This window comes from Neoarius graeffei, chromosome 28, assembly GCF_027579695.1.
Source record: "Neoarius graeffei isolate fNeoGra1 chromosome 28, fNeoGra1.pri, whole genome shotgun sequence".
NCBI classification, from domain to species: domain Eukaryota; kingdom Metazoa; phylum Chordata; class Actinopteri; order Siluriformes; family Ariidae; genus Neoarius; species Neoarius graeffei.
Window position 1 is genome coordinate 2,693,253 of NC_083596.1, and position 144,179 is coordinate 2,837,431.

The 144,179-nt window shown below is 41.4% G+C and overlaps 6 protein-coding genes, 1 long non-coding RNA gene and 2 other non-coding genes across 12 annotated transcripts; 3 read left to right on the top strand and 6 right to left on the bottom strand.

Annotated features, from left to right (window-relative positions):
- The first annotated feature begins 15,524 nt into the window (after positions 1 to 15,524).
- On the top strand, positions 15,525 to 33,767 carry si:dkey-251i10.3 (uncharacterized protein LOC553498 homolog). The gene is made up of 13 exons (XM_060912966.1): positions 15,525 to 15,776; positions 16,236 to 16,329; positions 21,122 to 21,192; positions 21,288 to 21,501; positions 21,838 to 21,993; positions 22,252 to 22,371; positions 25,484 to 25,578; positions 25,755 to 25,956; positions 26,787 to 27,165; positions 28,340 to 28,773; positions 32,228 to 32,412; positions 32,851 to 32,950; positions 33,172 to 33,767. The coding sequence occupies exons 1-13, from the start codon at positions 15,760 to 15,762 to the stop codon at positions 33,466 to 33,468; spliced, it is 2,364 nt and encodes a 787-aa protein (XP_060768949.1). The 5' UTR covers positions 15,525 to 15,759; the 3' UTR covers positions 33,469 to 33,767.
- Positions 33,768 to 36,472: 2,705 nt separating this feature from the next.
- Positions 36,473 to 43,008, top strand: si:dkey-251i10.2 (uncharacterized protein LOC562682 homolog). The gene is made up of 5 exons (XM_060912974.1): positions 36,473 to 36,735; positions 40,058 to 40,170; positions 41,212 to 41,321; positions 41,708 to 41,772; positions 42,771 to 43,008. The coding sequence occupies exons 1-5, from the start codon at positions 36,546 to 36,548 to the stop codon at positions 42,848 to 42,850; spliced, it is 558 nt and encodes a 185-aa protein (XP_060768957.1). The 5' UTR covers positions 36,473 to 36,545; the 3' UTR covers positions 42,851 to 43,008.
- Positions 41,662 to 48,712, bottom strand: LOC132875858 (uncharacterized). Its single transcript, XR_009651889.1, has 2 exons — positions 47,933 to 48,712; positions 41,662 to 43,589 (listed from the first exon to the last, which is right to left on the bottom strand). It is a non-coding gene; the product is annotated as an uncharacterized LOC132875858 (long non-coding RNA).
- A 1,922-nt stretch (positions 48,713 to 50,634) lies between these two features.
- Positions 50,635 to 56,294, bottom strand: si:dkey-251i10.1 (uncharacterized protein LOC100038774 homolog). Its single transcript, XM_060913204.1, has 4 exons — positions 56,075 to 56,294; positions 53,660 to 54,146; positions 53,370 to 53,510; positions 50,635 to 51,210 (listed from the first exon to the last, which is right to left on the bottom strand). The coding sequence occupies exons 1-4, from the start codon at positions 56,183 to 56,185 to the stop codon at positions 51,053 to 51,055; spliced, it is 897 nt and encodes a 298-aa protein (XP_060769187.1). The 5' UTR covers positions 56,186 to 56,294; the 3' UTR covers positions 50,635 to 51,052.
- Positions 56,295 to 63,524: 7,230 nt separating this feature from the next.
- Positions 63,525 to 90,311, bottom strand: prrc2b (proline-rich coiled-coil 2B). Of its 4 annotated transcripts, none has more exons than XM_060912849.1 (31): positions 90,123 to 90,311; positions 83,331 to 83,509; positions 82,150 to 82,327; positions 79,581 to 79,683; positions 78,978 to 79,041; positions 78,167 to 78,310; positions 77,498 to 77,817; positions 76,439 to 76,575; positions 76,051 to 76,214; positions 75,626 to 75,713; positions 75,409 to 75,541; positions 74,989 to 75,328; positions 74,533 to 74,678; positions 74,061 to 74,244; positions 73,767 to 73,980; positions 71,722 to 73,668; positions 71,445 to 71,632; positions 71,202 to 71,317; positions 70,914 to 71,055; positions 70,731 to 70,807; positions 70,352 to 70,633; positions 68,889 to 68,990; positions 68,410 to 68,596; positions 68,201 to 68,298; positions 67,992 to 68,119; positions 67,331 to 67,571; positions 66,935 to 67,102; positions 66,776 to 66,855; positions 66,589 to 66,676; positions 66,364 to 66,456; positions 63,525 to 65,681 (listed from the first exon to the last, which is right to left on the bottom strand). In XM_060912849.1, exons 2-31 carry the CDS (start codon positions 83,443 to 83,445, stop codon positions 65,511 to 65,513), a joined length of 6,438 nt encoding a protein of 2,145 aa, XP_060768832.1. In that variant the 5' UTR covers positions 83,446 to 83,509; positions 90,123 to 90,311; the 3' UTR covers positions 63,525 to 65,510. The 4 variants fall into 4 exon arrangements, with proteins under 4 accessions (XP_060768832.1, XP_060768831.1, XP_060768834.1 ...); XM_060912848.1 differs by having other exon boundaries at positions 66,244 to 66,456; XM_060912851.1 differs by having other exon boundaries at positions 65,582 to 65,681; positions 66,757 to 66,855.
- On the bottom strand, positions 77,987 to 78,118 carry LOC132876192 (small nucleolar RNA SNORA68). Its single transcript, XR_009651928.1, has one exon. It is a non-coding gene; the product is annotated as a small nucleolar RNA SNORA68 (small nucleolar RNA).
- Positions 78,784 to 78,917, bottom strand: LOC132876193 (small nucleolar RNA SNORA68). The gene has a single exon (XR_009651929.1). It is a non-coding gene; the product is annotated as a small nucleolar RNA SNORA68 (small nucleolar RNA).
- Positions 90,312 to 110,872: 20,561 nt separating the features above from the next.
- On the bottom strand, positions 110,873 to 112,893 carry LOC132876175 (inactive phospholipid phosphatase 7). The gene is made up of 2 exons (XM_060913486.1): positions 112,333 to 112,893; positions 110,873 to 111,757 (listed from the first exon to the last, which is right to left on the bottom strand). Exons 1-2 carry the CDS (start codon positions 112,766 to 112,768, stop codon positions 111,369 to 111,371), a joined length of 825 nt encoding a protein of 274 aa, XP_060769469.1. The 5' UTR covers positions 112,769 to 112,893; the 3' UTR covers positions 110,873 to 111,368.
- Positions 112,894 to 126,434: 13,541 nt separating this feature from the next.
- On the top strand, positions 126,435 to 138,678 carry fam78ab (family with sequence similarity 78 member Ab). Its single transcript, XM_060912347.1, has 2 exons — positions 126,435 to 128,046; positions 136,901 to 138,678. The coding sequence occupies exons 1-2, from the start codon at positions 127,658 to 127,660 to the stop codon at positions 137,424 to 137,426; spliced, it is 915 nt and encodes a 304-aa protein (XP_060768330.1). The 5' UTR covers positions 126,435 to 127,657; the 3' UTR covers positions 137,427 to 138,678.
- Positions 138,679 to 144,179: the final 5,501 nt, after the last annotated feature.

Consider the following 144,179-nt stretch of genomic DNA (forward strand, 5'->3'; position numbering starts at 1 on the left):
TGGCAACACTGCTGGAGATAGAGATGATGAGGCTGCACCACTATCAGCACAGCATTGTGGGTAATGAAGGAAACCCGTTAAGCCAGGTGATGAAATTCTAAAGATGATCACGTGTCTGTGTTCAGGGCGGAGTTTAACTTTAAAAAAGACAGAACTTCACGGCGTCCCGTCTGTCTGATAAAGCGATGATGAAAAGCGCAAGAGATCGTTCTGATGCGTGAGAGCTGAGTATCGATTGGCACACGCCCGGCTTTTACTGTAGCAGATTTTTCTGATCGTTTGTGAAACACACATTGATCCGTGATGATCGATCACCTTCAGACGCTCTGACTCTCACTCGTGTGAGTGCACTGTGTGACTTTTATTACGTCCCTTTACAGTTTTTTTTAACGTGCGCTGTATTTACACTGCCTAAAGCTTCCGAGCTGATCGAGCTTCGTGTTTATTCTTCGTTTATTTTATTCAGTTTTAATTTCAGTAACCAGAACACGCAAACAGTGTAAGAGGCGTAATTATTATTATTATTATTATAATTATTATTATTGTTGTTGTTCCTGTAAACACCAAAGAGCATCAGCGTGTCCACACAGACGTCTTCACGTGATTTGTCGTGAAATTTTTCTTTTTGGCCGAACTTTAAACACAAAACGTGTGTCAAAACTTTGCATATTTACTGAGACCAAAAATACAACCTGATTATTTATTAATTTTGTAAAAAATGTAAAAATAAAAATCAGATGACAAGAAAAAATCCGACTCGACTGTGCAGCCAATCTGTGCAGTGATTTAGGGGGAAAAAATGTCCGAACTCATTAGTCGACATTCATTCGTTTATCAGCCAACTGTGTTTTCTCCAAAAAAAAATTTTAATAAAACGATAAAATAAAATGCACTGGATTAGAGAAATTAATTAGTCGTGCTCTTATTTTTTCTGAATATTTTTGTAAAAGCTGTTTTTTTGATAAATTAAAAAGGACCAAGCTGTTATTTGTTTGTTTGTTTGCACATTATTATTATTATTATTATTATTATTTTCTCACAAATGCGCTTGCACGAATCTTCCCACCGGTTACGTAATTTACACTCGAGTGCCTGTTCGATGCATGTTTTCGTGTTTTCCAGCACCTGCGTGAGTTCACTCAGTCTTACACACACACACACACACACACACACACACACACACGGCGACACGGACACAAAAACAATGTAAAAAAAACAACAGCGGTATCCGTGCATGTCGTCACGGCAACCTAAAGGACCAAACGTTCCCTGATTCTGTTTTTCTTTCTGTTTGGGATTTTTTTTCTTTCTTGTGACGTAAAATCATGAATATTATTCAGTCGTGTAAATACGTGGGTGGAAAAACATCGATATCAGAGTAGAATGTAAAGCCCGTGGTCATTAGATAAAGGCAATATTATGGTGAAGCATGAGCTCATTTAGAGTTAATTTAGCGTACATGGGTTAGCTATTTGTCCGCATATATTTATATACATATATATAAACATACATATATATATATATATTATATATATATATTTATTTATATCCATTTTACCGTGTTAGCATCATCGCTTCCCTGTTTTATCGTCATGTACATTGCAGTGCTGTAAATCTGGAGTCCATATTCAGCCTTTTTTTGGTTTGTATGCTGTTTATAGTCATATCTACACACATCCTTAGAGGCAAATACGACGTATAAAGAAGCACTTATACATAATTTATTTTCACTTTCTTTTTTTTTTTCTTTTCTGTTCTGGCCTCATGCTAAAGGTTTATTCTAGAAGAGTCTACTGGCAGGAGTGGAGCTGTCTGTCGTAGTAACGGTAGGAAAGATTTGACTTTTTAAATGAAAAATAAAAATAACGATAATGGAAATAACTAAGCAACCCTAAATTATATGCTGCAGTTAGATTTTAAAAAATACAACTTTTCTTTCTCTTTTTTACCTTTATTCTTGTTAAAGTGTGTTTGCTTTGTAATGACTGCTGTTTCCGAGGTGTAAGATGGGATGGGGTTGTTTTTAGAGGTTTTGTGTGTGTGTGCGTGTGTGTGCGCGTGTGTGTATACACAGCCGTATTTTATACTTTGACTTGTCAAACACTGGACTAAAGTGAGACACAAACAAGCAGCACAGGACACAGCATTACTGCGTCCGTCACGTCACGAAAAAACAAACAAACTGCATCCTGTATTAAATTCATAACAAGATGAGATTTGTGCCGATAATCAGCAGCGCAGTATATCACGATATTGGTCTCATGGATCTCATGAACATTTTGCTGAGCGTGCCTTTAATATTTTTAACAAAATTTTAAAAAAGAATAATAAATTAAAGCAAATCAAGTCCCAGTATTAAAATGTTGTATAGATTTTTTATTTATTAATTAAAATTTTTTTATTCAAATGTAATCAGTTAATTTTATTGATTTAAATTACATTTTTCAATCAAATTGATTTTTTTGTGATTTTTTTTCACTCCCATGATAACATATCGTGATATATCGTGAACTTGATATCAGCGCATGTCAACTTGGAAAATATAAAAATAGGAAAACCACTTAACTAGCAGTTTAGCGAATTTTCCGAAACCACTAAGTCTAAAAGTCGTCTCGCACTCTTTATCGCAAAACGCTCTTCTTCTTCAAAAAAAACAAAAACAAAAAAAACCACCCCGACTGCCACTTTTTTCAAAAATGAGAAAAGAAATTTGCACTAAAATAATTATCGGTCTGCTTGGATAAACAGCAATACACACATCGAACAGAACAATTTGAATAACGATGACAGCAACATTGGTGTAACGAACAGTAAACGCTGCCTGTGCACTCGCACCATGCTGTGTGTTTGAGAGAGAGATCTGAGAAAGAGGGTCTTTTTTAAAATACTTCAATTTAAAAAAAAGAAAAAAAAAGATAAAGGTACAGGCGTGTGTGACATGACGTCCTTGAGGCTCGCGCTTGCTCACGCCGAGTTCGGATTCGTACGCAAGGAAGTGAAACGGCAAGAGGAACGAGGCGCATTAAAACATTAGTACTTCCTGTTTCCTCGCGTGATTGTTTTGGAAGGAAAGAGAAAAAAACAAGCGGAGAAGGTGGAAACGGAGATCTGGAGAGTTGTCCCAGAAACACGGCGCCAAAATATATTCACAGTTTTATTGAGAAAATTAAAAATACACAATTTCCAGCAGTTACTCTCTGTCCTTGGAACCGTATGCTAAAATATAAAAAGGCGTAGTGCAAGTGTGTGTAGATGGACTTCTCCTTCCATTCGTCGTCGTGGTCGTCGCTGGTGTTTGTCGCCGCTGCTGTCTTTGCTCTTTCCACACACCGCTCCCACAACCGCAGGCGCCGTGTTTCCGGGACGCCACTCGCAAAAAAATACAATTTAATCCGAGTGTAATTAGTGTAAAAGCCTGTTTGTAGGAAACGTGTTTCCTTTTTCTGTGTGCGACAAGAAGAGTCCCACGCACAGGCCGGGAAAGTTATCCATAAAGGAAAAAAGGGAAAAAAATCGTCTTTTCCTTTATGGCTAATTTTTTATCTACGCTCATAAATAATCGATAGCAATCATAAATAGTGATGAATTTTTTTGGATTTTGTCAGAACTAGTGGCTTTAATGTAATAAGCGCTTCGTGGTGTTTATTGAAAGGTGTCGCAAAAAAAAAAAGGTGTCACGTCTCAAAATCGTCGCGTGTTAGAGGAAGCATAAGTATGTGCCTTCAATGTGATCTTTCTTGGTGAGCTTGTTATTCTCGAGAAGCTGAAGCCAGCCGATTGTGTTTGCACTAAAAAACCAAAACTGCTTTGTCGTGATGTAGGTGATTTAAAGCGAGCTTTGTCGCGTCACTTTAACCGTGTGCATGAGGGTCAAGTTAGGGCTAGAGCTCTCATAACGCTGATCTGTAAACTAGTGCAGCTTACGGAAATCCCCGGATTAAAAAAAAAAAAAAAATTATAAAAATAAATAATAATCAACTAAAAATATCTCTGCTTCGTTCTGTGTCGCATTCGGTTCAGATCCGTCACATACTCACACTCGAAACATCCGCAGTTAGGCATGTGCCGATGATCAGCTCTGTCACACAGTACAACACCTCATCCTCATCTTTATCCTCATATTTATCCTCATTCTATCACTTTACACCTCCATCACACTTTTAACACCAGAACATCATTATTAAAGTTCACACATGATGTAAAAAAAAATGAATAAATTACGCACGGGATGTCGGCACACGCCTAACACACATACAGCATAAACAAAGAATTTAAGAATTTTTCTTTTATTTTTTAAACATGCATGATCTCATGAGGTTGCCTCGAGACTATTGGTCATAACATTGTTTTGTGTTCTTTTGTAAATTATTCTTCATATTATTATTATTATTATTATTATTATTAATTTTGTTAGTGGGATATTAAAAAAAAAAAAAGCCTCCATGCTTTGAGTCTTATCGATGCACCTTATCGTGGCCCGGCTGAGTCGAGTCGAGTCGAGTCTTCTAATGCGTCTGATTTTAGCACCTTACTACGCAGCGTGATTTCACTTTACACCAGTCTCGCTCACAACAACATCAACAACAACAACAAGAAAAATAAACCTGATGATATTTTTACTGAAAAAAAAAAAACATTCAAAGGGATGTGCCAAAGTTTGGAGGCGATCTCCTTTGTTTTTGTTTTTTGTTTTTTTTCTTTCTTTTTTTTGTTTTTTTAAGCATACTATTCCTTTCATTCTCTTCTCCTTCAGTTATCGCAGCGCTACATTCATGTAACCTTTCCTATAAACGTGTTTAAGGAAAATGTAAAACAAAAAAAAAAAAGATTTCAGCAGTCAGTATCATTACCTGCCATTTTACAGTAAGCCCTGTATTTCACGTATAATTACCAGTGATGTGTATTTGTTATTATACAGAAAAATAGCTGTAAAAGCTTCATTATGTTACATAATATTGTGACTTTTTTTTCGAAAAAAACTGTGAAGACTTATCTTGCATATACTTTATACAGAAGTATTAAGCCTTAATACAAAAGACTAAAAAAAGGAGTGGAAGAATAACTGATTGTCGCAAAAGTAAGGATGATTTTTTTGTAAATGTTACCAGCACTTTTTTGTAATTTTCACTCTCTTGAGGTATTGTACAAGTTCACGCTGTTTGTGAAGTTTGAATATGAAGGAATAAAAACTAGTACTTTCCTGTACTTCACACACGAGGATCCTACGTGTCATTCTTAAAAAATAAAAATAAAAAAAAACAGCCGCATGATCAGTGTTTATCTCACAGATATGATTTAACTTTCTGTTCACTGCTGAAACATTCCACACCGTCGGAGCTGAAGAACGGCGTCATGTGACGTCACACGGTTTTTGGAAGGTGAGCAAGAAAAAAAAAAACAAGCGTTGGTGTAAAATGTTACACGTCAAAACAATTCAACGGGGGTGATTTTTTTTTTTTTTGATTATCTAAGATTCTTAAAAGGGATTGTCCATCACTCCTTCTGTCTCTCTTTCTTCCATCCACTTCCTCTCAGTCTACACCTACCAAGAATTTCCTCTTCTCTCAGTACGTTTACGTGCACATCCAAATCGAGCTACTGTCGGTAATCGAGCTAAGGGTCCCAGCAGGGGTGCCAGAGAAATCCAATCCTACATGCAACTGTGAAATCGAACTATTGTGTAAGGTGCATTGTGCACCCGAGCCACAGGTGGCGCTACACGCCCCATCGTGTTGGTACACTTCCGGTTGTCGTCATGAAGAAGAGCTAAAGTGTTGCCAGATACTGCTGACATTTTCCAGCCCAAAACATGTTCAAATTTGCCAAAATGCACTTAAAACCTCCCAATCTGGCAACACTGGCAGTTCCGTGTTCAAGCTGTTAGGCTTGCTCTAACAGACTGTATGGCTACAAACTGTCTGGCGCAGACCACTGCTTTAGACAACTTATTTTGCACAATTGTATATTTTTCTAAAGTCCATTTTTTTTGCTTACAATTTAACTTATGTCTTAATAAACACACAGTTCAATTGTTTTGTTTTTATTGACATTCTTCAGATGTTGGACATATATATATACACACACAAATACAGTGACTTGTTTATGTACACAATTCACAGCTATGCAACAGCTGTACAGATGTATTTGGTGATACAGTAAGTGAGCTAAATTTTAACAGTGCAAACAATGCCACAAAAAGAAAAGATTCATGCCGTTGTCATGATTCGTTGTCATGCCAACCGAGGCTGTTGTGTTTCCCGCTTGTGGTCTCGTCACTCGTCACTTCTGGAAGGGGCAGTGCTGAAGTAAGTAGCTCGACTACGTAGCTCGATAGGGTTTACATGCACTAAGTAGCTCGGCAGAAATCGCATAATCTAGGTCGTGTAGCTCGATTACGAGAAATCAAGTTCGGTTCAATTTCAGCCGAGCTAAGGTGTTTCCATGCCATTTAGAACTTCGATTTCAGTCGAGCAACGGCAGAAATTCGATTTTCTCTATGTGTATGTAAATGCACTGTCTGTCTGTTCCTATCTACCTAATTAGCATTTTTTTTTTTTACTTAACTGGGATTCAACCTCAGAACCTTCTGATTCTGACCCCAGCACCTTCACCATGAGACCAGCAACTATTGTAATGGGAGGAGTGATATATATATATATATATATATATATATATATATATATATATATATATATATATATATATTGAATTTATTAATGAGTCCAGTCTTATTACATCATCGAGTAGTTTAAAATACAAAGTCTTCCCAAATCCGAACCCTAAACCCAACCTGAGATAGAGTAAGTCTCTCTAATACAAGGAGCAAATTATGAACTGGGTTAAAAATTCCACCGGACCTCCAGTTCTGACCTGGAACATAAATATGTGTCGTCAGTGAGCGACATGTCTCATGTAAATGTAAATCTGATCTTGATGCCAGGCTCGGACGGCCGGTTATCTCGCTGATCCTCGCGAGGCTGGTAAGAGTGGTGTTTTACTGACGGAGTGAGTCTCTGTGGGGGTTTTCTCTTCGTGTCAGCACAAAAAAACTCCTGAAAATCAATTTCTCTCATTTATTCCTTTATAAAAATTCTGGAGCAGATTTCAGCCGAGACACTGAACATCATCATCATGTACACTCGAACAGAACAGCATCATCTACATACACACGTAAAAACTCTGTAAAGATCCTTTTAAAAAATTAAATGTTTCCTAAAACACTCTCAGAAAACAAAGTACATTATTGTACCTTTAGGGCTACAACGGATTGTCACTGGATCAGTCCCGTCTAAGGTACTTATTTGTACCATTTATTTACAGTGGTGCTTGAAAGTTTGTGAACCCTTTAGAATTTTCTATATTTCTGCATAAATATGACCTAAAACATCATCAGATTTTCACACAAGTCCTAAAAGTAGATAAAGAGAACCCAGTTAAACACATGAGACAAAAATATTATACTTGGTCATTTATTTATTGAGGAAAATGATCCAGTATTACATATCTGTGAGTGGCAAAAGTATGTGAACCTTTGCTTTCAGTATCTGGTGTGACCCCCTTGTGCAGCAATAACTGCAACTAAACGTTTGCGGTAACTGTTGATCAGTCCTGCACACCGGCTTGGAGGAATTTTAGCCCGTTCCTCCGTACAGAACAGCTTCAACTCTGGGATGTTGGTGGGTTTCCTCACATGAACTGCTCGCTTCAGGTCCTTCCACAACATTTCCATTGGATTAAGGTCAGGACTTTGACTTGGCCATTCCAAAACATTAACTTTATTCTTCTTTAACCATTCTTTGGTAGAACGACTTGTGTGCTTAGGGTCGTTGTCTTGCTGCATGACCCACCTTCTCTTGAGATTCAGTTCATGGACAGATGTCCTGACATTTTCCTTTAGAATTTGCTGGTATAATTCAGAATTCATTGTTCCATCAATGATGGCAAGCCGTCCTGGCCCAGATGCAGCAAAACAGGCCCAAACCATGATACTACCACCACCATGTTTCACAGATGGGATAAGGTTCTTATGCTAGAATGCAGTGTCTTCCTTTCTCCAAACATAACGCTTCTCATTTAAACCAAAAAGTTCTATTTTGGTCTCATCCGTCCACAAAACATTTTTCCAATAGCCTTCTGGCTTGTCCACGTGATCTTTAGCAAACTGCAGACGAGCAGCAATGTTCTTTTTGGAGAGCAGTGGCTTCTCCTTGCAACCCTGCCATGCACACCATTGTTGTTCAGTGTTCTCCTGATGGTGGACTCATGAACATTAACATTAGCCAATGTGAGAGAGGCCTTCAGTTGCTTAGAAGTTACGCTGGGGTCCTTTGTGACCTCGCCGACTATTACACGCCTTGCTCTTGGAGTGATCTTTGTTGGTCGACCACTCCTGGGGAGGGTAACAATGGTCTTGAATTTCCTCCATTTGTACACAATCTGTCTGACTGTGGATTGGTGGAGTCCAAACTCTTTAGAGATGGTTTTGTAACCTTTTCCAGCCTGATGAGCATCAACAACGCTTTTTCTGAGGTCCTCAGAAATCTCCTTTGTTCGTGCCATGCTACACTTCCACAAACATGTGTTGTGAAGATCAGACTTTGATAGATCCCTGTTCTTTAAATAAAACAGGGTGCCCACTCACACCTGATTGTCATCCCATTGATTGAAAACACCTGACTCTAATTTCACCTTCAAATTAACTGCTAATCCTAGAGGTTCACATACTTTTGCCACTCACAGATATGTAATATTGGATCATTTTCCTCAATAAATAAATGACCAAGTATAATATTTTTGTCTCAATTGTTTAACTGGGTTCTCTTTATCTACTTTTAGGACTTGTGTGAAAATCTGATGATGTTTTAGGTCATATTTATGCAGAAATATAGAAAATTCTAAAGGGTTCACAAACTTTCAAGCACCACTGTACTGATTGGGAACATTAATGTAGCTTTTTGACCCTAAAAAGGTACGCATGGTTACCTTGAGGTCCAATAATGAGCCTGAGGGGGTACATTAATGTAGATCGTACCTTGAGGGACAGTAATGGACTCCTACTGTACCCTTATTTCTGACAGTGCATTAAAAAGCATATACACATACTGTATATATTGAAAAGAGCAGGAAACAGATACTTCCTTTAAAACTGCATCCTGTGACACTGGCGATGTTTTCGAAAGAAATCTGACTTTGGCTCACAAATGCTTCCGTCTCTGCAGTGAAATCAGTCACTGAGGATGTTTTTATCTATGAAATGTAATGAATAAAGAAAACACTGTGTAATCAGTGACATCATGGTGCGATTTTTCTGAAATGTTTTATTCCTCTTGCACTACAGCAACCTCATTTGACACATGACGCCTCAGACAGTTTATCATTTTATGAGTTGAGTTTATGAGTTTATTGAAATCCCCTTTAATCTCCCAGGGTTCATAAACATAAATAATATATACAATACACAAAACACACCTGTACAGACACAGCATTTACATTATATCAATTAAAAGGTATCTGAGGTCAGAATTGTTTAAAATATCTCATCCAGTCGATGGATTTCCTTTCTGAATTTCTGAATATCAGCTACAGACTGTACGTGTGTTGGAAGTGCGTTCCAAAGTGTTACTGCTCGATACATAAACATCCTTTTCTTGCGATTAGTTTTTGCTTTTGGTCGAGTGAAGGTGTATATGGATCGTCTTGTAGAATATTCACGAACTGTGTTCACCAGGACCAGAACTTTGTAAATGTTTTTTTGTTGTTGTTGTTCATATGTGATAAAAGATCTGAAGAACAACTTCAGTGTACCTCTGGCAAAACTATCTTTGACCCGAAACTAATCGAGATTTACCTGTTTTTATTCTCTCCACATTCACTGGATATGAGCAATCGTGCGCTCTGATTGTCTACTCTACTACTAGTATATCAGCTCATATACCGTGAATAGAGAAAAACAAAATGGCGGAGCATGTTGCTGAACCAACTGAGGACAAAATAAAAACTCTACTTGAAAACAAAACCCAAAAAAAAAGCAACAAAATATGGAATAAAAGTATTTGATGATAAGAACGTATCTTTTTTTTTATTTTTCAATTTCAATTTTCGATAATTATTGTTATCGCATTCTTCACAAATTGCTCCTGTCATTTTGTTGGTTTGTTTACATTCTAAGCGGAAATTATTTTGTCAGAAGTTTTGTATAAAGTTTTCATTTATCAAATTTGCAAAAAAAAAATAAAAATGTTCTGTCTCTCAAAATCCAGTGAATGTGGAGAGAATAAAACAGTTATTCCACTCAATCCCGTCGTACATGGATTATAGACAACTCGGTGCTACGCGCCTCGTCACCTATAAGCTTATGTACGACTCGATTTCGTGGAATAACTTAAATAGTTATGTTTACTTGTCGAACATCCTCGAGACAAGTCGGTTTGCGTAAAGAAGTGTAAACTCGTCTGTCCTGAAGAACATCTGAATAGTTACAGCTTTAGCTCTGACTGTTACAGAGCGCCGACACTGGAGACTCCTTCCAAAAATGTTAAATGTTAAACATTTTCTCACAGAAAACTTCTACACACCTTACATTTAAAAAATAATAATACTAAGTTGAAGAGTTTTGTGTACTGAGAAGAAGAAAACATCACCCACATACTCCCTGCTTAGTCATGTTTGATGGACAGGGGTAAAATGGGGGCTAATACTTTGTACAAAGCAACAGATGGGCTATAGTCGATAATTGTACGCCTACGACACGGCTGATGAAACGGTGTATCAGTGTGTAACGCTAAACGATGAATATTATGAATATTATGAATATATTCCTGCAGACGTTTAAGCGAGTGATTTGAGCTAATTGGACCTAATGGCTCGGCTCCTCGTCCTGACAGGAGCGTACACTCCGGTGTTTTTTATTACTTTTTATTTAACCCTCATTAATAGTTAATTCAGACCCAAAACACACATGGTGGAGAAGAATGGTAAGCCCACCGAATTGCATTTACATACACACACTTCTCTGATCCGTCATTTCCATCTGCGCCTCGCTCTCCTGAACAGATGGCAGCGGGAGGACGAGAGGAACGAGGAGAACAGGTAAGAAGAGGTTCACTCTCAGCCTGCGTGTGCGCTCAGTACCTTCTGCCAGTCACTCGGTGACTCTCAACGTTTCGCCAATTCTCAAAAAAAAAAAAACCACACGTTTGAAAGGACACAAATTTATGTATGTACACAATGTACACAATTTACCACTTAACCCCAAATGTAGATTAAACATATGACTTGTGTGTAAAGTTTGCTTCTGTTGGTTTTTACACTCTGAAGCTAATGTGGCTAACAAGTAGCCGTAGCCCATAGTCTCCAGTTTAGCATCGCGCACTAGTCAGGTTTCTGTCTCAAACGCACTTTTTGTGATTTCTGTCTCTGGATGATACACTGATGGACAAAAATTCACAGCTCCATCACTTTCTTCCTGAGTGAATATTTTGGCATCAGATTGAGGTAGAAGGGGCGTGGCCTAAAGAAATTATTGCAATCCAGATGAATTAACCTCACCTACAAATACCTGGACATCCAGAAGAGTTTTATTCCTCTTACACCATAGCAATTTGTCAACAATTACAATTTTTATTTATTAAAGAACAACACATCATACTCTTATCCATCTAGAAACTTGGTGAAACAAGCTAGCTCCTGTTCTCACTTAAAGAGCAGCGATAAACAGTCACTCTCTCTCACCAGCCTCTCTTTCTTTCTCTCAAAAAAAAAACGCAGCTTGTCCTGTTACCAAGAAACCACAAAGAAGCATAAACTCCTCTGTCCTGAAAAACTTTCGTTCAGTATTTCAATTACATGGGTTTTTTTATCTGTTTATGTGGCACAACCACCATATAAGTACCCGTTAACACACTCTCAGAAAATAAAGTACATTATTGTACCTTTAGGGGTACGCTGACTTGTCACTGGATCAGTACCCACTAAGGTACTTATTTGTACCCTTTATATACTGCTTGAGAACATATCTGTACCTTTGTATCTGTATCTGTTATATTGAGGTCAAATAATGAGCCCTTGGGGGAACAATAGTGTGGATTGTACCTTGGGGGACAGAAATGGACTCCGACTGTACCCTTATTTCTGACAGTGCAAGCTGTTATAGAAATGATCGCATATGAGAATATAATGAGAGATACAGGTGCATTAACCTCCGCTACTGTCAGAACTGCTGTTCTAGAACACTAACACTTTCTGACCAATCAGAATAGAGAATTAAACAGTGCTGTGGTATAAACAAAGGGTACACATGCAGTTTATACAGTGCTACACTCAAACTCATCTCATCTCATTATCTGTAGCCGCTTTATCCTGTTCTACAGGCGAGCTGGATCCTATCCCAGCTGACTACGGGCGAAAGGCGGGGTTCACCCTGGACAAGTCGCCAGGTCATCACAGGGCTGACACATAGACACAGACAACCATTCACACTCACATTCACACCTACGCTCAATTTAGAGTCACCAGTTAACCTAACCTGCATGTCTTTGGACTGTGGGGGAAACCGGAGCACCCGGAGGAAACCCACGCGGACACGGGGAGAACATGCAAACTCCGCACAGAAAGGCCCTCGCCGGCCACGGGGCTCGAACCTGGACCTTCTTGCTGTGAGGCGACAGCGCTAACCACTACACCACCGTGCCGCCCCTACACTCAAACTCACATTATTTATTCGCTACATTAGCCGTGTAACCTGCAGAAGCCAACTTTAATTACATTTCGGGTGAATTATGGAAATTTCCTTTTTCATTGAAATGTTTTTGTACTACCATTAATATCAGTGGAAAACTTCATTTCATTTTGTTCAGGTATTATTTATACTCATTAAAATAGAATTTTGTATCAGGTTGGACCACATGGCTAAAAATCACAGCTTGAATCTCAAAGTCAAGTCAAGTTGTTTATCTGTATAGCGCTTTTAACAATAAACATTGTCGCAAAGCAGCTTTACAGAATTTGAACGACTTAAAGCATGAGCTAATTTTATCCCTAATCTATCCCCAATGAGCAAGCCCGTGGCGACGGTGGCAAGAAAAAACTCCCCCAGACAACATGAGGAAGAAACCTGGAGAGGAACCAGACTCAAAAGGGAACCCATCCTCATTTGGGCAACAACAGACAGCATGACTATAAGATTAACAGTTTTAACATGAAGTCAGTTTTGTTGATGTTATAAACTCTTCATTGATGGAAACTTGAGTGCAAAACTGTTCATGACAACTGCAGTCCTAAAGTTAACAAGTCAACTGTAGTCCTCAGCCACAAAAGCATTACTGTAAGAGTCCAGAGCGTCCTCCAGGTGTGACTTTCAACTGTCCACATCGGGCCGTCCTCCACAGGAGCGATGTGATGAGACTCCAACCAGACACAGGGCACCAGGATGGATCAGGCAGGTTTGAGGAGCAGAAGAGGTTCAGCATCTCGATCCCAGGACCGACATGTAACTCAGAGGGACAGATTTTTTTTTTTTGGTGGGGGGAGGATGGGAAACACAGGTTGTTAGGTATGCCCAATGTCACCTGAATAAGTAGGAGCAGTATACATATTGCACTGAGTACAAGCAGGGACTCCGGCAACTAACTATGACATCATAACTAAAAGGGGAGAGCCAGAAGGTTATACAGGCATGAGGGAGCCCCGGGACATAAAGCAGCAGCCACTACACCGTCAACAAACTCGAGTGAGCAAGCGAGTGGGGACTGACAGCATCCATAAATCCCAGTTTACCAAAACACTCTGTCTGAGGATCCTCCAGATCTATACCTTTACCTCATAAACACCATTAACACAAGGCTTGACTAAACAGATCTGTTTTCAGCCTAGACTTAAACGCTGAGACTGTGTCTGATTCCCGAACACTACTTGGAAGGCTGTTCCATAACTGTGGGGCTTTGTAAGAAAAGGCTCTGCCCCCTGATGTAGCCTTCACTATACAAGGTACCAGCAGATAGCCTGCACCTTTTGATCCAAGTAGGTGTGGCAGGTCATAGAGGACCAGAAGTTCACTCAGGTACTGTGGTGTGAGACCATTCAGTGCTTTAAAGGTCAATAGTAGTACTTTATAATCAATATGAAATTTGATTGGGAGCCAATGCAGTGTGGATAAGACAGGGGTGATGTGGTCAAAGCATTATATACAGCTGGGATCAGACTCTTACTACACAAATTCAGCCCAATTTTGACATGATTTTTTCATGGCTGATAAATTTCCAGTGTCAGGCCTGAATATGAACAACAGGAACAACGAACAGGTCGTGTAATGTGACATAACTGAAGAACAGTGATGTGGCATCTGGGATGCCCAACTACACCCTGGTGAAAAGTCTAGCATGTCAGAATTTTTATATTTTCTCACCTATGTAGCTTGACAACTTGTACGTACAACATGTTCCTTGATAGCCATGATTGACAGTTTCTTGATCCTCCTCCCTGATTACACACAGGATATGAATAATGATTGGTCGGCATCAAACTTGGAGTGTTTCCAGACTCCTGATGGAGACGCGGCAAGAATTTATGGCACTATGATCATCTAGTCTGACACGGTGTCCATCATGGAAGATAAAACTATCTTGTAGTCTGATGCTGACGTAAGGGAATAACACAACACAAAGTGTTTGGGATTTGGAAACGATTTCATATTCACCTCACCTTACCAGGTCGAACATCGTCGGTTATCATAGCAGATCTGTTGCCACAGCTTTCTATCCAGCATTGCTGCCTTAAGGCCCAGGATGTCTAGCGCAGAATCATCCACCAGTTTGTTGATGTAAGTGACAGGCGGCCTACCTCCTCCTCTTTTGCCATGGGATGGTTCCCAAAACAGAACATCACTGATACATTCATTCTTATCCCGATAACAATGACCAGAAAACTTGAGTCGACGTCTTCTTACCACTTTGCTGAGTCTAAGTAGATCTTGGTAGAGCTTCTTGTTTGACATTCTTTGTTGCCATTTGATGTTATACATGACGCAACAGTCTAGTATAGCAGCCATCCATCAAAAAGTAAGTGGCTGTTATCATACAAAAACTGTTAATAAATTTCAGGTCTTTGTATTTTTTTTTATTGCTTATTGTGTTTAAAAAAAAGGGCTGAACTGCATCAATGCTTCGTGTTTTCATTTTAAAAGAAATAAAATTGCATTTATGGATATGACATTACACCATTATTACTATAGATGAGATGTATAATAAGATATAAGATGTATCACGTGATTTTTAAGATATATTTATGATTTTTTTCGGAAACCAAATAAAAATTATTTCTATATTCAGTGACAAAAACACAAGTTTTAGCAGAACCGATATAAATGAACAGCACTCTCGGGATATGTATTACAAAAGATACAGTATGTTTATGTTTTGTAAAATTGTATTATATAAGAAATTAAATAAGTTTTTTTAAGCAGATTATTTAATATGTAAAGATTATTATATGAATATTCGGAGGTATTATTAGGAACACCGGATTTCACTTCCTCATACGTCATCATCCTGCGCCGACGCGTCACTGCCAATGTGTGGAATCGAACGCGCTGAAAGTTGCTTTAAGTGCTGATTGACAAACCGTTCATTTGAAAATAAATATAATAAATGTGTTAACTGATGTTTGGTTCATGTCTTTTTCGATTTTGTGTTTTATTTATTTGAAAAACTCTGCTTGAGAACTTTATTGTGCGACTTGTCTGCTGCGCACGTGGACAGATTCAGCATGGACTCCAGCAGAAGGTTTGTTTTCGCTTCTGTTTCTGTGTTAAATTTGTGATTCGATCACCTGTGTACGAGATTTCTGAACTTAAATGACTTAAAGACACACACACACACACACTGAGTCAGAGTCAACGGTTTGTCTTTACACAGTTCAGAGCAAGCGTCAGAACAGCCAGGGCATGTTTTCAGTCGTAACTACGATGCTAATGTTTCTAAAAAGTAATGGAAGTTTATAGCTACCAGTTTAGCATCAAGCAAAACGCATGTTTAATCTCACACACACACACACACACACACACTCCTCAAACTCTACAGAATCTATACAAATGAACCAAAAGCATAGACAATGTGTGAGAAGTAATCTGAATAATAAAATAGTTCCACGTGTCAGTGATGTGTGTAAGTAGATTAAGTCTTAATTAATTAGTTATTATGAATATTGTTGAGTTAATAACAGAGTTCTTTGTCTTTCCACAGGAAACGTGTTAAAGTGGCTGCAGAGCTGGTGGATGATGAAGAAGAAGAGCTTTCTCCTGATGAGGAGAACATCATTAGTGCCAGTGAGGACGAGGTGAAAGACACACACACACTGAGTCAGAGTCAACAGTTTGTCTTTCCTAGGTTTAAAAACCCGAACCATCAGAGGTTACGAATGTACAGCGTTTTAAAAAATGAACCCTTTGCGAAAGATCTCCATTAAAGGGGAACTGAAGTCATTTTTAAACTTGCTTTATTTCTTAATTAACGTGTTATTCAATTACACTTTCGGTTTTAGTAACCTTATATCGTGACTCGTATTGGCAACTAATTGCAATTAAATATTATACTTATTCGTTTTTTAGCCGTGTTGAATTTAGTTCGTTTGGTCCACGGCAGGCGTCGCTGATCCGCGCGATCTTCACGAGACTTGTGCGAGACTTCGAAACGTGAAGAAGTGTCAGCCAGGTGTCAGTGCCGCCATTTTGAAAACTGTTTTCCAAACGAAATATTGCACAAAAACGAGTTTAAATGACGATTACTGCCTACTTTTTTCAAACTTTCCTGATTGCTATCAAAACAAACAAAACTTACGGCTTGATTACATCAGCATTCGAAAGAGGGCGCGCGCGTCTTTTGACAACGTTGGCAGATGTTGGCCGCTTTGATCTCCGCTGTAGGTTTTACTTCCGTCCTACGATGTCTCACGCAGGTCTCAACGAATCTCGTTTACGGCCGTTGCTTTGACATATGGACTGATATATTACGGAGCATATTTCAAACACTCATAACTTGCTATAGCAGCGACAAAATCGCGATCAAAAATGCATTCCTACATTTAAAGGAATACTCCAGAGCGAAATGCTTTTTAGGTCTATTTTCACATTATTGGGAGGGCATACGTTGAGTTGCTACCACAATCACATCAATCGGATGTGTTTTGAGAATTCGTTTTTTGTGATTTCAACCGGAAAGCGCTAACACGGCAGTGCGCGGGGCGTGTCTTTTTGCCGATACAAAACGCTAGTTTTAAAACCATTGCAAAGCTCAAAACAACATAACAGTTCTGTGGAAGTAAGTAGAGGGTTCCTACAAACAAAACGAAGTGTCCCTGGCTCTGCAAGTGCACGGACAGTGTGTGTAGAAGAGTAAATACAAAGCCAGTGACCTTACCTGACATTGGTCTTCCTCAGACGCCATCTTCATGGGACAGTCCGTAAAAGTCGAGTGCCAAGTGCAGAGCCCGTCCCGCTGGAAATGCACAATTGTAAAGAGTCAATATTGAGAGTAACCACAAGTGCCTCTAAAATCACTGAATCATTGAAAAGGATCCCTCCACCCCTGCACAGGCACTCTCAGGTGATCATGTCAGGGCAAAATTGGCCTTTGGTTATTTACTCTTTACATTAATGTTATAGAAAACATATTGCTCTCAATGGCACATTTTGCCCATGTTCAGGGTGGAAAATAAAAAAGATTCGAGTAAGACAAGCCAAATTGGTGTTTTTAAAAAGAAGGGATCATGGAGAATAAAGAAAAAAATATTTTAAAAAATCTGCGCACATTCCCACAAGGTGTTACGATGCTCTGAAAATGACATCCAAAATGATTTGTCAGACTTGTGAGGTCTTCTGTTCAAACACTGATAGAGTTCCCTTTCTGTTTATTGCTTTTTTTGAGAGTGTTTCTACTTATCTCAATAAGGGAAAAAAATCAAGAGCCTATGTTGGGTAAAAATATGTCTTCTGAAGGCCTAAACAGAGCACAGCCAAAAACTCCAATAAAATTTTGATCATCTTTGAGGGAGTGCTATGACCATGCAGGATCATCCAGACCAAAAATGACAGTTTTGCTACATACTATTCCTATTTATGTACCAGCATGCAAAATTTGAGCCTCCTACATGGTTTAGTTCTTGAGCTATGGGCTTGTGAACTTTGACAAAAAAAAAGAGTCTGAGCAAAATTGACCCCCCCCCCTTCCACCAGTAAAACTGGCTGTAACATAGAAAGTATACATCTTACATTCAAATAAATTTACAGTGTTTCTCCGAGGTAACATGGGCACATCTGGTGATTTTTTTTTTTTCAGAATTTTTTGAGACCTAAGTGCGCGGGCCCCGGTTGAATTGATGTGGAATGACCCATTATTTTTTTAGGTAATATACTTGCTGCTGTTTCGTTTCTGCACTACACTGAGCCCAAAGCAACGAAATCTCGTTCTGATGTGTATTGTTTGCAGATCTGAATGACACAGTCCAAGTCTGAGAATTTTATAATAAAAAAAATTGCCTTCAGTTCTCCTTTAAAATCATCATTCTACAACCCCGATTCCAAAAAAGTTGGGACAAAGTACAAATTGTAAATAAAAACGGAATGCAATAATTTACAAATCTCAAAAACTGATATTGTATTCACAATAGAACATAGACAACATATCAAATGTCAAAAGTGAGACATTTTGAAATTTCATGCCAAATATTGGCTCATTTGAAATTTCATGACAGCAACACATCTCAAAAAAGTTGGGACAGGGGCAATAAGAGGCTGGAAAAGTTAAAGGTACAAAAAAGGAACAGCTGGAGGACCAAATTGCAACTCATTAGGTCAATTGGCAATAGGTCATTAACATGACTGGGTATAAAAAGAGCATCTTGGAGTGGCAGCGGCTCTCAGAAGTAAAGATGGGAAGAGGATCACCAATCCCCCTAATTCTGCGCCGACAAATAGTGGAGCAATATCAGAAAGGAGTTCGACAGTGTAAAATTGCAAAGAGTTTGAACATATCATCATCTACAGTGCATAATATCATCAAAAGATTCAGAGAATCTGGAAGAATCTCTGTGCGTAAGGGTCAAGGCCGGAAAACCATACTTGGTGCCCGTGATCTTCGGGCCCTTAGACGGCACTGCATCACATACAGGCATGCTTCTGTATTGGAAATCACAAAATGGGCTCAGGAATATTTCCAGAGAACATTATCTGTGAACACAATTCACAATTCACCGTGCCATCTGCCGTTGCCAGCTAAAACTCTATAGTTCAAAGAAGAAGCCGTATCTAAACATGATCCAGAAGCGCAGACGTCTTCTCTGGGCCAAGGCTCATTTAAAATGGACTGTGGCAAAGTGGAAAACTGTTCTGTGGTCAGACGAATCAAAATTTGAAGTTCTTTATGGAAATCAGGGACGCCGTGTCATTCGGACTAAAGAGGAGAAGGACGACCCAAGTTGTTATCAGCGCTCAGTTCAGAAGCCTGCATCTCTGATGGTATGGGGTTGCATTAGTGCGTGTGGCATGGGCAGCTTACACATCTGGAAAGACACCATCAATGCTGAAAGGTATATCCAGGTTCTAGAGCAACATATGCTCCCATCCAGACGACGTCTCTTTCAGGGAAGACCTTGCATTTTCCAACATGACAATGCCAAACCACATACTGCATCAATTACAGCATCACGGCTGCGTAGAAGAAGGGTCCGGGTACTGAACTGGCCAGCCTGCAGTCCAGATCTTTCACCCATAGAAAACATTTGGCGCATCATAAAATGGAAGATACGACAAAAAAGACCTAAGACAGTTGAGCAACTAGAATCCTACATTAGACAAGAATGGGTTAACATTCCTATCCCTAAACCTGAGCAACTTGTCTCCTCAGTCCCCAGACGTTTACAGACTGTTGTAAAGAGAAAAGGGGATGTCTCACAGTGGGAAACATGGCCTTGTCCCAACTTTGAGATGTGTTGTTGTCATGAAATTTAAAATCACCTAATTTTTCTCTTTAAATGATACATTTTCTCAGTTTAAACATTTGATATGTCATCTATGTTCTATTCTGAATAAAATATGGAATTTTGAAACTTCCACATCATTGCATTCCGTTTTTATTTACAATTTGTACTTTGTCCCAACTTTTTTGGAATCGGGGTTGTACACAAAACACAGACTTCAGTTAGTTAGACTTAATACACAATAATGACTCAGAAGATCTCATCTCATTATCTCTAGCCGCTTTATCCTTCTACAGGGTCGCAGGCGAGCTGGAGCCTATCCCAGCTGACTACGGGCGAAAGGCGGGGTACACCCTGGACAAGTCGCCAGGTCATCACAGGGCTGACACATAGACACAGACAACCATTCACACTCACATTCACACCTACGGTCAATTTAGAGTCACCAGTTAACCTAACCTGCATGTCTTTGGACTGTGGGGGAAACCGGAGCACCCGGAGGAAACCCACGCGGACACGGGGAGAACATGCAAACTCCACACAGAAAGGCCCTCGCCGGCCCCGGGGCTCGAACCCAGACCTTCTTGCTGTAAGGCGACAGCGCTAACCACTACACCACCGTGCCGCCGACTCAGAAGATGACGCGTATATTTTTTCATTATCCCCCTTCTTCGACAACGTCAGGGTGCTGGGGGTGTTGTCATGGTGATGAAATTCAGTTTATATGTACACACTTTTTTTCAAAAAGCTAGTAATTATGATTATAAAGATGATTCCTTTTGAAATATCTTGATACAGAAATATTTTGATGATTATGTGGAACACTCGCTGGGTTATTTATCGGCAAGATAAATACTTTTAGTTGACCGTTTCCTCATTGCTTAAATGGCTTCAGCTTTAGATTCATTTCCGTTCAAGACATGTTGAATGAGGGTACCTGAGAATTCATGTGACCGACGTGAACAAGCGAGATTTGTATCTGTGGCCGCAGGAAAGCTGGGTGAGCTTAGCTGATGATGTTAAACAGTCACGGTGTTTGATTTAAAGTTTTATGCTGAGCTTTCAACCCAGGAACAACTTCTGTAAATTTGGACATTAGGATGTATGTATTTGTATAACTGTGTGTGTGTGTGTGTGTGTGTGTGTGTGCACGCAGGATGACAGCAATGATGACAGGAAACACGCTAAACTCCTGGAGGCCATCAGCTCTCTGGGAGGAAAGAGAAGGTCAGTGTGAATTTCTGACCGCTGTGTTCTAATCTAGCTGAGATCAGCAATGGACAGACGGTGGTTGTCATGGTAACGCGTCATCCTGTCCTCAGGAGGATGCACGCAGAGAGATCGGAGGCTAGTCTACAGGTATCGGAGTTCTCGGTGAACGTAGAGGGAGCGGGAGAGAAGATCAAGCTCTCGGACCTGCTGTGTTCTGTGGAGAAAACACCTGGAGTGCCGAACAAGACCAAAAAACAGCTGAGGAACCTGGAGAACTCAAAAGAGACACTGGAGCTCCCGCTGAGCCGCCAGCAGACCGAGAAAGTGCGTGATTCACACACAGTGCAGCCACAGGGGTGCCAATACTCCCCCCCCCCCCCCCCCCCTTTTTTTTTATGGGTCATCGAGAGAGTGCTTGCACTTTAAACATTTAAATGGCAGCAGTGTTTCAGGAACTTGCATCATTAATAGTAATAATAAAATTAAATTAATTTAATTGGCTTGTAGAGACAAGTCCCTCCCACTCTACATTCTCATTGGTCACCTCAGAAAGCTCGCTGTAAGTTTTGCCCTGAAGCTTGTTTTGAGTGTGGTTATGTTTTAAAGAAAAAAAAGGCTTTATCTTTGTGTGTGTGTGTGTGTGTGTATATACACCCACAGATCCAGAGGGGTGTGGCCTACAAGCACAGCAGGAAGGAGGTGTCCCGCTGGGAGAGTGTCATCACACAGAACCAGAAGGCTGAGCAGATCATCTTCCCTCTGAATCAGGAAGCAGCCGGACCCAAACGGGTGGAGCAGGTGGTGTCGGGATGGAAGGTGATGTTTCCTGAGAAATAAATGAGTTACATGTTTTATCGTTATCACAATAATTATCATAATGAATCTATTTTTCATAAACATAACTGGTAAAATATAAAATATTTATATATTTAGTTAACATAATGTATCATACAGTTTATATATAAAATTATATATTTATAAGTTTGTAATTAAAATATATATTTTTTTTCTCTCTCTTGGCATATGAATCTCTCTCTCTCTCTCTCTCTCTCTCTCTCTCCCTCTCTCTCTCAGGCTCAGACTCCTCTGGAGCAGCAGATCTTCAGTCTCCTGCACAGTAATAATCAGCCGATCGTTGACCCCGTGTTGACCCCTGTGGAGGAGGCATCAATCAGTGCCATGAGTCTGGAGGAGGTGAGCATCAGTCACTTCTAATGCCTGTAATGGCCTTTGGAGTTTAAGCCACGCCCCTACCAGAGTGGGCCACCAAATTCTGTGGCACTGTCTTAATTCCTGTCGGGCGGGACGGTGGGTGTTGGATGCTGGATTGTGAGTGGTGGATAGATGGTGGGTGTTGTGTGTTGGATGCTGGATTGTGAGTGGTGGATAGATGTTGGGTGATGGGTGTTGGATGCTGGATTGTGAGTGGTGGATAGATGGTGGGTGTTGTGTGTTGGATGCTGGATTGTGAGTGGTGGATAGATGGTGGGTGTTGTGTGTTGGATGCTGGATTGTGAGTGGTGGATAGATGGTGGGTGTTGTGTGATGGGTGTTGGGTGATGGGTGTTGGATGCTGGATTGTGAGTGGTGGATAGATGGTGGATGATGGGTGTTGGATGCTGGATTGTGAGTGGTGGATAGATGGTGGATGATGGGTGTTGGATGCTGGATTGTGAGTGGTGGATAGATGGTGGATGATGGGTGTTGGATGCTGGATTGTGAGTGGTGGATAGATGGTGGGTGATGGGTGTTGGATGCTGGATTGTGAGTGGTGGATAGATGTTGGGTGATGGGTGTTGGATGCTGGATTGTGAGTGGTGGATAGATGGTGGGTGTTGTGTGTTGGATGCTGGATTGTGAGTGGTGGATAGATGGTGGGTGTTGTGTGTTGGATGCTGGATTGTGAGTGGTGGATAGATGGTGGGTGTTGTGTGATGGGTGTTGGGTGATGGGTGTTGGATGCTGGATTGTGAGTGGTGGATAGATGGTGGATGATGGGTGTTGGATGCTGGATTGTGAGTGGTGGATAGATGGTGGATGATGGGTGTTGGATGCTGGATTGTGAGTGGTGGATAGATGGTGGATGATGGGTGTTGGATGCTGGATTGTGAGTGGTGGATAGATGGTGGGTGATGGGTGTTGGATGCTGGATTGTGAGTGGTGGATAGATGTTGGGTGATGGGTGTTGGATGCTGGATTGTGAGTGGTGGATAGATGGTGGGTGATGGGTGTTGGATGCTGGATTGTGAGTGGTGGATAGATGGTGGGTGATGGGTGCTGGATTGTGAGTGGTGGATAGATGGTGGGTGTTGGGTGATGGGTGTTGGATGCTGGATTGTGAGTGGTGGATAGATGTTGGGTGATGGGTGTTGGATGCTGGATTGTGAGTGGTGGATAGATGGTGGGTGTTGTGTGTTGGATGCTGGATTGTGAGTGGTGGATAGATGGTGGGTGTTGTGTGATGGGTGTTGGGTGATGGGTGTTGGATGCTGGATTGTGAGTGGTGGATAGATGGTGGATGATGGGTGTTGGATGCTGGATTGTGAGTGGTGGATAGATGGTGGGTGTTGGGTGATGGATGCTGGATTGTGAGTGGTGGATAGATGGTGGGTGTTGTGTGTTGGATGCTGGATTGTGAGTGGTGGATAGATGGTGGGTGTTGTGTGATGGGTGTTGGGTGATGGGTGTTGGATGCTGGATTGTGAGTGGTGGATAGATGGTGGATGATGGGTGTTGGATGCTGGATTGTGAGTGGTGGATAGATGGTGGGTGTTGGGTGATGGATGCTGGATTGTGAGTGGTGGATAGATGGTGGGTGTTGGGTGATGGATGCTGGATTGTGAGTGGTGGATAGATGGTGGGTGATGGGTGTTGGATGCTGGATTGTGAGTGGTGGATAGATGTTGGGTGATGGGTGTTGGATGCTGGATTGTGAGTGGTGGATAGATGGTGGGTGTTGTGTGTTGGATGCTGGATTGTGAGTGGTGGATAGATGTTGGGTGATGGGTGTTGGATGCTGGATTGTGAGTGGTGGATAGATGTTGGGTGATGGGTGTTGGATGCTGGATTGTGAGTGGTGGATAGATGGTGGGTGTTGTGTGTTGGATGCTGGATTGTGAGTGGTGGATAGATGTTGGGTGATGGGTGTTGGATGCTGGATTGTGAGTGGTGGATAGATGTTGGGTGATGGGTGTTGGATGCTGGATTGTGAGTGGTGGATAGATGGTGGGTGTTGTGTGTTGGATGCTGGATTGTGAGTGGTGGATAGATGTTGGGTGATGGGTGTTGGATGCTGGATTGTGAGTGGTGGATAGATGGTGGGTGTTGTGTGTTGGATGCTGGATTGTGAGTGGTGGATAGATGGTGGGTGTTGTGTGATGGGTGTTGGGTGATGGGTGTTGGATGCTGGATTGTGAGTGGTGGATAGATGGTGGATGATGGGTGTTGGATGCTGGATTGTGAGTGGTGGATAGATGGTGGGTGTTGGGTGATGGATGCTGGATTGTGAGTGGTGGATAGATGGTGGGTGTTGTGTGTTGGATGCTGGATTGTGAGTGGTGGATAGATGGTGGGTGTTGTGTGATGGGTGTTGGGTGATGGGTGTTGGATGCTGGATTGTGAGTGGTGGATAGATGGTGGATGATGGGTGTTGGATGCTGGATTGTGAGTGGTGGATAGATGGTGGGTGTTGGGTGATGGATGCTGGATTGTGAGTGGTGGATAGATGGTGGGTGTTGGGTGATGGATGCTGGATTGTGAGTGGTGGATAGATGGTGGGTGATGGGTGTTGGATGCTGGATTGTGAGTGGTGGATAGATGTTGGGTGATGGGTGTTGGATGCTGGATTGTGAGTGGTGGATAGATGGTGGGTGATGGGTGTTGGATGCTGGATTGTGAGTGGTGGATAGATGGTGGGTGATGGGTGCTGGATTGTGAGTGGTGGATAGATGGTGGGTGTTGGGTGATGGATGCTGGATTGTGAGTGGTGGATAGATGGTGGGTGATGGGTGTTGGATGCTGGATTGTGAGTGGTGGATAGATGTTGGGTGATGGGTGTTGGATGCTGGATTGTGAGTGGTGGATAGATGGTGGGTGATGGGTGTTGGATGCTGGATTGTGAGTGGTGGATAGATGGTGGGTGATGGGTGTTGGATGCTGGATTGTGAGTGGTGGATAGATGGTGGGTGTTGGGTGATGGGTGTTGGATGCTGGATTGTGAGTGGTGGATAGATGGTGGGTGTTGAATGACTTCTTGTGGGGGGGGAATTGGTGGTTTGTTAAAAATATTTCTTGTTTTGGTTTGCAGGCGAAGATCCGGCGTGCTGAGCTCCAGAAGGCGCGAGCACTGCAGTCCTATTACGAGGCCAAAGCTCGGAGAGAGAAAAAGATCAAGAGCAAGAAGTTGGTGGAGAAAATATTATAGTTAACAATAATAGTGGCGTTTGATCTGCTATATCGTTATACTGTAATTATCACCATAATTAATGTTTTACAAGGAAAAAAAATTAATTCAATTGAATTTCTCTCACACATGCTTTCTCTCTCTCTCTCTCTCTCTCTCTCTCTCTCTCTGTCAGGTATCATAAAGTGCAGAAGAAGGCTAAGCGTAAGGAATTCCTGAAGCAGTTTGATGAGATGATGAAGACGGATCCGACTGCGGCGCTGGACGAGTTGAAGAAGATGGAGCTGTCCCGGATGGAGGAGAGGATGTCCCTCAAACACCAGAACAGCGGCAAGTGGGCCAAGACCAAAGCCATCATGGCCAAATACGACGACTCGGTAAGAAGGGACGCGTGGGAAATCTCCATCACTGATTCGGTGTAGTTACCAGTTTACAGATTTCTCTTTTTTTCTCTCTCTCTTTTGATTGGTTTTACAAAGAATATTGTTTAAAGGAGTGATGTGTAATGTTTATCGCCCCCTGCTGCCTGTGAGGTGAATTGCAAATGCAGTGAAAATGTTTCCCAAAGCACTCATCGTATTCTCCTTTCTGATGAAACTGTGTGCGCACGCCATGATTGGTTGTTTTTTTTTTTTTAGGAAAAGGGGCGGAGACAAGCTGTTCTGTTCTGACTGGGGGTGGGGCTATTTTTTCAGGCCAGAAATAAATAAAACAAAAGTCTGAAATTGACAAGTTTATAATATTTTTAATTTATCTGGAAACTGATTGTTCCATGTGTGAAGATGCAGCGTGTTAAACTTTACACACTGCACCTTTAACATTGTTTATTCATTCGTTTATTTAATTTATTCATCCAGTTTCTTTTGTTATTAATTTTAATTGATTACATATTTGTATTTTTTATGGTTTTAATATTGTTAATGTTTTTTTTAAATATTCTTTCTTTTACCATATTCTAATTTGGAAGCAGTATATATATATTTTTTTTTTCTGTTCAGCAGAACATTTTATTTATTTGTTTTCTTTCTTCAACAAAGTTCTGTTAGTAATGCTATGTGCAGCAGCAGGACTGGGTGATTTAATGATCATAAAATAATTTTTCTCTCCTCCTCGTGTCTGTACAGCACACACTCAGGTTTCCTTTTTATCAGAGTGCTGAAGTATCACCCTGATTAATCGGCTCTCGTCCCTGTGTTCCATTCTTCAGGCCCGTAAGGCCATGCAGCAGCAGCTGGAGCTCAACAAGGACCTGACTCAGAAACTCATCGTGCCGTCAGATGATGACGAGGGAAAAGATGAGGAAGAGGCGAGCGCTCTCCCTGACTTCGTGAACGAGGCCGAGTCGGCGAGCGGCTCGGTGAACCCCTGGATGAGAGGCAAACTGAGCAGCGAGGGTCACGAGGTCACGACGGATCCTGACACCACGAATACAGAGGAACCAGCAAGCATCCTGCGAGAGGAAGAGGAACAAGAGGAAGAGGAGGAGAACGAGGAAGAGCAGCTGCTGAGGCACTTTGAGACGAAACGGAAGCTGAGGCAGAATGAGGAAGATGGTCTGGTCTCGGTCACACAGCAGGAGGAAGGCGGTACGTACTCACTGCTCACTGTGACTTTGCTCATGTCTCCATTTTGACTCGCAGGGGCGTGGCTTAACATTTGAAGGCAGAGTTGTCTGTTTGTTAAGATGATGCTAAACTGTGAGCGTTGGTTGGACGCCATTGTGTGTTAAATGAACTTCATGTTCAACAGCACTCTTGAATTTTGAATTCTGTAATCTGATTGGCCAGAAGGCGTTGAGTCATTTCCTGAAGTGGTGCAGCTACAAATCACACGTTTATATTAATATGCTCATGTTTCTATAGCAACAGCTCATTCACACACTGGTGTCTACATAACAGATTTATGAACACTTGATACGTTGAAGAGACGTTTATGTAACATTTCTGGGAGGAGTCTCCAGCGTCTGCGTAACTTTTATGATGTCTTCAGGACAGAGGAGTTTGTTTATTATGTAAATGATCCGACTCCTTCATGATTATTTGCAGGGTTTAGTGTGTTAACGAGTTCATAAGCTGTGTACAGTCTCTCTCTCTCTCTCTCACACACACACACACACACACACACACACACATGTGCGCGCGCAGCTGGTGTTGGTATCTGAGGTGTTGAAGATGATCACTGCTGTAATGTAACACTCTAATAAAGTGCTTCTCATTTATTATCCAGCAGTTCGGAGTCACTCAACTGCTGAAATCTCATCTCAGGTTACACGGATTAGCCCCTGTTGCTATGGTAACGGAACTAACTTTTGGCCAAGTATCTGATGTAATAAAGAGGAACGTGGTGATCACTTCCCCAGCACATGAGCCAGATGATATATGAATCTCCACTGAATGACAGAAGCGTTTTGAACTCTCCGATAATACCTGGAAGCCCCGCCCCTTCCTCTGTCTCACTTCTGTTGGTGTGTAAAGGTGGCCACTTGGATGGTATACAGTAAACAGGATCTGTTTTTGATGCCGGGCAGCGCATGACATTTGATACAACAGACTCTGGCTTGGTCTTAACCGTTTCTACAAACGGATGTTTATATAAGCGATTTGTACAACTGTATTGAAAATGTGGTGCATGTTTACTGTATTTTAACTCCGCCCCCTTTCTGGAACTGTTCGTTATTCCTGTTTGGCACTTTAATGATCACGATTGCATGATCTGTGTGGTTTCTGTGCTGAATTATTGACATCTCTGATCTTTCCGCAGGAGCACAGGAGGACTCTGAGAAAACGGCGAGAGAGGAAAAGGAGGAGGAAGAGCAAGAAGAGGTCGTGTCTGAATTCAACTCCCTGTTTAATAGGCTGATGAAGAGCGCTCGAACGCCCACAGAGCCGCCGCCGGGCAAAGCTGGTCAGACGCAAAAGGCGGAGCTTGTGCATGAAGAGGAGGGGCTTCTGGATGAGGGGCTGGTCCATGCTCGCACCATGGAGGACCTGGAGGCTCTGGAGCATGATGGGATTGTGGAAGAGATGGCGGTGTCTGTTTCACACGCTGCTGGCTCGGACACAGCGTCTGAGCCACACAGCACGAAGAAGAAGAAGGAAATCGACCCGAGCGAAGTGCTCACTAAAGACGCCGCCGTGATTAAAGTGGCGCTGGCGCCGACGCTGGTGGAGGGAGACGAGGGAGAGGAAGAGGAGGTGAGTGAAGGAATGAAGACTCCTTTTATGTTTTCTACTTTTCCTCAAAGCCGTCGAGTGAGAGTCACACAGAACTCTCTCTCTCTCTCTCTCTCTCTCTCTCTCTCTCTCTCTCTCTGTCTTTCTCTGTTTCAGTGAAGAGCTCAAATTTACGATGTTTTTCAGATTATAATCCGATTTCAGCAGGAATCAGATTTTTCGAGAATCTGTGGAAACAACCTGCTGCTCTTCTATTAGTATACATGCATTCATTCATTTAGCAATAATAGGGTGGCACGGTGGTGTAGTGGTTAGCGCTGTCGCCTCACAGCAAGAAGGTCCGGGTTCGAGCCCCGTGGCCGGTGAGGGCCTTTCTGTGTGGAGTTTGCATGTTCTCCCCGTGTCCGCGTGGGTTTCCTCCGGGTGCTCCGGTTTCCCCCACAGTCCAAAGACATGCAGGTTAGGTTAACTGGTGACTCTAAATTGAGCGTAGGTGTGAATGTGAGTGTGAATGGTTGTCTGTGTCTATGTGTCAGCCCTGTGATGACCTGGCGACTTGTCCAGGGTGAACCCCGCCTTTCACCCGTAGTCAGCTGGGATAGGCTCCAGCTCGCCTGCGACCCTGTAGAACAGGATAAAGCGGCTACAGATAATGGATGGATTAATAATAATAATAATAATAATAAGTAATGAATGTCAAATAATTCAATAATGTGAAAAATTAAGATGCTTGCTGATTTGGATCCTTTTTTTGGATGCTAGAAACAGCCAATCAGAGTTGAGTCGGTCTTTATCGTCACATGAAGAGGTTCGGCAGAGACTGTTTTTAAAACGCATTAACATTTAACTATAAAATAAATTCTTTTGAGGGTTTTTTCATCTCATCTCATTATCTCTAGCCGCTTTATCCTTCTACAGGGTCGCAGGCAAGCTGGATCCTATCCCAGCTGACTACGGGCGAAAGGCGGGGTTCACCCTGGACAAGTCGCCAGGTCATCACAGGGCTGACACATAGACACAGACAACCATTCACACTCACATTCACACCTACGCTCAATTTAGAGTCACCAGTTAACCTAACCTGCATGTCTTTGGACTGTGGGGGAAACCGGAGCACCCGGAGGAAACCCACGCGGACACGGGGAGAACATGCAAACTCCGCACAGAAAGGCCCTCGCCGGCCCCGGGGCTCGAACCCAGGACCTTCTTGCTGTGAGGCGACAGCGCTAACCACTACACTGAGGGGGTTTTTTTTAAGGAAAAAATCTTTAAAAACTTTTTCTTTATCTGATTAACGCGTGTATAATATTAACCTGGGAGCTTTTGTTTAACACCAAAATAATCGGAAAATTAAAATAGAGGCAGGTAGAAAAAGTTTGCAATTTAAACTTATAATAAATATTTATCCAGAAATTTTGTCCAAAAAAAATTAAGCAATAATGTTGCTCGGGGAATTTTCACTTGATAAGGAATTTTTAAAAGAAGGATTATGTTGAAAAACGTGCTGTATGGGTTGTTTGTTTTGTGTGTTTTTTGGATGGTGTTTTTTGCATTTGTAACTCCGCCTCCTTTTCCAGGACTGCACTATTCCTCTTCGTGGGTTTGGTTTGCTGCTGTTATGCATCTTCTCTTATTTTCCTTGACCAAATTTTTAGCATTTTGTGGGGGTTTATTTCTGCTTCTGTCTTCAGACTTTCAGATATCTGATTAAACGTGTATAATGTTAACCCGAGAGCTTCTGTTTTATGCCAGAATAATCATAAAATTAAAATGGAGGCAGGTAGAAAAGATTGTGATTTTAAAATAAAAACTTGCATTACATTTTTCACTCCAGTAACATTAAGTCAGTTGTATGTTAACCGAGATGAACGTTGTCTACTGAATAAATTATTCACTAAATCTAAACTCGATAATCCAGGATCATTTCATTAAGCCCAGCTATTTTGCTTCAGTTTCTGATCCACAACCGAAGCGAATCGTAAACCTTTTGTAATTCCATCAGACGGAAACAAAGTGCAGGAGAAATGATTCTGCTGTCGGACACAGCGGGGAAAATTTGGTCCAATTTAAGAGAAAATATAATGTAGAGTTTACATACAAATATGTAGTTTTTCTTTAAAGTGTGATTTCGTTTATAGTAAAATTCATTTCAACAAATCTCTAATCTAGTTTGAATTAAACACAACTGATGTCATATTGACGTGACTCAGTTACAACTCATGTAACGTTAACTCGACTCAGTCGTACACGGCACCAGTGCACATGTGGTTATACACAATCAGGTACTTTTCCTCAGTGCAGTAAAAACACAACCCATATACAATCTCAACATTTCTAAAACAATACAAACAAATTACGCTAAATAAAAAAAAAAACTGGCCTTAAATTACAAAAACATGAGTTTGTTATAAGCTTTTGGGATCGATGATTGATTTTTTAAATTTTTTTTCAATTATCAATCATCAGAAAATATTCCTGTGATTACTGATCTCTATCTTCTTTAGATAGAAATACAGATGAACCCTGAATTATCCAAACTGCTCAGATTTATCGGTGCTCAGTGTCGTATAAGGAAGTGCCACTAGGTGGCGCTGTGTTAGCTGCCTGATTGTGAACAAGCTAAATGAGAAACGATGCTACAGAATCTTTCGCCCCCTTGTGGTCTCTGAAATGTGCCTCAGGAATGGATAAAATCACTGATCGGTATTTTTTCTGACATTCCTGCTTCGTCCATGGCTTGTTCTTGGAGATCGTGTCTGCTTTAAGAATGTGTTCGTTTTGCCTTTAAAACCATTTTAAATTCTTTTCTGTGTTTTGTTTTAATGAAAATTTCTTACACTTTTTTTTCTGTCGTGTATTTTCCATCATGCTGCTTCCTGACCTTTAATGGCTGATTTTGTTTGCAGTAATGTTTTATTCTCGTTGTGTAATTTATTTATATGTTGTCCAATTGGAGTAAAAAAAGTTGCCATGTCATTCGCTGCCGGATTGCAGTATCTGATGCATCACGTGTGCGAGTATCAGCCTCGACAGGTGAGTTCTAGCTTCAGTTAGAGGAAATGATCTGCTCCTGATCTTCACTGATGGAAAGCACCGAGTCTGGATTAATAACCTCTGACACTCCTTTCAGACGAGCTCGGCTATTATTAGCTGGTTTTGTGGAAAGCTACCCTCGTGGGGTGGAGTTGTGGTTTTTTTTTTAAAGTTATTTTTGTGTGCGTATGCATGTTTGTTTATCTTTTGTATTGATCATCTTTTTGTTTCAGTTTTCTCTTTTCCAGTTTATCTGTTGCACCATTTCTCTTTTCCGGTTTATCTCTTTCAGTTTATTTTTCATCTTGTCTTCTTTCATAAAACTGATTCTGATTCTTTTTTTTTTTTTTAAACTTTCTTGCAGTTTTGAAATTAAACCAAAACCATCTTGATTAAAAAAGTGAGAAATCTCATCTGACTGAACGCTTTGTCTTTGCTTTAGGGCCCGTCGGCGCAGATGTCCATCATTAAAGAGGCCTTCGCAGGAGACGACGTCATCTCTGACTTCCTGAAAGACAAAAAGAAACAGGAAGAGGCGGGGCAACCTAAAGTGGTGGACCTAACCCTGCCCGGTTGGGGAGAGTGGGGCGGAGTCGGGCTCAAGCCTTCCCGACGCAAACGCAGGAAGTGAGACATACAGGAAGTTTAATGCGTCGTCGTTTTTACATTTATTGTTTGGATATTCGTCGAATTGTACAGATATGGTTACCATGGTTACGTCGGGGGGGAATCTGAAAAGACGTTCAGTAAAAAAGAAAAGTAGCATTTTTTTTTAATTATTATTATTCGACACAAAATTAACCAGTGATGTTAAGGAAACTTGTGCAAATCAGATGTAAAACTTACTGAGATTTAAAGTATTTGCACCCCAGCTCAGTTTAATTGATAATGCAAATTTTATAATTTTTATTTATTTATTTTTTCCACATTGAAGAAAATGTGAGTTTGTGATTGTTGTAGTGTTCTCTGAGTGTGTCCATCATTTGACTCTGACAGAGACGGGAACTGGAACAGGGTATGGATGGTTCTAGATGTGGGATCAGTGACCATGTGGTTTTGTTTTAGGTTTCGGCTGAAACCTCCTCCTGCTGCTCCGAGAAAAGACCACAAGCTTCCAGCAGTGATTATCTCTGAGAAGAGGAACTCGTCCGTGGCGTTACATCAGGTAGCTTGCAGTTTGGAGAGGATGTGGTGTTGCACAGACACTTTAAAGAACAGCAAGAAAATTAGAGGAACTGTGAACGAATAAATAAATCAGATTAATGACATAATGCTCTCCATTTCATTTTAATAAACACTGATCATTCTAAATGTCTTTATCAAACCAAAACACCACCATCAACGCGCTCTCTCTCTCTCTCTCTCTCTCTCTCTCTCTCTCTGTAGGTGAGCCAGTTGCCGTTCCCGTTCCAGGACAGCGCTCAGTTCGAGACGTGTATCCGTTCTCCCATGGGTCAGACGTGGAACACGCAGAACACTGTCAAGAAACTCACCGCACCCAGAGTGGTGACCAAACTGGGCTCCATCATCGAGCCGCTGAGGAAAGAGGACTTCCTGCCGGAGGAGAAGAGCGCTGGAGTGCTGAAGAAGCAGCCGCAGATCGTCCTGGAAGAGAAGGGCGGGAAAGCAGGGAGGGGTGGGGGTGGGGCTAGGAGAACACAACAGAAGAAGAAGAAAAAATAGAAGAATAGTGGAGTGACTTTAATCAAGATGATTACATGACTTTGTATGACCTTTGGACTCAAATCGTCTTTAATGCGAGATGATGGTTAACGAGTGACTTTTGACTTTATAAAGGAGAGAATTAGAAGTGAAAGTGGACTGATTTAATGAAATGAGAAACTTGTTGAAGATATAGTGTCGTTGTTTTTGCCATGTTCTCTCTGACACGTCTCGCGTGTGACTTGAACTGTTCGTTCTTGTTCTGTATAAAGATAATTTCTGTCCTGATAAACTGGTATTGAGCCCAACGTTTCTCTAGAGATGTGTATCGACTTCTGCTTTGGATTGAGGAACTGGTTTGATTTTGTAAAAAAGGAACCGATTGATTTTTCTTAATCGAACCAGTTTGGTGATGCAGGAAGCCTTGATTTCGCAGCTCTGTGGAGAACACAGGAAAGGGCTCGGCTCGATGTCCTCACATCCTCCGACCCAACCGCCAGCATGTTATCTGTTTAACTTCTCCATGGTGGTGATGTTCGGCTTGTTTATTAACAAAGAATAAAGGGCAGATCTCCTAATCTGATATACAGCACCAGTCAAAAGTTTACACACCCTTTCTAATTCAGCGTTTTGTTTTTATTAATTAAGTCACTTCATGTCTTAAAGTAACGATGGACGTCGTTCCTCTTTACTCAGTTGTTCGGTTCTTGATGTAATATGGATTACTGCAGTTGTGGTGTTGAATAGGGCTGGTTTTTAGAGTATATTTATTATTTACTGTTTGATCCCAAATACATTAAGAAAGCAAGAGACTTGTCCACTAATTACCTTTTGACGAGGCACCTGTTAATTGAAAAGCGTTCCAGGTGACTCCCTCATGAAGCTGGTTAAGAGAATGACAATAGTGTACAAAGCGTCATCGAGGTAAACACTGATACGCTGAAAAATATTAAACGTTTTGTTTTCTTTAACACTTTTTTCCTTTAACATGTAATTCCATACATGTTCCAGATGTTATTTCATAGTTTTGATGTATTCAGTATTGTCAAAAAGAGACAGAATAACCTAGGTTTTTCGTATCAATGAGTAGGGGTGTACAAACTTTTTTGCCTCTTGCTGCAGCTGTAGATTAAAGTACAAGGATATAGTGTGGGGGGGGGGGGGGGGGGGGTTTCTCCCCTTTAGGTTAGTTATAAGATAATCTTATAAGAGCGGGTACAGTATGATAGGAGAAGATAACAACAGGTCTACAGCACTTGAAACTCAAAACCAGCGTGAACACTTCAGCATGTGACTGTTGTGACAGCCGTGAAATCCTGCCAAAGAACTGGAAGGGTTTTGTGAAATTAGACAGCCAGCATGTTGTAATGAGAACAAACATTGTTTATAGTTATATTTAACATGCGTTAATGTTCATTGCTCTTCTCACTAACGTTAAAGCAGCTATAAGCAGTTCAAAATCAGGTTTAGTTCATTTAGTGGCCTTTTAATACACTTACTCTCCACCCATCAAAGACAACTTAATTATAATACTAATAAATTATTCCATGAAATCGAGTCGTACGTGAGCTGACAGCCAATGAGGTGCGTAACACTGAGTTGTCTACAATCCATGTACGGCGAGATTAAGTGGAATAACTTTTTATTCTAGCAACATTCTCTGGATTTTGAGAAACAGCATTTTTTTTAATTCAATAAATAAAAACTTTATTTAAAAAAAGTCTGAGAAAATCATTTCCGCTTAGAATGTAAACAAACCGGTGAAATAACAGGAGCAATTTGTGAAAAATGCAATAATAATAATTCTTGAAAAATAAAGATGCGTTCTTACCATCAAATACTTTTATTCCATATTTTGCTGCTTTTTTTTTTTGTAATTTTTGGGGTTTTGTTTTCAAGTAGAGTTTTTATTTTGTCCTTGGTTGGTTCAGCAACACGCTCCGCCATTTTGTTTTTCTCTAGTCACAGTATATGAGCTGATATCCTAGTAGTAGAGTAGCCGATCAGAGCGCACGATTGCTCATATCCAGTGAATGTGGATGCAATAATTCTTATATTTTCCATCTAAACTCATGCACTTTTCACTGATATCCACCATTATAGTGTTTTTAAGTTTGTGCCCCACAGTGTGTATAGATACAGTGTAATCAGAGTCTCAGATCTGATCTCAGGAGCATGAGGGCACTCCTGCGTTCATCTCGACCTCCTTAACGTATGGTGTGAATTTGGTGGAAATATGAGAAGGCTGATTTTTAAGCCAAAAAAAAAACCTGGCTTTTTTTTTTGACAAAAAAATCCAACTCAGATTTTCACCAACGTCACATCATCCACTAAGGAGGTTGAGATGAACGCAGGAGTGCACTTAGCATCGTCCCATCATACTCCTTCGACATCACACCAACTATTAAACAAGAAACACTGTCTATACATATAAATGCATGCTATAAACACCACTAAAAATTTAAAAACAGCCCCAGATCTACCATGATGAATTAATTAAGTATTGAAGAGCTTTAACTTTTAAATGTCTCTAAAGAACTACTTTCAACTGTGTTTCCAGGCAGATGATTCCAAAGTCTAATGGTTCTCAGATCTAAGTGCTGAAGTGTGTTAGAAACGTCCACATATACAGTACAGGGCTTCGCTGGCAGAGCTGCTGTTCAAGAACACGAATCAACACCACCTGAACATTTGCATTCCACACTTCAACAGGGTTGTGAAATTTTTGAAAGATAAAACAATAGATCAGTGTGTCAAGGAGGAAGTAAATACTAGAAACTGAAGCTCTGTTTCCAGTAAAAACAACAGAGATCATTTTCATGGCTATTCTTCACCAGCATGAAAAAGTTCCTTTTACTTCTGTCATCAGTATACAATCGTGTGTCTGGGAAGACCGGCCTCACCTGAATCATCATGAATATTTCATGAAGGCCAGACTTGATTGGATGAAAGAAATGAGGGGAGGGGTTGGTTCCCCCCCATATGACTCAGCACAAAGTTCCTTCTAAAAGCTGTCCTTCCGTTTCAGGGCTCAGTTTCTCTGCCCTCTTGTCTGGGACACACACCTTTTCATCTGTGCTTTTTGGGTCTCTGTTGACATGTGGGCTGTGCTCTTTGTCGCTCTTTTGCTCCAGGTTTGGACAGCTGTAACGGGATATCCATCCGGAGCTCCGGTTGGGAGGTGTGAGGACATGACCCCTCAACACAATGTCCAGCCGCAGTCGATCCCATCTCCTTACACCATCGTCATCAGCAACATGACCTTCAGCACCAATCAGATAATCAATGGTAATCTCAAACGCTGTGACTTTTTATTTTATTTATTACAGCACTAAAAACGCCTCAGACCTCCTCACCGAAGAAAGAGGAGACTGGGAAACAGGATATGTGACATCTTCTGTAAGAGGAACTTGAAGGTTTCTCCATCACAAAGTGTTCTAGAAAGAACCCTTTATTGGTAGAAGATGGATGGATTGAAAAATAGTGATGGAGGATGGATGGGTGGAACAGATTGAGAACAATTGGATGAAAGGATGGATAATGAGCTGTTAGAAGAGAGTTGGATGGAGAGATAACTAATGAGCTGACCAGGAGAGAAGGCTAGATGGATATATATCAAGATCAGCGCAAGAAGGGTAAGATGACTCAAAAGATAGTGAGCAGACAAGCCTGTGGTGGAGGAATGGTGAACAGGTGAGAACATTGTAGATAGAGGAGAGGATTAGTGAACAAGTAGAGGTGGGTGGAGGGGTAGGTGATGATCAGACTGAGAGGAGGGCGGATGGAGAGATGGTGAACCAGTTGGGAGGTGTTTGATGGATGGTGAGTGAGAGCTGTTGGAGGAGAATAGATCTATTAAAAGATAGTGAGCAGACATGGCTGGATGGATGTTGAATAAGCTAGTAGATGTTTGATGGAGGGATAGTGAAGTGTATGAGAGGGTTGGATGGAAGGATGGAAAATGAGCAGTAGAAACAGATGGAGTTGTGAACACAATGGATAGATAGAGGGATAGTAGATTCAACTCAACAGAGTTTAAGAGAGAGGTAAAATGAACAGATGAAGGAGAAGTGAGAAGGTCTGCAGGGAGGAAGAGGAGGAGGAAGCGATCAGAGGTCTGACATGACGGATGGAGGGATAAAGTGATGGAACGATGAATTGCTGCTGGAATTTAGAAATGAATGCAGTGTTTGAAAGGGTGCAGATGTTTAAAACGGAGGTGTGATATTAAAGTTGTAACATGATGCAGCCTATAGAGGCAGTTAGCGCCCAAGAGGAAGAGCTTATAATGCTTCATAAGTGATTCATGATAACATTAGAGGGGGTAAAGAACCGGATCAGGAAACCTCCAGTGAGCTCAGAGACAGCAGGAGGTTGGAGGTTCTTTTTGGAAGTCTTGTGTTTTAAATATCTCTCAAGTTACTCAGACAAGCGCACTTGAGTGTGTGTCCACAGAACATGTGGAATATATTTTTAAAAAATTTATACAAGTACAGAAATGGATAATTGACACTGTATTACCACTAAAGATTTGGAGTTTTTTGTGTTTTTTATATATATATATATATATATATATATATATATATATATATATATATATATATATATAATGTGTGTGTGTGTGTGTTACTCACAATAACATACACACAAAGACAAATGTACACTCCTCATTTAAAGCTCATTTTCATGTCTCCCTCACGGTTTTTTTTAACATAATGGTAATAAATAATTAATTATATCTTAATTAAAATCCTGATTTATTTATTTATTTTTTCCAGTTATTTAAAAATAAATGATATTTTGGTCAGCTTTATATCCATTCAGATAATTAGAAGTTGTTAGATTTGGATGATTTAATTTTTAAATTATTTTTGCATTTTATTTTAATTGTTTTGAATTGGTTTAATTGGCATGAATTAGCATTAATAACTGTTTAAATACTTGTTTATGTTTATAATGTACAATGCACTAAATGAAGATCTAGATTTAAATATAGCTTCATTTGGTCGAATACAGAATGATTAAAAAGTTTTGTATTGTACTTCTTCCCACTCCTTTTTCGAACAATGTGCGGTGTTTTGTAATGTCTTAGCTCTTTATTTTATTTATTTTTTTAATTTCTCGTTTTCTGTCTTTTGTATGTACAAATAGTTACATACATTTTTATACATGTTTGAAATAAAAATAAATTAATTCCAAAATTCATTAATTCATTAATGTAAAATATCATTAAAAAAAGTTCCTGTTGATTTTAAAATAAACCACCATTAAACTGGAGCTTTTTATTTAATTTTATTTTCTCTTTTGTTTTTCTTTTTTGTGTTCGTGTAGTTTGATCTTTGTTTTTGTTTGAGTGTTTTGTCCGCCGGTTATGGTGTAGCTCCGGACCCAGTTCTGGGCATCGGTTCCCTCCAGGCCTTGGTTTGTCGTAGGTGATGCCTGTGCTCCTCGCAATGGACTGCAGTGAGCTCGTTGCTCATTTTAACATTGTGGTTGTCCAGCACTCTGTGCAGCGGTGCTTTAGTGCTTGGCGTGATGTGCTGAGCGATGTTGCTTGGTGGCGTTGCGGTGGCTGTGCAGGCGATGTGGGACTTGTTTTCATGCGCCTTTTGGTGGGACTGTGGCTGCTACACCACTGGAATGACATCCTGACCTCTATTTGGTGGACTTTTTTTTTTTTTCCCCCCATAATTGTAAAGTGACCTTGAGTTTTGAGAAAGGCACTATATAAATTGAAATTATTATTATTATTATTATTATTATTTTGTTTGTTCAATTTATAATGGCACCTTTAACGCCCAGGGTCACCACGCAATGTGAATGTAAACATCAAGTTAAAAAAAATGTGGTGATTATAAGGATCAGTAAAATGATTTTGTTCCTGAAATGGCTGAAAATTAAAACCTATTGCTTGATATGAAGTGATTCATTATTTAGTTTTTACAGTGAAGTGCTATACAGGGGGAAAATTGTTAATTGTTGGCTCTCAGTAAATCACCTGCTCCCCCTGCTGGTCAGAAACTGGCATGAGGCTTATTCCCCCCCCCCCCCCCCCCCCCCCCACACACACACAGAGTAGTTCATGATATTTCTATGTTGTAGAACTCTCTATAATATAACTCTTCCTTATAATTTTGAATATAAAACAATGTATTAATAATAAACATGTTCCTTTACAATTTCAGATCTGTTTTTCTCTGTAGAAGTGAATTTTTACAGCATTAAAGTTCTCAAACTCGTCCCTCATTGCTAATGAAAAGATCATGTGACCCGATGTCATGTCAGATACACTTAACCTGTACTTGTTTTACTGAGTTAAAACAACAATACAGGATTACATCATAAATCCTGAAAAAAAAATGCTTAGACACGCATCAAAATTCAGGATGAAGGATAAATCAAATCCTGAACTTTTTATGAAACCTTCCCTGAAAAATTCTACATATTTTAGTTTTGTATTTTGTGAGAGTTAGATGATTTCTTTTGAGGAGATTTTTGATGATTGGGACAAACATGATGCCAAAGTGGGGACGATTATTAAGAGTGCACTGGACATCTTGGAGTAAGTGGTGTGGTGTTAATATCGTGTGTGTGTGTGTGTGTGTGTCAGTGACGATTCAGGGCCCACAGTACATCGGCTTGCTCCTGCAGGCTCGCTCAGGCTCCGACACCAACGCTGTGGGGACCTGGAAAACTCCACCAGCCAACACCAAGTACTTAGCGGTGATTACACGCACTTCACATTTACAGCACAAAAGCATGAACGTGTAAAACAAACTGAACACATTCATGATTAATATTGTGCCTGATGTTTTATTGAAGGACGTGCATGAAATAGCTTTTGAGTGCATTTATTCTCCACCCATCACAGACTCTTTATAAAGACTGTTTGGACATGTCCCTGTCTTATGAGATTTTATTTTCATGTCCTGTACATGTACTTTAACTGATCCTGATGATTAAAATGATTAAATTCTGAATCCCAAACCTCCATCATAGAACGGGAAGCCATGGCCTAATGGTTAGAGAAGCAGCTTTGGGACCAAAAGGTTTGATTCCCTGGACCAGCAGGAATGGCTGAAGTGCCCTTGAGCAAGGCCCCTAATCCCCACCTGCTCCTCAGGCTGCGCTGGATGTTGCTCTGGATAAGAGCATCTGCTAAATGCGTTTAATGTAATATAGAATCCTGAAAATCTGAGAAACGAATGAAACTAAGTGCACTTTTGCTTTCAGCTTGACCTCGTTAACATACGGTGTGATGAAAATCAGAGAACACCTTTTTTTGGGGAGTAAAGAAGTCAACATTCTCAGGTTTTCAGTCGTTTCACCATGTCGCACTCCTGCGCTGAGATCTGAACGCTAAAGTGTGTCAGTGTAGCGAGTGTGAGCGATCTTGCATTACAGCAGCTATAAACATTTCTTCCCTCACTCGCTTCATTTTTTCGTCTCTTTTATTAATAAAGACAAAAAAGCGACTTGTCACATCACCGAGGAATCTCAAGAAGTGTAAACTCCTGTCCTGAAGATATCAAAGTTTATAGTTACAGCTTCACCTCTGACACTGGAGACTCCTTCCATAAATGTACAATAAACATCACCATAGCAAAGATGACACATTTTTTTAATCCATTTATGTGGCATGTTTGCTGTACAAGTCCCTGTGAAGAAGCTGTTACTATAGAAACAATAAAAGAACGAAACAAGTGCATTAATAGAATAGAAGTTACACAGTCAGTTTGTGGTGTGTGTGTGTGTGTGTTGTAGTGCTCAGGAAACAACTTCAGTGCCATCACACACTCCGACAGAACCCCCAAGGACAATAAGACCACCTTCAGCTGGATTCCTCCAGCTTCCCTCAAAACTGCCTTCATAACGTAAGCAACCTGAAAGTCCTAAACATCGGTTATTAATCACTGATCAATAATTCAATGAGTTCCTGTGAGATTTGTGGCATTTGGGTGGAGGTTTTGATTAAAATAAGACACTGAACTGATGGTAAAGACAATAAACAATAGAAGATGACAAATCAATACGCATTTATGTACATGCACGTTACCTAAGTAACAGTGCAAAAGTAATGGCACCTACTTTACAGCTTTGTTTACTACACACTTCACCCAATTTTATTCCATTTTTGTCTGTTGTTAAATAATGCTGTTATTTATTTGTATGTCTAAAAATATTACAGTACTAATTTGTATTAATGAATACTCCTTTTTTAAAAGTATTTTATTTAATTCTTGTGATTTTTCTCCTTCAGGGCCACTGTAGTCTCAAACAGAACCACATTTTGGGTAAAGCTCAAATCTTCAACACTGACTGGAGGTGAGGTTTAATCACAATGATAAATGTTACACTTTAATTTAATTAGGAAATTTCTAGAGTGTAAGTTAATGCATTTTACAATCAAGGACTTTAATTTTACAGAGTAACATTTATTTTATATTTTGATCGATATACAATGATCTCGAGCATTGTTTAAGTGTAGTATGTTGAAAACTGGAGGCTTGGATCTCAGCTCAGGAGCATGACAGGACGAAACTAAGTGCACTGTAGGGTTCGTTTAGGCCTTCCTAATATGCTGTGTGAATTTGGTGCAAAATCGGAGAATGTCGATTTTTTTTTCCCTTCTTCTTCACCTAACACCCCCCCCAAAAAAAAAAGCCTAAAACATTACCTTTTTTGGGTGAAAAATTTGAAAATGTCAAAATTTTCACCAAATTCACTGGGGTGTACTTACTTTTTGTCTTGTCACACTCCCATGCTGAGATCTGAGCACTTTCGGATGTTGATGTGAGTGAGCTTGTGTTACAGCAGCTATAAAGAGTTATTCTTTCACCAGACTCCTTTTTCCTCTCTTTGAATTAATAAGACAAAAAAAAAAGCGCAATGTGTCACGTTACTGAAGAACTAAAACTAAAAAAAAAGGATGCATAACTTTGTCATGAAGATAACTGAAAACTAACCCTGGGGACTCCTTCCATGTTAAATACAGAAAAATGTTAAATCTCCTTGCAGAAATGTCGCCATATCAGTGATGACATTTTTTATGTCCATTTATGTGGTGTGTTCGCTGCGTCTTTGCTGTTACTATAAATACGATGACAGAATGAATGCATTAATAGGATGTTTTGCACATTAGCACTTTAGTTCATTCCTCAGTCAGTTAGTTTGTGATGCGTGTCTGTCTTCGTGCTCAGGAAATAGCTTTAATTTTGCAGTTAAATAATGACATCCTGCTATTTTCATAAGCACTTGTCATGAAGAGTCTCTGAAGAGCTGGTTTAAAATCCTGTGTGTCTGTGACCTTTGACTTCTCTCAGTCTCAGGTGGAGTGGCTGATCCCAAGATGGCCGTCACGTCTGTTCTGTTTCTCACACTCCTGATGTTGACTGTGTTCTAGTAGTTTGTGAATGCACCATCAGTGACCTCCCATTAGTCGAGTCCTGTTACGCACAACATTGTCCATAAGTTGAGTAATAAAACTGTAAAAAGATTTCAGGATCTCAAGTCGCTGATGCATGAAATCAAGCTGTTTTAATAAATTTAATAGGTGATTCACCCAATGTCTGACTTATTGTGTGCAGCATCACAGGGACCTTCTGTCACTCTGAAATTCAGCAACATAGTGTAACCCTAAATAACCCTAGACACTAGGGCTAGTCAAGTTAAGTCATTCGTATAGCGCTTTTAATAATAAACATTTGTCGCAAAGCAGCTTTACAGAATTTGAACGACTTAAAACATGAGCTAATTTTGTCCCAATCTATCCCCAATGAGCAAGACCGTGGCGACGGTGGCAAGAAAAAACTCCCTCAGATGACACAACGAAGAAACCTCGAGAGGAACCAGACTCTAAAGGGAACCCATCCTCATTTGGGCAACAACAGACAACATGACTAACAGTTTTAACATGAAGTCAGTTTCACTGATGTTGGAAACTTGAGTGCAAAACTGTTCATGACAACTGCAGTCCTAAAGTTAGCAAGTCAACTGTAGTCCTCAACCATAAAAGCATTACTGTAAGAGTCCAGAGCGTCCTCCAGGTGTGACTTTCAACTGTCCTCATGGGGTCGTCCTCCACAGGAGTGATGTGATGAGACTCCAGCCAGACACAGGGCACCAGGATGGATCAGGCAGGTCTGAGGAGCAGAAGAGGTTCAGCATCTCAATCCCAGGACCGACATGTAACTCAGAGGGACAGATTTGGGGGGAGGGGAAACAGGTTGTTAGGTATGCCCAATGTCACCTGAATAAGTAGGAACAGAATACATATTGCACTGAGGACAAGCAGGGACTCCGGCGACTAACTCTGACATCATAACTAAAAGGGGAGAGCCAGAAGGTAACACAGGCATGAGGGGCCCCAGGACATAAAGCAGCAGCCACTACACCGTCAACAAACTCAAGTGAGCAAGCGAGTGGGGACTGACAGCATCCATACATCCCAGTTTACCAAAACACACTGTCTGAGGACCCTCCAGATCTACTCCTTTACCTCAAACACCATTAACACAAGGCTTGACTAAACAGATCTGTTTTCAGCCTCGACTTAAACACAGACTGTGTCTGATCCCCAAACACTACTTGGAAGGCTGTTCCATAACTGTGGGACTTTGTAAGAAAAGGCTCTGCCCCCTGATGTAGCCTTCACTATACAAGGTACCAGCAGATAGCCTGCACCTTTTGATCCAAGTAGGCGTGGCGGGTCATAGAGGACCAGAAGTTCATTCAGGTACTGTGGTGCGAGACCATTCAAAGGTCAATAGTAGTATTTTATAGTCAATAGGAAATTTGATTGGGAGCCAATGCAGTGTGGATAAGACAGGGGTGATGGGGTCGTATTTTCTAGTTCTAGTAAGGACTCTTGCTGCTGCATTTTGAACTAACTGGAGCTCGTTTATGCACTTATTGGAACATCCAGACAGTAAGGCATTACAATAATCCAACCTAGAGGTAGCAAAAGGATGAACTAGTTTTTCCACGTCATGTAGTGACATTAAATTTCTTATCTTAGCAATATTTCTGAGATAAAGAAAGCTATTCGGGTAAATGTTATCAATGTGAGTTTCAAATGAAAGACTGGGGTCAATAATCACTCCAAGGTCTTTTACTGCTGCACGTGAAGAAACAGAAAGGCCATCCAGAGATACTGTGGAATCAGAAAACTTACTTCGAGCTGCATGTGGTCCGAGTACAAGTACTTCAGTCTTGTCAGAGTTAAGCAGAAGGAAGTTAATAAGCATCCAGTGTCTAATGTCCTTCACACATTCCTCAATTCTATTAAGCTGGTGTCTCTCATCAGGTTTTGCAGAAACATACAACTGTGTCATCAGCATAACAGTGGAAACTAATACAATGTTTATGAATAATATCGCCCAGAGGTAACATATATAAAGAAAAAAGCAGCGGACCCAAGACAGAACCTTGTGGAACACCAAACTTTACCTCAGTACGTCTAGAAATATCACCATTTACATCAACATACTGATAGCGATCAGTTAAATAAGAGCTGAGCCAGGAGAGGGCCGTTCCCTTAACTCCCACAACATTTTCTAGTCTATCCAGAAGAATGGAATGATCAATGGTATCAAATGCTGCACTAAGGTCAAGCAACACAAGCAGCGAGACACAGCCCTGATCAGACGCCAACAGTAGGTCGTTTACTACTTTAACCAGAGCCGTCTCTGTGCTATGATGAGGTCTAAATCCTGACTGATACATTTCATGGATGTTATTCCTATGTAAATATGAGCATAACTGCTGTGCCACAGCTTTTTCAAGGATCTTGGAGATAAAGGGGAGGTTTGATATTGGCCGATAATTGGACAGCTGACAGGGATCAAGGTCAAGTTTTTTTTAATCAGGGGTTTGATAACTGCTAGTTTAAAGGATTTGGATACATAACCGATCCTAAGAGAAGAATTTATTATTTTTAGAAGCGGTTCAATTACTTCAGGTATTATCTGTTTGAATAGACGTGTAGGTGAGGGATCTCGTACACAAGTTGAGGCTTTTGATGTGGAGATTAATGAAAGTAATTCAATTTCTCTAAGGGGAGTAAAACATTCTAATTGCTGATCTGATACAGTTATATTGTTAACTACAGGGTCACTTACACTGTCTGACCTTAAATTAGTAGTTTGAATTTGTCGGATATTTTCAATTTTGTCATTTAAAAAATTCATGAAGTCGTTGCCACTACATACTACAGGTGTGCATGTGTCTATAGTGGACTTATTCCTAATTAATTTTGCGACAGTATTAAATAGGAATCTAGGATTATTTTTGTTATCTTCTATTAGGGAGGAGAGATATGTTGATCTCACAGCACTAAGAGCTTTTCTATACTTCAGGAAGCTCTCCTTCCACGCTAATTTGAACACTACCAATTTTGTTTGACGCCATTTACGTTCCAATTTTCGAGTGGTCTGTTTTAAAGTGCGAGTGTCATCGTTATACCAGGGTGCTAATTTTTTGTCTCTGACCATTTTCCTTTTAAAGAGGAGCTACATTATCTAAAGTATAGCGGAACATTAAGCATTCAGTTACCTGATCAAGTTCTGCAGGGGCTGACAGTGACCCAATCAAAGTTGATAACTCTGGGAGATCATTTATAAAGCTCTGTGCAGTAGTTGGCGTGAATGTATGTTTAATACAGTAGCGTGGTGAGGTGCATATATTATTACTCAGACATATTTTGAATCAGATGAGATAATCCAAGATAACTTCAGACTGTGGAAGTGTGACTATATTTTCTATGTTTAACCCGAATGTTAGTATTAGATCGAGGGTGTGACCACCATTATGGGTCGGTCCTATGACATTCTGATTAATCCCGACTGAATCTAAAATGGACACAAACGCTGTTTTCAAAGGGTCTTCTGGGTTATCGAAGTGAATATTAAAATCTTTGACAACTAAAGCTTTGTCTAAGGAAATGACCAGATCTGAGAAAATCTGCAAATTCAGAAAGAAACTCAGAATATGGCCCCGGGGGCCTGTAAATAATAAGTAATGGAATTAACTGGGTAGACTTATTTTTCAAGGCTACATACATTATATGAGTATGAAGAACTTCAAATGTATTAAATTTATAACCAGGTGTGTGTGTTACACCCAGATAATCATTATAAATAACCACGACGCCTCCTCCTCTGCCAGTTAGACGAGGCTGGTGTATATAACTGTATCCAGGAGGACTCGCTTCATTTAATGCTATATATTCATTTGGCTTAATCCATGTTTCAGTTAAACAAAGTACATTAAACTCCTGATCAGTAATGAGTTCATTAACCATTAGCGCTTTAGATGTAAGAGATCTAATATTTAATAGCCCCACCTTTAGATCAAAAGGTGCTGGCAGCAGCTGTACAGTCAGTATGATCTAATTTTATATTGATTAGGTTACTGGAACAAACTCTGAATATTTCTACCTTTTTGTTGAGCTCGGGGAACAGACACAGTCTCGATGTAGTGGACCCTGAGTGACGACTCTGTGCAGCTAGCAGACAGTCGGTTTAGCCTGTTCGTCTGCTCCCTGGCCTTGGCTCTGGATTGTCAGAAATTAACTAGGCCTGTTCTGAGACTATGACCTATGCTGCAGGAAATGAGAGCAGCACCTTCCCGAGTGGGATGGATACCGTCCCGCCCTAACAGGCCAGCAGTGCCCTCAAAATTAGCCCAATTATCTATAAAGCCCACAATGTTTTCAGAGCACCACCTGGACAGCCAGCAGTTCAGCGACCATAACCTGCTGTAAGCTACATTGCCACACCACATTGGGATGGGCCCAGAGCATACTACAGCATCGGACATCACCTTCTCTAATTTAAGCACCTCTACAAAGTTACTCTTAATAACCTCAGACTGATGAAGGTGTATATCATTAGCTCCTGCATGGATAACTATCTTTGAGAACCTGTGCTTGCCTAGGACCCCAAGATTACCTGCTATGTCTGGCACCTTGGCTCCCGGTATACACCTGACTAAAGCTGCTGGTGCCCCTAAAGGCTGAGCTAATTTCACGTGGCTTATGATAGAGTCCCCTATAACCAGAGCTCTTTCAGGTTTCTTAGTGGGTGCATCACTAAGGAGGGCAAACCTGTTCGACATGTGACACAGAGAGGAGTGGTGCTCCCATGGGCGAGCCTCAGTGGTAGCTTTGGCTCTACGCTTATGCCGCCGAGTCGTCACCCATTCGCCCCGCTGTAAGGGCTCTAATGCCGGAGTTGGGGGATTACTAACTCCACCTAGGGAATCCAGACTTTCCCCTACAGAAACTACACTGTTCTCATTCTCACTGACCTTCTCTAAAGCCTGGATATGCACTTCTAACACGATAATCTTCTCCGTCATAGAGCTAACTAATCTGCACTAATCACAAATAAAGCTATTGCTAGCGACAGAGGAAGAATGACTAAACATCCTGCACTCAGCACACTGAACAGGCTGAAGGTGTGCCATGATGAAAGGATTCACGTACCTTAATTGAAGATCTGTTGATATTAAAGCACATCTGATGCAGATGACCTCTGCTTATGGTTTTTCGCAGGAGGAGGAAAAAAAAAAAAAGCTTCCGGTCTTGGCGTTCTTCCGAAAAAAAATGGAAAAAATGGAAAAAGAAAAGTGAAAGGTACAATAAAAAACGAAGAGGATACTGGAAAATTATTTGTAGAAAAAAAAAATTTGTAATTAACGCCAACACTTGTGGAAAAACGACTCACTACAAACAACTCAGGAACCAGGAAGTTAGTTAGTGTAGCCCTAGTGTAACCCTAGCACAGCCCTAGTGTAACCCTAGCACAGCCCTAGTGTAACCCTAGCACAGCCCTAGTGTAACTAGTATAACCCTAACTAACCCTAGCACAGCCCAAGCATAACTCTAATGTGCTAGTGTAAGCTCAACCCTAACGAAACTTGAGTCCATCGCTTTCCCCAACTTTAAACACATTTCAAATACTGTGTTATTTCTTTAAACTCTCCTCAGCTTGTTTCTCACTACTTTTCTTGGTGTAAGAAAATGAGACTAAAATAATTATACATTTGTAAGAAGTATTTTTATCCTGTATTTGATATTAAGCTGGTAATAGGAAAATTATTCAGAACTTGATTCAGTTTCTAAAGTGTGATAATACGACAGTGGCTTTTTCCTTTTTCTGTAATTATCTCCTTGTCAGAAAGCCAGGGGAATAAATTAGCACATAAACACCAAAAAAGTTACTGAGAGCAGTGTTGGTTGTGTGTGTGTGTGTGTGTGTGTGTGTGTGTGGGGGGGGGGGGGGGGGGGGGGGGGGGGGGTGTTTGCAGTTATGAATGTAGAGCACAGTGTGTGTGTAATGCAGATCTTGTGACACACTTGAGTTGAGTGCAGTATTTCTGGCATCTCTCATCCTCATGGACTGTGTAAATATTAGTCTCTCTCTCTCTCACACACACACCAGTCGAGTTTAAAGTGTGACAATACGCTAAAGTCACAAGACAATAACACGCACACCAAAATATCACTTCATCTGGAAATAAATATTTTTTAGACATGAAACACCTCAAAAAACTGTTTCCTGGACTGTTTCCGGTCAGGAAAACATTACTGCTATTCTTCATCCTCATGTACTTGGTGATCATAAAGTCCCCACTCACAGGATCTCAAAAATTAGCTTTAATGTCTTAAATGAGCTGCCATGTCTGGATAACGTTAAAATAATTTTGCAAAAACTTCCCTTTTTAAAACAAACTATAAGAGAAGGATTTTTTTCCATTTGGAGAACAAAAACTTCAAACTGTAACTGGATTTAACTCTCCACAAGGCGGTGCTCAACTGAAGCTATACACAAAATATCTTAACAGCATTACAAGTATTTGCTTGATTGAAGTTACACAATCAGCTACATAACATACACTCACCAGAAGCACTGATATCTCCAGTACTTTCTTCCATGCTTTATTTTTTTCTAACATCTCTATAGAACACATAACGAGAGGTCACATATGACAGGATAAGATGAAATCAATTACAAGTTTTCTATTTTTGTGCATCAAGCTAATTGCAGGTTTGAACTAAACATCGGACCACATGTGCCTGAGGATCGGTCGGGGGGGAAACAACTCAAGACGACCTTCGGGATTCTATCACTTTATTTGAAAAGAGTGAAGAAAATCTGAATTTAAAATGTCACGTTCTCGCCAAAACCATGTCGTGTCACATTTTATGGTACATGTGAAATTGTGTAACTGCTGCTTTAATGCTCATCTGCATATAATTTTAGTTGTGGCCCAAAACAACTCCAAACAGAATAGAGGATTAAATGCGATGACTGTTTACCTGAGGTGTGGCCCAGAGTTACTGTGCCTGAGCAGGTAATACAGACAGGTAAAACATGTAATTGACACACATGTTTAGAGGAATGGAACCGAACCAGAATCAGGGATGGGTCCTAACAATGTAGGAATCATTTCATGCCTGCAGACAAATGATGACTCAGAGAAGGAAGTAAGGGATTAATAAAAGCAGCAGCAGCAGAAGGGGTGAAATCTGAAGCTCCGGCTGATGTTCTACACACATTAACACTGGAAACACACACGCAGGAATTACAGCGACTCCAGACAGTGGGGTGAGCGCTCGAGGCGAGCGTCATCAGGCCTGAGCAGGAGATAATGAGGGTTAAATATAGCAGTGGTGAGCCGAGAGGAAATCCACTTCACGCAACCAGAAACCGTGGAGAGAGTCCAGCGAGCAGCGTGAACCTCATTTAGATAAGTGGTTTCACTCAGTAAGAGTCTGTACGATTCCACTATTACTCACCTCGTGCTCAAACAGTGACGTCTCATGGGCTGGACTTGGGAGTAAAACTGGATTCCAAGAAGATTTAAAAGGCTCTATAATGCAAGAAAGCACGCTTTGAAGAAAATCAGGCACCACCTTGGTCCAATCACCGCAAACGCGTCACAATATTCAACACAGACAACTCTGAGGAAACTCAAACCACAAGAGAGACCATCTTTGGGACAGAGTTTCAGTCAAATCAAATCAATGTGTTGTGCTGTTATGGGAAATAATGAACACCAGCATGGTGTAATGAAGCAGTTACCACCCAGAGGTTGACCATTTCCTGTAACAGCATGACATGAAGTGTGCTATCCTTTATGTAACGATGCATACGGGGGAAAAAAAAAAAAGTAATAATTCACTTTTCTTTTCTCCAATAAGTTGAATTTATTCAAGTACTGATTTAAAAACTGGTGGAGCGGAGAACACGTTCAGAACTCTCACACATGTAGAAATGAGGATCGAGGATGAGGGGTTGGGACTCAGGGAGAATAAAAACGATAAACAGACTAAGAGAATGGCGCTCTCTCTCTCTCTCTCTCTCACACACACACACACACACACACACTTTAAATAAAGACCATCTCCATATTAATCAGAACCAGCAGCAGTACTAATCAGGCCTCAGTGATGAGGCAGAAGAGTCCAGCCAGAACAACAGGTTTTACTTTTACATGGCATTAACCGTTTCCACTTTTTTCCCCCCATTTTTCTCCTTGTTTTGTTGGTGAAAATTATTTTAAAAAAATAATAAAACGATAACGGACGAGAAGGGGACATTTAGATGAACTTCTTGAGCTCGTCGTACAGGACGAGGACGAATGCGCCTCCCATACCACGGAGTACATTGGACCAAGCACCCTTGAAAAACGCCTTCGGGCCTTCGTCACGCGCGATCTTCCTCCAGCAGTCGATGGTGCCGCTGTACATGATGTCAGCTGCAAACAAAGTGAGTTACAAAGTCAAGAAATTGCTTTGAACAATATTGTTTTGAAACATTAGATAAAAAAAAAAAATCCTGTTACTGCTGATAGTCACTCAAAAATGACCACCAATCAACCGACAAAACAGGTGGGACATCACTCACATCAACGTAAATAAAGAGCGCATCCCCCTGTTCTTAATCACAGAAATTAGTTCATTAAGTGATCAGCTGATGTTTCAGCCACCTGCAACTTTTTATTTATTACTAACTGAAAGTTGAAGCACTAAGCAGGAAATCTCTCCTAAAGGTGCTGCAGTCACTCCGTCAGTCTTAAACTGTATGACTTGTAGAAATAACATGGCAGATTTGTTAAACATGATAAAACATAGAAGGTTTGAGACTGAAACCTGACTTTCAGGCCCGAGTGCATGTTTGTCTTTGAATGCACTTTCTTCCTGTCAGTCATTTTATAGACACACTATACTCTATAGGCCACCATGGATTCTGGAGCGGAGCTTCATGAGATATGGGTGAGAATGGAGTTAGAAAGAAAAAAAAATAATTATATTTAAAATCCATGTATTAAGGCTTGTACCTCACCTTTACACATCTTTTATAAATAAAAATATTTCAACTGACAAGGACCTTTAAAAATATTTGTATAATGAGACAGATTTGCCTCCATCTTGGTCTGTTATTCCCAGCATCCATGACCATTTCAACCTATTGAGGTATTTCACCTGACGTCACAGGGTCACGTGACGCCCCGGTGTCCGCCATTTTGAAGGTCAAGCTAGCTAATGTCAACAACATAGTAGCTAGTATGTTACTGTAGCAATGTTTACGTTCAGTCATTTGGATGACTGTTAAAACCTTTCGGTCTCAAGTTTTTCCTTCACTGTATTTACTAGTTTACTGTAATTATGATCCGGCAGCTATTTACACCGGATCCAGTGTAAATAGCTGCCGGAGCGCACTCCGGCTTGCTCCCCCTCAAATTAAGCAGCGCACGCCGGCTTGCTCCCGGAGTGCTCTGGCCGAGGTTCCGGAGCGCGCTCCGGCAGCTATTTACACTGGATCCGGTGTAAATAGCTGCGGGATCATAATTACAGTAAACTAGTAAATACAGTAAAGGAAAAACTTGAGACTGAAAGGTTTTAACAGTCATCCAAATGACTGAACGTAAACATTGCTACAGTAACATACCAGCTACTATGTTGTTGACATTAGCTAGTGCTAACAGCTAGCTGCTAGTACACTGCTACAACACAGACACCGACCCTAATAATACAGTTCTTGGTCATTGCCTGGTAACAGCAAATTTATAACGGGCCATGTCTCAACAGACTAAGAAGTTATTTCAATGACATTTAATAACATTTTGTTTATCCTGAGGACCGAAAGTAAATGAAAATGTGAACAAACCTTAGCTGTAATAAGATGGCGACCACCGGCTCCAGGGACGACCCGCTGATGTAGGCATGTTACCCAGCCTGACACAAAATATTTGTAGGCATCCAAACTCTTATACGCTTTCAGATCAATACCTGTGTATGGCGATGGGTTTTTAACGACATAGGTATACAGATCACGTGGGCCGAAGTCAGGTAAAGACGAGGGCTTCGTATACTTCCGTACGTCAGTGAACAATCCTGGTGGATGCAGGTAAACGTCGTTCTCTAAGCCTGCTAACCTCAATTTTTGCAAATACCTCTCCCTCTGCTCGCCCTGTAAATGCCCTACGTCGCTGGATAGTGAAGGTGTTTTCTGCATCTCGCTCCTTTTTCTTTTATGTTTTTCGTTTGTCGCCTTCCTCGCATTCAAACTGATTCGAGACGTGACGTTCAAAATGGCAGCCTAACGATGCATCACATGACTTGGTCACGTGGGTGAAAAACCTCAATTGACGCAAATACTTCACTAGTGTCTTTTTACTCACCAAGATTTTTTATAACATTCCCTAATTAAATAGATAATTAAAAGTTTCTCCTTTTGCCACAAAAATATTCTGCAGATAGAAATTTACGAATGTTATAATTATTGAGCAGGACATGAAGCAGTGAAGATCTGGAGCAGTGATGGACATCTCAGCTCCATGCCCAAAATAAACTCTGCCTCACTGCATCAAATTATTAGGAGTAACGCAGAAAGGAATGTTCAGGCGGTTTTTACCTCCTTTGCGGCCGGACTGCATCATCATGCGACGTCTGACCGTGTCGAACGGGTAGGAGGTGAGACCGGCAACGGCAGTTACAGTCTGAGCGATCATCCAGCTCACCACGATGTGGGTGTTCTTGGGGTCGGGCAGCATACCTGTGTATAAAAAACAGAAACCGATGAATCAAAACACAGTTGAAGTTCTTCTAAGGCTCCTTCACTCCACTCCTCTCCACCACATGCCTTCGAACATGTTAATAAGATGCAAAGCAGGACAGAAGCTCAGCTGCAGATCCATGACTCACCCTTGGCGGTGTCATAGATGCCGAAGTATGCTGCTCTGTAGATGATGATCCCCTGCACAGACACATTGAAGCCCTGGTACAACCCCTTGATGCCGTCAGACTTGAACACCTTCACCAGGCAGTTGCCCAGGCCAGTGAACTCTCTCTCTGTGCCAGCTTTGCCCACATCGGCAGCCAAACGGGTTCGGGCAAAGTCGAGAGGGTAGACAAAGCAGAGTGAGGTGGCTCCAGCAGCACCTCCGGACGCCAGGTTACCGGCAAAGTAGCGCCAGAACTGCTTGTGCTTGTCCACACCGTCAAGGAAGACCTTCTTGTACTTGTCCTTGAAGGCAAAGTTGAGGGCCTGAGTTGGGAAGTACCGGATCACGTTGGCCAGGTTGCCTCTCCAGAACGACAGAAAGCCCTGCTCCTTGGGGATGCGCACCACGCAGTCTATAATGCCCTTGTACTGCTTGTCCACTGTGATTTGCTTGCTGGCATGCTGGACCTGCAGGTAGACATCAAAACATATGCTTTACTTCCTGTCCATAGGACCTTGTCACTGTTCATTTAATCGTGGGGAAAAAACAAACAAACCCAGACACAAACAATCATTTCCCTTTGCTAGATCTTTTGCATGCAATCCTGATTTTTATGTATAGCACAGTGTCACTATCGATCACATGACCTTTCAATAGAGAGCCGGTTCCTAAACCTGTTTAAGTTTTTTTTTAAATGCTCGAACACACCTGATTTAACAGCTGAATAACTGAAACAGAAGACAGAAACACCTTCTTCAAGACTGAACATCACATCACATCACATCAAATGTGTCGGTTCATACTTCATATTAAAAATAAATAAAATCTCACACACAGTTTAATACTTTTATTTGGATCATCACACAGGGAAGGATTGCAGATCCAAACATTATAGGAAATATTCTGTAGATTGGCAAGTGTGATCATAAAAAAAATGAATCTAACAAGGTCTATGGATAAAAATATGACCTCTCCGTCTCCAGATGGACAAACTACCTATTATGGCAAAAATTGAGCAATATTTAACCAGCCTCTTAGCGCTTATTTCGCATAGTCCACACAGTTGCAACCCATGTAGGACAAGTTTATGTACATGCCCAAGGCTCCCAAATACAAGAACAATTAATTTACAATTATAACCAAGGCACATAATTGACTCCACAAGTGTCTGATACTTTAGCATCTTGGTGTTAAAACAAGTAACCATGTATAAATCAAACGAGCAGCCTATTTCGATAATCATTACTGTTCTATTGCTTTCATTTATATGATGGTGATATCTGGAGTATTTGGGAAGTCATTCAATTGAACATTGTCATGAGTTTCAGTATTAAACCAATCCATTTGCACTGCACTGCGTTTATGCATGTCTGTTCTTTCATCTACAATTTCTTTAATACTGTCAAAGACCAGGTCAACTAATCGGTCGTGCCTAGCGATGTAAAGTCCTTTGTAAAAACTACAGCCATTAAAGATGTGTGCTATTGTTTCAATTTGACCAATGGAACAGTGAAAGATACAGTACGGGTTATGATCTGAAGGATACCAGGTAGCCAGATTATATTTTGTTGGGAGGACCTGGAGGCGAGCCTTGATTGTAAAATCTCTCACTCACACACACTAAGAATGACCAACATGACCTTGTGTGTCTTCTTTCCCCCTCAAAAGGCTTCAAATAGTGCTTATTAAAAACAGTGATGTAATACATAACACATAAACCTGTCCTGTAGTGCACCTAGATAGGGAACAAGAGGTCATTGTGAACGCTCTCCTTCCTACGACCTTGTCAGAAATCCGCCTGAAAGCCGACCTACTAAAGCATTAAATTATTTTGCGGATCAAGAGTGAGGTGTGTGTTTATTTGCTGAATTATTAAATCCAGTATGGAAGAAAAGAGGCTCTGAGAACTGAAAAGGGAACAATTACATAACCGACTTCCTGTTTAATGGCCGCGTCCGTGCTGAGGTAAAAAGTTTTTAAAAGACGGTTAGCAAAAACATCAAGAGACAGGGGGAGGAAATGTGTTCTAGTAAAATGAACACGGAATAGTTTAAAGCTGATAATGACAAAGTGATGCTAAGAGGTATTTTAAGCTAGCGTGAACACCATCACAATGTCATGTCCTCTTGAACGGGAAAGAGAATGAGAAGCTAGGCGGCTAAGCTATGTTAAGCTAAGCTATGCTAACAATGCTAAGGTTGGAGGGCATTCACGTCAAGGTAAAGGTTAGCTCTCCAGTTAGCCAAGTGACTGTCAGAAATAATAATACTAATAAAACTCTTAACTTATTTTTTAAATATCAGTCCTATATTCGGAGTGAGGTGTGAAAGCGGGTGCGGCGGCGGTGATGCTGCTGGAGGACTCGGTTACCGAGCCGACAGGATGCCGGACATACCTGAAGGAGAAGCTTGACTCTCTCGATGGGAGCGACAGCTGTCTTGGAGATAGCAGCGGCGATTCCTCCAGCCAGGAAATCCTTGGCAAATGAAATTGCTGTCTCACTCATCTTGGTTTATTTATTTACAAGTTATGTTGTTAAACTTCCCCGGCCTGATCTACTTTCTTCCCCTCTCTCGCCCTCCCGGCTTCTTGCGCGGTCGAAATGGCCGATTTTTATAGAAGCTTAAGAATTTCTCGCGAGAAAAACAGCGCGAAGATCATATTTCCTATTGTCATTGGTTCATTCGGTGATGACGTCAACGCTCGTCCTTCTTTCCTTCGCCAATGACAATTACGGTTATCAGTACATTATGGTAATAAATACATGATTACATTTATTACATTACGGTAATAAATACACTAGAATCTGCACACTAGCGTACTATATAGTGTAGTGCGCGTGCAGTGCTGTCGCCACGTTCAGCCGTACTATCGAGCATGCAAGTAGGCGTGAGGTGTTCAAGGGTTTGGACATTTTGTTCCCTGCGCTTTCTGATATATTTACTACGAGTGGAGTGGCACATTGTTCAAATGTAATATTTGTCAGCAATAGATTTAAATTGCATTTAGTTATATTTTCGACTGAACGACATTTTAATTTTTTAATTTATTAAATTTATTATTATGTCTTGTGTCTTAAGACCTCCTTGATATATATATATATATATATATTTATTACTTGTTTTTTTAATCATCAGTTCAAATGTATTTGTTACGAGTCTGACTCATTGTACATATCCATGATAAATAAAGCCATGATTGATTGATTGATTAAAAACTTTTTTGACCAGACAAATAAGTAAATGCACTCAATACTATGATTTCAAAGCCAATCTTTTCATGTTTTATGTTTAATCTAATTTTAAAAAATAATCATAATCCCAAGATTATCCAGGATGCTTTGCATACTACACAAATATATGTGCCCACTTAGTTATTGTAGATTGCATAGATTACATACAATTGTATTGTGTAATGTCTATATTGTCCATATTGCACATTACATACACATATATACATTTTCCATAACCTACACATATTCACACTTTTTTTCCCTTCTGTATCGCTAGACAGAGACACCAACTGCTGGAACCCATTTCCTTGTGTGTGTCAACATACTTGGCCAATAAACATGATTTTGATTCTGATTCTGATTATATTGAATGTACTTAGCATCTTTAGGAAAATATTAACATCACAGCTCACAAAGTGTTTGCTTTTTCTCAAACACATATATAAACTCCACATGAGTTCTCTTGTCGGGTCGCTCGGAAACCTCTGAGATGCTCAAATAAACATTTAGTCCAGTGACACCGTGAGGATTTTATGACCTCGTCTCCATCACATGACCTGCTTGTCCATTCCGTGTCCTGCCAAGTTTTATATATATAGTTCTGAACAAGGGTCGTGAACAGTATGGACATTCTCAGCTGACGCGAAAGCCAAAAGCGAGCCAAGAATAGAGTTGAGCACAAGGCCTGTTGTCCTGCGTCCTTCACAGAAGAGCTCAGGCTCGAGGCCTGCTGTAGGTCAGTGTAGAGGTCAGGCCTGAGCTTCAGCTCCCTCTAACACAAACACAAACCACAGGTGATATCACGGCCTCAAAAAACCCTAGACTACACACTAGAAGGTCTGTGGAAGCCCGTTTCCATCATCTGAAGAAAAAACAAAACAAGTCACATAGTATGTTATAATAATTAGGATGTATCTCATAATTATGACCTGTAACAAAGACTTACTATTTCATAAGAATGAGAACATTTTCTCAAAATGATGACTCAGTATCTCATTATGAGAACTTAAATCATAATCATGAGATACTCAGTATTTATTATGAGATAGGATTGTGTTATTATGAGATAGCAAGTCAGAATAACAATATAATACTTTGCTTTGCAAGCGCTATCATTATAAGAACACGATCTCATTATTGTGAGGCATAATTATGATAAACCTTCTTTAGACTGAAGTCTTCCTTTGACTTTGAGATATCACTTTGTCCATCGTGGGCGGCACGGTGGTGTAGTGGTTAGCGCTGTCGCCTCACAGCAAGAAGGTCCTGGGTTCGAGCCCCGGGGCCGGCGAGGGCCTTTCTGTGCGGAGTTTGCATGTTCTCCCCGTGTCCGCGTGGGTTTCCTCCGGGTGCTCCGGTTTCCCCCACAGTCCAAAGACATGCAGGTTAGGTTAACTGGTGACTCTAAATTGACCGTAGGTGTGAGTGTGAATCGTTGTCTGTGTCTATGTGTCAGCCCTGTGATGACCTGGCGACTTGTCCAGGGTGAATCCCGCCTTTCACCCGTAGTCAGCTGGGATAGGCTCCAGCTTGCCTGCGACCCTGTAGAAGGATAAAGCAGCTACAGATGATGAGATGAGACTTTGTCCATCGTGACCCTGAGCCACACAGAAAAGCTTTCTGATTTACTCAAAAGGAAATGATGGAAAAGTCCTTTGGTGATGCTTCCAATCAATGGACTGGTTTGAACTTTGACCCTGAATATCTGATGAACTGATGAGGCTCAATGTAAAATCCACTTTAATAGTTAACCACATGGCAAAGTACAGTTCTCAATTTTCTTTCACTTTTCTTTCTCCTTCTCGTGTGTGTTTGTGCAGAAATACTATTTATTATATCAAAATTCTTCATAACATACAGTGGGGCAAAAAAGTATTTAGTCCGTCACCAATTGTGCAAGTTCTCCCACTTAAAAAGATGAGAGAGGCCTGTAATTTTCATCATAGGTACACTTCAACTATGAGAGACAAAATGAGAAAAAAAAATCCAGAAAATCACATTGTCTGATTTTTAAAGAATTTATTTGCAAATTATGGTGGAAAATAAGTATTTGGTCAATAACAAAAGTTCATCTCAATACTTTGTTATATACCCTTTGTTGGAAATTTATTATTTAATTTCTCTGTGCTCTAAGTTATTTTATTTAAAAAAATTACCCAATAATTTTTAAACAACTCGAAAAATGAAAGGAAATTTTCTTTACAACTTTGTCACGCATAAATTATTATTATTATTATTATTTTTAAAGTGCTACATGATCACATCATCACAGAAGTGAAAATGTGGGGTTTTAGAATCCACATCAAAATGTATTCAAACATTTAAAAGCCAAAAAAAAGCTAAATGATTATCAATTAAATCAGAAGAAAAATTTCCCAGTAAGATCTCTTACACATATACTGGACTCGATTCAAATGGAAAGTTAATAAACGAGACAATTAAATGGGGCGGAGTTATTGTTGTCAGGGGCGGGGTTAATACAGATGCAAGACACTAAACAGACACCAGAGGGCACCAGAGAGCTATAAAATGAAATGAATGGGAGTAAATAAGATGGATTATTTTATTCATATAACTCATAACATTTCTGGAAAAAAAATCCGAATAAATAATGCTGTATATATTTTTTTCCGCATTTCTATAAAGTAAAACTATCCTGAAATTATATTTTCTGCAATTCCAGGTAATCTACATTAATTCTAATAATCAAGTTTGATACAACCAGCTTAAAGAATTCTGATTATCTTCCAGTCGAAACAATAAGAAACAAAATACTCCTGACATTACTAATTCCATTAATTCCCTTTTGAGTGAAAAAAAACGAACAAGCACTTTTTAAAATAATATTTTCCTACAAGTCCTCTAATATGAGTTTGTCACATGATTAATCTGGTTATTTTAAAATTAAAACCAATCACAATGCTTAATTACAATTCTGATTATTAAAAAATAAATTTGAACAATAAACAAACTTTTAATAGATTTAACCCTTTGGTGACTGACCCCTTGAAAATGGTTCCTCCAGGAACCATGACGTTTCAGTTGTCAAGACAACGGAAAAACTAAAATACAAATACAAGAGCATTTTGTTTTGTGCACAAGAGCATTGTGACGTATCTTTCTGTTTTTGTATTTTAGTTTTTCCAGGCTACAATTTTAATCTTTGATGGTGAAACTCCTTTATAACGTTTTAAACATTTTTCTTGAAGTCATGAAGATTACATATTCTGTCTTGAAATGAATTAAAACAATTCATGTCAGGAAAGTGTTTATTGATTTGCATATGACAAAACATGTAAACAAACAAACAAACAAACAAACATTGTAGTACATTTATTCACTTTAAAGAAAATTATGGAGGAATAGAATTGATATATAAATATAAGAAGTGATGAAATGTCATGAGGAAACAGATGATCAGGATCAGATCCGAGCTCCTGATCCAATCAGTAAGTTTTCACAGTCACCAGGCGCACGACATCTCGGAAGCAGCATCACTGTTTCGCCTCATACGAACTGGAGACCAGCCGAATTCTGATTGGGCATCATCAATCAGGTGGCCACGCCCCAGGTGGGAGAGACTTCGGAAGCTTTGCTGTTTCCCTCTGAAAACTCGAGGCCTGGAGTTCATCTGCAAAAAAAAAAAAAACACCACAGTGAGACTTCTCAAATTTTACTTCTGCAATTAACGTGGTAAAAAATTTATCATACCTGGACGAAGACAGACGTATTCATCTGGAGCGTTTCAACACGTTCTGTGAGCTGATTTAGCCAGTCCACGTGGTCAGTGATGGACTGACGCAGATCACCACTGTTCTAAACAAAATTTAAAAAACGCACAAAAAAAATAAGCAACAAGTTTTCAAACAGTTCCACTGCAGCTAATTTGCTTTATATATATGGAGTTTGTTTCTTGTGGGTGTGGCCAGAAAAGATGAGTAAAGCAAGCTAACTGTACTAGCTATGTAAACTCACCAGAGGCATCGACAATCTCTGCTACTTCTTTCCAAACTATTTTTCTTTGTAACATTTCTATATACATTTGTCGTACACATGATGAGGTAAGATAAAAACCCATTCTTATGAGTTTATTACATTTTTCCAGTCTAATCAAACAGTAAACAGGAACTCAAGCTGTGAGCAGGGAAGTGAAGAAACGTCGGACCACACGCGCCACAGGATCGGTCTGAAGAGTCGTATCATCACGACAGTCACTTCGATTCATGGATTTATTGTAATTGTAAGAAAATGAACGATGACCTGTCGCTTTGTTAGTGTGAACAAAGGGTTACAACAAAACAGCAGCGAATCGTTCAGGAGCCCAAAGAGTCGACTCTTATTGGTGAGCAAAGTCAAATCATCTCACTCAGTGTAAAGAGGGAAAAAGTTGAACTTTCAACTTTTGTATTCTTTCTAAAGCCTCTCACCCCAAACAGGTTTTCTTTCAGTTCTGCTGCAGCCAGGCGGACGTGTTCCAGTCTGTCGATCTGCTCTTTCAGGTGATCCTCCAGCTCCTGCATCATCATCAGACCTTCATCCATTCTCCTCACCTGTTTACCCACCATCCTGCTGGAGACTCCTGAACTCCTAACACAAACAGGAGGGGAAAAAAATTCTCTCTCTCTCATATAAACACATACATATACACACACTTGTGTGTGTATATGTATGTATAAATTATATTATATATGAGAGAGAAACTGTGTCGTTCACAAAGGAATCGACTCTTTGAACCGACTCCCATTCGTTTACTACTTTATCACTATCTGATATGTTTTATGACGAGCACATTAACAAGTCCTTCATGTTTTTAATAATATTTCCGTGTGAAGTACAAATGAAGCAAAAGTAAATACTGGTCCTGTAATATGATGTAAAGTACAAACGAATCACTGAACATCTCGATTCCGGAATGATTCACGTAAAGAATGGACATACAACAATAAAAGAATCAATCATTCATTTTACTCTCCTGGCGGCTCTTTTTCATAAATAATTCACCACATAGTGTTATATTCTCAAACTGCAACATTTAAAGGTTAAATATAAATATAACAACTTACCGAGGAGCAGTAAAGACGCCACAGAAACTTTTTCTCTCAGATTTGTTCTCTCACACACACACACACACACACACACACAAAAGGTTCGGAATGCAGCCGGGTTGCCAGGTACCCTACAACCCCTATTTACCCCACAGAAAAAACAGCCTCAAAATACGAATATAAATCAAAATAAAATTGTGATTGATTTTATCTACACATATAACAAACACACACAGTAACGACATGTCAAAGCCTTTCTTACATCAAATACATAAGACTTTATACTTTTATATTGATGAAAATTTCAGTTATTTATATCAATCTGGCAATATAAATGAATCGCGTCGCCTCATAAAGTTACGTCAATCACGACGGTCCAATCAGAGAGCATCTCAGCCGCACGCGCTGGACAAATCTCTGAACCCTACATAGTGCACTTTGTATCTAATAAGGTATTCGGGATTGAACCCTAACTCATTGCCTGAGTCTAATAATAATAATAATAATAATAAATAAACTTTAATTGTTCAAAATTACACTCAAATTCGGTCTGATATCAAAAAACTGCAATAATATAACAAGTATTACAAAAACTATGAGAAAACTAAACAATATTAAATTGATAAAAACTGAACTAAAGAATATCGGTTAAATTAATAAAAACTATAAATAACTAAACTAAAAGAATATAAATTAAAATACTAACGTTCTAATTAATTGCAACTGACGTTTCTACATCAAAGTCAATGTCTTCCACATTCAATTTAGTTCTTATAGTTCTAGATAATACTCTAAAATTAAGAATTTAAAAAACGAACAAAAATATAAATTGAATTCAATTAATATTTTAGGTCCTATTAAAAAATCTCCATTAATAACGTTAACAAATTAATTATTAAAACAAACCAAAGTGTTAATTTGATAATCAAATGCCTGAACACCTGAAAGCTTTAAGAAAAGGGTTTAAAAAAAAAAAGTTAATGAAAATAAAATTACTAAATAAAACCAAATTAAACACATTCCTGATAAATAAGTGAATTAGTGGATAAATAAAAAAAACAGGATAAGTTTGTGAACTAAATAGATAAGTCAAATTAAATATTTGTATTAATAACAGGCAATTAAATCATTAAATAAACCCAGAAAGTTGTAAAACAATCAGTAATAATTATATATGAGATGTATTCTGATGTTGTATGTTGATTTTACAAGAGGAAACTAAAAATAATTTAAAAGAAAAATATTTTCCCCCCAAGAGTTCTATCATCCTGATTTGAAGAAATATCCAGAAAAAACCAGCAAAGGTCCAAAAGCTGCTCAGAAGAAACTCAAGACTCCAAGAAAATGATTATAAAAACTCTGAAGGTAAAAGATGAATGTACATGTAAGTAAAATACTTCCATTACATTTATAGAGATGTCAGTTACTTGTGATTAATATCTTTGTATTTGTTTAATCCTCAGGGTGCGGCGACTTTACATCCCTTTATAATCCTCTTCATTATCTATTACAGCGTCATTACGCGATTATAAAGCGAAAGGCAGGAAAAGCTTCACAGGAACAAAGGCTTTGAAAAAGCAGTTTGCTTTTATTTCCTTATTTTTCCCCCTTCTCAATGAGATCATTATACAAGAGAAAAGAAAAAAAAAAAGAGCAATTATGATTCACATCTCTGAAAGCAGAGGATAAACAACACTTGAGGATAAAGAGGCCACTGAAACTGAGCAGCAGCCCGGACAACAGAACTTAAATACGGAAAAGGAAAAAGAAATGCTGGAGTTTACAAAGGAAAGCTGTGAGCCTGTACAGTTAATGACGTGTGTCCGATGTACACCGATCAAATTCACTTCTCAAACAGGAGGAGGGGGAAAAAAGTCCCATTTGTGGAAAAGTCTTTAAAGCGTTCCTCACATGTTCCATAGCAGGCAGGAGGTGCCTCGTTTTATTTACACCGGAACAAAGTTCTTTTGTTTTCTTCCTTTTTGACAGGCAAAAGCACCTTTTTTAAATTTTCCATGTAGATGAGATGCTCAGCTGATATCCTCATGAAGTGAACACCGTGTATGATTCCGCCTGCTCGTTTACACCGAAACGTGACACCCCTCCCAAAACAAAAAAGGTGACAAGAATGAAGCTGTTGCTTGTGATATCCACCAAACTCCACACAGGTGTTAAACACTGACATTTTTCATGTTTATGGTCAATTAGGACTGGGTGATGACCACACGATCAACATCGATATTGCAATAAATTCTATCAGGAACAGACTGGATGTTAAAGCTGGAGTTTGTGTTTATTTTTTTTATTTAAAGCAAAACTAACATCCACAATTTCAAGAGAAGCTTAAAAAAAATTCCAATATCATGCCTCAGATCTGTTTTTTTTCCCCATCTTTGAAATGTAGTTTTCAGGCCCTGAAACTAAAACAGTGCCGACTCTCCCCTCAATAAGCAACAAGACAATGCAGTCGTGATTCACCAGGAAGTCAGCAGAGGGCGCTAAACCGTAACCTTTTACACATCCAGTCATTGATCTTACATCATTACAGCAAAAATATCATGATACTGTGACATCACCCATCCCTAATGGCTATACAGCAGCATATCACATCAGCTATTAGTTACAAGAAAAAAAAAAAACCCCGAAACAATGCTCAAGTGCCCTACGTTCTCACACACACACACACACACCCATTAGTGTTTCAAACAGCTCCTTTAAACCCTGACACGGTGCTCAAAAGGCAAAAAAGGTTCAAGATCCCATTTGCACATGGGGAGAGAGAAAGAGAGGAAAAACAAAACAAAGGGTTAAAATAAGCTTCAGTTTTTCAGGAGTTTTGTTATATCTAGAACAAAAATCCTCAAATTACAAGGTATGACAGAGTTTTTGTTTTATTTGAGTAAAAGATGCCCCTTCAGAACAGAGCAAATAGGCGCCGATTATGATATTTAATATATTTATTTAAAAAAAAACCAAAAAAACAAAAACAAAAAAGGGTTAAAATTCCATGGTTATCAGTAAAAATGACACTGCAGTTTTTAAACATGTTCGACGATTCTCGGTCACGCTGATCAAAAACTACAGCTGGACCTCGTTGGCTGGGTGATTTTGGCGAAGGGGGCGGGGCGACGAAAAAAACTCATCACGAGGCTTTTATCTTTCTTTTTTTTTTTTTAAATCATTGTTCTTTTTGAAATGGAAAATAAATAATGAGGATCTTGAAGAGAGTCTGCTTAGAAGAGTCCCAAGCTATCACATCTGTATTTTTTAATATATATATATAATTATTGTATACATTTTTTTAATATATATAGATATATTTATATACGTCTCTCTATACGGTGCTTTAGCAGGAAGTGTCCTGTTCTGGTGCTCCTGTGGTTCAGTTTGTGGTCCAGTGACAGATGAAAGACGAATGACCTAAACGAGAGAGAGAGAGAGAGAGAGAGAGAGAGAGAGCGAGCGAGCGAGAGAGGGGGGGAGGGGTGTGTGTGTGTCCTTGGTTAGAGCTCAGAGCCTCTGTATGATGGCGTGAAGGTGTGTGAGCTCCGTGATCAGGCCTTGCTCTCCTCCATTTTAACGCTCTGAGGTTTAATGGCTCCGGTGCGGTTCGGTTTTCCCGGTCCGGCTGCAGACGCCTCCTGCAGTTTACCGGGAATCATGGATGAGGAAGGGGATGCCTTCAGATCAGATACAACCTGTCGAGCCTCACGAAGGACCTTCACCTGCATAAAAACGACCAAAAGATGAAACGCATCAGTGCTGTAAAACTCCTCAAACAATACAAATTATTATAATCATTAAATTCTGACTGATGGCGCAGTGTGAAGAGTGAAGTTAATAATTTTTCTCGAACAGCCTCCAAACTCCTGTTTAATTCCTCTTACAACACAACTTGTCAACACCTACAATTTATCAAATTACAGGACTACACATTCATATTTTTATAGAATTGCTGTGGTATAAGAGGAATAAAACACCTGGGGATGTACAGTTATAGGAAAAATCAACTTTACTGTAAAATACTTTAGTCTAACAGCTCTGATTTATTACTTTTTTTTGGATGTTTAGGTAAACATATGAAACATGAGACAGCGCTCAAGGAAGGAACTAAGCATAACTTAAGCCAAAAAAAAAGTGTCAATACTGTTTCATAGGTACGTAGAAAGCATTGCTATTTTGATTCTACAACTTCATAAATACAAGAAATAAAATAAGTGGATGAACTGAAGTTATCTAGACTTTTTTTCCCCCCTCTTTTTAATTTTTTTACAGTGGGTGGCTCACCTTCGTGCCCTCCTCTGTGCCCTTGTTAGGGGGCTCCGGGTTGGTAGGGGGGGTGGAGTGGGGAGGATCGCGGCCCGGGCTCGAGTAAGGGGTAGAGCGCAAAATTACAGTCTTGTTTACCTGCATTACAGGTCTCTGGATGGGGTTTGGGAAAGTCCCACTGGTAGGGGTGGGGCGCATGTGCATCACCATGTTGCCTTGCGGAGGGGGCACCTGGAGAGAGAGGAAGAGAGAGAAGGGTGGGGGTTAAAAAAAAAAAAAAGAGGGGGAATAAAACAGAGTTAGGAATGCTGAACATGTGAAAACGTGCATTGGGAATTTTTTTTTTTTGGTAAACGTAAACACCTGTTGAGTGTAATGTCCGGGGAGCGGGCCGACAGTCGGGGGGGCACCGGGACCAGACGGTTTCCCACTGGGGCTGGCAGAACCTGGCCTGAAACGAGAAGAAAAGAAGAATAGATAAGGTTTTATGTCTAAAAAAATAAAATAAAAATAAAAATCAGTAAAGCTCACCTTTGCAGCACTTACGCACCTGTACGAGCCGCCAGGTATCCCAGGCGAGTGGCTGGCTTTATCAGGGAACTGAAATCCTTTCATCTCCAGCTGAGATGGCTGAAAAACCCAAACATGGAAAGGTAAATGAAAGAACCCCAAGTGATCTAGCAAGATGATGAAATGGTGAGGTGGTCACCTCTCGGCTGGCGGTGATGACGGGAGGCTGGGATGCAGGGGGGATGATGCGGCGTGGGGCACCGACGGAAAGGTTCTGTCCCTGCTGGAGCTGGATGGACTGAGGGAGGATCAGGTGCTGCTGAGCCGATCCATAACGCAGCTGAGAGCCAGGTAGAGGCATCGTCACCTACACACACACACACACACACTCTTTCAATTTAAATTCAATCCTCTTGACAAACACCCAACCTGGAATTTTCAACATTCAACTCGGAAAACCCAAAGAATTCCAAATTGTAAACTCAGGATGGTATCCTCAATTCTGAGTTCAGTAAGTGATTTCAAATCAACATGGCTACAATTGTTTGTTACAAAATTTCTTAAACTTGGGGCAGATTTTTAACAAAAACAATACCTGAATGAGCTGCGAGTCCATGAGCTGAGACGTGCCCATTCCCGCTGCCTGGTTGATGGTGCTGTCATAAACCAGCGCCTGGCTGCCGTTAATGGGCTGGAAGTGCGAGCCGGACTGCGGCTTCACCATCTCGGAGGGCTGCATGCCAGGGAACGCCGAGTAGGGTCCCTTCAGAGGGGCTGCTCCAGAAAGCACCATGGCACTCGGGTGGGACAGACTGGGTTGCATGTACACCTGCGACCTGCAGGTCAAAATCGACACACAAAATGGACGATTATTCAATATTTTTCTCCCCCCACCTGACATCAAATACAAACCGGTCCCCCTCATCACAGTGACAAAAATAGCTACACTACAGTCCAAGTGTTCAAATATTAGGCACATTATACAAATATGCACCGTGACTGATTATTGGAAGCACTGAATTTATTTATTTATTTAAATAGGAACATAATTCAAATCAGACTCATTTTAACAGCAGTTTAATTTAAAATACTATACTCACTTGTACTCAAAATAAAATGTAATAAATCATGGATCCAACACATTACAGGTAATCAAATCAGAGTTTCACGCAAAATTAAGTAAATAACAGCCACGTACACTTAAAACAAAAGCAAGGTGATTTAAAAAAAAAAAAAAAGAAAAAAAAAAAAAGTACCTGAAGGTGGGGATGGAGTTGAACATCTCCTGGGACTGAGAGACGGGCAGACCGCCCCGGAGTCCTAGCTGAGCCTGAGCCTGCAGAGACGTGTGAAGGGAGATGGGGATCTGCTGAGCGGCTGCAGCCTGGTGTACACACACAAAAAAAATAAAGGCCCAAACCATGATGAGTGATTATTCTGCATTCTAAGCGAATCAGCTTCTTACCTGTTGGTAGCTTTGCTGCTGAGTCATCGTTGGCGGTACCAAACGTGGCTGGCTTGGAAACACGTGGCCATCCAGGTACAGAGGGGGGATGTGATTACCTACACCGGTGACATCAAAACATTTAAGATGAAGCACATTCTAAAAAGACTGCTATCAGTTTTAATATCTCCAACCTAACTTTTAAAAACACACAACAGAATAAATCTGACCTTGCATGGAGACGGAGGGAGCGACAGAGGCCACGGGCATGGGAGGCATGGAGACGCCTCCAAACGAGCTGTAGCTGACTGCACTGGACGAGCTGCAGGGGGGCTGTGTGACGGAACCGGCACCGCCCGGAGAACCCTGCTCGGGGAGGGACTGAGAGTTCTCCCAGGCTTTACGTGCAGACTCCATCTGCACAGATAGCATAGTGTTGGTGAACATCGTCGTGAACGGCAGGAAAATACAAAACTGCATCGACGAGATATTAATTCATTAATCCTTGAATGATCCTAAAATGTTCATTAAACACTATAGATTTCAGAGTTTGTTTCCTTCATAAGCTTTGGACGGAAATGCACGCATGTGCACACACACACACACTCCTTCTGATAAATTTTGAATTTGAACATCTGTATCATTACTGGAGTGTAACATTAGTGCATGCCTAAACACTTCATCTAAGCCCGTTTCAGGTGTGATGTACCTTGAGTGTGAGGTCAGTGGTTGGGAAGGAAATGGGATTGAGGTTAATGCCGGGCTGCAGGTGATCTCTGCGCAGCATCGGAATGCCCTGAGCAAGGCCCGCCTAAAAACACACAGTCAAAAATTAGAGCAAATATTTACGATCAATGCAACAACAGACGGTACCTGATCGTACTGTCTCTCTTAGGCCCTGTCCACACGGCAACGGATTCAGGTGAATCCGATACAATTGTTTATCGTTTCGGCCTGGCGTCCACACGGCACCGGCGTTTTGGGTGCCCCAAAACACAATCTTTTGAGAACAGGTTCCAGAGTGGAAAGATCTGGCAACGGTGCCGTTGCGAAGTCGTCTGGATGAGTAGAACGGATGTGTTTACGATGACGTCACAACCACATGCCTGTGAGTGCTTCACGCCGGGTAGAAGTGTAATGAACTCGATGCGAGTTGTCAACAAATCCTATAACTTGGTTCATGAAATGCGCTTACAAAATATTTTCACTGTGAATATTGTGTAATGGTGCAGAGTGAGAGAGAGAGAGAGAGAGAGAGAGAGAGAGAGAGAGAGAGTCAATCCCGCCAGCAAAAATAGGGAAAAAAAGGAGTGATCTCACCTCTTCAGATGTTGGTTTAAGTCCTACAATACATTCCTCAAAAAGGGCGTAGAACAACAAATTAATCCATCAACGTGTAGCATTCAATTTATTCTGGACCATTAAAGACGCCGCCTTCTGCGTAGAATCATACGTCATCCTCGCCGCCATATTGGATGGGTCAAAGCGGAGAATAAAGATGCCTCATTCATGTGCCGCGTTTAACTGTACCAACAGGTTTACCGTCCAAACGAGATCACATGGGATTACCTTTCACAGGTGAGACTGGAAAAATACTTTTCATTGTATTTGGTCATTATAACAATTTTACGAACAGATTTTTCTGACTTCGTGGCTAATATGAAGTCTCGCGCATAATAGTTTATGCGCATGCGTCCTTACTTCTATTGTTCTGGTGTCTCCGAAGGGACCGTCTTACAGCGCCCCTAGAGGTGTGGCATGTGTATTGCATCGTTTTCAGCAAGCGTTGCGTTATGGACCTGATATTTTACTGATCGTTGCCCATATGGACACGATATTTTTTTTAAAATAACATCTCGTTGCCGTTGTCGTGTGGATGTAGCCTTAAACTCACACCACTGCCTGTAATGCCATGGTAACTACAACACTGTCACAGTGAATAATATAGTAACCAACACCACTAATGGTAATACCATGATAACTACGCTAACTAATACTGTTACAGCAATTAACACATTAATTGTAAAACCATGCTATTTGTAATAATATAGTCTTTGCCTGTCGCAGCTTAGTAACTACTCTGTCACACAATCACAGTGAGAGTAACTAACACCACAGTAACTACAGCATCATAGTAACATTAATAACGCTAAAGAAACTCCTGAAACCCACGTTGCTGGTGAGGGCATCCTGCAGCTTGGTGACAGGGTTGGACACGGCCACCGGTGCTGATCCCGGAGGAAGGCTAAAGTCCGAGTCCTTGGCACTGACTCCAAACTCGATGGGTGGGACAGGGAGGACGTTTTCAACATGGATGTCCACTCCATTAACAGGGGTGATGGGACCCTCCAGGCGCTCCACTCCCTCAGAACCCTTGCGGTTCTTCAGAGAGCGTTCATTTCCGATCGGTCCGGGTTTGTGCTCTTTGCTCTGCTCTGGCCCTGCATCCGAATCCTGCACCAGATAGAGTTACAGTATGAATGAACGGAACCTCACAGAGTCAGGAAGAATTATAGAAGTGCTAAGAGTGTATTTCATATTCAAGCACAACCTCTGAATTTGGTTCACTCCCGGTGTAGGACACCTGCTTCGTCCATGAGTCTCCACCAGATGACTGAACTGTCAGAGCTTCAAAGTTGGGAAAAGAATAAGGGGAGGGGAAGAAAAAAAGTATTATGAAATCTGTCAAGTGGCTCAAGCTATTTCTATTTTAAGCTGAAGAGCGTAGCGTTACCTGTGCTGTTGGTCTCCCAGATCTCGGTGCCGAGGTTATTAGTCGAGAGAGTTTCCTCGGGCTGCTCGATTGAGATACTGCCCTGCTTCTTTGCGAAACGAGGAGGCATTTTTGAAGCAATTGCTCTGTTCTTTATGGTTACCTATGGGTACGCGTGCACACAAATTTAAAACAACCTATTAGATCTTTTCTGATGGGATAAATTCCTAACCCTAAAATATTTCCACTAAAGACGAGTCCCATAGTCCATACCGCTATAAAACTAATTTAAAATCAAATCAAACTCACCGGTGCTCCTTGCTCCTTCCTCCTTCGTTCGTCCTCCTGTGGACGCCGCTGTTTTTTGGTGAGGGCGTCTTGGAATCCATCAGGACTCGGAATAGAGACTCCTGAATCGCTTTCAACTGTCAAAGAGTTCAGATGTTTAGCACAAACGGATGTTCCAGGACACAACTTCGCACAAGAACGCAGAGTGAAACTCCCCAGTAAAAATCAAAGTGTGTTATTTTTTAAATTAAGTTTTGCTCTTACTCGGGTAGCTGTTGAGGTCATATTGTGAAAGAGGCTCAGACATGTCTCCCTTCATGCTTCTTGGTTTTAGATCTTTGTCCAGCTTCTTCCCTGAAGGTTCAGTATTGCTGGTGGAAAGGCCGTCCTCTGTCTGCTCCACTCCATACACCGGCCCTGCGTTCAAGCCAGGAGCTGCGTCCTCCGGACTCCTGCACAAATTAAAACCAGGTTACTTTACTCCTCCTCATCTGCTACACAGATAAAGCAGACATTCCTGTATCGGACCGCCCGAACTCACCGTCTGCAGTTGGACGTCACGCCGTTCTGCCAGCCATCGTTTCGGTTCAATGAACCGCCACTAGAAGTAGTATCTGTGGCTCGAGGCATCTTTGAGCTTTCCAAAATATCACTTTTACGATTCTGTCGGTCCACCAGAGGGCGCTGGCTGGAGAAACTTCTCTTAGAGAGCTCTCGTTTCTCAGAGCCTGGCTCTCCATGGCCCGGTTCTACAGGCACTTCACCACGTTTCTCTCTCCAGTCATTCAAGTCGCTGTTTTCTGATCCAGTCTCCCAGTCCTCACCCTGAGGAGCAAATTCCTGCTGCCTATTTCCAGAGTAATGACCAGGCCAATGGTCTTCTCCAGTTTTGGACCGACCTGGCCAAGGATTCGTGAAATCGCCGTTGACGTACTCATCATTGTTCCACTGACCACCGGTTTCTCGTTCCTGGCGTAGACGTCTAAACCGCGGGGGTTTGTCTTGGCGAGGAGGGCGTCTTCTCCTTAGGGGTCGGTTATCTGAATTGTCGTTGTCGAAATGGTAGTCGCCTCCTCGTTCTTCGACTCCGTTCTCTGCGAAAGACGAAGAGAACTTTGGAGGGTATTTCAGAGAGTCATTTTCTGCAGGTTTTCTCGAAAAGGAGTCACTTGTAAAGTTGTAACCGTTCTCCTGCATGGATCCACCTCCAAACTGGTTCCCTCGCCCCCTCCAAGTAGAAAAATCCTTCGATCCAAACCCACGGTTGTATCCAGTGTTCAGGCGTGGAGGAAGGGACCGACCAAAACTTCTCATTCTGGGCTTTTCCCTCGCTTCTCCGTCGGTGCCCTGGTCGTTATTGTAGACCTTATTGGACCTCCAGGACTCCCTATCCGCCCTTTTAGTGTCTCCGGATATGGAATAAGCAGCTTCTCCGTTCTCTCCATTTTTCTGGCGGCGCCGTTTGGGCAGCTCTTCGTATTCCGAGGCCTCGCTCAGAGTCTCGCTCATGTTCCGTCTTCGTGGTTTACCCCTTGGCAAATCCTCAGTTTTGACAAAGTCCCGAGGCCCTCGACCCCGGCCTGATCGTTGGATATTTCCCGTGTTGTACATTCCTCTATTGTTGTCATTACGCCCTCCTCGGCCTCCACCACGCGAGTTGAACTCCCTGAATCCTCTGCCGCGGCCACGCCCTGCTCCTCTGGCTCCAGCGAATGCCTGCTCTTCATCAATAAAGATCCAGTTGTTGCGGCGAGGTACTGGAGGCTCTCTGCTTTCAGAGCTCTCCTTCACCTGGGAGTTGATGCTATCCCAGCCATTCTCCTTGTTCAATTCTTCATTCAGGTTGCTCGATTTCTCTATTTTCAGCAGAGAAGACTGCTTCTCCTCATGAGAGGTCACAGAAACCACCGAGTGCCTGTTAATCGAAGGCTGGTTGTCTTTTTTCAGGTCATAGACATTGGTCAAGACTTCCTTCTCAAGTCTGTATGGGACAGGCTTCTCTTCCGGTTCAGATTTGGGTTTCTCATTCTCCTTGTCCTCCACTTTCAGGGCCTTGAGCACTGGCTTCTTGATAGGACCCGTCCTTCTGAGGGTTCTACTGCTCAGTTCGGACGGTTGGCTAACCCCACTGCTACTGCTCGACCCTGGATCGGACCAGTGCACTGCATCTTTATCTTTCTTCATAGAGTCGTCCTTCTTCCAGAAACCAGAGTCAAAACTCTTCTCCTTGCCCTCACAAACGTCGTCACAAGAATCTAGACCATCTCTCTGGTGCCGGTTAGAGGAAACCTCCTTCTGGTGCTCGGGTTTTAAGTATTCACTGTGTCCTGGTAGCTGAGTCACTTCTTCCTCTCGCTGTGAACCGAGAGAAATGTCCGAGCCTCGACTTGGGCGGTAGCCCTGATGGGGGAGATCCTCTGGAGGACTTTCAACACGTTCAATCCCTCTCTCCTCATAGGAGTCCTGCTGAGAGCATGACCGGTCACTCCTGCAAAATAGAGACAACTCAAAATCCAAGGTCTTACTGTTTCAAAAGCATCCAGGAATTAATAAATAAATAAATACAAAGAAATAAGTCTTCTGCACCTTTCATCTGCCAGATTCCTCTCAGTGCTCTCATGCTGTCTCTGGTAAGGTGGGGTGAAACTGCGTGCAGGTGGGTAGCCATCTTGACTCCAAACAGAGTAAGTGTCAACAGAGAGCCCTCTCCTTTCCTGGTGCATGCTGGGATGGCAGCCCTCGTCTGAGGTAGACCCAGGGCTGTTGAGGCGATCCTGCTGCACAGCCGGTTTCATTACTCCTACAGAAAAAGAGCATGAAAATAAACCTTTTATTTTCAGCTGAAACGCTACATTTTTGGCTCTGGGTTAACGAACATACCTGAAGAGTGGACATTAGGAGAGTAATAATCAACTGTCGAGCGTCCCTGGGTAACCCGTGGGTCCATGTAAGGAGGCATCATCATCCAGCGGGGGTCAAATCCAAGCACGTGTGGGGGGTAATACCCTCTCTGAGTGGAACCTGAGCTGGGCTGCTGCCAATGCTGCATCTTATACACCTGATCCTAAAAACACAGGCAGAAAAACAAAACGCACAATTCTACATCACCACTGATGTCACAATGGCTGAGCTGAAAACTCCAAATAGATCAAAATCCTCAAATAATCCACACTTGATATGGGGGGGGAGAAGGATCAAAGTACTCACAAATGTTTGATGATAGACTACATGAGTACTACAAGAGGAGATATGCTCTTGCTTTTGAACTGCTGAGAACACTGATCCTGCAGAATTAAAGGATTAAAACTTGAAAGCTTGTCATGCCTGAGGGGTTTCAGCTGCTGCTGCTCACCTGCTGCTGCTGCTGCTTTTGGAAGCGGGGCGGAATAGCCTTCTGGTGCCGTTGAGCGTAGTCCAGACAGTCGTCCGTGCTCCTGTAGCTGAAATCATCTCGGTAATCCTGGCTGTGAAGTATGTCAGATTTCTGCTCGGAAACATCTGGAAGAGGAAACAGGAATGATTTTCTGATTATTGAGGATACATAATCGGGGGGACCCACACAAAACAAGCCGTTCCAATATTTTTTTTGGGGGGGGGGGGGGGTGTCGTCCACACGCCAGGACTGCAAATCGATTAAACATTAAAAGGTCAATTAATATCGCTAACACTGGATTAAAAGCAAAAGAGGATTCTGTTGCTGAGAAAACCCAATCGGAAAACTGACTTCTGGTCCGGAATGCTTGTTTGTGTTTGGATATGCTTCCTGTGAGCATTAAAATAGTAACCTTTGTTTGTCTATCGTTTGTACCTTTACTTCCATGCAGCCAGGCTTCCTGGTGAGATTTTCCCACATCTCTCCCGGGTGACAGTGAAAGCTCCTTATTTTCCGCTCCATGTGTGTCTCCGGAGTGTGCCGGTCTCTCGATCTTACCAAACTTCTCGTCCAGTTTCTTGAGTTTCTCAGCGCAGGCAGCCAGCCTCTCCTCTCGCGCTCGCCTCTCCTCTTCCTCACGCCTCCGACGTGCCCTCTCCACGGCCTCGGAGACGTCCAGCGAGACGAATTTTCCCCGAGGAGGAAGAGGAGCAGAACGCTGAGGCTCGTCCTGTTCCTCCACAGACTCGTTTGTGCCACTGCTCTTCTGCTGCGGCTGGAAAAATAAAGAAATAAAATGAGATCTCGGATAAACATCTATTCCTTGTGATGACTGAGAAGTCTCACGTTTATTACCTGTGAACCTGTGGATCCGTATCTGCTGTTGGTTTTTCTGGAAGGCAAAGGATCATGCTGGTGATGGTACGCGTCTTCCTGACCGTCTGAACTCATGGATGACTGGCGGTCACGGCGAGACTCCCACTCTCCCCTAAAAACAACAAGCCTGTAAAATACTCACGTATTCATGTAGACATTTATTCAAAATGTATCTTAAAAGGATGCAGAAACGCACCAGATCTTGTTCTTCTCATTGGGGGAGTGATCCTCTTCATCGTCACTGAACTTGAGCTTCTCACTGTAATCCACCTCCTCATGAAGACCTGGAAAGATGATCAGTCTGTTTATATCACACACCAAACACCTGAACAGTGCACCACTGGATTACTAGTGATGTACACAATCAGCTAATTCAGTATAAGTGGGGGAAGGGAAAAAAGAAAAAAGTAATTCAATTACAGTATTTTCTCCTTTTTAATTGCAGTGTAGGAAAAAAAAAAACACTACAAAACTCAATTGATGCGTTTATTTGAAAAGATAACTAGCTGCAAAACTTCTGTGAAAAAATATATGACTATCTTCTTGTGAAGAGATAATCATGCTACTTTTAGTCTCGTGTTTATTCACTTCACGGAAGTACAGTTCGTTTTACGCGTCTACCTGCCCAGCCGTCCTCGCAATCATTGTCCAGGTCGTCCAGGTCTTTCAGATCATCAGGGTTGATGATGGCAGGACGGGAAGGCCGGTCTCCGGGACGCCGAATCGGCCGGGGAGAGGGACGAGGTGGGACTCGGGCGAAGCGGTTCTCTCTCCGCACGTCTCCACTACAAACAGAACGAGTCACTCATCTAAATCGGCTCAGACTCTCAGGTTTGAATCTGACCTGAATGATTATTCTAACAAAATGACTGGAGCAATCATTACAATGATTTTTCACAAGCTTCAATGTGAAACATTTATTCTGGAAGTGTTCGTTTAAAAACCATCAGAATGGACAGTAAATGAGTGCTCTGCCGTCACAGATGGCTACAGGTAGGCAGGTACACACCTGACAGGTTCAGGAGGAGGGTAAGGGGGTCTAAAGGTGGGTCGAGCATCAAAACGCATCGGGGCAGCAACAACAGAGGCAGCAGCAGAGCCGCGCTCAGAAGAACCCGGACCATCACGAGTCTCCTTGGAACACATCTGATGAGGGGGTGGGGGGAAGAAAAAAATAATTAAAAACACTGAGCAATACATTAGTCAGCAGCATCCTAATTTCACAAAACAGTTTAATCAGACCAGCGACACTTTCAACAGCATGAAGGAACAAAATAAATTTTCATCTTTACAGCTGCACTCATCTTCAGATTGGGGGGGGGGGGGGGGGGGGGAGAGAGAGAGAGAGAGAGAGATTAAATCAAAACCTTTCTACTGTGGATGCCCCCCCCCAAAAAAAATCTGAACCAGAAAGAGACAATTTGCTGAGGTCACTGCAGGTTTCTATAATTTTCAAAACAATCATTCAACTCTATATCAAGACAATTTTCATGCAATTTCAGAAATAAATCCCCGATTTATGTTTCTTATGTTTTTTAAATGAACCTGCCACCACCATCCCTCTTCAAGGCAATAAAGTCTTTAACAATATATAGAGTGACATTTTTATGGACGATTAAAGTCAACAAGACAAAGAAAAATACAAAGTAAAAATCCAAAAAAAATGGGGAGGAAAAGAAAATTATGCAAAACAGGACTGAACATACAAGGGAAAAAAGGAAACAAAATATAAATATATTCTTAATTTAATTTTTTATTTTCATTCTCTCTTATACCCACAAGTTTTAAAAACTTAAATGTAATAAAAATGCTTAATTGATACCAGTGCACATGCAAAAAAAAATTTTTTTTTTTAAATCCTTGCATTCTACTTTGATTAGTCAAAGTTATTTACACACACACACACACACACACACTACAAGAAGAAATCACATCAGAACAATACTAAAACCAATCAACACACACTTGAATTTAAAATCTAACTTTCAAAAACAGAATAAATTAAGGAACCCCCCCCCGAGGTTCCTATGTTTTTAATAACACAATGAAACCTGTATGGAACCCTTACGAAGGCAGGCAGCATGTCGTGGTAGGTTGTGGTGGAGGAGTGATGGAGCTGATACTGCAGACCCGGTGTTGGTCGGCGTGTGGGCGGAGCCAGTCGAAGCGAAGAATCTTTCAGGTCAGGAGATGTGGTGGTGGTGGTGGTGGTGTTGACAGCGTTGGTGGAAGAGGAAGAAGAGGAGGTGGAAGAGGAGGATGGAGGTGGAAGCGGAGTGGTAGCCTCAGGAGAGGCACTGGGTTTGCCCTCTGGATCAGAGGAGAGGGCTGAGGACAGAGATGGGGGCTGCAGGTACCTCCCTCCGCCCTCCCTCCAACTCGTCACATCTGAACACACACACACATGACTTAGCAACTTGTACAATTCACGTTTAGTTAAACTCAAACATTTTCTCCTTCACTACTCCTTCATCAAAAATCCCCCCCCAATGATGTCGTTTTTAAAAGCCACTTAACAACATGCTTGATTTTCAAGGACTTGAATGACTTCACTGCCGAATGTCGGACCTTGAATTCACTTCTACTAGCACACAGAGCTGATAAAAGGCGACAAGGTTCTCATTTCTTTGCGCACGTGTAGCGTAGGTCATCACACGTAAAGTTAATGACCTTTGGGTTTATGTGCGGTGGTTAATGTTTGTAACGGATGCGAACGAGCCGCAGCTCCGAGACTCACTCTGAGGGCGGAGGCTTGGTCCTGGCCCATACGACGGATCGAAGCCGCTTTTTTCCTTGCCAGCCTTGTCCTGTTCTCCTGCTGCTTTCAGCGTTGGAAATTCCTCGTGAGAGAAGGGCTGCAGTCGGTTTGAGGCCCTTAAACCTGCAGGAAGAGCGAGCATTTTACACACACACACACACACACACACACACACACACACACACACACACACACACACACACAGAGCTGTAAATGTAAAGTCTTTAAGCTCTGTTCTCTGTCCATGTTCTCAGCTGAAACCAAATGTCACGAGTCAATGAACTAAATGTGCTTAATGTACTGGAAAGAAATACCTGATATTAACTATTTATTGTAAATTCAAACTTATCAGGGATTAAGTCTATTCACTTTGCACCTAATTGTGATTTTTATCTCCTTTATGGATCGTTTATCGTTACACACACACAAAAAACCCTGCATTAATACAAATATTGATTTGAGTAGATGAGAGCAAGAACTACGGTTCAAGGATTTCAAGAAGTAGTGTTTAGAAACTTTCCCACTGTTTTTCTCCCTCTCTCTCACACACACACACACATCAATACATTTTCAAGGACTTGAATGACTTCACTGCTGAATGTCGGACCTTGAATTCACTCCTATTGGCACACAGAGCCGATAAAAGGCGACAAGGTTCTAGTTTCTTTGAGCACATATAGCGTAGATCACCACATGTGTAGAGCTAATGACCTTTGGGTTTGTGTGCGGTTATGTATGTACGTAACAGGATCAAAAGAAAATGAAGAAAGTGACAGGGTGTGGGCGTTACCATCTTGATCTAGTGCCTTTCCATTTAGTTGTGCCCATTGCTTTGGTCCACCGGTGCTTGTGCTCTGGAACGGAACAGAGTGTGAAGGTTATTACATGTTTTTCAAAGTGGATTTTAAATAAGTATCTTCCTGACAAGAAAATATCAACGTGTGTGTGTGCGTCACACTTTCCTCTCACTTTTTTTTTAAGTGCAAATACAAGCTATATTCAACCATCCTTCCCTTTAAATGTTTGATTAATTTCCTGAAACCAATGTCTCATCTTCTTTATCTTCATCAAAAGAGATGAGCGAGAGCACGTAGAGGCTCGTTTCAACACAAACACAAAATTAAATGAGAAAGTAAAGTATATTTATGCAAATGAAGTGAAGTTTAACTGCAAATCAATGATTAGTAGGAAAGTGGATGTAGGGATGATCACATCACAGCACACAAGCTTAGTGTGCAGGCACAAAAATAAAATTGCCTTTACTGTTTTTAAGCTGCAACATATACTAACATTAAGCATCAATAACTATATTCAATACAACAGAACCATTAAAAGATAAAGACAGAACTGTATAATAATTCTGTGTATTGAAAACGATGAATTTTTTTTGTACCTCCTGGCTGGGTGCCGCTGTTGGCTTCTGAAGATTGGAGACAGATTTCTGCAAAGGCAGCGGCGGCTGCGACTCCGGCGGCTGTGCTGTCGACACAACGGAACTGAAACGGATACAAAGCAACAAGACACGGCGATCAGCTTCATCGAGGTGCTGAGACAAACAGCTGCAACTTTTTAATTCACCAATGGGTTCCTGGATGCTCAAACATGTCCCTTTTTTTTTTTTGCATAAAGAGGTTCTGTGATATGAATTAGTAATATTTTCTCTTTACGCCCTTTAACCCCTTCACTACTCACAGATTTAACAATACTTCATCTTTTTCAAGTCTTAGATCATCACTGAGCACCACAATACTTAATGTACTGACAAAAAAAATTGACACTGAAAAGGAATTTTTTGTTCCAATTTTTAAGACCGAAAACATTAGAAAGCATTCACAAGTCAGCTGCTTCAAGGAGTCTGTAATTGTTATACATTTTGAAAACAAAAAAGAGAAAAGCAAGAAAAGATGCTTCTGATCTCTGGTTTATCACAATATCACTCATATACCTAGAGAGAACCCCATGGGAAAAACACAGCTGGTCGGTGTTTATTTTTCATCTCAACACACAGTGCTGAAAGACGACTCCTTGAAGTAATGCAAGTAAGTTCAAGCTGTTCAGTGAGTCAATCACATCCTTTCACACTGCACAATTTTCATCATAGCCGAGGCTCACGTTACACAATGTTCGATTACAAACGAGCACATCCGATCCCTAAATCCCACTTTCTCATGAAAAAAAAAAAAAAAAAACACAGAAGCTGTCAATCATTTAATTGTCCCAATTTTGAAAAGGGAGGGGAAAAAAAAAAGAATCACAAAATGTGGAAAGCGGATTGTTTGCAGGCAGCAACATGGGCAGTGAGGATCATCTGTTCTATAAAGAGAACCAGAGGCCCCCCCCACCCAAAAAAAAACCCCACCCCAGCCTGAAAAACACCTCTCTTTATGCTATGAATCACGCTGCTGTTCCAAACAACCATCCAAGTTTGATGCGCTTAACAATTTCTTACAAAAGTGATATTTTTGCACTTACATTTTGACCTCAGACTGCCAAAGTTTATGGACACCTGACCATCACAGCCATATGTGCTTCACCCACTAACTGTTCCCACAAAGCTGGAAACACACAATTGTATAGAACATGTCTGTACAATTTAACATTACAACCTCCCTTCACTGGAACTAAGAGACTTACAACTTGGAGTGGAGAACGCGAATGTCCTGCACAGAGCCCTGACTGAACTCAACTCCACTGAAACACCATTTTGGATGAACTGGAGCCTGACTGTCCCAACATCAGCGTCTGATCTCACTAATGCTCTTATAGCTGAACTGAATGAACACAAATCCCCACGGCCACGCCCCAAAATATAGTGGAAAGCCTTTCCAGAAGCGAAGAAAAGAGTGGAGCTTATTTAAACAGTAAAAAGGGGAATAAATCTGGCATGAGATGTTCAACAAGAACATATAGGTGATCTGATGGTCAGGGTGCACAAACTTTTGGGCACACAGCATATATAATGGATGACGAACTGGATCTGCTATGCGTTTCTCAGCACTGTTCTTGCTGCTAGATGGAGAGGGACACAGGCTATGAGATCCATCACAGAATAAATCAACATGCTCAAAAAATCCTGAAGCTCCATCGATCGCTCAGACTGAGGAAGCTGCGTCACTGAACCGTTCACAGGGCGGAGCAGACGCTCGAGAGTCGCTGGTGACCAGAAAACCGGGGATAAACTAACCACACCATCACATCATCTCTCTACTCAATACTGAGCCTTTCACTTCACAGAGTGTGTGTTCAGTTATTTTTACTGAGAGAAACACACACAATCACAGCTCCACTGTCACACAGCATTAACTCCAGTTCTCCTATTTATAAATCTCTCTCTCTCTCACACACACACACAGAGCTTGGTCCTTGAGCTTGGGGAAGTGTTCACTTAGTGACGCACCTCTATTTCCAACACAGGACAAGAAGGAAAAACACACACACGCACACAGACACTTCTTTTCATCTTTAGACACATCTCTCTACAGTATACATCAGTCTTTCTGTAACCAGCTCACTCTCGTGTTCTGTCTTTTATACGTGCCGGCTTTTTTTTTTTTTTTGCTTCACAGCTTCCAAAAGTTCAACCAAGTGACTTTAAGTCATGATCCAGGATAAGGTTCTGTCCCTCCTGATGCATATGAATGCCACCTGCACCCTGCCCAGCTCACTGCTTCAGGTTTGCTGAAGAATTTCCAGGGTCTCCTTGGCCAACTGCCCAAGCGAGACTTTGATGTTTGCTCTCTGGTCCATTGTAAAATCACAAATGCAGGCTTGCACGTCATCACAAAAACACGTATAACCCAGATCCCAATGTTTACAGTGCGACGTCACGCGGCATACTGGCTCATGAGTTACTGCTCACTCCTACTGCACGCGCATCCTGAACTTTATGATCACACCTCATATTTTACACATACACATTGTGCAAAGAAGTCTATATGATACACACAGATAGAGAGACCTACCTCTTTTGATCTGGTTGTTCCTGCTTGTTCGCCCATCCTGTTCCGTCTTTGGGCACGATAATCACGTTTGGATCGTTTCCTCTGTTCTCGGATTTCAGGCTCGGCAGGTGAGCGGGCGGGGGCATGCGCCGGGCAGCGGCCACTTTACCAAGACTCTGTAAGCCATGTCGAGTAACAACTGCAGCGGGCACAAAATGAACGAACACTGGTTAGAAATGAACAAACACTGGTTACTGATGTCACCAAGCGCACGTGCGCACACGTTTCAACATCTCAAGCTCGGGTCAGTGATGTACTGTAGTAACCATCATGTTAAAATAAAAAAAAATTCAAGGTATATTTTAACACTCAAGTCACAAAACATAGCTTCATGTACTTTCAGTAAAATTTTTATATGCATTCATATTACACTTAATTTTTTTTTTTACACCTTTCATCTGTTTAAAACGCTGCTCAAAGCGGATTTACACAAAACAGTGAGATAACTGAAGATAATCAAAAATAAAACAGTAAATAAAAGTAAATCACTTACAGAAAAGAAATAAAACTCAATACAAAATAAAACTAACAAAAATAATACAATAATGAACTTAAAATGAAAACGTAAAAAAAAAACGAGGAAAAGATCAAAAGCAAAATAAAGTAAAAATGCATCAAATATCAGACAGGAAAACAAGAATGACAAAAATAGTAACAAAAAAAACCCTACAAACTGTAATAGCATAAAAAGAAACCTAAAAAAGAATTAAAAGGGGAAAAGGGTTTATCAATAAAATAGTAAAATGATATAAAAGCAAAAAAGCTGTGATAAAAAAATAAAATGTAAATATTTAAAGTGTACAAAAAAAAAAACCAAGGAATTGAAACCAACTTTAAAAAAGGCTTTATAAATAAAAAAGTACAAGAAAAAAAACAAACCAATGTGCGATACAAAAAATAAAAAGCTACAAGTAAAGAAAATATAAACTAAAAAAAATTAAACTTAAACCAACTTCAAGAAAAAAAAAATTCAACAAATAAAAAAGAAAATTATAACAGTGTAAAAAGATGACAAATAATAAACAGTAAAATCATTAAAAAAAGTAATGAATAGCAGTGACAGAAAAAAGGAAGAAAATAAAATAAAGCAGCTGATAAAATGTCCAGTATAGCAGGTAACGTGTGAAGGGTCTGAGCCTCACCTGTGGTTTTCTGAGTTTCTATTGACTTCCCCTTGTACTTGTCAAATAGGCTGAGTGAGGAATACTTGCTTTTCCCATCCTTGGACTTGGTTATTTGCCCCAAACGATCGGACATTGCGATGAAATGTCATCGAGTATGGAAATTTTTCTTTGCACCTCTTCCTCTGTACCGTCTGTTTCTGTAAAGACAAACACACACACATGAAATATATACAGCATTATAGCACAGCACTGTTGAGTTCTGGACTGCAATTGTCTAGAACAGCAGCTCTGACAGTATTGCAGTGAAAACTGAAATTTAATCCACATGTCTCTGACTGCACTTGAAATTACTCATCATCATATTCTTTTATAACTCTCTCCGTCCTGTGCTTCTCTTCCATTAAGGTCTCTGTTTCAAAAAAATAAACAAGGTTCTTAAACATTATCAGTCTTGTTCTTTAATGTATAAAATGTCCAAACTACAACATGACACGCTGTAACAGATGGTCAAAAAGAACTGAATCTGAACGACACTGTGTTTAAAGTTTAATGAGCGACAGGAACAACTTTTCTGCACGTGAGCTCATGGCAACAGAAAAGTTCCTCTGTATTCTCATGGAAAATCAGGATTCATGAGGTCACTGGATGTTCTCTCTCTCTCTCTCTCTCTCTCTCTCTCTCTCTCACATGCACACTAACGGCCCTCGGTGTGTTCTCTGCCTCGGTGTTGTTCTTTAGACAGGTAAGAACTAGTCTGGCTAACGCAACTTCAAAGCTCTGTGAGCATTTGGTCTGGCAAAGATATTAAGCCCAACCATTTCCCAAAGCGCGTGGTTGACCCACCTCCCTGAAATGCCTCAGTTTGCTACTGGTCGAAGCCAGAAAAGGCTGTGACGAAGCTTAAACCAATCACATCACTCTTTCCTCTGACGTATGTGACGCGACGGAAACTTCACAACAGCCCCCCGTGTTGCGTCACACTTAGGATGGGCGGGCCCAGGCTAACTAACTGGTAGATTAAACTCTTACCGAAGCCGGTCGGGAGCAAGGCGAAAACGTCCTTCCTTTCAATAAATACCTCCAGGGCTGCTCTTTGCTCCGTTTTCAATGAGAACTTCCCGTTGAATGCTTTCAATACAGCATCTACCGCTGTCTCAAAGGCTTGCCGCTGCTCCATGTTCGTAATGTTTCTAGTGAATGAAGCGCTTCCGGCATAGATTCTGTAAACAATCTATGGCTTCCGGTCGCAGTTCTACTACGTCACTGCCTTGAACACGCCTCTACCCAGGGCCGTTGGAGATGCTCAAAGTTGATTGGCTCCCGATTTTTCGAGAGCTTGGAAGAGCTGGAGATAGCTTGCCTTGCCAGACTAAGTTCGCAACAGCCCCCCGTGTTGCGTCACACTTAGGATGGGCGGGCCCAGGCTAGGTAAGAACAGCAATCGCACTCAAAAGCATCTTAGTGAGGTGGAATCGTTCCTCTCCTGAATCAGAGTGATTTGATTCTGAATCAACTCACTTGAATGAATCAAACCTGCTGTATGTTTTGGGGTTTTGTAGATTTTCCCCTACTTATGGCTGCAATACAAACAAAACATTTTACACTTTTAAAAATAAACAAATTTTAAGCATCAAATCAACTAATGATTCTTTCCCCAAAGCTGGAAATCATCAGGATATCCGCAATATCCCAGCATAGCGCAATCCGACATTTATCACGCCATCAATACGACAGTCATATCGCCCAGCCCTGCATCAGAACCGTACAGTAAATGGAGGCGTGTGTGTATAAAGTGTGTAATCTGTGTTATACAGTGGTACTTGAAAGTTTGTGAACCCTTTAGAATTTTTCATTTCTGCATAAATACGACCTCATCATCATCATCAGATTTTCACACAAGTCCAAAAAGTAGATAAAAAGAACCCAATTAAACAAACAAAACAAATTATACTTAGTCATTAACTTTATTCATGCTTCGTTAGAATGACGTGTGTGACTTGTGCGTTTCGGGTTGTTGTCTTGCTGTTTGACCCGCTTTCTCTTGAGATTCAGTTCACAGACAGATGTCCTGACAGTTTCCTTGAGAATAAGTCAGAATTCCATCAGTGACAGCAAGCCACCCTGCCCAAGATTCAGCAAAACAGGTCCAAACCACAACACTACCACTACCATGTTTCACAGATGGGATAAAGTTCTCACTCTGGAATGCAGCGTTTTCATTTCTCCAAACACAACACTTCTCATTTAAACCAAAAAGTTCTAATTTGGTTTCATCAGTCCACAAAAGATTTCCAGCAGCCATCTGGCTTGTCCATGTGAGCTTTAGCAAACTGTAGTCAGGCAGAAATGTTCTTTTTGGAGAGCTTTCTCCTTACAACCCTGCCATGCACGCCATTTGTTGTTCTGTGTTCTCCTGATGGTGGACTCATGAACATTAGCCAATGTGACAGAGGCCTTTAGTTGGTTAGAAGTTGCCCCAGGTTCCTCTGTGATCTTATGGACTATAACACACCTTGCTCTTGGCGTGATCATTGCTGGCCCACTCCTGGTCCACAGTCGGACTGTGGATTGGTGGAGTCCAAACTCTAGAGATGATTTTGTAACCTTTTCCAGCCTGATGAGCAGCAACACCTGTTCTCCTGAGGTCCTCAGAAATCTCCTTTGTTCGTGCCAAGATACACTTCCACAAACGTGTTGTGAAGATCAGACTTTGATAGATCCCTGTTCTTTAAATAAAACAGGGTGCCCACTCACACCTGATTGTCATCCCACTGAATGAAAACACGTGACTCCAATTTGACCTTCAGATTAACTGATGATCCTAGAGGTTCACATACTTTTGCCACTTACAGATATGCAATATTGGATCATGTTCCTCAATGACAATGACCAAGTACAATATTTTTCTCTCATTTGTTTAACTGGGTTCTCTCTAACTACTTTTTGGACTTGTATGAAACATTGACGTCATTTTAGGTCAAATATATATGGAAATGTAACAATTTCTAAAGGGTCCACAAACTTTCAAGCACCGTTGTGTGTTGGTTTTTCCTATTTCATGAAAATACACTGACACATGAACACAGGGACACGCTGCACAGTAGTCGACTCTGACAACTCGGAAACCAAGAAAATATTTTATTCCCTTCTTGCTTATTTGTCGGTTTAAATCTGCGGCTCACGCGGCATTCCTGCAGCGCTACAGCTCTGGGCTTTGGACCAAAATATTAAAATTAAATTCTGCAACCCAAAACATTTATTTATTTGATTCACTTCTTTCAGTGAGTCGATTCAGAGTTGAATCGCTCTCTCATCAGGAACAGAACCGACACCGTGTCACTTGGATGCTCTCGGATCTGCACATGATCGTTGTGTTCCGCCTAAAAGAATGGCACCGAATCAGAGAACGCATCAGGGCTCTGCTGTGGGCAACCCAGAGACGACAGTGACGAGAACTCATCTCCTTTAGACGACACAAGGCAGAACACGCAATTATAGCCCTATTCAGACGGGATTAAATGTACACTGGGGGGAGGGAGAGGGTGGTGGTGGAGGTTCAGGGGTAATTCCCCATTTTGTTCAGTGATTATTTCCATCCAGATCAGCGTTTCCCCTCAGTCCTCCGCTGAGAAAATTACAGACCTACAGTTTCACAAACTCAGCACTCGCCTGATTCTTTTATTCCAGAATTTTCTGCACTGACGTCGTCTCATGTTGGAAATAAACATGTCTGGCTGCTACTCTTTGCCACACTCCGTCTTGTAGCGCGTGTATCTGTGCCTCTCCGCCAGATATTAAACACTCCGAGTCGTGGAATGAAAACAGATGCTTCTCTTATACTAATGATTTTTGTTTAATTGTATTTTTCAGATTGCTGCTGGAACTTTACTCCGCCCCAAACTGAAATAAGATCCAGTGACTCGACTCTTCTTTACTCATCCTTCAACTGCTCAGAGTGTGATAATAAGATTGCACGATGCAGACATAAATGTTCACATAAAATGTAACCTGCGAGAAACTCATTCATCCTGAAGTTTTATTTTATCGTCAGAGTCTTAACTGACGGGACATATAAAAAATTAATAAATAAATAAAAGTACCACAGACATCTTGCTGATAAACTAATCCGATCCAAACAGAGCTTTAGTCAGATTCTGTATTAATTCTGATTGATCTAAAGCAAATACTTTGATATAAAGTAGAAATAAAAAGATGTGCTGTTTGATTTACTGCTGACGCTCATGGCGAACATTTCGTTTTGACGTCTCTTGCTGAACTCGGCAGTCGAGCAGATCAGATCATCCTGATATTGTGAGAAGGAATTCTGAGATGAGGGGGTGTTTGTTTTATTTCTGTTTGTTTTCCCCTTAGCCTGAACAGAGGTCGATATTAACTCTAATCCACTCGTCCAGTCGGACAAGCAGCAAGATTTTTCACTCGTCCTGACCATAACCTTTTTATTCCTGTATATTTACAAGTTCAGCAAAAGGAAAGTATTTAACAAAGTTTATCAAAAAGAAGGTATAGTTATGATTATGCTTTAATGATTTATAATTTTTCACTAAAACTCACACTTTAACTGTAACAATAAACAGAAACTATCCAAAGCCCCATTATGGTGTGTTCTAACCCATTATTTGATCTACAGTTTTAAGCGTTCGACTCACCCACATTCAAAGCTTCAGGAGAAAATTAAGTTAAATCTTGATGAATCCAGTAAAACCTGAAAACCAGTTGGACATGATGAGGGGGGGACAGAATCACATTGTGAATGAAAACAAACCGTAAGTGAGTTTGGCACTGTTGTAAAATTCCCACAAAATATTTTAACAAATTTGTAATGGTTAATGTGGCCCATACAAAAGAAAAACACAACGAATGTCCGAATGAAAAAAAAGATTCACCACAGATTTATTTTGAGGTATTTGATCGCCGTTTCTCCAATTTCAATGAAAGTCTAATAATCTATAATTAGATATTACGCCGTGGTTATTTTTACACACGCACCTGTCGGCTTACCCGGCTCACACGCTATACTCGGCTTACCTGGAATTTCATAAATAAAAACGTGGCCAGATCACGGAGGGGATTGAACTGGTTTTGTTGGAACTTTATTGATGTAACTCTGGAATAATTACTATAAAAATAGTGATTTTTAACAAATATTCAGCTTATCCCATCGGACAGGCAGATACAGATTTGACTTGTCCAGGACAGTCGGACTACCATTAATGTTGCGCCCTGCTGAAGTTGGAAAATTCTTATGAGTGTTTAACTTAATGCAGCAAAACTCACGTCAGAACCACACAGGTTCTGAGCTCGGTCTCCAGGTCAGGAAGAGATTTAAAACCTAAAATCAGTGGAGCAGACGACAAGGAGGGAAATCAGAGAGTTGCTCTGTTTGATTTGATTCGATTCGATTCGACATCCCTGTTCATCATCAGAAATCCAGATACAGGAGATGAGTGTGTAGTGTTTAGAGAACAACAGAAAAACAGTTGATGTAATGAGACTTGGGACACGACCCATTTGCTCGAATTCAAACCCACATCATGTTGCTTTAAAGGAGAATGAACATTTAAACACCTGGATACATTTAAAAAGCAGGACTTAACATGATATAAGCCAACTAGTAAAGATGTACAACCAGGCTGAGGTTAAATACTGAAACAAACACAGACTTACAAAAATATTTACAGATAAAATCATTTTCCAATTCTGATTTTCATTTTAGTGACACGAAGGGGGGGGGGGGGGGGGGGGGGGGGGAATCAGCTGTACATCTACTTTACCTAAAAATAAAACTAACTGGAGAAAGAAATGCAAAATAAATATTTTTACTTGATATATAATTTTTGTTAAGTTTTCTGAGCTCAAGGCCAAACTACAACACTAATGTTAGTTCGCTAGCTCAGGGTGAAAATTACATAATCGGAGATTTAGCACAAACAGATTATAAATAAAACAATAAAAACAAAAAAATTTTCATTTTATATATACACAATATATATATATATTTTTTACCTCGATACAGGCACGCGCTCTGAGCTCAAGCTTGCTAATTAGCTAGTTAGCTTTGCTACCAAGCTAATTAACTCGAAAGGCGAAAGGAAAGGAAATAAAAAAACAACACTCACACAACTTTACTGCCAATACTGCGAACAAAAATATTCTTAGTAACATCTAGCAGTTATTACATTACTATTATCATCGTAATTACTAGCAGGAGTTAAGGATGTAGCTTACTCTGTGTTATGCTAATGTTAATGCTAACACCATGCTAGTGCTAATCCTAATACTGCGTTAGCAGTGAATGTAAACATGGCTAATCCGGGGCTGCTAGTTAGCATAGCTAGAGGATGAATTTATCGCGATGGAAAAACATAATCGCACTGATTGTGATGTTAGATTTGATTGTATTATATTGTATACGTTTTTAAAAATAAACAAACACCAACATTACTGAATAAGTAAGACACCTGAGAAATAACGGTCCCGCTAATCTTCATGCTAAAGGCTAAATTTAAGATATAGTTCTTAAAAATAGAGAACCGTGACAGGAAATAGCACAGCAGCAACAAACTAACGCTCCTGATAATAATCTAAACCAGGAGAACTGTGTTATTTTTGTTATAAAACACAAATTGTACATATTGATATTCAGTGCATGTTTAAAAATCTGGAGATTAAAGATGAAAGATTAAAAATGGCCGCCGCTCGGAACAAAAGCAACAATAAAGTCCCGAGCTGAAGAGCTGAAGGGGGGAAAAAAGGTTCATTTTCGCACTAAGATGAAGATTAAAAACTCACCGAATCAACGTGTCACACTCAGTTTATGTCAGATATTTAGAAATATTTCCACCTGTTGTTAAAATCTAAACGGATGGATGAAGATTCTTCGGAACAAATTTTCTTATTCTCGGAATTTTTTTCTCTTTCCCGTTTTTTTTTCTTAATGTTGCTTGTAACTGCGGCTCGGCCTACTGAAATCTAACGGAAATGACGTAAGCCTGTGTGACTGAGGCATGAAATCGCGACCTCTGCAGTCCTTTTTAAGTCATTACATTTTTGTTCGCTTTGAGAATCAGAATCAGAACTGAGTTTCTTGCCGGAGGCAGCTGGGCTACAGCACCCGGGGAGCAGTTGGTGTTGAGGTGCCTTGTTCACCTACTTCAGCCCAACTTTCATGCCATAGCTGCCTCATGATAACCTCACTGCATGTCTTTGAACTCTGGGAGGAAACCGGAGCATCCGGAGGAAACCCACACAGACACGGGGAAAACATGCAAACTCCGCACAGAAAGGCCCCCGTCACCCATGTGGTTCGAACCTAGAACCTTCTTGCTATGAGGCGACAGTACTAACCACTACACCACCATGCATCCTTCTAGGGGGGTCTGGGGACATGCCCCCCCAAAAGATCTCATCTCATCTCATTATCTGTAGCCGCTTTATCCTGTTCTACAGGGTCGCAGGCAAGCTGGAGCTGTGAGGGAATTTTAATGGATGAACATTCCTATTCTCTGTGTTTCTGTGTGTTGAGCTCAAGTGGCATAATATACTGAATGTTTTTTTCCAATGTTGTAATCGCTTTTCTGTGGCCTTGGTGGTAATGAGCAGGGTGCTTGAGTTCATCCTAGCTTGCATCTTCTCATGATGTAACCACCTTTCCTGACCTCGGTGGTGATAAGCAGGGTGCCTGAGTTCTCATAACTGAGTTCTCATAACTACACATCTGCCTGCACGCCAGGTGCACGCTTTAACAAAGCTTCATAGAAAATCTTGAGCCAATCACGTGAAGACACAAGCAGTGAGCGAATGCTTTCAGAGTATAATAGATAACATTCCTAAAACACAACTCAGAGTGCGCGTACTCTCGGCATCATCAGAAGTGATGTCTTCTTCTATTCTTCTCTTTCCTTTCCTATTTTATATATCTTTTATATGATCTATAAATGACTGAAAAGACAACTGTTAAGTGTTCTGAAGTGTTTATTAGAAATTTCCATTACAATTTGGCGTCCCCTGGGTGGGCCCTATGCGTCTGATCCTCGGACGACGGAACACTCCCAAGGCTACGGTGCGGAGCTGAGAACTCGGACGAGAGACCAGGCCATCAGGGCTCACCGAACCAGTAAGTGATAACTTTGCATTCTTGTGTAAAGAAATTAGTGGAAACAGTATTTAAAGAATGATACAAGAAATGGACAGGGATTTGTCCTAGTATTTAAAAAATGATATAAGAGACGGACAGAGATTTGTCCTAGTCAATGAAGAATGATATAAGAGATGGACAGAGACTGTCCCAGTCAAGGAAGACTGATATAAGAGACGGACAGAAGTTTGTCCGAGCCCAGGAGGACTGCTAAGTTGTGGTACCATCAATATGTTTGCCGAAACGGATAAACACAATTTTGAGACAATGAACTGCGAGTAGTTTATTGGGTTGTGTAAGAGAATTATCCGCCCAAGTGACGACTGGGTAACGGCTCACCTACTTGAGCGAAGGAAGTACGGGTGCGTGTCTCGACGGACTCACGTTCAGCAATTCGTAACTGGGAAAGAATTGAATCTTGCTCCCTTTGTTCTGTGTGAACAACTGGCCCGTCGGAGGAACGGGATAGAGAGGTTCGATCACGAAGTCGCAAAGACACACTGGTGTGCACGCAAAATATTGATGAATTAACGGAGTACTGTCCTCCTCCAAATTCTGAAACAGAGAAATAGATTTTGTACACATGCACGAGTTGTCTTTGAGGTTGTTGTGCTAAATGATACCTGCTTTAATTTAAGGCAAATGTCAGATAAATTGTTTACTAATAAGAACACACCTAAAGGATTATTGTGTTGCATTTTTGGACATAGTCCAACCTGCTCTTCTTGTGATCCTAATAAAAACTCAGCCATTGTTGTCATAACAGTGTACAATGAGGAACAGAAACAGTAAGTTAGGGAAAGAAAAGAAAAAGCAAGTAAGTGTGAGGCTGCATGTGCTATAATAAGAATTGGATGTTTCTATGACAGCCCAAACATCCAGTTTATGAAAACCTCATATGGCGAGGATTGTTTAGCACAGTTTGATATATGGGTAAAGGACTTAGGATTCCCTGAAAAGGGCAGTTTTAGTCCCAGGCAGATAGGACGGTTAGAAGAAAAGTTGAAACAGAAGGAAAAAGAAGAGTCTGCAGATAATGTTAAGTGCTTAGGGGACTGGAGGGCGTTTTCTGCATGGAAAGAAGAAACACTTAAGAGAGAGTACAAAAGAGAGAAACGACAGGCAGGGCTCTCACCCTCTTCTCAGTGTTTGAAATTTCAGATGGACCCTGACCTGGAGTCTGCCCCACCACCCCGACACACACTGCCTCCTCAGCAAGGCGGAACATCATTCCCACAAGCGCTTCACCCACAGAAAGGGGGAGAAGTCGAGACAAAGAAGAAAAAAAATACTGAGCCTCTGGAATCTCTCCCAGCCTACTAGCTGCCTCCAGCATCAGCTCTCAGCGCTTCTCCATCACACACGAGATCCGGTCTTGCATATGGCGATGGAAAAGACACCCTCCTGGACCTGACCACGTGCTCACCAGTGGGTCCACAAGGCTGTAACCTAAAGTCTGAAGTTCTTCATCTTCCAATTGTGGAAGTGGCTGGAGCTGATGGCATGCTTTTAGTCCACAGACCCTGGATGACAGCTGATATCAAGGAAAGCAGGGCTTCTCTTCCCAATGTGAGAGAGGTAGGAGGAAAGAGATTTGGTAACGAACTGTTGATATTTTGCAGAGAATTCTGACCAACCACCCATGAACTTCTCTGCCTAATCATGACCAAGATGGGTATAGATTGGAACAAAGTTTCCGAAGAGTGGCCAGAAGCTGACCAGCGAATGACTACACCAGACTGGAGCGTGGCTGGCAATGGTGAGTATAGAGATACCATCACTGCTCTCTGTGCTCGTCTGGACAGTACTTTTCCCTTGAACAGAGACATTACTAAGATCAGTATGTGTAAGCAAGAAGATGTGAAGTGGTGTCAGCGTTTTTCGCCCGTCTCACCGCCGCACATGAAAGAAAAAAAAAAACACAGTGGCCTGACCAGACCCGTGAACCTGGCTGCAGTGGAGGGCACTCCTGAGCCTCACCAAGATCGAGCAGTACGCTGTGCATGCAGAAAAGCTGCTGAAAGAGAAGGAGAAGACAAAGTCTGCACAAAGAGACCAAGACCTACACGCCGCCACTCTCACTCTTCTCCAGACTGCTCAGCCTGGACCTAGAGGAAGAGGTCGAGGTAGGGGCCGAGACAGGACGACCTGGAGTGACTCGTCCTGGATAAAAGGTGCAACCTGCTACAACTGCAATCAGAAGGGACACATTGCTCGAGATTGTCTCCACAGTAGCAGCCAGAAGCCCTGTGAGGAGTACAGAAAAGCAGACTGATGGGTGGACTCCGGGAACGGGCCCCGCACAGAGAACAGGGGAGGTAACACACACACACACACCTGATGATGCACATACACATAGACAGGAGCATTCACATAACGTTAAACACATTAGTAGCAGCACCTGCATGCAACAGCAAGACTACACAGAAACGCCCGATACACCAGTCCAAATAGATACACCTGAAGTTGCATTAAGTTTGTTAAAATACACAACTACTCCCTTTTCTAAACTCCGTTGTATGCCCCTCACTGTATGTGGGCATGTGTTAACCTTTTTAGTAGATTCTGAAGCAGGACACTCAGTGATACAACATGGGGTACTTCCAGTAGACCCACCGCTCAGCTCAAATTCTATTCAGACAATGGGCATCTCAGGACGACCTGTAACCAAAACTTTCTCAGTCAACCTCCCGTGTGAAAGCGAGGGAGGAATAGTTACGTCCCACTCATTTCTCATCTCACATACATGTCCAGTAAATTTGTTAGCACGTGATTTAATGTGCAAATTAGGAGTAAATCTCATGTCCACTCCAGATGGGCTAACTATTGAAGTAAGTGAAATGTGCGGTGTGCAGTATGGGTTTGGAAGCCCCCTGTATGTGTATGTCTGGTGGCTCTGCTCAGATCAACTCACACAAACTCCAAAACACCTTGTACAGCTCGCACGCTTGAACACCTCATCAGTTGACACAGATTATATGAAAGAGGAAGATTTGCATTGTACAGCACATGTTCACCAAGGGCAAGATGTAGAGTTTGAAAAGACTTGGTTTGCAGACCCCCATGCATGTGAACGATTGACCCTCAAACTATGTATTGGTCTAAACATTATTGCGCTGTGCAGGTCCATTTTACTCGTTGTCCAAACAGCTGCATCAATGCTCATCGCAGTGTTCTCAAACATGTTATACACGGCCTCGTGTCAGAGGACTTTGAGGTCGGCTGCTGCCAACATGATTTCTTTGACATCATTAATTCTATACCCCATGTCTCATTAGCAAGGCCACGAGCCGCCCATTGGAAAGACGTGGGGAAATGGGTCAAGAAGTGTGCAGTCAATGGCAATGAATGGTTCCAAACAGAGGATCCTAGTGTGTTGTTTTGCCAAAGGCTTGGGGTCTACAAACAAAGTCATGCTATGTGTGTGTATGTTAAGCGCAGCGTAATATTAGCCAATGATGACCAGGGTCCTGGGGACCTCGGCCATAGTGGCCTGTTTGTCTCTGTTTCCACAGGCATAACTTCAGCAGAGGTGCACCCCAAATTGGCGGGAGTTCCAAATTCCGTTTGGGCGAAGGGTAAACATGATGTGGGCCTAATAAAGAATGCTGAACCAGTGGTGATCACCCCCAAATCAGATTTCAGGCCTAGATAGACCCAGTACCCACTCTGGGACTGCCTGACCCCAATAAACCATTTGTTCAAACTGTTGATGAAAAGAAGGGTTTTATGACCTCTGTTCTTTTGCAGAAACACGGGGATAGATTGAGACCTGTAGCCTACTTCTCCAGTAGGCTGGATCCAGTGGCAGCTGGACTTCCTGTTTGCCTGCATGCAGTTGCTGCAGCTGAAAAGGTGGTAACTGCTTCCAGAAATATTGTGGGGGACTCTAACCTCACCCTTTTGGTCCCACATGCTGTCTCCCTGCTTCTGTTGGAGAAAAAGACATCACATTTGTCAGCACAGAGATGGTTGAAGTATAACACGATCATACTTGATATGCCTAACATCACTGTGAAACGTTGTACTGTTCTGAATCCTGCCTCTCTTCTCCCTACAGAGGATGATGGAGAGCCACATGACTGTGTTGCTCTCACTAATGATTTTTGTTCCCCCAGGGCAGACTTAAAGAGTGACCCTTTGGAAAATCCAGACATGATCCTCTATGTGGATGGTTCAGCCTCCAGAGACCCAGAGACGGGAAAGAACAAAGTAGGTTTTGCCGTAGTCTCAGATCACGAGGTCCTCAAGGCATCACGTCTACCCTTGAACCTGTCAGCGCAGGCTGCAGAGCTCTGTGCCCTCATTGAGGCATGCAAATTGGCAGCAGAGCAATCAGTCAATATTTTTACGGACAGTAGGTACACATTTGGCATTGTGCATGATTTTGGCACCATTTGGAAACACAGAAATTTTCTCACTAGCACAGGATCTCCCATTGCACATCATACACTGGTCTCTGAGTTGTTGGATGTATTCTACTCCCTAGAGCCATTGCTGTGTGTAAGTGTGCTGCCCATACTAACAATACTGATCTTGTGTCTCAAGGGAATGCCAGGGCGGACGCGGCAGCTAAGTGTGCAGCCTCGGCTTCCAGTTCACCCTCTAACCTTGCCTTTCCTCAGGTTTCTACCCCTTGTTTACAGCTAGCGGACCTTCAGAGCACTGCCACCCAGGACGAGAGACGAGTATGGAAACAGGCAGGCTGTATCCTTGCAAACTTGGTCTGGGTTTGTCCCTCGGGCCATCCCTGTTTACCAAAATACATGTTCCCTTTCTATGAAAAATTGGCACATGGGCTCACCCATGTGTCAAAAGGGGAGATGGTAGCAGAAGTAACAAAGAGATGGTTCACAAAGGGGTTTTCAAATTATGCTGCGAAATTTTGCAAGCAATGCTTGATATGTGCACAACATAATGCAGATCAAGGTATCAAACTAACTCAAGCAGCACACCCAATACCAGACAAACCATTTGATCACCTCCAAATGGACTTCATTGAACTGACACTTAGAGAGGGAAAATGGGTCCCTTAAAAATGAACTAAGCAAAGCTTGTGCAGAAACAGGGCTAGGATGGACAAAGGTCCTCCCTGTAGTACTCACACAAATGAGGATGCAAACTAGGCCTAAACATGGGTTAAGCCCATTCGAAATTCTGTTTGGATGAGTACCCAACACGGGGATAGGGCCAGCTCAAGGAACACTGCTGGACACCACACTGTGTGATGATGCAATGTTGAATTACTGTGCAACGTTGTCCTCTGCTTTGAAATCTATCCACAAACGGGTAAAAGAAGCACTTCCCAAACCCGCTGAGGGACCTCTGCACGATCTACAACCAGGGGATTGGATCGTGGTAAAGGACTTCCGACGAACCAAGTGGAACAAGCCACGGTGGAATGGCCCATTCCAGGTCCTGCTCACAACCCCAACGGCAGTGAAGGTCACAGGCAGAGTGATGTGGATCCATGCTAGCCACTGCAGGAGGGTTCCTGAACCGGCTGAGCAGAAGGAAGAGGAAGGTCTAAGTGACCCAGACGCTGACTAAAGCTCATGAGGAAGAAAGGCATCACTACATGGAACAGTGCGAGTATCACATCAATCACGTACGCACCCTCAATAGGGAAGAGTATTTCAGTGTCTAGCCGATAGACAAGTCTTAGGGTTTTGAGTTTCCTCCAAGTCCCGGTGAGGTGGGACGAGGGCTGATAGGGCGTGCCCACCCTCTGAGCACCAATACATGTCAAGAAGGGCAAGGGTTAACTCGGTAACATCAATGAGGCACTGAACAAGATGCGCAAGGTTGCTGAACAATCACAAGCAGATGAACATGGAGGAGTTGAAGACAGCTGATCGTGTTAGTTCAGTGGATGGAAGACTCTGATTCTATCCACCGTACCAGTCCTGGGCTTAGTGATTGTGATGCTATGTTTGCTCCCTGTTTTCTGTCAATGTTGTATGTCTGTGTTTCAGAGGCAGCTGACAAATATTGGTTACCAGATGGTGAAAATAGACTCCGATGACTTGCCTGACTGGCCTCCAAACTCACACGAAGACTATAACCCACCGTTCGATGACATCAGCACAGTTGACATGAAACTAGTCCTGACTTAAAACACTTTCATTATGATTGTTTCCTGTTCTATTATTCCTGATCTATGTATATGGCTTGCTAGCATTCATTTAAGATCTCTATGTCTTATAAAAACAAGCCTTAGCATTATCCCTGTACACTCAATGACGTGTTAAGTCGAATCTCTCTGAGAACTCTTATCACTGAAACTGTGTACAGTTCCTTTCTTTCCTTTTAGCAATTATTATCCCACAGGATAAAAAGGGGGGAATGTGAGGGAATTTTAATGGATGAACATTCCTATTCTCTGTGTTTCTGTGTGTTGAGCTCAAGTGGCCTAATATACTGAATGTTTTTTTCCAATGTTGTAATCGCTTTTCTGTGGCCTTGGTGGTAATGAGCAGGGTGCTTGAGTTCATCCTAGCTTGCATCTTCTCATGATGTAACCACCTTTCCTGACCTCAGTGGTGATAAGCAGGGTGCCTGAGTTCTCATAACTACGCATCCGCCTGCACGCCAGGTGCACGCTTTAACAAAGCTTCATAGAAAATCTTGAGCCAATCATGTGAAGACACAAGCACCCGGAGGAAACCCACACGGACACGGGGAGAACATGCAAACTCCGCACAGAAAGGCCCTCGCCGGCCACGGGGCTCGAACCCGGACCTTCTTGCTGTGAGGCGACAGCGCTAACCACTACACCACCGTGCTGCCCCCCCAAAAGATTTAGGGGGAAAAAAGATATAAAATGGTCCATTCTGAGTGCAATATTTGAAGAAGATTGATCAGGACTGACATACTTCACAAAATGCATGGTTTCGATTTAGATTAAATTAAATGAAGTTTAGATTCAACATCATTGGGCAGCACGGTGGTGTAAGTGGTTAGCACGGTCGCCTCACAGCAAGAAGGTTCTGGGTTCAAACCCAGCGGCCGGTGAGGGCCTTTCTGTGTGGAGTTTGCATGTTCTCCCCGTGTCCCCGTGGGTTTCCTCCGGGTGCTCCGGTTTCCCCCACAGTCCAAAGACATGCAGGTTAGGCTAACTGGTGACTCTATGTGTGAATGTGTGTAACTGGTGTGAATGTGAGTGTGAATGGTTGTCTGTGTCTATGTGTCAGCCCTGTGATGACCTGGCAACTTGTCCAGGGTGTACCCCGCCTTTCGCCCATAGTCAGCTGGGATAGGCTCCAGCTCGCCTGCGACCCTGTAGAAGGATAAAGCGGCTAGAGATAATGAGATGAGATGAGATGAGATGATCAGGACTGACATACTTCACAAAATGCATGGTTTCGATTTAGATTAAATTAAATGAAGTTTAGATTCAACATCATTGGGCAGCACGGTGGTGTAAGTGGTTAGCACGGTCGCCTCACAGCAAGAAGGTTCTGGGTTCAAACCCAGCGGCCGGTGAGGGCCTTTCTGTGTGGAGTTTGCATGTTCTCCCCATGTCTGTGTGGGTTTCCTCCAGGTGCTCTGGTTTTCCCCCGCAGTTCAAAGACATGCGGTTAGGTTAACATGGGACGGCCTTGGGCTGAGGTGCCCTTGAGCGCGGCACCGAACTCCCAACTGCTCCCCGGGCGCTGTTAGCATGGCTGCCCACTGCTCTGGGTGTGTGTGCTCATTGCTCACGTGTGTGTGCTTCAGATGGGTTAAATGCAGAGAGGAAATTTCACAAGTGTGTGATGAATAAAGTTGTGCTTTGTTCTTCATTATCGCGCCATTCCATGGGCTCTCGGCTTCACCGAATATGACTATTTGATGCTGTATACTTGTGTCCCATGTGCTGAAAACAGCTGAATCGAGATCAGAAGAGTGAATCCAACAGTGTTCACTGATTACTTTGTAATGTGGTAGTTTTTAGAACTAAAAGCCGTAGACAGAGATTCACCTGTCAAAGGCGGTCGACTAGTGGGTGAATTGGTACAGTTGGCAAGTATGATAATGATGTTTTCATTCGTGTATAAATCACCTGTAACTATGAGTCAGTGTGCTTTTATAAGCTGAGAATGAGCCCTTCATACCTACGTAAGGAGTGGGTCCACTTCCAGAGCCTGCCATGTTATGCTGCCATGTTTCTACAGTAACTGTTTTTCACATTTTTATACTGAAGTGATAATTTGAATCCAGCACCTGGTGGAAGACACAGAAAGAAAAGGAATCGGTGTGTGCAGGCACTGGCTAGCAAGTTTGAGAATCCAAATTTTGAGAAACGGACAATCGTATCTATTATATATTACACGGCCACGAGTGTTTTAGTGGGAAATACATCACTTTCATCCGAGCTCCATTCTGGACATGGAGAACCAAAATCATGACATAAATCTCTATCTGTCACTCATGAGGAAATGGATGATAAATTTTGTTTTGATAAATTTGGGGACTTTGTTTGTGAATGTGTCGATATAATAAAAAGAAAATCACACATTGGCTTGAAGATATGAAGTTTATCTTCTCGTGTTGAAAAACTCACGTTTTTCATCTGAAATACATCATGGATCTGAGTGACATATTTCCCGATATTTCACGCCAATGATGTCACGCCCACACTGTGTCCAAAATCATTCACTACTCACTACATAGTGGACTATATAGTGAGTTTGCCATTTTGTAGTGCTGTCTGAATGTATAGTGAGAGTTATTACACCCTGTATAGTGGACTCAAAGTATCCCACAATGCACTGTGAAAGTAGTGTACAACCGATGGTCACGAACTAAGCAACATATACCATCATGCATTGCGGTTGCACTGAAAAATAAAGTGTGTTGGGGTGAACGGACAGAGGAAGAAACACATTATAAACAGACATTCAAGTACAATTAGAAATAGTAAAAGAATAGATAAAAACTAAAATAGAATAAGACATAAAAAATACAAGAATAAAAGTTACAGTGCAGAGCGAGGAATTAATCAAAAGCCTGAAATTTAATAAAAGGCAATGGCAAAGAAGAAAGAAAATATTGAGCCTTGATTTAAAAGAACTGAAAGATGCAGCAGACACAAAGTACTTTGTATTAATTAATGTGGGAAATACGCTCAGTACAGTATAATATGGATTTATCACAAAAATACATGCATGTATTTACTATTTTGAAAACCTACCAGCCGACTGATCTGGCACGTTTTAATTGTGCAACAGTAATGATGTGAATAATGACGCGGCGGAGTAGTGTCCGAAAGCATTTTTTCATTTTACCAGTGAGCTCATGATATAGTCCTCTGTATTCCCTATATAGTGACTAGGGAGTAGTGAACGAATGAGTGATTTTGGACACAGGGCCAGTGTTTTCCTGCTGACTAGACGTGCGTTGGCAAAATGGAGAACCGGTTCAAAATTAAAATTCTTTGATTGATTTTTGTGGACGTGTCCAAATACAGTGATGCTCAAAAGTTTGTGAACCCTTCAGAATTTTCTATATTTCTGTACAAATATGACCTAAAACATCATCAGATTTTCACACAAGTCCTAAAAGTAGATAAAGAGAACCCAGTTAAACAAATGAGACAAAAATATTATACTTGGTCATTTATTTATTAAGGAAAATGATCCAGTATTACATATCTGTGAGTGGCAAAAGTACGTGAACCTCTAGGATTAGCAGTTAATTTGAAGGTGAAATTAGAGTCAGGTGTTTTCAATCAACGGGATGACAATCAGGTGTGAGTGGGCACCCTGTTTTATTTAAAGAACAGGGATCTCCAAGAGCAAGGCATGTAATAGTCGGCGAGGTCACAAAGGACCCCAGGGTAACTTCTAAGCAACTGAAGGCCTCTCTCACATTGGCTAATGTTAATGTTTATGAGTCCACCATCAGGAGAACACTGAACAACAATGGTGTGCATGGCAGGGTTGCAAGAAGAAAGCCACTGCTCTCCAAAAAGAACATTGCTGCTTGTCTGCAGTTTGCTAAAGATCACATGGACAAGCCAGAAGGCTATTGGAAAAATGTTTTGTGGACGGATGAGACCAAAATAGAACTTTTTGGTTTAAATGAGACACGTTATGTTTGGAGAAAGGAAAACACTGTATTCCAGCATAAGAACCTTATCCCATCTGTGAAACATGGTGGTGGTAGTATCATGGTTTGGACCTGTTTTGCTGCATCTGGGCCAGGACAGCTTGCCATCATTGATGGAACAATGAATTCTGAATTATACCAGCGAATTCTAAAGGAAAATGTCAGGACATCTGTCCATGAACTGAATCTCAAGAGAAGGTGGGTCATGCAGCAAGACAACGACCCTAAGCACACAAGTCGTTCTACCAAAGAATGGTTAAAGAAGAATAAAGTTAATGTTTTGGAATGGCCAAGTCAAAGTCCTGACCTTAATCCAATCGAAATGTTGTGGAAGGACCTGAAGCGAGCAGTTCATGTGAGGAAACCCACCAACATCCCAGAGTTGAAGCTGTTCTGTATGGAGGAACGGGCTAAAATTCCTCCAAGCCGGTGTGCAGGACTGATCAACAGTTACCGCAAACGTTTAGTTGCAGTTATTGCTGCACAAGGGGGTCACACCAGATACTGAAAGCAAAGGTTCACATACTTTTGCCACTCACAGATATGTAATATTGGATCATTTTCCTCAATTAATAAATGACCAAGTATAATATTTTTGTCTCATTTGTTTAACTGGGTTTTCTTTATCTACTTTTAGGACTTGTGTGGAAATCTGATGATGTTTTAGGTCATATTTATGTAGAAATATAGAAAATTCTAAAGGGTTCACAAACTTTCAAGCACCCACTGTAATATAAAGAACATTACATGGTGGGGCGGAGATATGAAGTTTATCTTCTCGTGTTGAAAAATATGTTCACTAGTGAATATGTTCACCACTTGAAGACAAACTTTATATCTTTGTACCACCGTGTAATATCCTCTATACAGTGTGAGAAAAAGTTAAGGGAGCATGAATGCACATCAAAGAAGCAAAAGTATGAAGCAAGAAAAGCAACAACAGAAAACAAGGATAAACATTGGTGTGGTTTTTGCTCGACAGGGAATTTAGGCTCCTGAACATCTCTGTGCATGATACTGTTCCGATATCATATTTATACTGTATAATCATTCAGTCATTTCGCTGACATTTTCCAGGTAATGACTCAGTTACACTGCGATAAAACATCAAACTGCAGACTACAGAAACACTGCAACAGGTAAAGCACAGAGCTGTGATGTAAACACCACATTCTGTTCTATTGGTGTTGTTCATCTTGTACAGACCAATATCATCAAATCATTTGATCATTATAAACCTTTTTACTTTTCGACAGTGACTTTGGAGGGCTTCCACTCTCTCCTGTTCTTCTCTTGAACCTGACGCTCTGGTAGCTCCTATTCCTCACCTACCCCTGACGAACCCACCAGCTCCCCCCCCCCCCCCCCCCCCCCATGCTCATCCTCACTCTCACCCTCATCCTCACCCTCTCACCTCTGTAACATTACCGGCTAAAGTATCTAAAGTAAGATGACATCATTCCAGAAGGAGCTGCTGGCACCTGATGGCCACAGTACCTTCAAACCCACACTTGAAAATAGAGGTGGAGGGAATTCAGTTGGTTGCAATCTGTAATCTCACCACTAGATGCCAGTAGATCCTACACACTGCAACTTTAATAGGTAGCACATAAAAGGTAGAAATGTTTACTATTTTTATATGTACTATTCTTTTATTATTGACATTGTATAAATGATAAATCAAAAAGCAAAATCTGCTGACAAGATTGAAAAAAACCAAAATCAAAGCATAAAATTCATTAATGTGTTCAAATGCAATTTTAAACATACATTTAAAAAACTATCATCTTCTGTTCTTTTATCATCAGTTGACCATTATTATTGTTCTTATGTTCTTTTTTTGTTATTAAAGTTGTACATCTGTCTGCAGATACAAAAAAAAAAATCACATTTGTTTTTTTTTAAAAACAGAAACTACACCATAGCCGATGAAGTGGCATGTCATGAAGAATTGAAACATTATTGTAAATAAATAAAACATAAAATTCAAATGAAATAATCACTGCTTTAAAATACGGAACATTTAAAGCAGTGACTGATGTTTAAACAACCTTTAAATCAAATTTAGTTTGATATCGTTTTATCCAGGCGGCACGGTGGTGTAGTGGTTAGTGCTGTCGCCTCACAGCAAGAAGGTCTGGGTTCGAGCCCCGTGGCCAGCGAGGGCCTTTCTGTGTGGAGTTTGCATGTTCTCCCCGTGTCCGCGTGGGTTTTCCTCCGGGTGCTCCGGTTTCCCCCCACAGTCCAAAGACATGCAGGTTAGGTTAACTGGTGACTCTAAACTGAGCGTAGGTGTGAATGTGAGTGTGAATGGTTGTCTGTGTCTATGTGTCAGCCCTGTGATGACCTGGCGACTTGTCCAGGGTGTACCCCGCCTTTCGCCCGTAGTCAGCTGGGATAGGCTCCAGCTTGCCTGCGACCCTGTAGAACAGGATAAAGCGGCTAGAGATAATGAGATGAGATGAGATAATGAGATCGTTTTATCCCTTTTATAATGTTTTTTTTGGTAGCTATTTAATTTTTTGCTCTCCTTAACGAAGAGACAGGAGGCAAAGTTGGAGGTGGCAGAGTTGACAAGGTTGGACAGGATAAGGAACGAGCACATCAGAAGGACGGCACATGTGGAGAGCTTGGGAATGAAGCTAAGAGAGATGAGACTGAGATGGTATGGGCACATCCTGAGAAGAGATGCAGAGCATGTGGGAAGGAGAATGTTGAGGATGGAGCTGCCAGGCACATGAAAATGAGGAAGGCCAAAGAGGAGATACATGGATGTGGTGAGAGAGGACATGAAAGTGGCAGGTGTGGTAGAGAAGGATGTGGAAAACAGGGAGCAATGGAGACGAAAGATCCGCTGTGGCGACCCCTAATCAGGAGCAGCCAAAAGAAGAAGAAGAAGATTAAATTTTTTGCTGTTAAATGTGTATTTCCTCTGTTCACTGTGTTAGCTTCACTACTTCATTAGGGGGCGTCACACTCAGAGTCTCTCATCAACACACAGAGTTGTTTAATGCTAATGCTATGTGCTAAGGGAGAGGATAGAGATGGAGAGCTCACTCTGTTGTCTGCTCTCACAGGAAACTAATCAACGATTAACTCATTAAATAGTTTATTTATTTATCTGTTTACTTGTTTGTTTTTGTTTTATGGAATAAATGGTACCGTTAAGTGAAGCATTTTGTGATGGAAACATGATGCTTCACTTCACTGTAGAAAGAACCAGAATAAACCGAAAGGTTCTTTAGGGAACTAAATAATGGTTCCTGTGTGACACTCTGAAGAACCTTCTCTGGAGCTTTAAACTGATGAACAAAGAGAAAAAAACTGACACAGAGGTGTAAATACCAGCTGGAGTGTCAGTGCTGTAAGGAGGAGACATTAGCAGTGTGTGTGTGTGAGATCACAGTGTTCAGGAGAGATTAAGCTTCATGTGTAACACACAGAGGCCTGTTCAGCTCTGATACACTGCAGCTACGTTATCTGTCCTCCTTGTGTGTGTGTGTGTTTTATTAGTGTCTCAGTTGAGACAAACACACTGAAGACTTTGTGTGAGGTCAAGTTCAGTTCAGTGGAGCTCAAGGTTTAAAAAAAATAATCATCCTGTGGAAATAATAATAATAATAATAATAATAATAAAGCATTATTAATACCAACCACAATTCAAAAATGTTTGGACACTCTGAAGAATGTAAATAAAACCAGAATGTAAGATTTCTAAATAATGGAAACCAGATATTTCGTTGAAAATAGCAAAGAGACAGATCAAATGTTAAAACTGAGAAATTTTTTTTTTTTTTTAAATATTCATTTTGAAGGCGGCCCCCTTTTTTTTTTTAAATATTCTTTTTTTTTTGAAGGCGGCCCCTCCTAGAACTGCCACCTTATTGTGGTGGAGGGGTTTGTGTGCTTGAATGATCCTAGGAGCTATGTTGTCGGGGGCATTATGCCCCTGTCAGGGTTTCCCAAGCAGACAGGTCCTAGGTGACAGGCCAGACCAAGAGCAGTTCACCAAAACCCCTTATGGAGAAACAACCAAGGACCGTGACGTTGCCCGGTATGGCGCAGCCAGGGCCCCACCCTGGAGCCAAGCCCGGGGTTGGGGCTCACATGCGAGCGCTTGGTGGCCGGGCCTTTGCCCATGGGGCCCGGCTGGACTCAGCCCGAAGAGGTGACGTGGGCCCAACCTCCTGTGGGTTCACCACCCACAGAGGTAGCAGTAGGGGGCTGGTGCAGTGTGGATTGGGTGGCAGTCGAAGGCAGGGGCCTCGACGACCTGATCCCCCGGACACAGCGGCTAGCTGTTGGGACATGGAATGTCACTTCGCTGGGGGGGAAAGAGCCTGAGCTTGTGCAGGAGGTTGAGAGGTACTGGCTAGAGATAGTCGGGCTCACCTCCACGCACAGCTTGGGCTCTGGAACCCAGCTCCTCGAGAGGGGCTGGACTCTCCACTTCTCTGGAGTCGCCCATGGTAAGTGGCGGCGGGCTGGTGTGGGCTTGCTTATAGCTCCCCAGCTCAGCCGCCATGTGTTGGAGTTTACCCCAGTGAATGAGAGGGTCGCCTCTCTGTGCCTTTGGATTGGGGAGAGGGTTCTTGCTGTTGTTTGTGCCTACGGGCCGCATAGCAGTGTAGAGTATCCGGCCTTCTTGGAGTCCCTGGGAGAGGTACTGAGGGGTGCTCAGACTGGGGACTCCATTGTGCTACTGGGGGACTTCAATGCTCACATGGGCGACGACAGTGACACCTGGAGGGGCGTGGTTGGGAGGAACGGCCTCCCCGATCTGAACCCGAGTGGTGTTTTGTTATTGGACTTCTGTGCTAGTCACGGTTTGTCCATAACAAACACCATGTTCGAGCATAGGGGTGTCCATAAGTGCACGTGGCACCAGGACACCTTAGGTCGGAGGTCAATGATAGACTTTGTTGTCATTTCATCTGATCTCCGGCCCTATGTCTTGGACACTCAGGTGAAGAGAGGGGCTGAGCTGTCAACTGATCACCACCTGGTGGTGAGTTGGATTCGCTGGCGGAGGACGAAGCTGGACAGACCTGGCAGGCCCAAAAGTATGGTCAGGGTCTGCTGGGAACATCTGGCCGAGCACTCTGTTGGGGAGGTCTTTAACTCCCACCTCCGGGAGAGCTTTTCCCAGCTTCCGAGGGAGATGGGGGACATTGAGTCTGAGTGGACCATGTTCTCTACCTCCATTGTGGACGCAGCTGTTCGGAGCTGTGGCCGCAAGGTCTCCGGTGCCTGTCGTGGCGGCAATCCCCAAACCTGGTGGTGGACACCGGAAGTAAGGGATGCCATCAAGCTGAAGAAGGAGTCCTATTGGGCCATGTTGACCTCCAGGACTCCTGAGGCAGCTGACGGGTATCGGCAGGCCAGGCGTGCTGCAGCTCGGGCAGTTGCAGAGGCAAAAACTCGGAACTGGAAGGAGTTCGGGGAGGCCATGGAGGACTATCGGTCGGCCTCGAAGAAATTCTGGCAAACCGTCCGGCGCCTCAGGAGGGGGAAGCAGTACTCTGCCAACACTGTTTACAGTGCGGGTGGGGAGCTGTTGACCTCGACTGGGGACATTGTCGGGCGGTGGAAGGAATACTTTGAGGATCTCCTCAATCCCACCATCATGTCTTCCATTGAGGAGACTGAGGCTGATGACTCAGAGGTGGACTCGTCCATTACCCAAGCCGAAGTCACTGAGGTGGTTTGCAAGCTCCTCGGTGGGAAGGCACCAGGGGTGGATGAGATCCGCCCTGAGTATCTCAAGTCTCTGGATGTTGTGGGGCTGTCTTGGTTGACACGCCTCTGCAACATCGCATGGCGGTCGGGGACAGTGCCTCTGGAGTGGCAGACTGGGGTGGTGGTCCCTCTTTTTAAGAAAGGGGACCGGAGAGTGTGCTCCAATTATAGGGGAATCACACTTCTCAGCCTCCCAGGGAAGGTTTACTCCAGGGTACTGGAGAGGAGAATTCGACCGATAGTCGAACCTCGGATCCAGGAGGAACAATGCGGTTTTCGTCCTGGTCGCGGAACACTGGACCAGCTCTATACCCTTCATAGGGTGCTCGAGGGTTCATGGGAGTTTGCCCAACCAGTCCACATGTGCTTTGTGGATCTGGAGAAGGCATTCGACCGTGTCCCCCGTGGTATTCTGTGGGGGGTGCTTTGGGAGTATGGGGTTCGGGGCTCTTTGCTAAGGGCTGTCCGGTCCCTGTACGAACGGAGCAAGAGTCTGGTTCGCATTGCTGGCAGTAAATCAGACCTGTTCCCAGTGCATGTTGGACTCCGGCAGGGCTGCCCTTTGTCACCGGTTCTGTTCATAATTTTTATGGACAGAATTTCTAGGTGCAGCCAGGGGCCGGAAGGAATCCTGTTTGGGAACCACAGGATTTCATCTCTGCTTTTTGCAGATGATGTTGTCCTGTTGGCTTCTTCAAACCAGGACCTCCAGCATGCACTGGGGTGGTTTGCAGTCAAGTGTGAAGCGGCTGGGATGAGAATCAGCACCTCCAAGTCCGAGGCCATGGTTCTCGACTGGAAAAGGGTGGCTTGCCCTCTTCAGGTTGGTGGAGAAGTCCTGCCTCAAGTGGAGGAGTTTAAGTATCTCGGGATCTTGTTCACGAGTGAGGGAAGGATGGAGCGTGAGATCGACAGGCGGATCGGTGCAGCCTCCGCAGTGATGCGGTCACTTTACTGGTCCATCGTGGTGAAGAAGGAGCTGAGCCAAAAGGCGAAACTCTCAATTTACCGGTCGATCTACGTTCCGACTCTCACCTATGGTCATGAGCTTTGGGTAATGACCGAAAGAACAAGATCGTGGATACAAGCGGCCGAAATGAGTTTCCTTCGCAGGGTGGCTGGGCGCTCCCTTAGAGATAGGGTGAGAAGCACAGTCACTTGGGAGGAGCTTGGAGTAGAGCCGCTGCTCCTCCACATCGAGAGGAATCAGCTGAGGTGACTCGGGCATCTTTTTCGGATGCCTCCTGGACGCCTCCCTGGGGAGGTGTTCCAGGCATGTCCCCCCAGGAGGAGGCCCTGGGGAAGACCCAGGACACGCTGGAGGGACTATGTCTCTCGGCTGGCCTGGGAACGCCTCGGTGTTCTTCCCGAGGAGCTGGCTGAGGTGTCTGGGGAAAGGGAAGTTTGGGCTTCCATGCTTAGACTGCTGCCTCCGCGACCCAGTCCCGGATAAAGCAGAAGAAGATGAGACGAGATTTTGAAGGCGGCACGGTGGTGTAGTGGTTAGCGCAGTCGTCTCACAGCAAGAAGGTCCGGGTTCGAGCCCCGTGGCCGGCGAGGGCCTTTCTGTGCGGAGTTCGCATGTTCTCCCTGTGTCCGCATGGGTTTCCTCCGAGTGCTCCGGTTTCCCCCACAGTCCAAAGACATGCAGGTTAGGTTAACTGGTGACTCTAAATTGACCGTAGGTGTGAGTGTGAATGGTTGTCTGTGTCTATGTGTCAGCCCTGTGATGACCTGGCAACTTGTCCAGGGTGTACCCCGCCTTTTGCCCGTAGTCAGCTGGGATAGGCTCCAGCTTGCCTGCGACCCTGTAGAACAGGATAAAGCGGCTACAGATAATGAGATGAGATATTCATTTTGAATTTAATGCTAGCCACAGGTTTAAAAACAATTTGGGACAGGAGCGTGTTTATCCCATGTTACATCACCTCTACTTTTAACAAACACTCTATAAACATTTGTGATCTGAGGAGATGAGTGAAAGAAAGAAAGCACAACTTTATTCATCACACACTTGTGAATTTTCTTCCCATCTGAAGCAGTGAACACATACATGCGAGCAATGAGCACACACACATACCCAGAACAGTGGGCAGCCATGCTAACAGCGCCCGGGGAGCAGTTGGGAGTTAGGTGCCGCGCTCAAGGGCACCTCAGACCAAAGCCGTCCCATATTAACCTAACCTGAATGCCTTTGGATTGCGGGGGAAACCGGAGCACCCGGAGGAAACCCACGCAGACACGGGGAGAACATGCAAACTCCACACAGAAAGGCCCTCACCGGCCACTGGGTTCGAACCCAGAACCTTCTTGCTGTGAGGCGACAGCGCTAACCACCACACCACCATGCCACCCAGTGGCAGAGTGTGGAGGGGTGAAAGGGAAATATCGTCCTGTTCTTGTCTGAGGTACAGTTTCAGCTACTCAGGGTTTTTTTTGAATTAGGGGTTAAATTATATCTGCATTTCCAGAAATTCAAGAAAGAATGATTATTTATTTAAGATTTATTGTTTTAAAAAATATTTTAACACAGAAGGATTGAGAAGAAGGATAAATAAAACATGAAAGTTAAAGAATAAGAAATAAATAAAATAATAATAATAATGACAACAAAAACCTGTGCATGTTTCTCTCAACATAATGCATCAATTTTATTTTATTTAACCAAAAATAATTCAGCCACCAACCATAAACACCCTCGCTGTCAAACACAGACAGCATTTTACAGCATATTGTTATGTAAATTAACTATAATAAGTATTAAAAAATTAAAGTAGCATGCACAATAATACCTAAAGTTACTCGTGCACATTCAGACTGCAAAAAAAAACAACACAAAATAAAATAATAGCAGCATGAAAAATCCTTTCACACACAAATAGAACATTAACACACTTCGTAAAGGTAATAATAAGAATGACCATAAATTAGTGGCCCCAAGTTCTTGCCTTTTTATATAAATATTAAAAAAAAAACATTAAACAGATTATAGATGATCAAAATTTTTAAATTTCTGATGATAGCTCAGTGTTAACCCTGTCACATACCTGCTGAAGGCTGATTGGCCGATAGCAATCACTTTTTAATGTAATTAGATCATCATCAAAAATCCACTCACAGACGCAGCAGATAAAATTTCAGCCCGATTGGACTTCCAGCTCCTGATCCAGTTACCTGAATTAGGCCCCGCCCCCATTTAGGTTAACATGGGACAGCCAGGGCCTGAGGTTGGGCTGAAGTGCCCTTGAGCAAGGCCCCTAACCCCCAGCTGCTCGCCGGGCGCTGTAGTGTAGCTACCCACTGCTTTGGGTATATGTGTGTGTGTGTGTGCTCATTGCTCACTTGTGTGTGTGCATGTGTGTACACTCAAAAAAATAAAACATTGGATTTACTTAACCGAGTTATGGCAACCGGTCCCACGAAACTGTGTTAATTTAGATGTACTGAATACAGTTATGTTTTGAATAACTCAACATAACTGTATTCAATACATCTAAATTAACACAGTTTCGTGGGACTGGTTGCCATAACTCAGTTAAGTAAATCCAATGTTTTTTTTTTTGAGTGTGTTCACTGCTTCAGATGGGTTAAACACAGAGGTTAAATTTCACTGTGTGCTTAAGTCTGTGTTCGAGTGTACATGTGACAAATAAAGGTTTCTTCTTTGAAAAAAAAAAAATTATGACCATGCCCCAAATGTTGCACAAGACCTCAGAATCTTGTCCTCTCAGGTTTCATGTGACTCCATGGACACAATCCTGACTTACAGCTATTTGAGTAAATGAAGTTCCGCCTACTTAGAACTGATTGTCGTGTGGCGGCCATATTGTTTACAAACACATTTTTTGATAATTGTCATTATGAAGGTTCACATTCTTTTCAGTTGTGTGATGTAAATTTTTTGAAGATTGGCCAATAATCATAAGGTGAGTCACAAAAGTAGGTTTCACATATTATGCAAATTAGCAACAAAGAAACCCATCATGGTGGAAATTAGTGGGTGGGGCCTAGCTGAATTCATCTGAAGGCAAGGAATAAGATGAGAAAAGATGCAGGTGTGTGTGTGTGTTTTAGTGGAAGGGGCTCCAGCTGAGCGTCCCTACAGACAGCAGCATCTGGCAGGTGCTGGACGGCAGCCACACCGTCTCCACCAGGCTGAAATGGAGTGAGCCGAGTGCGAAGCCACACGCCATGTCGGTCACGTGGTGCTGTCCGAGCAGAACCCGGGAGAGTCCGACCAGGAAGGCCCACAGGACCAGCAGAACCCGCAGTGGCACCGCCAAGACCAGGTGGGACAGCAGGAACCGGGACACCATTGCCGCCCTGCTGGCGTGAGCCGCTGGGAACGAGTACACGTCCATGGCAATGCAGTCCAGGAAGCCCGGGTTAATTTCCCATGGTCCTCTGCGCTTCACTAGTTTCTGTACTCCGGCCACCGTCAGGATGTCAAGGACAAGCGCTACAGGGACAGGAAGTGGACAGGCTACTCACATCTACAAACACTACCATTTATTTACTAACATTAATAGAAAGACAAAAAAGAAAAAGGGCAAGAAAATTAGAAGAAATAAGTGAACCAAAAGAAAAAAGTAGAGAAAGAAAGTCAAAGAAGAAAGGGGAAAAAAGAAGTAAATGAAAAGAGAAAAAGAAAAAAGAGCAATGAGGAGAAAGACATGAACAAAAAAGAAAGACAGAAAGAAGTGAATGAGATAAAAATGAAAGAAACAAAAAAGACAAGAAAGAAAGAAAGAAAGAAAGAAAGAAAGAAAGAAAGAAAGAAAGAAAGAAAGAAAGAAGTGAACTATAAAAAGAAAAATACTGGAAAGAAAGAAAGAAAAGATTGAGACAAAAAAGAGTAAGATGATGGGAAGAAAGAAGTGAACAAAAATAAAATAAATATAAAAAGAAAGAAAAAGTGAACAAAAAGGAAAAATAAATAGTAAAAAACGAATACATAAAAAGAAGAGAAAGAAAAAAAGCAAAAATGAAAAGAAAGAAAGGAATTAGGGAAGAAAGGGTTGTTGTTGTTGTTACCCAGCAGCAGGTTGACCAGCACTTCCTGTCCCGCCTCGGTGCTGCTCCGGGTCAGACACACCAGCGTGCCGCCGAGCCACGTGAGCCCGTGTCCGGTGAGCGCGAGCATGGTGACTACGGAGCGCGCGCTGCTGCATGAGGACGAGGCGTGCGCGCACACGCCGAGGCGCTTGGACAGGTGGATGTCGATGGCCAGGAGGGAGCTGAGCGCGATGCCCCTGAGGGACGGGTTCAGCCGCATGCAGTCCTCTTCCGGCCACCGCGGCGCCTCCGCGCGCTCCTTCACGCCATCCCCGGGCGGCTGCGGCGGCGCGTGCTCGTGGTGCTGGGGCGGTTTGGTGGAGCTCGTGCTCCGGGTCGCGCCGCCATGACGCTGCTGCAGGGAGAGAAACTCCCCGCGCTCACGCGCTCTCATCCGGCTCGGGTTACACGGCATCTCGCGCCCGTTCACGACTGTTTTTTTTAAAGAAAATAAACAAATAAACAAACCGGTTTGTTGTAGTAATCGGGTCGAACCCGGTGGGATCGAAACGCTGCGCGCGCGTTCAGCTGCACCGCAGCCTCCACTGATGCTGCAGGGACACGCCCACATCCACCAGCGCGGATACATATTTATTTATGGATTTGTTTGTTTTTTTTGTTTGTTAATAATGCTTATGATACTTGTGTGTAATTTTAGAAGAGTTCACTATTTTATGTTTCCATATGCTGCTTGTAACGGATTCCCCCTCCCCCCATCTCCAACACCAAGTGGTTTGGTCCGTTTCCATGGAGTCATCCAGTGGCATTTTCAAGACCCTCAACAGAACGAACACAAGAAATCACAAATCCAATAATTCTGCATTTTAACATGAAATAACACAGGAATTATTTGTAAAAATTCGTTCATTAATTAATTAATTTACTAATATACTGACAGCATGAGTGTTAGAAAGGCACGAGCCTCGAGAGCCCCGCCCCCATCAGGCTACAGGAGGAACAGCAGCAGGATTTACTGCTTCAAGTAGAGTTATTATCTTCATTCTTGTTATTTATTATTAATATCTACTACTATGCCTTACTTCTACACCTACTACAACTATACCACTACACCACAACTACTAACACTACACTGCTATACCACCACTACTAATACTACACTACTATACCACTACACCACTACTACTAATACTACACTACTAAATCACTACACCACTACTACTAATACTACACTACTATACCACCACACCACTACTACTAATACTACACTACTACACCACTACTACTAATACTACACTACTATACCACCACACCACTACTACTAATACTACACTACTATACCACTACACCACTACTACTAATACTACACTACTAAATCACTACACCACTACTACTAATACTACACTACTACACCACTACTACTAATACTACACTACTATACCACCACACCACTACTACTAATACTACACTACTACACCACTACTACTAATACTACACTACTATACCACCACACCACTACTACTAATACTACACTACTACACCACTACTAATAATACTACACTACTATACCACCACACCACTACTACTAATACTACACTACTAAATCACTACACCACTACTACTAATACTACACTACTACACCACTACTACTAATACTACACTACTATACCACCACACCACTACTACTAATACTACACTACTAAATCACTACACCACAACTACTAATACTACACTACTATACCACTACACCACTACTACTAATACTACACTACTATACCACTACACCACTACTACTAATACTACACTACTAAATCACTACACCACTACTACTAATACTACACTACTACACCACTACTACTAATACTACACTACTACACCACTACTACTAATACTACACTACTATACCACTACACCACTACTACTAATACTACACTACTATAACACCACACCACTACTACTAATACTACACTACTATACCACCACACCACTACTACTAACACTACACTACTATACCACCACACCACTACTACTAACACTACACTACTATACCACCGCACCACTAATACTAATACTACACTACTAAATCACTACACCACTACTACTAATACTACACTACTATACCACTACACCACTACTACTAACACTACACTACTATACCACTACACCACTACTACTAATACTACACTATTATACCACCACACCACTACTACTAACACTACACTACTATACCACCACACCACTACTACTAATACTACACTACTATACCACTACTACTAATACTACACTACTAAATCACTACACCACTACTACTAATACTACACTACTATACCACTACACCACTACTACTAACACTACACTACTATACCACTGCACCACTAATACTAATACTACACTACTATACCACCACACCACTACTACTAACACTACACTACTATACCACCACACCACTACTACTAACACTACACTACTATACCACCACACCACTACTACTAACACTACACTACTATACCACCACACCACTACTACTAACACTACACTACTATACCACCACACCACTACTACTAATACTACACTGATATATCACTGCACCACTGCTACTAATACTACACTAATATACCACTACTACTAATACTACACTACTATACCACCACACCACTACTACTAATACTACACTACTATACCACTACACCACTACTACTAATACTACACTACTAAATCACTACACCACTACTACTAATACTACACTACTATACCACCACACCACTACTACTAATACTACACTACTACACCACTACTACTAATACTACACTACTATACCACCACACCACTACTACTAATACTACACTACTACACCACTACTAATAATACTACACTACTATACCACCACACCACTACTACTAATACTACACTACTACACCACTACTACTAATACTACACTACTAAATCACTACACCACTACTACTAATACTACACTACTACACCACTACTACTAATACTACACTACTATACCACCACACCACTACTACTAATACTACACTACTAAATCACTACACCACAACTACTAATACTACACTACTATACCACTACACCACTACTACTAATACTACACTACTATACCACTACACCACTACTACTAATACTACACTACTAAATCACTACACCACTACTACTAATACTACACTACTATACCACCACACCACTACTACTAATACTACACTACTATACCACTACTACTAATACTACACTACTATACCACCACACCACTACTACTAATACTACACTACTAAATCACTACACCACTACTACTAATACGACACTACTACACCACTACTACTAATACTACACTACTATACCACCACACCACTACTACTAATACTACACTACTACACCACTACTACTAATACTACACTACTATACCACCACACCACTACTACTAATACTACACTACTACACCACTACTACTAATACTACACTACTATACCACCACACCACTACTACTAATACTACACTACTACACCACTACTACTAATACTACACTACTAAATCACTACACCACTACTACTAATACTACACTACTACACCACTACTACTAATACTACACTACTATACCACCACACCACTACTACTAATACTACACTACTAAATCACTACACCACAACTACTAATACTACACTACTATACCACTACACCACTACTACTAATACTACACTACTATAACACCACACCACTACTACTAATACTACACTACTATACCACCACACCACTACTACTAACACTACACTACTATACCACCACACCACTACTACTAACACTACACTACTATACCACCGCACCACTAATACTAATACTACACTACTAAATCACTACACCACTACTACTAATACTACACTACTATACCACTACACCACTACTACTAACACTACACTACTATACCACTACACCACTACTACTAATACTACACTATTATACCACCACACCACTACTACTAACACTACACTACTATACCACCACACCACTACTACTAATACTACACTACTATACCACTACTACTAATACTACACTACTAAATCACTACACCACTACTACTAATACTACACTGATATATCACTGCACCACTGCTACTAATACTACACTAATATACCACTACTACTAATACTACACTACTATACCACCACACCACTACTACTAATACTACACTACTATACCACTACACCACTACTACTAATACTACACTACTAAATCACTACACCACTACTACTAATACTACACTACTATACCACCACACCACTACTACTAATACTACACTACTACACCACTACTACTAATACTACACTACTATACCACCACACCACTACTACTAATACTACACTACTACACCACTACTAATAATACTACACTACTAAATCACTACACCACTACTACTAATACTACACTACTACACCACTACTACTAATACTACACTACTATACCACCACACCACTACTACTAATACTACACTACTAAATCACTACACCACAACTACTAATACTACACTACTATACCACTACTACTAATACTACACTACTATACCACTACACCACTACTACTAATACTACACTACTAAATCACTACACCACTACTACTAATACTACACTACTATACCACCACACCACTACTACTAATACTACACTACTATACCACTACTACTAATACTACACTACTATACCACCACACCACTACTACTAATACTACACTACTAAATCACTACACCACTACTACTAATACGACACTACTACACCACTACTACTAATACTACACTACTATACCACCACACCACTACTACTAATACTACACTACTACACCACTACTACTAATACTACACTACTATACCACCACACCACTACTACTAATACTACACTACTACACCACTACTACTAATACTACACTACTATACCACTACACCACTACTACTAATACTACACTACTATACCACTACACCACTACTACTAATACTACACTATTATACCACCACACCACTACTACTAACACTACACTACTATACCACCACACCACTACTACTAATACTACACTACTATACCACTACTACTAATACTACACTACTAAATCACTACACCACTACTACTAATACTACACTACTATACCACTACACCACTACTACTAACACTACACTACTATACCACTACACCACTACTACTAATACTACACTATTATACCACCACACCACTACTACTAACACTACACTACTATACCACCACACCACTACTACTAATACTACACTACTATACCACTACTACTAATACTACACTACTAAATCACTACACCACTACTACTAATACTACACTGATATATCACTGCACCACTGCTACTAATACTACACTAATATACCACTACTACTAATACTACACTACTATACCACCACACCACTACTACTAATACTACACTACTATACCACTACACCACTACTACTAATACTACACTACTAAATCACTACACCACTACTACTAATACTACACTACTATACCACCACACCACTACTACTAATACTACACTACTATACCACCACACCACTACTACTAATACTACACTACTACACCACTACTACTAATACTACACTACTAAATCACTACACCACTACTACTAATACTACACTACTACACCACTACTACTAATACTACACTACTATACCACCACACTACTACTACTAATACTACACTACTAAATCACTACACCACAACTACTAATACTACACTACTATACCACTACACCACTACTACTAATACTACACTACTATACCACTACACCACTACTACTAATACTACACTACTAAATCACTACACCACTACTACTAATACTACACTACTATACCACCACACCACTACTACTAATACTACACTACTATACCACTACTACTAATACTACACTACTATACCACCACACCACTACTACTAATACTACACTACTAAATCACTACACCACTACTACTAATACGACACTACTACACCACTACTACTAATACTACACTACTATACCACCACACCACTACTACTAATACTACACTACTACACCACTACTACTAATACTACACTACTATACCACCACACCACTACTACTAATACTACACTACTACACCACTACTACTAATACTACACTACTATACCACCACACCACTACTACTAATACTACACTACTACACCACTACTACTAATACTACACTACTAAATCACTACACCACTACTACTAATACTACACTACTACACCACTACTACTAATACTACACTACTATACCACCACACCACTACTACTAATACTACACTACTAAATCACTACACCACAACTACTAATACTACACTACTATACCACTACACCACTACTACTAATACTACACTACTATAACACCACACCACTACTACTAATACTACACTACTATACCACCACACCACTACTACTAACACTACACTACTATACCACCACACCACTACTACTAACACTACACTACTATACCACCGCACCACTAATACTAATACTACACTACTAAATCACTACACCACTACTACTAATACTACACTACTATACCACTACACCACTACTACTAACACTACACTACTATACCACTACACCACTACTACTAATACTACACTATTATACCACCACACCACTACTACTAACACTACACTACTATACCACCACACCACTACTACTAATACTACACTACTATACCACTACTACTAATACTACACTACTAAATCACTACACCACTACTACTAATACTACACTACTATACCACCACACCACTACTACTAACACTACACTACTATACCACCACACCACTACTACTAACACTACACTACTATACCACCACACCACTACTACTAACACTACACTACTATACCACCACACCACTACTACTAATACTACACTGATATATCACTGCACCACTGCTACTAATACTACACTAATATACCACTACACAACTCTACTACTACACCACTACTACTAATGCTACACTACTATACTACTACATCACAACTACTAATACTAAACTAATATAACACTACACCACTACTACTAATACTACACTACTATACTATTACACTACTACTAATATTACATTAATATACCACTACAGCACAACTACTAATACTACATTACTATACCACTACACCACTACTACATATACTACACTAATATACCACTACTCCACTGCTACTAATACTACACTACTATACTACTAAACCACCACTACTAATACTACACTAATATACTGCACCACTACTACTAATACTACACTACTATACCGCTACACCACTACTACTAATACTACACTAATATGCCACTACTCCACTACTACTAATACTACACTGCTATACTGCTGCACCACTACTACTAATACTACACTTATATACCACTACTCCACTACTACTAATACTACACTACTATACTACTACACCACTACTACTAATACTACACTAATATACCACTACACCACTACTACTAATGCTACACTACTATACAACTGCACCACTACTACTAATACTACACTACTATACTGCTGCACCACTACTACTAATACTACACTTATATACCACTACTCCACTACTACTAATACTACACTAATATACCACTACTACTAATACTACACTAATATACCACTACACCACTACTACTACTAATACTACACTACTATACAACTACACCACTACTACTAATACCACACTAATATACCACTACACCACTACTACTAATACTACACTAATATACCACTACACCACTACTACTAATACTACACTACTATACAACTACACCACTACTACTAATACTACACTACTATACTATTACACTACTACTAATATTACATTAATATACCACTACAGCACAACTACTAATACTACATTACTATACCACTACACCACTACTACGAATACTACACTAATATACCACTACTCCACTACTACTAATACTACACTACTATACTACTGAACCACCACTACTAATACTACACTAATATACAGCACCACTGCACCACTACTACTAATACTACACTACTATACCGCTACACCACTACTACTAATACTACACTACTATACCGCTACACCACTACTACTAATACTACACTACTATACTGCTGCACCACTACTACTAATACTACACTTATTTACCACTACTCCACTACTACTAATACTACACTAATATACCACTACACCACTACTACTAATACTACACTACTATACAACTACACCACTACTACTAATACCACACTAATATACCACTACACCACTACTACTAATACTACACTACTATACAACTACACCACTACTACTAATACTACACTACTATACAACTACACCACCACTACTAAAACTACACTACTGTACTACTACACCACTACTACTAATACTACACTACTACACTACTACACCACAACTACTAATACTACACTAATGTACCACAACACCACTACTACTAATACTACACTACTATACTATTACACTACTACTAATACGACACTACTATACCACTACACCACTACCACTAATACTACACTAATGTACTGCTACACCACTACTACTAATACTACACTACTATACCACTACACCACAACTACTTGTACTACACTAATATCCTGCTACACCACTACTACTAATACTACACTATTCTACTACTACACCACTAACACTAATACTACACTACTCTACTACTACTCCACTACTACTAATACTACACTAATATACCACTACTCCACTCCTACTAACACTACACTACTATACTACGTCAAGTCAAGTTTATTTGTATAGCGCTTTTAACAATAAACATTGTTGCAAAGCAGCTTTACAGAATTTGAATGACTTAAAACATGAGCTAATTTTATCCCTAATCTATCCCCAATGATGAAGCCTGTGGCGATGGTGGCAAGAAAAAACTCCCTCAGACGACACGAGGAAGAAACCTCGAGAGGAACCAGACTCAAAAGGGAACCCATCCTCATTTGGGCAACAACAGACAGCATGACTATAATATTAACAGTTTTAACATGAAGTCAGTTTCGTTGATGTTTTAAACTCTTCATTGATGGAAACTTGAGTGCAAAACTGTTCATGACAACTGCAGTCCTAAAGTTAGCAAGTCAACTGTAGTCCTCAGCCATAAAAGCATGACTGTAAGAGTCCAGAGCGTCCTCCAGGTGTGACTTTCAACTGTCCTCATGGGGCCATCCTCCACAGGAGCGATGCGATGAGACTCCAACCAGACACAAGGCACCCGGATGGATCAAGCAGGTCCGAGGAGCAGAAGAGGTTCAGCATCTCGATCCCAGAACCGACATGTAACTCAGAGGGACAGATTTTTTTTTTTGGGGGGGGAGAGGGTGAGAAAACACAGGTTGTTAGGTATGCCCAATGTCACCTGAATAAGTGTAGGCAACAGGTGTCAATGTCTAAAAATAACACAAGTACTAAGTCTGTGTGGTAGGCTCGCAGAGACGAGAGTCCTGACATCAGGCATAAAATACAATATGTATACTACACCACTACTACTACACCACTACTACTAATACTACACCACTCTACTACTATACCAGTACTACTAATACTACACTACTATACTACTACATCACCACTACTAATACTACACTAATATACTACTACACTGCTCTACTACTAATACTCCACTGCTCTACTACTACACCACTAACACTACACCACTATACTACTACACCACTACTACTAATACTACACTACTACAACCCCAATTCCAAAAAAGTTGGGACAAAGTACAAATTGTAAAAAAAAAACGGAATGCAATAATTTACAAATCTCAAAAACTGATATTGTATTCACAATAGAACATAGACAACATATCAAATGTCGAAAGTGAGACATTTTGAAATTTCATGCCAAATATTGGCTCATTTGAAATTTCATGACAGCAACACATCTCAAAAAAGTTGGGACGGAGCAATAAGAGGCTGGAAAAGTTAAACGTACAAAAAAGGAACAGCTGGAGGACCAAATTGCAACTCATTAGGTCAATTGGCAATAGGTCATTAACATGACTGGGTATAAAAAGAGCATCTTGGAGTGGCAGCGGCTCTCAGAAGTAAAGATGGGAAGAGGATCACCAATCCCCCTAATTCTGCGCCGACAAATAGTGGAGCAATATCAGAAAGGAGTTCGACAGTGTAAAATTGCAAAGAGTTTGAACATATCATCATCTACAGTGCATAATATCATCAAAAGATTCAGAGAATCTGGAAGAATCTCTGTGCGTAAGGGTCAAGGCCGGAAAACCATACTGGGTGCCCGTGATCTTTGGGCCCTTAGACGGCACTGCATCACATACAGGCATGCTTCTGTATTGGAAATCACAAAATGGGCTCAGGAATATTTCCAGAGAACATTATCTGTGAACACAATTCACCGTGCCATCCGCCGTTGCCAGCTAAAACTCTATAGTTCAAAGAAGAAGCCATATCTAAACATGATCCAGAAGCGCAGATGTCTTCTCTGGGCCAAGGCTCATTTAAAATGGACTGTGGCAAAGTGGAAAACTGTTCTGTGGTCAGACGAATCAAAATTTGAAGTTCTTTATGGAAATCAGGGACGCCGTGTCATTTGGACTAAAGAGGAGAAGGATGACCCGAGTTGTTATCAGTGCTCAGTTCAGAAGCCTGCATCTCTGATGGTATGGGGTTGCATTAGTGCGTGTGGCATGGGCAGCTTACACATCTGGAAAGACACCATCAATGCTGAAAGGTATATCCAGGTTCTAGAGCAACATATGCTCCCATCCAGACGACGTCTCTTTCAGGGAAGACCTTGCATTTTCCAACGTGACAATGCCAAACCACATACTGCATCAATTACAGCATCATGGCTGCGTAGAAGAAGGGTCCGGGTACTGAACTGGCCAGCCTGCAGTCCAGATCTTTCACCCATAGAAAACATTTGGCGCATCATAAAACGGAAGATATGACAAAAAAGACCTAAGACAGTTGAGCAACTAGAATCCTACATGAGACAAGAATGGGTTAACATTCCTATCCCTAAACTTGAGCAACTTGTCTCCTCAGTCCCCAGACGTTTACAGACTGTTGTAAAGAGAAAAGGGGATGTCTCACAGTGGTAAACATGGCCTTGTCCCAACTTTTTTGAGATGTGTTGTTGTCATGAAATTTAAAATCACCTAATTTTTCTCTTTAAATGATACATTTTCTCAGTTTAAACATTTGATATGTCATCTATGTTCTATTCTGAATAAAATATGGAATTTTGAAACTTCCACATCATTGCATTCCGTTTTTATTTATAATTTGTACTTTGTCCCAACTTTTTTGGAATCGGGGTTGTATTATTATTATTATTATTATTATTATTATTATTTAAGTCAAGTTTATTTTTATAGTGCTTTTAACAACAGACATTGTTGCAAAGCAGTTTTACTGAAATTTAAAGACTTTAAACATGACCAAATTTTATCCCTAATCTATCCCAATGATGAAGCCTGTGGCGATGGTGGTGAGGAAAAACTCCCTCAAATGACATGAGGAAGAAACCTCGAGAGGAACCAGACTCAAAAGGGAACCCATCCTCATCTGGGTGATAACAGATAGCATGATTATAAATAACTCGCTTCTATAACTGTGTCCTATAGAGTCACAATGTATAACTGTGTAACCAGAAAATTCATTATAGTTTTAACATGAAGTCTGTTTTGTTGATGTTATAAACTCTTCACTGATGGAAACTTGAGTGCAAAACTGTTCATGACAACTGCAGTCCTAAAGTTAGCAAGTTAACTGCAGTCCTCAGACATAAAAGCATTACTGTAAGTGTCCAGAGTGTCTTCCAAGTGCGACTTGTGACTGTCCATATGGGGCCGTCCTCCACAGGAGCAATGTGATGAGACTCCAGCCAGACGTAGGGCATCAGGATGGATCAGGCAGGTCCGAGGAACAGAAGAGGTTCAGCATCTCAATCTCAGGATCGACATGTAACTCTGAGGGGCAGACAGAGTTGGGGGGTGGGGTGGGGCACAGGTTGTTAGGTACGCCCAGTGCCACCTGATGAGTAGGAACAGTATGCATATTGCACTGAGTGCAAGCAGGGACTCCGGCAACTAACTATGACAGCATAACTAAAAGGGGAGAGCCAGAAGGTAACACAGGCATGAGGGAGCCCCGGGACATAAAGCAGCAGCCACTACACCGTCAACAAACTCGAGTGAGCAAGCAAGTGGGGACTGACAGCATCCATAAATCCCAGTTTACCAAAACACTCAGTGCTTTAATTAGTTTAACCGTGTTAGGAATGCATCACATGCACACTGCCAGGAAATAATTTTGCTATTGCAACACTGTTCATGAAAATGTTGATGTTCAGTCAGGCTGAATTTTACTGAGAGATAAAATCAAACAACTTTTTAGTTCAAGCAAAAAAAAATTGTCTTAGTTTCTACACTTTAGTGCAAAAAGTTTGTATTCACAGTTACAAAATCCCGGGTTCGATCCTGGGGTTGTCTGTGCAGTGTTTATGTGCATGTTTTCCACATGTGGGTTTCCTCCCACCCCTCAAAAACATTTCAGTTGGTGGACTAGTGATGTTAAATTGCCCTTAGATGTGTGTGTGTGTGAGTGATTGAGAGAGAGAGAGAGAGAGAGAGAGAGAGAGAGAGAGAGAGAGAGAGGTGTCCTGGGATGAACAGGCTTCATGCCCACTGTTCCCGGGACAGACTTCAAACTCTCTCTAGTGCACCACAAGTTATTTTGGATTCAACCCCTTTAACATAGTTTACTATAAATTATATCATTAACAATGAAATAATAATCACTTTTATCTACGGGCGGCACGGTGGTGTAGTGGATAGCGCTGTCGCCTCACAGCAAGAAGGTCCTGGGTTCGAGCCCCAGGGCCGGCGAGGGCCTTTCTGTGTGGAGTTTGCATGTTCTCCCCGTGTCCGCGTGGGTTTCCTCTGGGTGCTCCGGTTTCCCCCACAGTCCAAAGACATGCAGGTTAGGTTAACTGGTGACTCTAAATTGAGCGTAGGTGTGAATGTGAGTGTGAATGGTTGTCTGTGTCTATGTGTCAGCCCTGTGATGACCTGGCGACTTGTCCAGGGTGTACCCCGCCTTTCGCCCGTAGTCAGCTGGGATAGGCTCCAGCTTGCCTGCGACCCTGTAGAAGGATAAAGCGGCTAGAGATAATGAGATGAGATGAGACTTTTATCTACGCTCACCGGCCACTTTAATAGGAACTTCTTGTTGAGTCTAAGATCCGTGTTCTTGGCTGCAGGAGTGGAACCCAGTGTGTTCTTCTGTTTGCTGTTGCATGCTGAGATGCTTTTCTGCTCACCACGGTTGTAAAGAGTGATTATATGAGTTACTATATCCTTCCTGACAAAAAAGATCAAACCACCTTGAATCTGTCTATTTCCCTCTGACCCTCTCTTATCAACAAGGCGTTTGTTTGTTTCCACCCACAGAAATGTCGCTCACTCACTCTAAAAATGTTTTTTTGTTTTCCGCACCATTCTGTGTAAACTCTAGAGACTGTTGTGTGTGAAAACCCCAGGAGGAGATCAGCAGTTTCTGAAATACTCAAACCTCATCCTCATCTGGCTCAAACCAACACCCATACCACCGTGAAAGAAAGAAAGAAAGAAAGAAAGAAAGAAAGAAAGAAAGTCACACTTCACTGTGAGATCACAGTTTTTCCCATTCTGATGTTTGAACATTGTGAACATTAACTGAAGCTCTTGATTTGTATCTGCGTGATTTGATGCATCGAGGGATCAGCTGATTAGAGAACTGCAGAAAACAGAACAGCAGGTGGATGGAGGGGTGTTCCTAATAAAGTGACCGGTGAGTGTATGCGCTTACACGTAAACAGATGTGAATAAATAAATCATCATGGATTTATTTTGTGATTTGGAGGTCTAGTTTGTGTGTCCTGTGCTCACTGACAAGAAAAAAAAATCAATAAATAAACGACGCACGTGATGTGAAACTACATTGCCCAAAATGCTCTTCGTCTGAGAGGAGAGGACAAGTGACGTTTGTCAGAAGCCCTTGACATAAAGAGAGCAGAGACTTGTTTTGTGTGTGTGTGTGTGTGTGTGTGTGTGTGCTGCAATCACCAGAAGCGCAGAGCTGCAGAACGACGACGCAGCAGCAGCAGCAGCAGCAATGCACAACAGAGCGCACGGGAAGTAACACGGGGTGCCAAAACTTTCACACCCAGACACACACACACATGAAACTGGGAGGTGCTTGATTATACAGCATTTTATTTGATCTCATTTGTGTGCCTGGAAGAAGCAGGGATGCTGAAATGTAGAAGAAGAGAAATTTTATTATTATTATTATTATTATTATTATTATTTTGAATCTATACTTTTCTTTCTTTTCTTTTTTAATTCTGATGGACCATGCAATTGAAATGCACTTTTTCACAAAGAGATCCACAAAAACAAGTCAGGAATCCGAGGATTTAATCATCTTCTGCTTTCAAAACAGCACCAACACGACTTTCAGCTCGTTCAGACGGAAACAGCAGGAACACATTCGGATGGGCTTTATTTCATTACATTTTTTATTTGTAATAATTCCACATGTCGGCTTCATTGGATTAAAGATAAACCATTAAGGTAAATCCGAGTCATTCTGCGACTCAAATACTTTATTTTTTGTCCATCTTTATGAAGCACTGACCTTCTGCTCGCTTTTACGCACTGGAGGATGCGCTTCTCTCTAAGCTTATTCTTCTTATTTTCCTTTCGGGGCACGTGATCTGCATCATGCTCCTTCATTCTCACTCTTATAAACTTCTCAGGACTCCAGTGCTCACAGTCTGTGGCTGTTCATGACACTTTATGAAACAGTTATAATGATTCGGCGCTGTGAGAGTTCATCACTCGGCCTGTTCTGACCTTTCTGTCGCTTCATCCACATCAGATCTGCGCTTGGGAGCCAAGTCACGCGCGTGCAACCGGGAACCGGAGGGTCGCTGATTGATTGATTGATTGATTGATTGATTGATTGATTGATTGACTGTTAAGGAGAAACACCGTGAAACTCCTTGCGAGTGCACGCGCGCGCACTGACATCTAAAACAGAAAAGGAAGAAAGAAAAGAGAGAGAGAGAGAGAGAGAGAGAGAGAGCAGTATTTCCTCCTCCACGCTTCAGCATCATTTCTGTGGATTTATTTCTTTTTCTTTTCTTTCTTTTTTCTTTTCTTCACCGCAGTGAGATGACAGGGATGGAGCTTGATGCCTTTTGGTTTGATCCCCTGCGCGAGGATGCGATCATAACGCGTTAAAACAAAAAAAAAACAAAAAAACAAAAAACCAGCACGGATGCAATATTCGGTGCATGCGTTCGGGTCTTGTGCACGCTCCGGGACGTTGCTGTGGTGGATCTCCGCTTCTTCTTCTTCTTCTTCATCGTCACAGCTGCTGCTGCTGCTGCTGCTGTTCAACGCCATGGGCTGCATCCAGAGCCTCAGGTACAAGCCCAAGAGTTTCCGCGAGAGCGTCGCCGTGCTCGAGGTGACCACCTCCATCGACCCAAACCCCACCAGCATCGACGAGTCCTCCAGCGTGGTGCTGCGCTACCGGACACCGCACTTCCGCGCCACCGCGCGCGTCCTCGTGCCCCCGGTGGCCGCCAAGGAGACGTGGACGGTGGGCTGGATCCAGGCGTGCAACCACATGGAGTTCTACAACCGATACGGAGCCGAGGGCATGTAAGTGACTCAGGACCGGGTTGCCATGTTGGCTGGGGTTTGTTATTTTATAAATATTCATATAAATATAACTATAAGCATTCCTATATCACCCCGTTTTATTTGTATTGCGCTTTTAAGGTCGACATTACAGAGATTAATAAACATATCAATTCATAGATGTATCCCTCATGAGCAAGCCTGAGGTTTACACACACACACACACACACACACACACACCTGAAATGACCTCGGTATGTCCCGATATTCGACTGCACAATATATTGCAATAGTTAACACGCGTTACCGTTATCGTTGCTGCGTCATGTGGCTTTTTAGATAAGAGGTGTCTCTGAGTTTGTGCTCCCAAGATAAGAGAGGCATCAGGACAACCATGGGTGAGTTTTAAAAGCAGACTGTTCATCATCAGACTCTGTATTTTTTGTAGTCAGTGAACCTCACTTATTATTTTTAGACTCGGTGTAAATATTTTCACCAAACATTGATATTTTTTGGAATATTTGCAAAAATATTCACTGATTTTCTTTGCATTCATGTCTGAGTTCCATCCATCCATCCATCCATCCATCCATCCATCCATCCATCCATCCATTATCTGTAGCTGCTTATCCTGTACAGGGTCGCAGGCGAGCTGGAGCCTATCCCAGCTGACTACGGGCGAAAGGCGGGGTACACCCTGGACAAGTCGCCAGATCATCACAGGGCTGACACATAGACACAAACAACCATTCACACTCACATTCACACCTACGGTCGATTTAGAGCCATCAATTATCCTAACCTGCATGTCTTTGGACTGTGGGGGAAACCGGAGCACCCGGAGGAAACCCACGCGGACACGGGGAGAACATGCAAACTCCACACAGAAAGGCCCTCGCCAGCCACGGGGCTCGAACCCAGAACCTTCTTGCTGTGAGGCGACAGTGCTAACCACTACGCTGCCGTGCCGCCTCCGTGTCTGAGTTGATAAACATTAATCAACCATTGGTATACAACATCAAAGAAGGTTGACTTTATATTTAGCCACACCCGCAAAACTCCATAAAAGGTCACACATGCCTCACAGAGAGCTGAAAAGGATGAAAAAAAAAATGCTGACTAAACAAATGGTCACTAAAGATTCCAGTAATTCAGCTCAGCATCAGCTACCACAAACATTTCCTTCTTTTTGTAGGGTGCCATTACTTTTGTCCTGACTGAACAATGAGGTATGAGTTAGCTTAATGTTGAAACGATCACGGTTATAATAAACCTTGCTGCTGATGTTCACGTGAACAAACACGACGTGTTCATTACAAACATCACAGCTGGAGGCGGAGTTACTGTAAGCAGCATGAAGTTGATTACTTTCCTGTAACAGCATGTCCCTAAGCAAGTGTTTTATTCCTTTTACATCACAGCAACTTGCCAATGATTACGATGTTTATTTATTAAAGAACGATACGTCACACTTTTTAAAAATCTTGTTTATATAGTCACATTTAGTGCTGTGGAACGAGTTTTTTCCTGTTCTCACTTACGTACGTTATAGTAGCTGTAAACATTCATCCCTCACCAGCCTCGCTCTCTTTCTTACGATGCGTAACAATCTTTCTTTCTTACACATGTTACCTTGAAAATATAAAAAGCATAAACTCTGCTGTTGGAAAACTTCAACCTCTGACTGCTACAGAGCGCTGAAACTGGAGACTCCTTCCATAAATGTTAAACACTTCTCTCTGTTTATACCGAGCATCCACTGTACGAGTCCCATAAATGAGCTGTTACTATAGAAACGGTAACATATTAGAATGAGAGCATTAATATAAACCTGCACTGCTGTCACAGCTGCTGTTCTAGTGATAGAATAATTATCTGCGGAAGGAAGTGGTGCATCAACGTTATCTTTCACCTTCACAGACACCGTAAAGCATATGGGCTCTGAGGTTCTCTGAGGTTCTCAGGACAAACCAGGGAGGTAGAAACACAAAGACATGTCACATGCGGTGGCGTGGTTTAGGATGATCATGTTAACCTCATGCTGAATTCAGAAGCTGTTAATGGTCTTGATATAGAACTTGTGGCTGAGACGTTCGGTGACATTCTGTAGCCCAGATCCTGCAACGGTTTCTCATGGCCTACTTCCTGTTGTAGAAACCACACCACGACCTACTTTCTGAAAAAAAAAAGCCTTTAGTGTGTCATAAGATGTCTTTAGGCAGCGAGGAACTTGGCGTGTCGCAACAGTGTTTAAAGAACATTTCTAATTGAGCAGAGCTTTTCATTCTTGGAAAATAAATTATTTCGCTAATCATCATTTAGAACCTTGGGTGAATTTGAAACAAATACACTTCATTCACAGTGACTACTGAATCTACATACGTTTAATTACTCATCATCTGGATTTATTATCTTCTTTTCAATCTGGAGCTGATGATATCTCCTCACTAGGTGCTGCATTCTGATTGGTCAGAAGGTGCTGATTAATTTTCCAGAACAGCAACTTTGATTGTTTCTATAGTAACAGCTCTCTCACATGAGGATGTGCCACATAAACGGAGAGGAAAAAAGCGTGCAATTGTGTGTTGATACGGTGAGGTTTCCTGTAAGGAGATGTTTATTTCATGTTTATGGAAGGAGTCTCCAGTGTCAGCGCTTTGTAACCATCATTAAGACGTAAAGCAGTAATTTTAAGTTTTCAGAAATCTTCAGGATAAAGGAGTTTACGCTTTGCGGTTGCGACTTTTAATAAATTAAAAATTTGTAATTGTTCGCAGATTGCTGTGGTGTAAGAGGAATAAAATGCACAGGGATGTGGTGTTATGGGAAAATCATCAACTTTGTGGTGGTAACAGTAGCTACTTTTAAGAGAAATACGCATCCCGGAATAACTGCCATGAATGTTTTACACAATTCAGCTCTCATCTGCCCTCTAGTGGACATTATTTGTAATAATCTGGCTTTACACTGAGTACGCAGCGAATGCGTGAACAATGTTGTTTAATATTACAATGTTACAATAAACACAACAAATTACAAACACCAACCATTTTACGTTAACGTCTGAAACAAGAATCGGACATGTTGATATATTTTGGAGTTTGTTTACAGTTCCATAAAACCGTGTAGCTACAGTGTGACCGTGACATTCAACAACCTGGAAAAATTTATTCTTTCGTAAGAAAAGGACCCTGTACAGCGTCTGGAGACTTCCATCAATTCATATCAGTGCTGAGATCAATCATGTGATTGGACGAGCAACGTTCCAAGAGCGCCAATATTCATTATAACCGCACTGGGACTTGTGTGTGTGTGTGTGTGTGTGTGTGTATCACTCCGCCCATCTGTGTTCGCTACATAAAATTCCAAATCTAGCAGCAGTACGTTACACTGAAACAGTGACTACAGTCGAGTTAGTGACATCATCAGCGGACATGGCGAATAAAATATTTTTCAAGAAAGCTCAAAGGATGAAGAAGGGAAGCCAATTTCACTGGAAGCACCTTTAACCTTTAGTTAGCTAGCTAGCTGATGGACTATCTGCGAGTGTAAAATAAACAAATTATTTGTCGATACTGTGTGTGAAATGTTTTTATCGATATTAATTTCTTATTTATAAAACTGTTGGATCAACGCAATCTCACAATTGTAATCGACCATGCGGTTATACTGAATATCGCTACTATATTAGCGTCTACAGCTGTGTTAATCTTCAGTATAAGCGCACTCTTGCTCATGAGATTTTGCTTAAATGATCAGCAGTGTAAAACATATTCTGCTTGTTAACTACTTTCATCAAGCTGCTTTTTTTCCCCCACTCCAATTCCTTCCCCCCAGCCAGATCTCCACCATCATACTCCAGCTACCAGCCCGGGGTTGGGTGAAGGCGAACACACGCTAATGCAGATAATGACTTCTTTTCAAACTGCTGCATCACATGGCGGCATAACACACTCAGAGGAAATCACTATCAACCCTTTTCCACATACATCAGCGACTGGCTAGTGTCACTGCTTGGGCTTTCAGCCACATGTGACCTTAATATCATCAGGATTCGACCTCGCTCTTTGATCTCCCAAAAATTTAGCATGAACAATTTATTTGCTGCACCACTCATGATCCCTAACTACAGTTTATTTTAATGGTTAAAACCAGGAAGTGATGTAAATATGAGACGATTATAGTGTTTCTGGTGAGTGAAAAGCTGTTCTGAGTCGAATAAGTGAATATGATGGGACAGATTCATTTAAAATGAAATTCGGTTCATGGAAACTTGCATGCTTTTTTTTTTTTTTACTCTGACTGCAGTAAGCTTGCAAACCCCTGCACTTTAACCTACATCCACCCCGACATCCACCCATTCTGTTTTCTGCGGTTCTCTAATCAGCCGATCCCTCGACAGCAGCACGATGCATCAAATCCCACAGATACAAATCAAGAGCTTCAGTTAATGTTCACAATGTTCAAACATCAGAATGGGAAAAACTGTGATCTCAGAGTGAAGTGTGACTTTCTTTCTTTCTTTCACTGTGGTATGGGTGTTGGTTTGAGCCAGATGAGGATGAGGTTTGAGTATTTCAGAAACTGCTGATCTCCTCCTGGGGTTTTCACACACAACAGTCTCTAGAGTTTACACAGAATGGTGCGGAAAACAAAAAACACTAAGCGAGGGACGGACAGTTCTGTGGGTGGAAACAAACGCCTTGTTGATAAGAGAGGGTCAGAGGGAAATGGATAGATTCGAGGTGGTTCAAGCTTTTTTGGCCAGGAAGGATACAGTAACTCACATAATCACTCTTTACAACCGTGGTGAGCAGAAAAGCATCTCAGCATGCAACAGAAAACAGAAGAACACATTGTGTCTTGATGTGTTCCTTTTACACTAAAGATTTTATTCAGATCTATTTTTTTTGTGCTGTTGTTAAACAAAACTAATCCTCGTCCTCCATCTTGTACAGTAAACCCGAGTGTTGTGTGCTCGATTAAAGAGTGTGTGGTGTGGTTTGTTTTACTTTTCACAGTTATAAGGTCAAACTCAGCCCTTCTGTGACCTGCTAATTAACAGCTCGGTGTTAAAACGCATCCCCTTGTGCACAGTGTGATCGATCACTCTCTTTCGGCTCTCATCACATCTTCCATTAAACGTAAAGCGAGCAGCAGGAGAGAAAGCGATACTTCCCCTGATCTACAGCACGGCGGTTTTGTTTCTCAGTAATTCAATAAAGAAGCACTTAGTGAATGTGACAGCATCTCACCAGCCTCAGACAGGAAGTCGTTTGGGTGTTTTTTTGCCTTCTTTCTTTCAAAAATGAAACTACACACTTTAGTCATCTACCATATAGGTCACTTTGTAGGTGTCGGATTACTGATTGTACACCGCAACAGATGAGCTACGAAGCACTAATGCTGCCTCATGCGTTAGCGAGAAGTGACGTACACGGAGCACAGATCATGCTTTAGTCTCTGTGAGGTGTGTAACACAAAACCACTTGCTGTATCTTGGTCTGTTTTACACTTCAGATACTCAGAATTGAACCGGAAGTGGGTGTGGTCGGTTCCAGAAAGGTTTTGAAACAAGAACAACAACAACAAAAATATTTATAACACATCATTTGCAGAAGGTAACTTTATTTAGCGACGGCGGTCGTGTCAGGGAACTGTTCTTTATATTTGATAACAAGAGCCATGTCATTTTCTATATTTGAATAGATTTCCTTTTAGTTTTTGTATTTGTTACATTTCAGAAAGATTAGAAAGTCAAAATGGTGTCCGTTAAGCAACATTCTGTTATAATGACTCAATGATTTTACAGCAATCGTAGATGTTTCTTTTAAAGCTAAACTGTCTTTCGATTTCATAAAATCGGTGAAATTTAGTTCGCTCTGAAATGTGGTGGTTGTGATATCTGTTTATTTCTGGAATATCTCACAAAATATCAGGCCATTCTGTGGCTGGGAAGTTATTTAATTTGAGGGGATTAAAGCAAATAATGTACATGAAATCACTCGCTTCGCGCAGTCAAGCAGACAGAGGAAGTCCGTGTGCGCATGCGCAGGTTTACCTTCTTCTTCTTCTTTTGGGTTTTACGGCAGCTGGCATCCACAGTGTTGCATTACTGCCATCTACAGGTTTCCCTTTGAGCGTGCACTGACAGTTCCATCATTCTGTCGCTAAACGAACAGCTGATCACACCGAGGTGCTCGCTGAGCGCCCATATTTATTAGTTTGGTCCTGCGTTTCCTTTCCTTCGTATATAGCATAACATCTTTTCTTCTCGCTTTCTTTCCGTTACTGTAGTCGGTCTTTCACGTTTCATTTGCACACTCACGTCCTCCATTTTTCTCTCCTGTTTCAAATTTGTATCCCACAATGCCTTGCGTGAACGGGGAAAGCCCACCACGTGATGCATGACGTAGTATCTTGAATTGGGTCATGGTGAAGCAGGAAAAAATAGCAAGAGAATTTAGCAGAGAGCCACGTGGCTCTAAATTCATTAATTGTTCGATTTAAAAAACTAATAAAATTGGAAGTCTGCGATTCGAATTCAGTAGCTTTCGGTCATTAAACAAAAATAATTGGGTGTCTGGAAAATTCTTTTTATGACCTACACTTGAAAAATATGAAAGGCTGTCTAACTTTATGAAAATTATAGAAAACGTTGTACAAGTTACAATTTAATCATAAGGTTACAAGTCAATAGTGAAAAAAATGAATTCAGCAGAGATAGTTTGACGTAGTTTGGTGTGAGTTTGAGAAATAAAGACATATTTCTGTGATTAATATGATGATGAGAAATCTGATCAAATTCTGGTTGTATTTAGGAGATCAGAGTTCAGGTCGAGGCTACAGGAGCAAACTGCTCCTCTGATGACTTAATGAACAGTAATCCTCTGTTTAGAACTGATGTTTTAGAGGTGTGTGTTGTGAAATAAAGTGCAGTGAGTGTTCAACACACACACTGGTGTCAATGTACCACAATGAAGCACTATACAAAAAACTTTTACGCCTTATGACTGATGGATTGGGTAGAAAGGGTGCCAATACTTTGTACACTGCAACAGCTGGGCTACAATCAGTACGTATAGTAGGTGGTTCTGCTAAACTGGTCACTGAATGTACGTTACTATTTATAAAGGAGCGAAATAAGTATCAGATGGGTGGACGTTTTTAAATTAACCTCTTTTTTAAAAATAACACACACACACACACACACACACACACACACACACACACACACACACACACACACACATCTGCATCTAAACCCAGAGATAAACGTGACTCATGCATGTCCTGCACAGATGTTTTTGTCAGCGATGTTCTGCTGATCCACGTGCTTCTGCCAGAAAGGTCAGTGTTTTTCTGCAGTCAGTAAAATTGACTCGAATGTCAATTTGGACTCTTTAAAAAAAAACGTCCCACTGCAGGGACACTTAAGTTTTATGTAGGACTCTATTAAAGAGGTTTCTAAGTAGGACTCATTCATGAAGCGAAGAACACTTCACTGTCCAAATAAATCTTAAATCTTAAATTAAAGGAACACACTTTTCTCTGAAGACGTTTCCACGCTCCAGGCCACACCCATGACCGATCCTGGGCTTGTTTGAGGGCGGGGCTTATAATCGAAGCCTTGTATGAACTCTGGATCGTGAGCACAATTCCACGCTTTAGTTTTGGTGCAGTGTTTCGTTTCCTTCAGTCGTGACACTCGAGCAGCGGTTTTTAGACGTTGCATGACGTCATTGTGCAGGAAAACCTGCATCAGGAACATTTTCTCAGGGCAGCATGAGATTTGCAATTTTTACGCAACATTCGCTAATTACAGTGTTCTGGTTTGTATTTTAATAAGGCGTTACTCCTGGAATAACTCCTCTAGTGACCTCGGCATTACGAAACCTGAAACAGGAAGTAAAGCGACAAGTCGAACCAGTGAGGTTACTCGGTACAGAGCGCTCAGAGATGTTTGCATCTACACACGACACGGACAGTGCTGCGGCGCGAACCCCAGACCGCCATTTTCCAAGAGGAGTAGGGATTGATTCTCCATGATATTGAAGTGATCTGTTTGATCTGACAGCTTTGTGTGCAGTACTTTAGGGCATCAATCCTCACTCCTATTCAACCCCTGACTGTAAATCCAGGTCGATGTGAAACAGTCGAGGGTCCAGGCAGGACTTGAGTATTTTTGCGGCATTATAATACTTGGGGGAAGCCATGGCCTAATGGTTAGAGAAGCAGCTTTGGGACCAAAAGGTTGCTGGTTTGATTCCCTGGACCAGCAGGACTGGCTGAAGTGCCCTTGAGCAAGGCACTAAACCCCCAACTGCTCCCCAGGCTGCTCTGGGTCTGTTGTATATCGCTGTGGATAAGAGCGTCTGCTAAACGCCTGTAATGTAATAATGTCGCTATTGTTACGCCGATTCACAAACCGAGCCTAATGATCATGGGAGCTGAGCAGAGATCCGAGCTCTGTTTATATCAGCAACAGTGTTCTTTCAGAGACGGACAGCTCTCTGTCCCCTCCAACCTCGAGTCAAAAATACACAGCACGGCCATTATGCTGTTTTTAACCCGACCCCGAGCAGCTAAATATAAAGACGCGTCTGTTGCCTTCGTAGATTTCTGCTCCACTGCTTCCATCAGTTATTAGCGTGACTCAGTGAACCTCAGGGTCTGTAAAGTGGATGCTGTGATTTTCAGATGAGAGTTGTTTAATTTCTTCCTTTCTTCCAGATTTTGGATAAATTGTAAATCTTCACGCCGAATCATTTTCCAAGATCAAAAAAAATGATGAAGCGTTTTGAGAAACAGTGAGAAAATATTTTCTCTTCTTTCTGACACTTTTTATTTGACCGTCTCTCTGTCTGTCCCGTAGGTCGAGCTGGGAGCTTCCGGATCTCCGCGATGGTAAAATCCAAGCCATCAGTGACTCGGATGGCGTGAACTACCCCTGGTACGGGAACACCACAGAGACCTGTACCGTCGTGGGTCCAACCAAGAAAGACACCAAATTCACCGTCAGCATGAACGACAATTTCTACCCAAGTGTGACGTGGGGCGTCCCGGTGAGCGAGAGCAATGTGCCGATGCTGAGCAACATCTGGAGGGACCAGAGCTTCACCACGTGGCTGGTGGCCATCAACCAGACATCAGGAGAGACGGTGGTGCTGCAGACGGTGCGCTGGCGCATGCGACTGCACATTGAGGTGGATCCGGACAAACCGCTGGGGAAACGAGCCAAACTTCTGGAACCCGTCGCTCAGGAACAGCCGCAACTACTGGGCAAAAACGAGCCGATCCCGCCCAATGCCATGGTCAAACCCAACGCCAACGATGCACAAGTCCTCATGTGGAGGCCCAGGACTGGAGATCCAGTGGTGGTCATCCCTCCTAAATACTGATTACACTTTTATACATTTTTTTTAACGCAAATCAAACTTGAGGTCGATGGAAACGTGGACGAGGAGCAGAGCAGCGTTTCTGATGACAGAATGGGTCGGGATCACTGTGATAAATGAGAAAAAAAGGGTGACAAAAGCTTTTCAGTGTGTTTTGCATTGGAATATTCCATTTGTATTTATTTATTTAGGTGGCGTTCACTAAAGGCGCAGTTTTTTTGTGCTGAGGAACGATGCTTTCAGAATTTTATACAACACTGATGACAAGACATTGAATCCATGCTGCCTTAAGTTTACATCGCTTTTTACTGCAAAAAAACAAAAACAAAAAACTCTGAGCCTTAAACAAACAACATGCAACGCAGTAAAGCCTCATAAATCCACATCTCATGATCAGTGGTGTTCCCTAAAGGACTGTATTCATTTTATTATTATTATTATTATTTATTTTTTATTTTTTTACAGCGTATTGCATACACACCTTTTGAAAGCACGGTGGGTTTATCCAGATGCTTCTTATTTCATGGTTAGGAATAACTCCAGGAGACAGTTTGGGTCATTTTTAGTTTGATTCATTTTCTGTAGACGGAAAGGAAACTTTATCGGAGCAGTGCAGAGCGAATTACAGAAACAATCCAGAACGTCCTGGACGTCCTTCAAGCACAGCAATACAGCAATTCAGCCGTCAGATCAGCGTCTCGTAACGAGAGCCGCGTCCCGCTTCTGATCAAACACTGAACGCCACGTTCATCAGCACTGAGCAGGACAAATGAATATGACATCACACACACACACACACACACACACACACACACACACACACACACACACACACACACACACGCACGCACAAATGTTTGTCTCACTATCCTTATGAGGACCTTCCACTGACATAATTATTATTTCAGTTAATTAATGCTGTGCCTGAACCTAAACATAACCATAACCTCAGTAATGAAAAGGAAACTTTCTGGCTCTTTTATTTATTTTTATTTTTGTTAAAAAAACCCACAACAACAGCAATTTCTTTGTGGAGACCATCCGAATGTCCCCACAAGGTCGAAACTGTCAGATTTTACTTTCCTTGTGGGAACATCTATTCCTCAGTAGTTTATAAACACACACACACACACACACACAGAGAAAGAGCAGTGTTCTTTGTTTTAACCTGCTGTTGTTGGTCATGTAGAGTTTATTTCTTTATTTCACAGATTCTCACTTTAACATGAGAATAAAAATCACACCATGCGCTGGAGCTTTGCTGGATAACGAACCTCTCAAACATGGAAAAGAAAATTTTCATTTAAAAACAAACCCATAATTAGTGCTGCTTTTTTCTCCACTATGCCCAATCTGCTCTAATTACAAATGTTTACAGCTGAAAAAGTCATGTGTTTAAAAAAATTACAAAACTCGTTTTATTTATTTACTTCTGTGAAATGCAAACGAGCTCCTCTCTGACACGGCCGTCTGATCAATATGGTCATTAAAAATTGATCCCACGCTGACAGAAAGCAAACTGCTCTCCATGAAACGAGCTGAAGGACACAGTGACTTTCACACACAGTAAAGTGTGGAATATAAACCTCTCCGTGTTGCGCAGTTACGGGAAAACAATCAACGACAGAGTTAAAGTTAAAGAGCTGCTGCCACAAGGACGCTGATTATTTTCCCAGAACAGCAGCATTTTATTTCTCTAAATGCCACAGCAATTTTTAAATGATTACAACTTTTACTTATTAAATGATGACACGTTGTAATGTTTATCCGTTTCTAGTTACATTTAATGAAAAAAAAAACGTTAGAATGAAATACATAAGTCTAATAATGACAGCTTGAAGGTGTAATTACATTTTGAACAACAACAAAATCATCAATGCTGCAAAAAATCTGTAACAAAACTCTGTTTTAGGCAATATGAAATGTATTTTTATTTTATTCTGAAGGAAACAAACAATGCTAGATTTATGACGACATATTAGGATCATTGTAGGTGTAAAAAAAACAACTAGAACTTAGACAGGGGTAATGTTATGATAAAAATCCCAGAATTTCTGAGATTAATGTCGTATATTTACAAGAAAAATCTCTGATATTCTCCAAGATTATAAAATCACAAATTTACAAAGAAAATAAATAAATAAATAAATAAATAAATCTCATCATCTGTAGCCGCTTTATCCTGTTCTACAGGGTCGCAGGCAAGCTGGAGCCTATCCCAGCTGACTACGGGTGAAAGGCGGGGTTCACCCTGGACAAGTCGCCAGGTCATCACAGGGCTGACACATAGACACAGACAACCATTCACACTCACATTCACACCTACGCTCAATTTAGAGTCACCAGTTAACCTAACCTGCATGTCTTTGGACTGTGGGGGAAACCGGAGCACCCGGAGGAAACCCACGCGGACACGGGGAGAACATGCAAACTCCACACAGAAAGGCCCTCGCCAGCCATAGGGCTCGAACCCAGACCTTCTTGCTGTGAGGCGACAGCGCTAACCACTACACCACCATGCCACCAAATAAATAAATAAATAAATAAATAAATTAAAACCTCAGAAATGATTTAATGCTTCCTGGCTGCAGTGCATTCTGAGAAACACAGTTAAAAAATCTCTTAACGCTTTATTTAAATAATATTGTCTGGCTTTTTTTTTCGTGGTCTATCAGATATATTACATTCAGCTAGCATGATACTGAACAAGAACTTTTGAAAAATGAGTAGCTGAATGGAATATATCTGATAGACCACAAAAAAAAACCCAGCCGATATTATTATTATTATTATTATTATTATTATTATTCATACACATTCCTTTCAGGTGTTCAATGCATCTTTCTCTTTCAAAATTCTTTCAAAATCTTCCATATTTAACAAAGCAAACCTGGCAGCCATGTTTGTTTGTTTACAAATTGTCCCAGTTGCTTGTTAGCGCGGAAGTTTTGTGTCTCCGATGTGTGATGTCATGTTGTCTCGACAACCATGCAATATCGTAAACCATATTCAACGCTCATTCTCCATTGGGTAGAGTGACGTAATACATGTAGGATAAGCGATATGCTAACAATATTGCATGTCATCAAACCACATGAATGAAACCCACTAGAAGGGAATAGAACACGGTTTTATTCCATTGAAAAAGTGTCCTGTATGGATAATAATCTTTGATATTGTACGATCGATAAGGAAAGACTGTGTTTCCTGTAATTCTCGACTCAGCTGTTTCACAGAAACAGAATTTTGTAACAGGAAACTGCTTCTGCACAATAATTATACATTTATAAACAGCAAAGACAAAAAAAGGACACAAATAAAGCTGTGCGGTTTATACACTCATCTCTTGTTATATTCAGGAAAAGCAACAATCAGTCACAGGCGTCTGGGCTGCAGTGCATTCTGGGAAATGCAGAGGAACGTCTTTTAGCACTTTATTCTTTTATATTGTACAATCGAGGAGGAGCGACTGCGTTTCCTGGAACTCGCAGCTCAGACTGTGATGTGATGACGTTTGATAAATTTGTGACTTTTTAATTTCAGAGAAATCTGAGCTTTTTTCTTGCAATTTCCTGATTTTAATCTCATAAGTCCTGAGTTTCTTCTCAATTTTTCCGCATCCCAAATCTCCGTATTGTTTTAAACCTACAGTTGTCCCAACACGCTGTTGTAAGTTTTATCCTGGAATAAATGAGGAAACATTTTTAAGCTGCAAATTAAACCAAATTAAGACTAAAACTAAGATTTTTAAACACTGACTCTGTCATGAATTTAACCTTTTTTTTTTTAAATATGTAAGTAAGACTAGCTGTAATCCTTCTCGATAATCTCAAAAACATTAAATATATTCTCAAAAAACCCTGAAAACTCTGGGTCATGTCAAAGGTGTGCGATTTAAAACACCGCACTTCAGGGATGATAAAAAATATTCCCACAACATGTAAGTTCATCACATCGTTGATGAAGAACAGACTGTAATGAAGAGATTGAGTGATGATCTCTCAGTTAAAGAAGAGCTGCATTGCAGTGAAAACAGGGGGAAGGTGGTGGTAGTGTTGTGGTGTTGGTGTTGTGGTGGTTCTCTGGAAATTCTCTGGTGAATTTTCACGCCCACTTCTGTCACTGTAACGATGACGAAACTCGAAACTCGGAAACTTCCCTCGGGGTTATTTCAGACCTGAAACTTTAAGGTTGATTCTTGATTTCTTGATTCGGAGCAGCAGCTGAAAAGAATAAATGTCTTCGTGCCCTGATGAATTTATTAAATCTGTCGTAGAGATCGAATCAAAGCCGATTATTCAACCTCATCTGCTGCTTTTACTGAAATGATTTCATGTATAAAAAGGAAAAGAACGCTCCTTTATACACCGAGGGCGAGTTCCTAAATTCAAGCTTTAAAACTCTTCTGGATTCTGATTGGTCAAAAAGGTTTATATTACGTTCTGTTATAATAGATTGTCGTTTCTATAGTAACAGCTCCATCACCGGGACTCTGCACATTCACAGAGTAAAGAAAGGAGACATGTTAAGGAAGGAGTCTCCAGTGTCAGTGCTCGGTAACCTTCAGGACAGCAGAGTTTACACGATTCTCAGGAACGGGACGAGCTGCAGGGTTTACTTATCTGAGAGAAGCTGGTGAGGGAATATCGTATATCGCAGCTTTAAATGTAACAATTAATGGATAATAAGTATGATATATCGTTCTTTAAAAAATAAAATAAAATAAATAATTGTATTCGTTGCCAACTTGCTGTGGTGTCAGAGGAATAAAACCATCCTGATGTTAAAGAGCGCGGATTAATTCCCTGTAACAGGTGTTTATTCCTTCCTCAGCATCCACAGTAAAATATTCCATGTTGGTAAAAGGAGAGGAGAGAATTACAGAACTGCTGTGTTTGGATCTGTGCAGCTGGAGGAGACTGTAACCCTTACGAAAATTAACCATGGTTTTACTATGAAAATTAATCATGGTTTTACTATGAAAACTAACCATGGTTTTACTATGGTTTATAGTTATTCATGGTTTTCATGGTTTTTTTTGGGGTAACCATGAAAACCATGGTGCATTTTACCTCAATGTTCACTTAAATTTTTAGGTTCTAAGTAAATGTCAATGTATCTGGGCTGTTAATCGAGATCCTTCTCTACAGCATTGACTGTTGGACGAAAGCATGGTAATACTACAGTTAGTGCATCCTTTTAAAAACCATACTATCCCTTTTTAAACTAATTTCGTAGTTACTATGACCTATTACACATACAACTATGATGCTACCACAGCTACTGCAGTACTATGGATAAACCACAGTAATGCTATGGTTGGTTCATAGTACTTAGAATCACCATGAAATACCATAGTAGATCCATGGTTACTACCATGGATGAACCATAGTAATACTATGGTTGGTTCATAGTACTTAGAATAACCATGAGATACCATGGTAGAATCATGGTTACTACATAAAAACCATAGTAAACCATGGTAGATTTTCATAAGGGAAATGCCATCACTGGTACAGGAAGCATACAGAGAGAGAGAGAAAGAGAGAGAGAGAGAGAGAGTGAGTCCACACTCAGGCAGCATCTTAATTCCCGTGGAGAGAAAAGAAATGATGTTCATACAGCAGAGGAAAGAGTTACACATCTGGAACCAAAATAATAAACCGAACATCACACTGAATCTCTCTCTCTCTCTCTCTCTCTCTCTCTCTCTCTCTCTCCCTGTCTCTCTCTCCTTCTCCTTCTCTCTCTGCCCTCCCCTTGTCTCTCTCTCTCTCTCTCTCTCTCTCACACACACACACACTTATTACTTGTGAGATAAAACACAGATGTAATTTGTCATATTTGTTTTCTGGGATGTGATAAAAACAACAGTGTCCCAGCGTGACGTTTTTTCCCACAAAATCTCAAAATCTTTATCTGTTTATAAACACTTTTTAATGTCTCCTGTAGTTAAATATTCAAATAGATTCATGATAATCTTTGCACACACACACACACACACACACACACACACACACACACACACACACACCCTAATTCACTTATAAATAACACTCTGCTGAGAGGCTGTGAGACTTGCTAAAAAAAAATTAAAGGGAAAATATCTGAAATCTAGTCAGATTTATTTCAAATTTATCTCATATAATATTACAATAAACCAAAATAAAAGATGATTAAATTAAACATTTCCCCCTTCAAACTCATATCAAGCTTTAAATCCCACCATCATATCATTCCCCCCCCCCCCCCCCCCCCCCCCCCAGTTTAAACAGCTATTTCTAGAGAGATGTGAACCCATCTGCTGATAGAGTCAGCTGAAAAGCCCTTTGGAATCTCACCTCGGGTTTCGAACCATCATCAGAAATATTTAATATATTCGTCCTTATTAACAATATTTTGACTTCTAGATCATTTTTTGCAGTGTGAATAAATACAGAGCTGTTAATATATTATATTTTATATTTTTAATATTTTAATTTCAAATTAAAAGATATATTGGGATATTATTAGTTTAAAAAGTTATAGTTTACAAGTGTTAGTGTTGAAAATTATGGCTTTCAGAGATCAGGTTTCTTTCTGACTCAGTGTTCCTGAAGATATAAGAAAAATGTTTATTTAATAAACAGTATAACAAACATTTGATAAATAAGCTCTGACTGATAAACCAGCCGATGTGTTTTCCCGCAGGATGTGGGACTAATGGTCATGTTTCAGTGACGTCATCAGGATTCATAGCTTTAATATTCAACTGCT

What these genes read in the sequence shown, in the direction of transcription:
- si:dkey-251i10.1 (XM_060913204.1), bottom strand. Translation starts at nt 56,185, where the DNA reads ATGAGTGAGACAGCAATTTCATTTGCCAAGGATTTCCTGGCTGGAGGA. An exon ending in GAGTCAAGCTTCTCCTTCAG is followed by an intron (nt 54,147 to 56,074) that starts GTATGTCCGGCA and finishes GTCTACCTGCAG; the next exon opens with GTCCAGCATGCCAGCAAGCA. An exon ending in CATCTATGACACCGCCAAGG is followed by an intron (nt 53,511 to 53,659) that starts GTGAGTCATGGA and finishes TTTTATACACAG; the next exon opens with GTATGCTGCCCGACCCCAAG.
- si:dkey-251i10.3 (XM_060912966.1), top strand. An exon ending in TCTCTGGGAGGAAAGAGAAG is followed by an intron (nt 21,193 to 21,287) that starts GTCAGTGTGAAT and finishes TCCTGTCCTCAG; the next exon opens with GAGGATGCACGCAGAGAGAT. An exon ending in TGGCCAAATACGACGACTCG is followed by an intron (nt 25,957 to 26,786) that starts GTAAGAAGGGAC and finishes TCCATTCTTCAG; the next exon opens with GCCCGTAAGGCCATGCAGCA.
- prrc2b (XM_060912848.1), bottom strand. Translation starts at nt 83,445, where the DNA reads ATGTCCGATCGTTTGGGGCAAATAACCAAGTCCAAGGATGGGAAAAGC. An exon ending in CAGCGGCACCCAGCCAGGAG is followed by an intron (nt 79,042 to 79,580) that starts GTACAAAAAAAA and finishes GTTCCGTTCCAG; the next exon opens with AGCACAAGCACCGGTGGACC. An exon ending in TGACCTCAACAGCTACCCGA is followed by an intron (nt 71,318 to 71,444) that starts GTAAGAGCAAAA and finishes ACTCTTTGACAG; the next exon opens with TTGAAAGCGATTCAGGAGTC.
- fam78ab (XM_060912347.1), top strand. Translation starts at nt 127,658, where the DNA reads ATGCAATATTCGGTGCATGCGTTCGGGTCTTGTGCACGCTCCGGGACG. An exon ending in CGATACGGAGCCGAGGGCAT is followed by an intron (nt 128,047 to 136,900) that starts GTAAGTGACTCA and finishes TCTGTCCCGTAG; the next exon opens with GTCGAGCTGGGAGCTTCCGG.
- LOC132876175 (XM_060913486.1), bottom strand. Translation starts at nt 112,768, where the DNA reads ATGCCGTGTAACCCGAGCCGGATGAGAGCGCGTGAGCGCGGGGAGTTT. An exon ending in GCTGGTCAACCTGCTGCTGG is followed by an intron (nt 111,758 to 112,332) that starts GTAACAACAACA and finishes CTGTCCCTGTAG; the next exon opens with CGCTTGTCCTTGACATCCTG.
- si:dkey-251i10.2 (XM_060912974.1), top strand. Translation starts at nt 36,546, where the DNA reads ATGTGGGCTGTGCTCTTTGTCGCTCTTTTGCTCCAGGTTTGGACAGCT. An exon ending in CACCAATCAGATAATCAATG is followed by an intron (nt 36,736 to 40,057) that starts GTAATCTCAAAC and finishes TGTGTGTGTCAG; the next exon opens with TGACGATTCAGGGCCCACAG. An exon ending in CTCAAAACTGCCTTCATAAC is followed by an intron (nt 41,322 to 41,707) that starts GTAAGCAACCTG and finishes TTTCTCCTTCAG; the next exon opens with GGCCACTGTAGTCTCAAACA.